Source organism: Martes martes (genome assembly GCF_963455335.1).
Source record: "Martes martes genome assembly, chromosome: 4".
Lineage (NCBI taxonomy): Eukaryota > Metazoa > Chordata > Mammalia > Carnivora > Mustelidae > Martes > Martes martes.
In genome coordinates, this window is record NC_137891.1 from 154,795,958 (window position 1) to 154,940,136 (window position 144,179).

Genomic DNA, 144,179 nt, shown 5'->3' on the forward strand with positions numbered 1-144,179 from the left:
CTCTAAAGCTTGGGACTTTGACCTGGGAGGTGTGTTTTCCTCCTGTTGGTCACCTGATGTCCTTCCTGCTCATCCCCCTCCCCCACTACCCCAAAACCCGGCAGGCCAGGCTGGGCCCCTGGAGTCCTTGTCCTTCTCCGTATTCTTTAGGGAAGGGGGGATGCTTGGGTGAGGGAGCAAGGACCAGATACCCTGGGACTGATGGGAGAGGCTGGGCTACTTCTGGGGGGGCAATCCTTGAGGAGGGGTCACAGCGCTGACAAGCACACCCCCCGGCTCTTACTGGATCTCTCCTTCCTGGGTTTCTGGGACATCTCACTCTTCTGAGGTTTCTTCCTCCTGCTCTAACCTGCTCCTCTTCCTTTTTAAAGACCCTTATCATTGGAGTTGTGTCCTGCTCCCTCACTGCTCTCTTTTCTCCTGCTCTCCTCTTGCTACCACACACCACACCCATACCACACAAACACCACACACACATGTACACACACCGTGGACACCATACACCACACACCACACATAGACACACACCATACACACATACCACACATACACACCATGTACACATTACACTGCACATACACATACACCACACATGCACACACACACACACACATACACACTCACATATATACACACATCGCACACACCACACAATATATCCGACAGCACACACACAGACACCGAACCACACACACACACACACACACACACACACACACACACCCCGCCCTGGGGAGACCATACATTCCTGTGCCTCAGTTACCCACGCTGTGCCATCCATGTCTCCCAGATCTAGCTCTTTACTCCAGACCCCAGATCCTGCTGCCTTCCTCCTATTTCCTTCTGGAGGGTCCACAGGCACCACGAGCATCATACTCCTGAGCCTGAAGCTCACCATTCCCCCACCGCTTCTGAAACTTGCTCTGGTTCCTTCAGAAGTTCTGGGCATCACCCTTGGCAACTCCCTGTCTGACCAGCCACTCCCTGCTGGTCACTGCGTCCAGAAGCCGCGTCCTGTCCTCTCCATCCCCTGACCAGGGCTCAGATGCACAGCCGCGGCCCTGTGCTGCTGCAGCGCTGGGTGTGGGGCTGCTGTATGGCCCCCGCAACCCCCCAGTAGTCCCCTTTCTCCAGCCCTTGCCCTCCCCACTCATTCCCCACCCTGGGACCAGAAGTGTTTTCTCAAATGCAGATCTGCCCACCTGACTGCCCCGCTTTAGGCTCTCCAAGAAGGCGTCCTGCTGTTTAGTAAGTTCAACCCCATTCCTTGCATTCCAATAGGTGATTCCCTGGCTGTTCATTAACATGAATGGTGCCTATGCTCGCCAAACTTTGTGCCAGAAGGTTCTGAGGACACCCAGCTGGGGGTTATAGAGGGAGAACAGGACATACGTATATGTGTCATTCAAGTCCAAGCCAAGTTCCCCTAGATCACCCAAGGCACCCCGTCTTCAGATGATAGTGGGTGCTCTGCCCTTGAAAGTGCGAACTGTCCTCGAACCTGCGTACATAAGGAGCAGGGGTGAGGCATGACATCCGATGGCTGCCACTGGCAGAGCCATCCTGCAATGGAAAGGGTGGCCCACAGGGTTTTGTGAACAGCAGTTCGGTGGCTTCCGTGCAGGAAGGCTGTGGAGGGACTTCCAGCCCTGACTTCTGGGGACCCTCCATTTCTGAGACTTTGCCTCAGGATGCCGGGTCCTTCTTTCCCGGTGTCTGTGGAGTCAGCCTCTCAGCCTCTTTGGCTTTCTGGGGAGGGGTGAGGCAGGGAGACCCAGCGTGACCCTCAGGCCCAGGCCTCAACAGGTCCTTGGGTCATTCTTAGTGCCTGAGCTGGAGGGCCAGGTGGATCCATGCGATCCCGGTGTTTGAGGGCCCAGGGGTTCAGGGCCCCACGTTGGACCCTTCCATGCGGGGATGTCTTTCCTTCGCCTCCACAGCAGGGCTGTGCTCACCCCCTTGTCTCCCTGTGATGTTGGAGGTAGATCGGGAGGTGTGTATAATGGTCTCTGACCGAGCCTTGACCTTGTCCCAGGGAGCTTCCACCCACCTTCCAGAAGCCACATCTGGGGCTGAGAGGACAGCTGAACAGGACCAGGGCAGCTGGGCGGGTAGGGAAGGCTGGGGACAGGGGCCCTCTGGCACGATCCCTACGGGACAGGGTAGATTATAGAGCTATGAGGCTAGGCCAGGGATGGAAGGACAGAAACCCCAAGGTCTGGCCTGGCTAAGGAGGGACAGGTGAGCCGAAGAACAGGAAATGGGCTGGGCTGTGGCGGGGAAGGTCAGTTTTGACCTTTCCCTAGCCTCTAGGGTTTTCCCCAAGCTATTGCTTCTCGCCAGACAGCAGATTTCTTAATCCCACTGTCAGCCTTCCAAGGCACCCTGCCCACAGGAACCATAATGTGTCACTCCTCTCCTCAAAGCCCAGGCCCCCTGCCAGGAAAGGGGAACTGACAAAAAACTGGGGAGGCCTAGGGCTTGGAGGTGAGATACCAACTCCCCTCACTGTCTCCCAGGTCCTCAGACCTGCTTTCTTATTCAACCTTTGAAAGATGGCCTCGAATGCCAGCTCGAGTGGGCAGGGCACCGACCTGGGAGGCCAGGCCTGGAAGCTCATTACCATGGGAGGGAGGGCAGTTTCTCTCCACCTCCCTTCCTTCCTCCCTCGCCTTTTTCCTTACTAGCTCCTCTCCTCCAGGGCCAGAGCCAGCCGTTCCCAGGCAGACGCTGACAGGCCTCACAGCTGCTCCAGAAGCCCAGGAACCAGCAGCCCGAGAGAAGGCCCAGAAGCTTCCTGCAGCCATGTCAGTACTCATCCTGCTCCTCGCTGTCCTGTTCACGGCAGTGCCGCCAGCCAGCTGTCAGCAAGGTAGCCCAGGACTGGTGGCTATGGCAAGGGGGGCTGGGCTGGGTGCTGCTAACCCAGGGGTGGATGGGGTGCTTGTCTGGCTTCCCTCACCACTCTGGAAACTTACAACTGGGAAGGGGAAGCAGGAACTCGGCTTGCTGGAGGAACCTCCAAAGGCAGAGACCCCTGAGCAAGGCTTCTGTCTGGGACTTGTTTTCCATGAGTGAGGAATGTGGGCAGCAGGGGAAATGTGTGGGCTTGGACTGGAGCCCTAGAGGAGTTGACACCCAAGCTCTAGGAGCAGGAATTGCCTGAGAGATGGTGGGATCCCAAGGACGGGGGATCAGGGAGTGGGCCCGAGGGGCCCCTCATATGGCAGGCTTGTCCCAGGGGAGGGAGCATGCTGTCAAGGCCGGACCCATGTCTCTGGCTGCAGTCCTCATTGTTTCAACTTCCTAGGCTAGGGTAGGGTAGGGGAGAGTGCCCCAGGGTGGCCCCCTCCAGAAATCTGAGCTCTGCCTCTGTCTTGCTGTGTGGCTGGGAGAAAAATCACTGCCCCTTTGTGAGACTCAGTTTTCTCCTCCATAAAATGAGGACAATAGAGCCACCCTGCCTACCCAGGTGAGGGTGTGGGAAGCCTGCACAGCACGGAGGCACCACACCCCGAGATCTGCTGTCCGCCCTGAGCTGCAGGGCCCTGTCTGCCTCCCAAGTCTGGGGGCTCTGCAGGTGGGATTTGGGTGCAGAGGGGACGGGCAAAGATGCTCCCTGAGTAGCTTCGCAGGGACCTTGAGCTGACATGCAGGTCCACTTCCCCTCTGCCTCCCAGTCTCGGAAGCCCTCTTGGAAACTGAAGATCAGAGGGGTTGAGTGACTTGTGTGGATCACACAGCAGAGTGAGAAGAGATGTAGCCCAGTGCACGAGCCCTGGCTCCGGGGGCCCCACACAGACCATGTTCGGTTCCTGGACCCTGACAAAATCCAAAGGCAGGGAAACAGGGGCGGTGAAACAAAAAAGGGTTTATTTCAGTGAGGTCAACCCCGGGAAGACAGCGGACTAGCATCTCCAGGACTGTCTGCAAAGTGCCGAAAATACTTCCAGGTTTCTCTAAGAAAACTGTGGGGCAGAAGTAGGTGGGTCCATGCAGATGGGCAGGGAAGGACAAGTCTGTCTTTGTCTTGGGGGTCTTGCTGGCTCGGGGCCATCCTTACTGCTTGAAGGCAGAGTTCGGATTCCCAGAACTGTCCTCGGGGTCTTTGCCTGAGGGAAGAGATAAGCCAGAAAGAACTTCTTCAATGGGAAAGTTTGAGATCACCCTGGAGGGACTTGCAGTCTTTCAGGGACAGGGCTCAGGTCACCTCTCTCCTGCTGCAGGCTCTGCCCCTTGTGCTCTCTGCTCACTTCAGAGCCACGTGGATGGAGGAGCAGGATCCGGGGGTTCCCTGGGTGTCTGGAGGGAGTTGGCTGCAGGGTCTGGAGGAGGCAGGGAGGAGCCTCCCAGGGCTGGAGCCCTAACTCCCCATCCTTGAGTAACCAAGGACAGACAGACGGAGGAAACAATGGGTCTGATCCATTGTTTCTTGGGGAAACAGTGAGTTCAAAGTACTTTGTTTCGGCAAGTCTGTAACCACGCTGATCCGGCCCCAGGCCCCTCCCCTCTTCCCTGTACCTGGCAGGCTCAGAGAGATCTCAGAGAAGGGGTGGGGCCTTCACAGCAGCAGGAGAGCTTTGGGGTAGACTGAAGGAAGGACTTTGAGTGAGAGTGAGGCAGAGGTTTCCGATGGTTCCGAGATTTCCGATGCCCAGCCCAGGCCCCTCTAAATACAGGGTGGCACCAGGTCCGCATGTGTCTTGGCCTGGACCGAAGACCTCTGGGAGCCTCCTGTTGGCCTCTGTCTCCTCCTGACACCCACCTGCTCCCGCGTTTCTGTTCTCTGCGGGGTTAAGCGCTCACAGGCTCACAGAGCACAGTGATGCCTGGGGGAGGGGAGAGCCCTTTGGGGCTGCCAGTGGCTGAGGGCAGAGATTTTGGGAAACCTTGAGGGTTGAAGGTGGTGTCAAAGGTCAAGAAGGAAAGAAGGTGATGAATGGGGGGGGGGGGTCTCAGCCTGGTCTCTGGCCTAGTCCTGTAGGCATCCAGCCAGAGGAGATAAAAGGGGATCAGGTTTTGAGGCTGTTTTCCTGGCCCCTCGACCTGGAGGAGAACCTGTCCTTCCGTCTTGCTTTTCTAAAGGTGTTCAGTCCCACCCCTCTCTCTGGGTGCCCCTAGCTAAGCTGCCGTGCTTGTTCTCCACTCCTGCGCCCTAACCAGTGCCAGAGAAATCTCATTACAGAACAGGATCTTCCAGATGCCAGCCCAGTCCTATCAGCTCTGGCCGCGCCAGTCTTCTGGAAGTTAGGGAGAAGGGGAGAGATACACGGCTGGCAGGGCCCGGGCCAGTTGTCCAGAGGGCTGCCCTTTGGTCCCTGGGGTCCCGACACTCCCTAGGGGGCCCTGCATGGGACCCACGTGGAGGGGTGGGTGGGGGCTTAGGGCTGTCTCTCCTAGGCATCTCATTCCTTTTTTGAATTCCTGTCTTCCCACTGTCATCCCTTTCTGAGCTCAGTGGGGGATCAGGTGGGTCCTCCTGACCACCCCGGCTGCCCCAGAATGTCTCGTCTGGTCCTGGCCACTGGCAAGCCGATGGCCTCTGACACAGGCTCTAGCCTTTGGGGCATGAGGTCCTTCCCTCCCCTGTTTTGTACTTGGAGCCCCTAGCCTGCTGCAGCAACGCATGCCCCTCTTTCCAGGCCTGGGGAGCCTGCAGCCCTGGATGCAGGGCCTAATCGCCGTGGCTGTGTTCCTGGTGCTGGTCGCAATTGCCTTTGCTGTCAACCACTTCTGGTGTCAGGAAGAGCCGTGAGTACCGCCCCTGGGGGCCCCGGGGGCCCCGGTGTCTGGGCTGGTGCAGGCAGGGCGGGCCCCGGGGCCGTGCCACTGCTCTAGTCCTGCTGAGAAGGGCCTTGGAAGCCCAGCGGCCAGTCTGTCACTGTGTGGAAATGACACTGAGGCCAAAGGTGTCTGGGACCAGGACTGAGGCTCAGTGACTGCCAGACTGGGCTCTGTCGGCCCCCACGGCTCGGTGCTCATTCATGGTGAGCTTCCCCCAGATCTCAATGTCTCTCTCTGTAGAGTCAGAACACTGGCCCCACTTGTGATGGGGGGGTATGAAAACCTCTGGGAAGGAAGGTTCCATCATTCTTCAGGGTCAGGTGCTGTGCCACATGCTGGAGTCCAGGGGGTCAGCAGGACAGACACCGCGGTGCCCCCAGGCTCCCAGACCAGAAGGCAAGAAGCAGTCACCGTGCGGGGCTGGGCTGAAATGCAGCCCACTCTGTGCTCCCCCAACCCAGCCTGCCCCTGCCACTGTCTCTCATGAGGGGGGCCCTGTGTCCTGGGAGCCAGCTGAGGCCCCACGTGGCCCTGTGAGGAACCATGAGCCGTCATGGGTGGAGAGAGGCATAGGGAGGACCAGAGAGAGGCCGGCGAGGTAGGCAGGACCTGGGTCTAGCAGCAACCGATGCCCCGAACTTTGGGCTTTTTCCTTCGTGCAAGAAGAATCCAGTGAAAGCTTGCATGCTGGTCTTGAGATGAGGAGTGGCCTGAGCAGAACCACGCTGGCGGCCCTGGGTGCATGCGAGGGGAAGGGGCAGGCGAGAAGGGCAATGGCCTCCCCCCAACAAGCTTGAGGTTGGGAGAGAGTATGGCCTCTGGAGGCAGCAGAGGGCATAGAGAGGGGACCTATCTGAGAGCTGTCCAGGGGGCCAGTCCCCAGGACTTGCTGGAGGGGGACCTCTGCCCGCAGGAGGAAGGAAGGACAGGGATGGGTCCAGGCTTCTGGTGGTACCACTCACAGAGACACGGAGCCCCTGAGGCAGATCTGGAAGCAGCTGCGGAGTTAGCTTGGGACATACTGAGTCTGAGGTGCCCGTGTGGTGACCCAGGAAGGGCAAAAGCAGTGGTCAGAGTGCCGAGCTTTTGGTCAGAAAGAAGCCTCATTTTTTCGCCTGAGCTAAGCTCTGCCTTGAGTGGAGGTGGACTGCGTCCACACCCGGTGCAGGGAGAGCCACGTGGACGGTGGGGGGGCAGACACCAAAGCCTGTTGGGTCTTGAGCTGAAGCCAGAAGGAGAATCACAGAGGGAGGCTGAGTGGTGGTGGGGGAGAGGGCTTGGATAATTCTTCTGCAAATCTCAGCCTGGGACCTGAGGCCCCCACCTTAGCAGCAAGAGTGTGCAGGCCCGTGGAGCAGGGCCAGAATCAGACCACTGACAGGCGCCTGACTGGAGAGAGGGGCTTCTGCCAGGGCCCAGCCGCTGCCCTTGGACTTGTGAGAAACAGTGCCTAGAAGAGCGCCTGCTTGGACAGGGGGAAGGAGGGAGAACAAAGAGGGTAGGGACCCAGGGGGCCCTACTGAAGAGCCTCATCCACAGGGAGCCCGTGAACACGGTCATGACCGTTGGAAACAAGGCAGATGGAATCCTGGTAGGAACAGACGGAAGGTACTCCTCGATGGCGGCCAGCTTCAGGTGAGGGCCTGGTACGGGGCTGACCGACCACCCTGTGCTCCAGAAGGACCAGGTGCTTCTGAGAAGTGGGGTGGGAGGGGGAGGAGGACTCATGTGGGGAAGGGCTCTGTGAAGGGAGGAGGGAGGGGTGCAGTGGGGGCTTTGTGAGGATGCAGGGCTCCTGGGGGACCACCGGCTGAGCTGGGGAGAAGGCCCAGTAAGAGGATGGGATTGGCAGGGGAAGGGGCTCAGCCAGGGGCCTGGGACTCATACGGAGGGGTGGAGGGGTGCAGTGGGGCAGAGGGACTCCAGGAGGGAAGGGGACTCTGAAGGGATGAGTTGGGGAGGCAGCTCTGTGGGGAGATGGGTTCCGTGAGGGGGTTGTTCAGTGGGGGTCCAGTGGGGGAGGGGCTTAGCCTAGGAGAGAGATGGGGGCCCAGGGAGGGGTGCCGAGAGGCCTCTCGTCATGGGTGCACCTGGGACCAGATGTGAGCAGGGGAACTCCCTTCTGGCACTCAAGGACCTCTATTCGGGAAGATACTGCCGTCACAGGCGCAGGATAGAGCACGGAGTGGGTGATGACCCCTGTCATCCTCTTTCAGCTCGAGTGAGCATGAGAATGCCTATGAGAATGTCCCCGAGGAGGAGGAGGGCAAGGTCCAGAGCACCCCCATGTGACCGCCGCTTGCCTGTGGCCCCCAGCCCTGACCCCAGGTGCCTGTGATGGATGCCCAGCTCACCACCCAAGCCAATCCTTCCCTACAGGAAGGGGCCGACTCTCCAGCTCCACACTGCCCACCTTCCCTCGAACTGTCACCAGCCGAAGTCAGAACTGTGTCCGGGTTGGGACTCAGCAGTGGCCCTAGGGGTTCCTGCCAGGTCTCCCACCCAATTTAATTCAGAAGACCCTTCTGAAGAGGACAGTCAGCTCATCACCTCCAACCTCGCCTCCCATCCTCTCCCTCTGGAAATGGCTCTCATTCTGTGAAATAAAGATGTTTTGTATTTCCAAGCCTGATGTTCCCAGGGTTCAGAAACAGCCCCTCAGGCTTATAGCCGGGCCCAGTCTTGCTTTCTGAGTCATGATAGTCACCTTCCCAAGCCACCCTCCTGGTGGCTTTGGAGGATTACCCAGGAAACCCTCTCTGGGAGCCCCCTTGGGGTAGGGAGCTCACCCACTCCAGCCCTTGTTCCAGGCAGAGACCCTCCTGCCAGTGCCCCTCCCTGACTACCCCTCATAGCTGTGATTCTGGGCCCTTCTTTGTTCAATACCGATACCCGTCCCTATCCTCTGTGCCGCCTGGCTTTGTAGGTGGCTCACTTGTCCCTCATCCAGACAGCTCTAGCTGTACTTGGCCTGTACTGGGAGCGTAAGAGTTTCCCAGACAGAGCTTGGGCTAGGACGCAGGAGCCCAGCTTTGAGTCCCTGTCCCCTGCAGCCTTACTAGGTAACTTTGGGAGTCACAGCCCTCTCTGAGCTCAGCTTCCCCTCTGGGGGTGGGGGGCGGGGGGGGTTGGTCAGTGTCATCACAAAACCGGAGTAGAATCATTCTCAGCAGTGCCCCTGACTCCCTGTCCTGAGGGGTGGGTGGAGTCAGGGAACTGGGTCCCAGGGGGAATGAAGCAGGAGGGAGGGGGTGGGAGGAGGCCGCCCAGTCACCGGGCTGGCTGACCCTGGAGGCCCTTTGTCCCTGTGACTGTCATTCTTCTGGGAACAGACAAAATATGGGGTGACACCCTGAGACAGACCTAGCCAGGAGCAATCCCAGATCCAGATGAGTGTGGCTAGAGGGTAGAAGGCAGTCCACCTTGTCCTAAAGATCTCCCTCTGCTGGCTGTCCCAACCAGTCATGGCCCCCTCACTTCCCCACTGTAACCTTTGCCCTGCTGTTCGGGGGTTTCTGCCAAATGCTCCAGGGAAGACCCATCTAAGATCTGATTTATCCTTTCTTACCACTGAGGTCTAATTTGTAGCCTGTGGCAGAGGGAAGAGCCCTGTGCAGAGTGAAGGCAGGGTCTTTGCCCCAAGCCTTCCCTTGCCTACTGTGTGACTCAGGACAAGTTGCTTCCCCTCTCTGAGCCTCAGCTCAGTGAATTGTGGCCGTGCTCTTGTGGGCAGATGCCTTCTCACTCACTGCTGCCAGTTCCAACTCTGCATATTCCTTTTTCTTGGCTCTGCTAAGGTTCCTCTTCCTCTAGGAAGTCCTCCTTGACTAGACCAGAGAGCAGAGCCAGGAGGCCAGCCTGCACAGCCTCTAACTTACTGGAGGAGGGACAGAGGTTACTAGAGGGCCTCTGCTAAGGCACAAACACTCTCTTCCTTTCTAGCCTCCTTGTCTGAACCTTTTCACTGCTTGGATTGATTCTCCTTGCACAAATCTCCATTCCCTCCCTCCCACTGCTGCCCTGAGTTGTCCCTGAGGGCCTGGCGTGGGTTCATGTCTGGACCAACACACCCTCCCATGTAGAAGGCAGAGCCACCATCCCTTGGCCTCCTTGCAGCAAGTGAAGCCTGGCCTCTCTCACCTGTGAGGCTGCCTAACAAGGGCCGGTGGCAGTCGCTGTCCTGCCTGGTTCCTGGGGCAGGCCACCTTCTTCCTTGCCTCTGCCTCCCTGGGAGCCGCCTTAGCCCCCTCTCTAAGGTGGAGGAGGCAGGGTGGTGGGAACTCGGGGATCCTTGCAGGTGCTGGGCTGGTATTGACCTTCCCCCCACCCCATGTTCCTGCCCTGGCAGGGGGCAGGGGGCATGGACCTGCCGGCCCCAGAGCCCCCAGCCCTTATCGCCTGTTCCCACCTGCCAGTCTGGCCAGAGGGAGGGAGGGAAAAGAGGCTGGGCCCGGGCCAGGGCGGTGCTTAATGACCCTCCGGGGCCTAATCTCAGGCTGGCAGCCGCCGAGTGGCTCAGGCTCGCTCCTGGAGGAGGCTGATAACACACCAGCTGGGCCCCCCACCATCTATCGGGGCTGCACAGCCAGTCCCAAGGGGGCGGCGATCAGGGGGCCTGGGGAACGGAGCCTCTGAGCTGGGGCGGGGAGGGAGTTGAGCCCCTCCCCTGCCAGCCCTGGGGGAGGGGATTCTCATCTCCTTGAGTGACAGGAGGAGGGACCGCGCCGTTGGAGCGGTGGGCTGGCCTGAAAGAAGCCCCCGACATGGTCGGTGGGTGGGCCTTCACGACTTCCTGCTCCCTCGCCGCCCTTTTCTCCCACTCGTCCCGGTCTCCTCCTTTGCTCTCCCATCCTTTATGGATCTCTGCCTCCCTGAGTGCACCTCTTGGCCTGTTTTTATCTCCGTCTTCTAGTCTCCTCCTCCTCTTTCCTCCACCCCGAGCTAGTACTCACCACCTCCTCTTTCCCCTTGTTTCCTTTCTCTGTATCCGATGGGTTCCCCTGCGCGCCCCACCTGCCCAAGTGGCACCGTGCTGGTCCCTTGGCCCGGGACGTCCCTCGGCCTCCCTCACTGGCGTCTCACTTCTTCGGGTGGCATCATCTCCCGCTGATCCCTTCAGCCGTTCTCCGGCCGGAATGCTCAGGCCGCCCAGACCCTGGCTGAAGGGCCGGGAGATTCTCTTACTGTTGGGGAGAGTCTTGCTTTTCCTAGAACAGGGCTCGCACCTTTTTCCTTCTCTACCTAAAACTTGTGAATTTCACAGGGTTACCTATAGATTACATCCAGACTCAGGCACGAAAGGCTCCGACGGGCAACTGCTGAATTGGAGATAGATTTCGCGGTGGCTTACTTCAGCTAGACTCCAAGAGGAACTAACAATCTGGAGTTGGTTTCAAAAACAGGGCCGTGTCTCTTTTGCTCAGCTTCTTTATTCTCTGTCATTTGGTCTTCTATGTCACTAATTCTTTCTTCTGCCTCATTTATCCTAGCAGTGAGAGCTTCCATTTTTGATTGCACCTCATAAATAGCTTTTTTGATTTCAGCTTGGTTAGATTTTAGTTCTTTTATTTCTCCAGAAAGGGCTTTTATCTCTCCGGAGAGGGTTTCTCTAATATCTTCTATGCCTTTTTCGAGCCCGGCTAGAACCTTCAGAATTGTCATTCTGAACTCTAGATCTGTCATGTTACCAATGTCCGTATTGATTAGGTCTCCAGCCTTCGGTACGGCCTCTTGTTCTTTTTTTTGAGGTGAGTTTTTCTGCCTTGTCATTTTGTCCAGATAAGATTTGCTTTCTCCTGCTGTGGAATTCTGCTGTTCTTGGTGAGTGAAGTTGGTCTTGGATGGGTTTCTTGTTGATCTTCTGGGGGAGGGGCCTGTTGTAGTGATTCTCAAGTGTCTTTGCTGCAGGTGGAATTGCTGAAAATAGAGCTACCCTATGACCCAGCAATTGCACTACTGGGTATATATCCTAAAGATACAAACGTGGTGCTCCGAAGGGGCATGTACACCCGAATGTTTATAGTAGCAATGTCCACAATAGCCAAACTGTGGAAAGAGCCTAGATGTCCAGCAACAGATGAATGGATAAAGAAGATGTAGTATATATACACAATGGAATACTATGCAGCCATCAAAAGACATGAAATCTTGCCATTTGCGACGACGTGGATGAAACTAGAGGGTATCATGCTTAGCGAAATAAGTCAATCGGAGAAAGACAACTATCATATGATCTCTTTGATATGAGGAAGTGGAGATGCAATGCGGGGGGTTGGGGGGAGGTAGGAAAAGAAAAAATGAAAAGATGGGATTGGGAGGGAGACAAACCATAAAAGATTCAATCTCAAAAAACAGACTGAGGGTTGCTGGGGGAAGGGGGGACGGGAGAGGGTGGTGGGGAAATGGACATTGGGGAGGGTATGTGCTATGATGAGTGCTGTGAAATGTGTAAACCTGGCGATTCACAGACCTGTACCCCTGGGGATAAAAATACATTATATGTTTATTAAAATAAAATAAAAATATATTAAAAAAAAAGAAAAAAAACAGGGCCGTGGAATTCTATCTCGAGTGTCACCTGTTATAGGACAGAGTGTCAGGTGGTTGGAATATTTTTCAAGATGATTTCCCTTAGGCTCAGAGTAACCTGAGCAGAAAGACCGCTTCAAGGAGCCATCAGATCAAGACTACTGCTCTGCAGAGGTGGTATCCCCCCAGCTTAGGGTACAAGTGGAGGCAGGAATGCAGAGTGGCACTCCAGTGGTGATCCCAGTCACACGCCCTCTGCCTTGTCCCCTTGGACCAAGTTCACCTGCGAGTCAGATAGTTGGAGCTGTCAGAACTTGCTCTGGGACCAGGATGGGAAATATCTGCCTATTCTTCAGGTCTGGCCTGGGGCCTGGATACCCCCAGCTTGGCTCTCCTCCCCCATTTCCAGTCCCCATAAGTGCACGCATTGGCCAAGATCATGAACTTGAGAATCCTGCAGATTCTGGCTCATATTCCAGCTCTGTGCCTCACCGTGTGGACCGCCTAGCCTATCAGTTGTGCCACTGGCTTGCCAGTAGGATTGATTCTGCTGGGTTTTCCCTGAAAGGCTGCTGGGAGGAAATGGAGATCATGTATGCCCTTATTGCCTCTGCCACTGCCGGGCCTTCCTCTGGGCTATTCCAGCCATCTCTGTACACACCACCCTGTGGTCTGTTTGCTTGCCAGGTCTGGGAGCTCCCGGAGGGCAGGAATGGGGTCACTTCCCTCTGCATCACCAGCACCCAGGACAGGGCTGGTCTCAGGGGAAGGGAAGTTACAGGTGTGGTGAGGAAACCCAAAGGAAGGAAGAAGTTAAACCCAGTTGTTTGTCCAGGTGTGTGCCTGTCCATACCCTTAGCACACACAGGTGCAGAAAAACACATGGGCACATGAAACACGCAAGTACTCGTTCTTTCCTGCTCTCTGAAGGTGATGGGGTCAGTGATGAGCCCCTTGAACATCCATGCTGCCCCGCCCGCCGTCCCCCCTCCCTCCCTCCGCCCCCCCCCCACCGCGCGTGCGCGCTCGCTGGCACCTTCTCTGTCTGCCTATGGCCTTGGCTGCCATCTGGTGGCTCCATGCTCAAGAGGAAGAGCAGATCAGCAGAGCGCTTTTGAACTTGAGCTTCAGGCTGCGCCCTTCCCCCTTAAGTGGTGTACCAGAGGCTTTCCCACGGCATGGCTCCAGAACCCTACCCACGCCCCCCCCACCGCCGCTGTTCCCCAGTTGTGCCAGCACCTTGCTCATCTTTCCCAGGAGACCCCCTGGAAAAGCAAAATAGAAAGAGCTTGATATGAGAGAGAGGGGAGGAAAGAGAAACAGAAGTCAAGGACGAGTTCTGGTATTGTTCTGAGCAAGTTGGAAGGTGGTGGAGCCTGGGATATTGAGCTGGGCTGTGCAGGCCACATCTCCACTAACCAGGCCTTGCAAGCTAGTTTGGGCCTGTGTCTGCGTGAAGGGCAGGGGAGCCTTTTTCCAATCTCACCAAGGCCCCATACAGCCTAGTGAGTGGCACTGAGAATGACAGGTTTGAGGGGACAAGCAGCAGTGTGTGTGTGGGGGTGGCGAGGACACATTTATGGGCATGTGGAATTGAGGAGACCCTGGGCATGTGCAGGGATAGGCTGGAGGGCAAAGTGAGTGCACGGTTGGGTTAGTAGTTGTACCAGAGTTGGACACCCACTGGGAGGTTAAGAGCCAGGGTCAGGCAGCCTGCATACAGCAGTGCTCAGACACGTTGTATCAAGTGACCTTGGATAAGTGAACTCAACTCATCAGGCTACAGTTCGTTCTCCTGTAAACTGGGCCAGTAAATGGTATCTGTCTGGTAAGGGATGGTGTCAAGATGAAAAGAAACAATGCACAGAAACATGTTGAACATTGCCTAGCACACAGTTCATGCACAATGAATGTTAGCTGCTGTTTTTTTATTTCTACTAGTATTCCAGGATGGGCTGAATTGTGTGCAAGACCACGGTGTGCCAGAGCTAGCAAAACCCGTAGAATCATTTAGGCCAGGTTACTAGTGCTGTACTATGGAATCTGAAGCCTGAGGTCATGTACCAAGTTGGGGTGAGAGGCCGCTAGAGGCTCTGCTTGGCTGGTGAGGACAGAACATGCTGGACACAGCTGCTCTTCTGGACCTCTGGAGGCCCCAGCATAAAGGAGCTGGCTACATGGGTTCGTTCTGCATCACTGAGGCTGGTACAGTTCTGCATGCGGACTTTGCAAATGAATAACCAGGCTCTTGACCAGTTCTAGCTGTGAGCCCACGTGTGGGACGGAGGTGGTGAGGACAGGTGCTGTTAAGGTGGGGAAAGGGTCGGGGAGGAGAGGGAGCTCCAGCAAGCAGAAGGAAGAGGGACAGAGAGGGAGGGGGAGAAACTGATGGAAGCATCTTCCAGGCCCCAAGACCTAACAAGCTGGAACAAGAGACTGGGAAGGGCCTTCCCTCAAGCCCATATGCAGCGTTAGTGCGGGCGGTGGTGCTGGTGTTTACACAGAAGCTGAGGTTTCTATGTGGCGGGGAGAATGCTTGGTGACTCAAGCCCCATTCTGACCCTACCAGGTGGACATAACCAGACTCATTTTCCTGGGGAGGAAATGCAGACTCAGAAAAGGAGGAGACTAGGCACAGGCCTAGTTAGGGGCATTGGGCTAGCTAAAGGCATTGGGCTCTAGGCTTTTGACTTTAAATCCATTGCTAATTCTACCCCAGCATACACCCTCTGCGTGTGTGAGTGTGTGTGTGTGTGTGTGTGTGTGTGTGTGTGTGAAATGGGGAGCTGAAGAAAATAGGGTGTTTGCCATTACAAAGCTTACAGCACATTTGGAAAGATGCATCTGGGAAAGGGGAGAGGGATTGCTTTGAGTATCTAAAAGGACTAGTCCGTATTTGCCGTTTCTGCCTCTATCCTTCGCACTTGCTCCTCAGCCTCCCAGCCTCGATTCCACCCCTAACACTGCCGAGACGGCTCTCGCCAAGGGTGCTAGAGTCCCATCTTCTTGTCGCAAGTTGTGTTGGTTTGTCTGACGCTTCCACTCTCAACTCAATAGGATCATGGCCATTTTCTCTGGGGCACTGCTCCTGACCCTTTGCCCTCACCTTGCTGGGTTCCCACAGGATGGTGGGCTCACTTTGGTCATGGGATTGTGCTCTGGACAAGACAGTGAACTTGGCATTCCATGAGGCAGAGATGCATCTGTCTTGTGTATTGTAGTGTTTGGGTGCCCAGCACAGGCTCAGAATACTGGGGGTCCCCAGGACATCTTTGTTGAAGGAACATGTTTGTTACTGCCACGAAGTACCAACTTCCAAATCAGTCCCAGTCCAGTTGCCTCCTGCACCACTCCTCGGGCACCTTAGGTCCAAATGGAATCCCAATATTTTGCCAACCTGGGTCCCCTGTCCTTGTTGGCGGTACCACCACTCCTCTGGCCAGAACAGAGACCCATCCCTTCAAGTTAAATTCCCCTCTCTCAGTCCCACTCCTGCTCCCCTGCTTCTGGCCTCCAGCTCGCCTGGATGTTTGCAGCCAGTTTTCCTGTCTCCTGTTTTCACTCACACTGCATGCTCTCACCAGCCTCCACGCTGCCACAAGAGAGACTTTTCCCAAACACAGCCAGGTGGGACCCAGTCCTTTACACCTGCAAGGCAATCCCCACTGCTCTGGTCAGGTGCAGCTTCGTGTCTGTGGGCATGGGCTTGAAGCCACACTTCCTTGGGCAAATCCCTCCCTGCCAACTTTATATTGGTGTGATGGTGGGGAAATTCGTAACAAAGGTACCTCAGTGCCTGGATCTGAAAATCAGGGGTAGAATGATGCCCATCTTATTGGGTTGCGGTGAAGAGTAAATGAGCTCATGCATGCACAGAAAGCACATAGTAAATAGTGGGTGAGTGTCCGCAACAGCCAGCATAATTTTCCTTTTCTTTGCCTGCAGCATCCTGAGCAGCCAGTAGATGGCCACACTGAGGCCCCTCTGTGACTTGCCATCCTACTTCTCCAGCTTCTGTGCTCTTGCTCTTGAGGGCACACTTTACACTGCATGAGGTTCTCCAGCCTCCCGTTCCCTTTCCTCCCACACGGCTTCACATCTTCGTGCCTGTTGTTCATGTTGATGGCTCGTGTTCCTTCTGCCAGCCTCACGTCCTTCAGGTTGGCTCTCTGACACTGCCTTCCCTTTTCATGGTCCATGTCTGTGAGTTCCTGGAGAGCAGGACATCCCCAGGACATCTGGCATAATCCCTGCATAGAGCAAGGGCTTGTTGTTTGTTGTGTGACTGAATATGTCAATGAGTCCCAGCTCTGCCAATTAAATCCGTTGCATGACCTTAAGCAAATCACTTCACGCCACTAGGACTTAGTTTTCCTTTCCTTAAATGGACATTAAAAAGAGGATCTGCTTCATATTTGTAGTGAGAGTCCAGCATAAGGCCCTAGCCAAAGATCTGGCATGCGGTAGCCCCACACTTGCCATGCCCAGCACCTGCCAGTCACTTTGCGTGTAGTCCCATTGCCCACCAGCTAGTGCCCACCTGTGCTCACTCTTTCCACCTGGCCCAGTTGAAGTTATTAAAAATAGTTTTACTTTGGGGTGCCTGGGTGGCTCAGTCAGTTAGTGTCTGCTTTTGGCTCAGGTCGTGATCCCAGGGTCCAGGGATCAAGTCCTGCGTCGGGCTCCTTGCTCAGTGGAGAACCTACTTCTCCCTCTTTCTCTGCAGCTCCCCCAGCTTGTGCTCTCTTGCTTTCTCTCTCTCTCTGTCAAATAAATAAATGAAAATCTTTAAAAAAATGGTTTTACCTCTTTGTGAAGGTCCTTCTTTAACAAGTAGGGTCTAGGATTAGTCTGCAAGCCAGCTGGGTTGGGTGGACCTAGGTTTGTTTGACAGATAGCAGAGTCCAGTGAGCTCTCATTTGCCTGGAAAGAACAACCTAGTCTCTCCATCCCTGAAGCCCCATTGTGCCTCCCAGATGACTGGATTCCCAGGTCTCTTTTTCTCCATCTATCCTTTGCTGATGTCCCAGCTCAGTCTGGGGTGGGGCTGGAGGTTTGGTTCCTGACCACTCCCCGTGGATCTCTGCAGTCTGACAGTGCCTCTGTCTGGATGACCTTCATCCTTGCACCTCTTCCTTCAAAGCCCTGAAGCAATAAACCCTTCCTCAGGAGAAACATCCAGGAGTTAAAAACACCCAGGAGTGGGATGACTCCATCAAAGAATATGAGATTTTTTTTCAAGATTTTTTTAAAGTAATCTCTACACCCAACATGGGGCTGGAACTCACAACCCCAAGATCAAGAGTTGCCCATTCCACTGACAGAACCAGGCAGGTGCTCCAAGAATATGAGCATTTCTAAGGCTCTTGTAAGTTACGTGCTCTCTATTGGTTTCTGTGAGGATTGAGTCCATTTATACTTAATTAGTTCTACCACAGTATAAACAGTAAGGGGAAGGAGAAGATTCCAGTTTGCTTTGAGCCTGAACACTTTCTAAAAGCTCATTCACAAAACACAGTGCTTTCTTTTTGCAAATTTCTGTTCTTGTTATCCTTTCTCCCCATTGCTTGTAACATCTTGATTAGCCACCAGATGGCAGAGCTTACACAGTGCCTGGGAAGATGGATGCTGTACCAGCAACCCGCCTTTTCCAGAGCAGAGGGAGGAATCTACCCAGGCTGGGCGTCTGGGTGGAGTGACCATTGATGGGATCCCTGGCGAGTTTTTGGGGGTGGGCCTAATAGATAGAACCCTGTCTGGAGTACAGGACTTTGGGATTCTAGAACTGGCCCTGTCCTGCCTCAACTTTAGCTGCCATTTCTTTCTTGAGAACTACCCATACGCTCCATGTTGTCCAAGCGCCACAGCAGAAGCATCCATCATTGGCATTTGTGTCTCAGGCAACTGGTTGTTTTATGTAGGTCTCAGGCAATGCAAAGCCCAACACGAAACTGCATGCTCATTGGCCACTTGACAATATGTATTAAAGTGGAGGTTTTGAGGCTGAATTTGTAAACCAGGTATGGTGAGGCAGAAAAGCATGCTGGCCAAGGTGATGAGTTTACTTTTGTTAAGCTTCCAGGCAGAATTTGGAGATACTGGAAGAGAGGAGGTGGGGCAGCATGCTAATGGATAGAATAGCTGGTGGTGAATGAGTTTACTTCCTGTCCTTTAGTCACTGACCTGTTCACCGAGGCACTGCCCTGGTGCCTGAAAGCACACTTCATAATGGTGTTCAGGGTCATTAGGAAATGTGTTCAAAGAAGTTCAGGTAATGGGCCTGTCTCACATGTTCTGGAAAGAGAGATGAAGATCACGTCACACAAAAAGCCCATCAGTGTCTACTGGCCCCTTTTTCTACATCTCCCTGATGCTCAAATTTTATGGTGCCTTTTAGAGCTTCTTTGGGCTCTGAAGTAGAGATATATGGTACAAAATAAATGTACAGTATAATTATAAGTACTACAAAGTGAAGCCACCTGAAAGCACCGAAAGGAAATGGTGTGTCCAAATTGCCCACTTCCCATCAGTTGTATCATGAGACTCTACCAAAATGCTATTTGGCTTCCAGAAGATAATTCTCTCTTCAGTGAACTGACCAGAGCTCCTACAATTCTTTACACACAATGTTCAGCATTTAATAAAAACTCAGCTGAAATGCCAAGAAATAGTCCAAATGATCAAAAGAGCAAAAGAAAAAACCTCAGACAATAGAAATAGTCCCCTGGGCGACTCAGATATTGAGTAGCCAGAGACATTGAAATGACTATGACTGATGTATTCAGAATATAGAGGGAAAAATGAAGAATTTCATCAAATAATTTAATCTATAGAAAGAGTGAAATGGAAAGAAAAGAGTGAAATGGGAATTCTAGAATTATTTAGCAAAGTTTTGTAGTTTGCATCTATAGGCTTGAACATATTTTTGTAAAATTCATTCCTACATGTTTTATACTTGGGGCTGCTACTGTAAATGGACTTGTGTTTCTAGTTTCATTTTACAGCTGTTCATTGCTAGTATCTACAAATACAACTGATCTTTGTATGCTGACCTATTGACCTTTGTGTTGGGGGTTCCCAAAACCACTATCAGATTTGATGATTCACTGGAAGAACTCAGAGAATTCAGAAACACAGTTCTACTCACAATTATAGTTTATTACAGTGAAAGGATATACATTAAAATCAGCAATGGAAACAGACTCATAGAGACCAGAAGTGAGATTCATGCTCTCTTCTACCAGTGGAGTCAATGAACAGCACTTGATTCTCCCAGCAATGACGTATGACAACACATACAAAGAATGGCAGACCAGGGGAGTCCTCCTTAGTCTTGGTGTCCAGGATTTATTTTTATTGGGACTCAGGAATTTAAGAATGGAGAATGTGACTGACCTTAGTTACTCAATCTCTCTAGCCTCTTAGGAGGTGGAAATGATACAACATGACCCAAGGTCTCCACCATAAATCACATTGTTAGCATAAACTCCCTGGTGAGGTCCAAGGCTCCAGGTGTACCAGGACACTCATCAGGCAAGATATTTGAAGAGCTTAGAGCTTATCTCCCCAGACTCAGTCAAAAGCCAGTCTATTTTCCGGCTTGTGTAGGGTTTGAACATCTCAAGTCTGATGAAATAATTCTTTGGTGCACAACCTTCCATCTTGTAACCTTCCCAACTTAGTTACTAGTTTTGGTAGTTTTTATCTTTCTAAGATTGTATTTGTTTATTTATTTGAAAGATAGAACATGAGTGGGGTGGGGATGGACAGAGGCAGAGGAAAAAGCATATTCCCTGCTAATTAGGGAGACTAATGTGGGGCTTGATACCAGGACTCTGGGATCATGGCCTGAGCCAAAGGCAGACGTTTAATCAGGTGAGCCATCCAGGTGCCTCTTGGTAGCTTTTTTGTAGATTACCTAGGATTATTTTAATTAACTTTATTTTTAGGATGATTTTATATTTATAGAGAAATTGACAAGATAATATAGAGCTCCCATACCCTGCACCTAGTTTCTCCTATTATTGACATTTTACAAAAATGTGATACATTTTTTACAATTAATGAATTAATTATTAAATAGTGTCAATAGTTTTATTCAGATTTCCTTAGGTTTTCCCTAATGTCCCTTTTCTGTTCCAAGATTCCCTCTAAGGATACCACATTGTATTTAGTTGTCAAGTCTCCTCTGGCTCCTCTTGGCTGCACTACAGGAGTTTCACAGACTCTACTTGTTTTTGATGACCTTGATAGTTTGAGGAGTTCTGGTCAGGTATTTTTTAAGATGTCCCATTAATGGAATTTGATATTTTTCTCATGATAAGTCTGGATTATGAGTTACTTGGAAGAAGGTTACAGACATTTTCACCACATTAGAGGGGCTATTCAGCGACTCCAACTTACAAAGTACTATTCTAGAATGAATTTCAAAATACTCACAAGGTAAGATGATGATCAAGGATGTCCTAAGAGCACCTCTTAGCTTAGCCAGAACATAGGGGATCCAGGAAGTTCTGGCCATGGTGTCATGCCCAGCAAACCACCTGGCCCAAAGGTGGACAAGTTTTTCCTCTGTAGATTGGAACAATAGCACCACTTAAAAAGTGAAACATGGGGAGCCTGGGTGGCTCAGTTGTTAAGCATCCACCTTTGGCTCAGGTCATGATCCCAGGGTCTTGGGATTGAGGCCCACATTGGGCTCCCTGCTTGGAGGGAAGCCTGCTTCTCCCTCTCCCACTCTCCCCACCTGTGTTTCCCCCTCTCTGTGTCTATCTCTGTCAAATAAATAAATGAAATATTTTAAAAAAGTGAAACATGATACTTTGAGTCAAAAAGATTCAAGACCAATAATAAATCCCTATAAATTCAAATAATATTGTTCAACTGTGAACACAATTTTGAAGCCCAAGTCAAAATACTTAAAGGAAATGAAGTGCTTTGAGCCAGTTTATGTCATAGAGAAAAAATTGCAATACCCTGATTCAGGAGATGGAAAGCTTCTGAACAGCACAAGTGTGTGGTCTCACTCAGTAAATTCATTAGCTTCAGAACCAAGGAAGGTTTTGGCTCTGTCACTAGCTCTTGTTGAAATAGTTAAGAACAGGCAAGATGAGACAAGAAGAAAGCATTTTATTGTTTCAAAGGAAGCTTACTCAGCATGTACCTGAGGAAGTTACCCAAGACTGGGAAAGCACACCTCAGTGTCTTAGCAGGAGCAAAGTCAAAGGCTCACGGTCTGGGAATATTTATGTTCCCCCCAGTGAGAGCAAAAAACCTCAGAATTCATAAGCCATCAGGTAAAGTACTCAGAGGGAGTTTGTCATAGTAGTGGGACAGAATGGGACCTAGATTTAATGCTGCGCTGGTCCCACAAAGCATGGAAGCAAGACTTGAAAGGATCACACTGTCTCAGAGTCACTTAACTGCCCTCTTAGAATAAAGCCCCCAAATACTTATAGCTATTCACCTAGTGGCCAACAGTGGAATGAGATTATGGACCTAGAAATAGATCAAATTAGGCATAAACCAACATTTACAGAAGATAGGCAGAGTCATGCTATGAATTCCAAAAGGTACCTCCTCAAAACCAATCAGGTCAACAGACAATCTTTATCACTGCTTGTGTCAGGACTTCATGACCACGAAGAAGAAATGGTCTTCCTCATGCTGAAAAAGCCCTACTTAAATGTTAAGAAACCATTCTTCCTACAAAGCACTGACAGGAAACTGGGCTGTGGGAGAAAAGGTGTGTGTAGGAATGGAAAAGGCCAGCACCAGTAGGTGACAGTATGACCCTGGGATGGGGAGACCTGAGGGGCTTTTGGCTTCAGAGGCATTTCCAGAGGAAGATGTTAGGGCGAGCAAGGGAGATGGTGGCCAGCTATCCCTGATTTGGAATCTTTTGTTTGACTGTTTATTGAGACTTCTCTTGAAAGGTAGGAAGAGTTATGTAAGTATGCTCAGAATTTCCTGATTATTATTGCAGAGGTGAAGTAGGAGTCATAGCAGAGAGACTTCCTGTTAACAGGAAGGTTAACTTTGGCTTTCCAAGAACTCCAGACCCTAGCTACAGCTTTAGTCTGACCCCGTAGGGTCTTGGTGACCTTAGCTGTTAAAACTGAGTGAAAATGGTAGACAATCTGGTCAGCCTGTGGTTGAACTGAGCAATTATAAAACCAATGAAAACCCAGATTTGAGGGTTTAATCCAGGGTTTATTTTAGTTTCCCCAGAGAAACAGAATATATATATATATATATATTTATTTATTTATTTATTTATTTATATAAAATATACTATATATCATAGTATATATTATGTATCACTATATATTATATATAATATATAGTTATATATGAAATATATATGTATATATATTTATTTTCATATGTTTATACATATATAAAATACATATAAAATAAGGAATTAGCTCATGCAGTTATGGAGGCTGAGATGTCTCAAGATACACAGTCAGCACTTTGGAGACCCAGGAAAGCCAATGTGCAGTATTTCATCTTGAATCTGAAGACCTGAGAACCATATGAATTGATGGTGTAGCTCCAGTCTGAAAGCCAGCAGGCTTAGGACCCAAGAAGAGCCAATGTTTCAGTCCAAGTGCTAAGGCTGGAAAGATAGTCCAACCCAGCAGTCAGGCAGGAAGTGCTCATTCTTACTGAGCTTCTTTGTTCTATTTAGGCCTCCAGTTGATTGGATGATGCACCCCCACATTGGGGAGGGCAGTCTGTTCTCCTTAGTCTGCCCATTCAAGGGGTAAGCTCATTTGGAAATGCCCTTAGACACACCCAGTGTCTGACACACCCAGACACACCCAGATTAATGCCTGGCCTAGTGTCTGGCACCTGGGGCCTAGTATCAAACTGACACATCAGATTAACTGTCACATTCAGCAACTGATATGCAGTAAACGGTGGGGGGCGGTGGTGTGGGGAAGGGTTGGCAAAGAACATGTGACTAGAGTTGAAAGTCTGTTGTAGGAAATTATGTTCCCAGCAGTGTGACTTAGTAGAAAATAAACTTAATTCCTTCAGTCTTCGAACAGATAAAACCAACTCTTGGAGGAAAAGCAATTGAAGAGAGAGGGCACAGGTAGAAGAAGGAAAGGAGAAGGAAGCCAGAAGCCGGGAAGAAGATGGTAGGAAATAGAGAAAAGAAAGTAAAAGTTGTAGAACAATAGAAAGACCAAAGGACTGAAAGCTACAGGTTTCTTTGAAATGAGCACTTTGGGGGATCAAGTCATAAAATATTAATTGTAAGTGTTGGGTCTTCCAAAGTTGTTGTTGCCCCCATGGCACATTTCTAGTCATTTGTGGTGTCCCTCTGTACTCTCCAGTATATTAGAAGGGAAAATAATTCTAAGGGTTTTTGATGATCTCTGGTTGATATTTTGTGAGCTCCCTGAGGTCTGTACCAGCACTGGAAATGTCTTCTGAGAAATGGGATGGCATAATCAAAACTCAATGTATAGTAAGCAGCAGTGGCCAGCTCCCAGGAGAGCTTAATGGACAGCACTCAAACTCCAAGTCTCCACATTAGAGTTTTAGAGGTGGTTTTCCATTCTATCCCATGAAGCCTGTGGATGAAAAAATGTTCTTGGTCTCTTCCCAGATCATCCTCTTGGTAATTCTGTTTCTGCCCATATTGTGTTCATTATGCAACAGCTGTCTTTATTACCATCTCATTATTAGCTCTGAGGGTAGTCATTTCCATGGTGATACTAAAACTTACACCTTTAGAGATGTTACGAACACTCACTGGTTTAGAGGGCCCCTTAAGGGCAATTGAGTTCTCTGGCCAGCTCAGAGTCCATATCATGGCAATTCTCCCTCCTACATCCTTTATGTAGGAGTTTTATTAGTAATGTTGGACTAGTTGAGATGAGCACTTAGCAACATGAAGTCTCACAGAAAATTATTTCCTTAATTCTAAGTAATATTGCTGCTTGTCATATTCATGAAGGAGCCCAACCAGATAGTAAGGGTTTACAAAAAGAGGAATCACCTCCTTTGGGAAGCATGTCCTACCTGACTTACCATCCCCATCCACACATGGCTGCTTAGCAATCACTTCTTTGGGCTCCCACTGCACCCTGGGCAAAGCTGAGGAACAATGCTCTTCGCAATGTATTATAAACATTGTTTTACTTACCTTCTTCCTCACTGTACTGAAAACTCCTCTCAGTCAAATACCATGCCGAATTATCTTTGATGTCTTCAACTTCTAACAGGATTCCTAGCCCACAGTAGAGTCAATAAATGAATCAGTGAGTGAATGTGTTGATAATAAAAATGGGGAAAAGGGGTTGAATTCAAGAGAAAATTAGAAAGTACACCTTGTGACTGAGTCTGATGAGTGAGGATGGGAGGGAAGTAGATGGTTCTCTAGCTTTAGTAAGGGTGGTTGTTAGAATCATTAATAAAGTTAATGCAAGTTTGTTTTGTTTTGGTGGGAGAACATAGTAGTTTTGGTGGGGCTTTTTTTTTTTTAGTATTGATTTTAACTTTTCTTTTCTTTTTAAGTAAGCTCTACATCCAGTGTGGGGCTTGAACTCACAATCCCGAGATCAAGAGTTATGTGTTCTACTGATTGAGTCAGTTAGGTGCCCCGGAATTATGGTAGTGTTTTTGCACTGGTCTCAGCCTATCAATAACTGATGTGGCTGGAAGAGCCCTTGTGGTTCTTATGAATGAAATACCCTTTTCAGCAACAGCCATTGGGAAATCGTGAAAAAATAAAGGTTTATAGCTTTCAAGACGTGTAAATTACATAGCACAGTGAGGGCCACGCAGCAAAGTTGTGGGTAAAGAGATCATGCAGGGGCCTGGTATTTTCCTTTTATTGGGGTTGAGGGTTTCTCAGGCTCATCCTTTTTTGGTGAATTTAAAATGTAAAAGTTGAATTTAAAGTACAGGAGGAGAAAAAACACTTGGCCCAAATCGTCAGTTATCAAAATCAACCAAAATCCTTCCAACTCTTGAGAAGGGGAGAGGAGATCTAGAGCAAGCAACTTGCTTGCTTATGGCAATGATCCAATCATTGCCATGATCCAGATATGGCATGATCCAATCATCACATCGCTTTTGGTTGGCTCATATCCCATTGGCCTAAACTAAGTCACACCATCATACTTAATAGCAAGAATATCTGAGAAATAGTCTTTTGGGATAAGGTCGAGAGTTTTCTGTTTTTTGTTTTTTTTTTTTAAGATTATTTATTTATTTATTTGACAGACAGAGATCACAAGCAGGCAGAGAGGCAGGCAGAGAGAGAGATGGGGGAAGCAGGCTCCCTGCTGAGCAGAGAGCCTGATGCAGGGCTGGATCCCAGGACCCTGAGATCATGACCTGAGCCGAAGGCAGAGGCTTTAACCCACTGAACCACCCAGGTGCCCCAGGTCGAGAGTTTTTATTTCAGTTTTCCTGTCTCTGCTCCATCATTAAGTGAAGAGAACTTGTCTTTTACTTCATAGAACCTTAGAACGCAAGAAGTCCTATCCAGGCCTGATGAAGAGAAATGAGATCACTCGGAGATTTTAGATATCCAGGGAGACAGGACTTTTGTTGTCATCCTCAAGGAGGGAATAAATGCAGTCTCTCTTTGGGGGGTAAATAAACAAAAGGGATAGACTGGCACAGAGAGGGGCAGTATTTGTTTTTTGGGGGGCGGGAGTTGCTGATTTTTACAGCTAACCTAAACTTAAGTAATGTATTCATTTTTTTTAAAGGTTTATTTATTTGACAGAGATCACAAGCAGGCAGAGAGGCAGGCAGAGAGAGAGGAGGAAGCAGGCTCCCTGCTGAGCAGAGAGCCCGATGCGGGGCTCGATCCCAGGACCCTGGGATCATGACCTTTAACCCACTGAGCCACCCAGGCGCCCCAGTAATGTATTCATTTATTCATTTACTTTTTCACTGTTTGGGTCCCCTCTTGAATATAAGCTTCAAGAGTCTTGGTCTGTTTATTCCTTACAACATCCCCAGTGGCTAGAACACTGCCTGGTGTACAGGTGTTCTACAAATATCTATGAGGGAAGGAGAAGTGCAGAGCAAATAATGTCCCCTGCAGTAGGCAAGACTATGAGAAGCCACACAATGTCTCACCGAACTGTGGCTAAGATTGACATCATAACTGACTCAGAGCTGCAACATTTATTTTCTCTGAAAATATATAGCTGTTTGTTGGCTAGACAGTCAGTAGGACAGCTGGAGCTAGAGGCCAGCTCATGATCATAGTTCATTTGTTCACTCTCCATCCTTGAATTCATTCATTCATTAAACAAATATGTCTTGAGTGCCTACCGTGCGGTAGCATATACAGAGTGAAAATGTCAACCTGTGGTTAGAGGTGGGGCTAATCTATAGTTAGATGTCTTCAGGCAGGTATAGCTCCGTATTCCACAAACAAATATGACTAGTCTCGGGTGAGAAAAAGAAAGTGTGGGTTGTTCAGCACAGCCCGTTGCTAGCCAGCAGGTGCACCTCAGAACATTCGTTTGGGGTGGCGGCCTTTAATGGTGGCTGGCACAGTAATTCATATAACAGTGGGTCATTGTGGGAGAGAAGAAGGAAAAGGTCAGTGTCCTTATTAGATATTTTAAAGATTTGTCAGGGAAGCTGTGCTGCTCCATTCAGGGGAGATACTCACATTCTATTCTACATGAATTTGCAGGGGCTCTGGGTGGCTTAGTCGGTTAAGCTGCTGCCTTCAGCTCAGGTCATGATCCCAGGGTCCTGGGAGTCCTGCATCAGGCTCCTTGCTCGGCAGGGAGCCTGCTTCTCTCTCAGCCTCTGCCTGCCCCTCTGCCTGCTTGTGCGCACTCGCTCTCTCTCTCTGACAAATAAATAAATAAACTCTTAAAAAAAGAAGAATATGCAGTGCTGGGGCCACCATTTTTGCATGCCCTCCAGAGATTGGAGAAAGAGCTGTGGACACTTTTCTTCAGGTCTTACAGGTGTTCTCAAAGAGCTTCTTTTTTCTGGAGTGTTGACTAAAAATGACTAAACAAGTAGGGACACCAAATACCACTGGTGTCCCTACTTGAAGCAGTCTCGGATGCTAGAATAAGTAGGCTTATAATATTTTGGATCTTTTTTTTTTTTTTCATTTCCAGGCATCATGCTTTAAGACAGATGTTGTCAAAAGTGGTTTGAGTTAAGAAGAGACAAACCAGGAAAGTATTGGCTATGAGGATGATGATGTGTGAGAAAAACTAGACAGAGCTGGGGGTTTGGATCAGGATCCCCATTCAAGGGGGATAAGACGGGCCTGCTTGAAGCATTAGCCAGCAACTAGACCACTGAATTAGTGAATGAGACCTGAAGGAGAGTGTAGTTCAGGCCTCTTCTTTGAGGAGAAAAGGACAGTCAGGAGTTGGAGAGAGAATCCAAAATGCAAATGTCAAATCTAAATGCCAGAAGCGGAATTGTAAATGAGAGATAGAACAGAGATGCCAGAGCTTAAATGGGTCCCAGACGAGAGTAGGTACAGAAGAGAGTTAGTTCCAGGATGATGGCCCTGAACACAATCAGTTCTCAGCATCTTGACTCCATGGTGGTGGATGTTAGTGCAAGCCCACGTTAGATTTGCTGAAACTATAGTGCTGGAACACTGAGTACTTGGGAAGTCATGAGAACTATCTCTTAACTACTTAAAGAATTACCAAAGCTCCAGAGTTCTAGGTCTGCTACTCATTGACTGAGAGACCTTGAATATGCCACCTGATCTCGCTGAACCTCCTTTTCCTCACTGGGAAAGTGAATATGGTAATTTTCCATGCATACATCACAAAGGGGGTGGTATAGATCTAATTATGTAATGGTGGTAAAAGGACTCTGAAAACTATAAATTGATGAAGAAATTTTGAGCTGTATCTATGGGTGAACGTTAGAAGAAGGAAGGTTTTGTTTCAGTATTCTGAAACACTATTATCAGTGACAGCTGCCTGGGGATCCAATAACTTGCCTTCTGAACTAATGGGAACCTCCATTACTAGACACAGCCATCTGCTAAGGTTCTCAGGTTATGAAGGCAGAGGAAGGGCTATCATTTGGGTCCAGACATGGGCTCGTGGAATCCACCAACATCATGAAATCACCAACAAATTCTGTTGGTGCTTGGGGGTACATACACATTTCTGGAGAAGATCCACAGTTTTCTTTAGATTAGTAAAAAAGGCCAATGATTTACAAAAGGTAAAGAATAAAAACATGACACTTGATATTACTTACAACTCCATTGAGTGCATTATCCTTTCTAGACTTGTAGTAACTGGGCACATTATTTTTTCCTTAGGCGCATAAGCAAAAAACATCTTCCAGTTGAGGGGACAAGAAGAGTCAGAGTATTTCATCCAGGACGATGTAGCTCCTTCAAGATGCTTGACAACCCCATCCATTTCTGGCTCAGGACTGAATATTTATAATTTTACCTGTATGGCCTGTTGAAACTGCCTCTTGATTACTATACTTTGAATGCTATGACACCTTCATGGTTAGCACTATCCCTGATACTATTTCCATTTTAAAGGATCTGTTCCAGCCCATGATTAAATGATAGGCTGTTGGTGGCAGAGGTGACTCAGTGTCCCTTCAACATCTTTTCTCCACTCCCACAGAAATAGAAGATTAAGCTGAGACAAGGTTGCCAGCTAAAGACCACATTTCCCAGTTTCCCTTTCAACTATAGGAGACTGGGTTGTCCACAGAGCTGTGAGCAGAGTGATGAGTACAATTTCCAGCCAGTATCCTAAAAAGGAAGGGCCCCTGCCTTCCCATTCCTTTTCTTCTCCTCCCACTTGCTTGAAGGTAGATGTGGTGGCAGGAGCTAGCAGCTTAGTTTAGATCATTTATTGAATCATTCAGTGACAGCTGTGCATTGAAGATGGAGAACGCATATACACAGCCTAGATGACCTCTGATGACCTTGTAGAGCAAACTACCCTACTAGTTCTGGACCACCTACTTCCTTACGACTTTCATATGAGAGAAAAAGACATTTTTATCTTGTTTAAGCTCCTCTATTTGGGGATATTTTGTTATAGTAAGCTGTTACAGATGTGACCAGGACTTTATTTTCATTTCTTATCCATCCAGATGGGCAAGATCAGTTTGCTTTTACTTGGCAAAGGAAATATACTTCTACTGTTTGTTTCAGGGCTATCAAAAAAATATGTTTTTGAGTATCGCAGACACACAAGCTTACATTAGTTTCAGGTGTACAACATAGTGATTTGACTTCACTCTAGGTTATGATGTGCTTACCACAAGTGTAACTACCACCTGTCACTAGACAACGCTATTACAGTATCATGGACTATATTTGCCACGCTGTGCCTTTTATTCCCATGATTTATTCATTCTATAACCCAAAGTGTTTCAGGGCTATTTGAATTGTCCAGCGAATTGCCATAATTTTGCCACTAGGGGGCGTCTAAGAGGTGTAGCTTCTGATCTCAACTTACATATCCCTTTCTTAAGATTTTCTAGACAACCCAATCTAAAGTAAGCTCCCCTTCATTACTGTCTAGCTCAGCCAATTCACTTCCTTCAAGGCACTTAGTGAAATTTGTAATTATTTGTCTGCTTAGGATACAAGCTCCATGAGGGCAGGGGTCCTGTCTGTTCATTCACTGAATGCTTATCACAATATCTGACATGTAGTGGACATGTAAACATCAAGTAAGTAATGAATCTGGAAATAATACTAATAATAATTATTATTAATATTTGGAAATTATTAAAAAATTGCTGCTCAGGCTTCACAAGAGTTGTTAGCACCAGGAAACTATGTAGAATACCTAGATAATATTCAAAATGGAGGTTTTCTTATTCAAGATTGAAACCCAGAAACCATAAAAAAAAAAGTTTATTTACCTTATTTCACGAAAATTTAGAAGTTCTGTATGCTAACAGACACCATACAGTTTTATAAAAGTAGAATAATGGGGAAAGTTATAAAGAAAAGTTACAATCAAGGACTATCATCCACAATATTAGAGAACTCATATAGAACTCCATAGAAAAAGAAGCATAAATAATGTATGAGTCACAGACAACAAAATAAATACAAGTGGCCAATAGGCATGTTTTTAAACCATAAATAATTTAAATATCCAATAATTAGAAAATAGTTCAATGAATTATAGTATTCATATTATAGAATATCATGAATCCATGATTAAGAATAAGATGTATTTTTTATTAAGTGAAAAAAGCAAGAATGCTATGGATATGATCCCATCTGTAAGAATACATATATACATGTGTATATATGAAATGTATATGAAAAGTTCTGAAAAAATTAACACAAAACTATTCTGTTTTTAGGAAAATGAGTAGGATTGGTCAGGGCAGAGAGGTATAGGGTATGTGATGTGGGATTTTTACTTTTTCCTCTGCATGCTTTTCGAATGTTGGATATCTTTTACTGTGAGCATACATGCATGTATTACTTGTATAATTCCAAAAACTATTTTAAAAAGCAACAGAAAATATATGGAAGTCACCTAGGAAAATTCTTGGTATGTAGCATTAACAACAGCGAGAATCAAAAAGAAATGATTGGAAAATCTCCCCAAATCATACAGAAACAGATCTGGGTGAGACAGGATATCACCTAGAAGTGGTTTTGGATAATGTGCAGTTACACAAAGACCCCCATCCCACCTACCCCTAACCCTCCCACCATATTTTGATTCTCTTCATTTTCTCGGCCCAATAGCTGTAATTTAACTTTAAAACTCTCTCTCTCTCTCTATGTGTGTGTGTGTGTGTGTGTGTGTGTATGTGCATATATATATGTGTGTGTATATATATATATGTGTATATATGCACATATATATACATATACACACACACACATATATATATTGGATGAATGGATATATATATCCTATATAGAGAGGATATGTTGGATATATATATAATCATTGTACCCTGGGCTGTAACATTAGGGGAGTTTCTTCAGGTGTAAGTGGACCCCGTTCTTGGCTTTGAGGACAACCTGGTGCAAGAAGACAAGAGGTCTGGTGGGGTCTGGAGCCACCTTGAAGTGGAGTAGAATCAAGGCAATGGCCACCTTTAGCTCGATCATGGCAAAATGCTGCCCAATACAATTCCTGCAGACACCAAGGGAAAGAAAGAGAGACCTTGAGGAAATGGTAGTTGTTTCTGACTCTTCTGTTAAGATGCTAGAATAATGAATCTACTGTTCACAGTAAAGCAGCATTTTCACACTCAACGTCAAGGAAAGTTTTGAACTTCTCTTATCTCCTGCAAGAACATGAACCGAGAGACTGTAATGTGATGCCCTCCCTAAAGAAGGTGACACTTGGAGATGCTTATAGAATTGTTTCTCCCGTGAGGATATAGTGTAAAACGTGGTGACTATAGTTGGTAACACTGCAATGTGTGATTGAAATTTGCTAATAAAGTAGAACTTAAATATCCTCACACACACACAAAGAGAGAAATTGGTGAAGGGGAAGAACCCTTTCACAATGTATGCAGATAGTGAATCACCATGTTGTACATTTTAAATATCTTACAATTGCGTATGTCAACTATACCTCAATAAATTTGAACTTAAGGGGGAAAACAATTGTTTCTCCTGCATTGGGGGTGGCCTGCATGGCTTATGAGCAAGTCTGCATTGTAGGGTAACTTTCTGAGGCGTGGCTGTATAGGATGTGACAGAGAAGGGCCTTGTCCTTTGTGAAACTAACTGGTCTTTTCAGGAGCTCAGATAAGTACCATGATCTACCTCATAATTTGGTGAGAAGATGGGACTCCATGGGAGAACATATGGAGTTGAGTTACCGAAGGAAGAGTGCTGTTTCCAAGGAAACATTTCTGTGCATTTTTAACAACTTTAAATTGTCCTTACCTTGGTCCAGCTGAGAATGGTAAGAAGGAGTGGGGGTGTCTCTGATCAGAATTCTCCTGGGAGAACCTCAAGGGGTCAAAGACCTAAAATGACAGCACAATCCCACCACCATCCCCAAAACACCATTAGTGCATTTCTTAAGCTACTACTTAGCACGAATCAACAGAAATATATGATGAGCCACATATGTACCAGAACACATATGTGTTCTGGTAGCCACATTTTTATTATTTTATTTCATTTATTTGTCAGAGAGAAAGAGCGAGAGGGAGAGAGCACAAGAGAGAAGGAGGCAGAGGGAGAAGCAGACTGCTCACTGAGCAAGGAGTCTGAGGCGGGACTGGACCCCAGCACCCTGGGATCATGACTTGACTCAAAAGCAGACGCTTAACTGACTGAGCCACCTAGGTTTCCCAGGTAGTCACATTTTTTAAAATGTGAAAATAATTTGAATAATAGAATTTATTTTGAAAAAAATTATCATTCCAACATGTGCTCAATATAATAATTATTAAGGCAATATTTCACATTTTTGTACTATGTCCTCAAATTCCAGTGTGTATTTTACATTCCCAGAATGTCTCATTTCTGATTAGCCACAATTTAAGTGCTTAATAACCACATGTGGTGAATAGCTACCACATTGGACAGGGCACTTCTAGACCTGCAGCCCTTGTCTGGTCTCCCAGTAGACTAATATGTTACCCAGACCAAGTATGGGGAAAGCAGAAATGTTAGGGTCGGTGATGTTATTTTTACTTTGGTGGTAAGAATGCACCTACTTAATTTATCCAAAGAAAATGAAAACACTAATTTGAGAAGATATATACATCCCTAATTTATTGCAGCATTCACTTATAATAGCTAAGATAGGGAAGCAACCTAAGTGTCATCAATTAAAGAATGGATAAGGAAAATGTGGTGGATAGAACGGAATATTACACAGCCACAAAAAGCTTGAGATCATGCCATTTGAAACAACGTGGATGGACCTAGAAGGTATTATGGTAAGTGAAATAAGTTAGACTGAAAAAGACAAATACTGTATGATTCCACTCATAAGATGAATCTAAAAAAAAAAAAAGGGAAAAAACCAAGTGCATAAACAAACACAAAGTAGAATTAGATCTATAAATACAGAGAACAAACTGATGGTTGTAGGGGGTTGGACAAAGTCAGTGAAGGGGAGAGGGAGATACAGGCTTCCAGTTACGGAATGAATAAGTCACAGGAGTAAAAGGCACAGCGTAAGGAATATCATCAATTACATTGTTATAGCGATGGAATGGAACAGATGGTGGCCACGCTTGGGGTGAGCATAGCATCAGGTATCAGCTTTTCAAATCACGAAGTTGTGCCCCCAAAACTAATGGAACATTGCATGTCAACTATACTCAAAATTAATTTTAGCATTAAAAAAAGAATGCACCCACTTAGAAGTCTAGCCAAAGGGATTACGTGATCAACTGTAACTGAGACATGCAGTCCACTTCATGTTGCGCATAAGATATCTTAAACCCTAGCCACTTATGTGAAAGGATATATCTGTGGGTGTTGTGAGTGTTTAGAGTTTAAGAACATTGAATCAGGCACTATGGTTAGCTACGTGTCTGCTTTTTAACTCTCTAGATCCTCTCTTCTCTCTTTCCTGCTCTGCTCTAGGCTCCAAGAAGCGGAGCCATATAGTTTTCTCTTGGGTTTGGCTGATAAAAGACATTGGTGCTCTGGAAGGTGGGTGGAGAGAGCTTTTGGGTTATTTATTCCCTGGACCTCACCCTACCAAGCTTCCTGAACCTGGCTGCTCTACTGAAGGCCTAACTCCTGCCCAGGATCTTTTCCAGCACAGCAATATCTCTCCTGTCATTGTAACCCTCACCAGGCCCAGAGGTGGGAAGCCCTTCAACAGTTGTACGCGCCATGTTGCTTTGACAAACTGTACCAAACCTTTGTAAATAGTTCCTTTATAAAACTCTCCTCAAAGTGCCCAACTTGAGGGTGTCATCAGTCTTCTGCCAGAATTCCCACGGTTCCATCCAGCAGAAGAGAGTTTGAGTTGCCTGCCTGGCTACATGGATAGTCTACACTCTTGCAGATGTCTAGGTGACTGCTTGGCGGAGCTCGCTAAGGAAACGACTGCGGTACAGATTGCAGTTTGGAAACAGACTGTGTGGCATTATGTCCATCTGTTCATTCAAAGCGAACATAAAGTAGGACTAGGGGGAGGGGACAGTTTTTCTTTAGGAGGAAAGTTGAACATTTTTGGTCTTTATGTTTATTTTATTTGCTTTGTGCTGTTTGCCACATCCCCATTGTGCTAACAAAAAGCTACTTGCACAGCATTTGTTTTTTGAAGTATTTACATGTAAGACAGTCATACCTTTGGATTTTCCCAGATGGCAGGGTTATGGTGAAGGCCCCAAATATTGAGAACCACAGTTATTCCTGTGAAAAGAAAGAAACAAAAAATATTATAGGAGGTAGAACAAGTTGAGGTAGAGCTACTGTTACACCACTCTTCAATAAGAATTTTCTTCTTGAAGGGAAAGAGCTAGCTCCTGGCAGAGTTTTGTGTGCCATAGCTGATGTCAGCAGTCAAGGACCCATGGGAAGATGAGGCTTGAATGACACCTTAGTTTTCGAAGCAATGACTTATTTAATACCTGACTCTATCTTGAGGAGCTGTTGGTATCATGTTGGAATGATATCTGTTAATGGACAATATAGCACCCACCAGAGATAGTTTGAGTCCAGAAGAACCGAACCACAATTCCATCATGTAGGTCCAATGACAAGTTTCTTTTGGTTCTGTTCATAAGTGGAAGGGAGGAAATTTTGGCAAGTATCCACATGGTTTGGGGATCAAAAAAGGAGAGGGTAGGGAGAGGGAAGTGGGGTTATGGACATTGGGGAAGGTGTGTGCTCTGGTGAGTGCTGTAAAATGTGTAAGCCTGATGATTCACAGACCTGTACCCCTGGGGCTAATAATACATTATATGTTAATAAAAAATAAAAAGTTAAAAAAAAAGAAGAGGGGAGAGATTTTGAAAATTATTCGATTACCATAAAAAATTCTGGTAAGTTAATTCTGGATCTGTCAACAAAGTCACAGTGACAGGCTGTTGGTATTTGCTACAAGCAATCCTGTCAGCTTGTTTCCAATGGCAAGAGCTAACAGAACACTGAAGCAGACATGTGAAGGCTAATTCATGTGACACCCTTCTGCCTTCCACTCGCGCTGCTCAGAGACCTGTGCTATGAAGAGCACTGGGTGAGGTGTGGGGCCTCTATGCAAGTTTTAGTTCTGCTCATCTGCACATTGGGGTCTCCAGTGAGTTTTTGGCTATACCATGTGTGTAGTGTGCTTTGAAAGTGCTTTGTAAACTGAGAAGCACCATATAAATGTCTGTTAAGGTCATGTTCCAAGGGCAGGAAAATGAGATAATGTGTTTGAAGGCTCCATGTTAACTATTAAGTGCTGCACACTTATAAGAGTAATATTTTGATGATAATGAAGCCAAAGACCCCACCTTGGGTCTTCTCGATAAATATAATGATGCTCATCTCCCATGAAGTCTCACCTGGGTCTCAAACTAAGATTATTTTAGAAACAATGTCCTGTGAATGAAGAAACCCTGAGTTGGGATTCTAGCCACCCAGGTTCTGGGCAGAGCTTCTCTGCAAATGGCTATGTGCTTTTGGGAAAGTCTGGAAACCACATCTGATCAAAGAATTACCCACTGAGTTCTTGATAGGCACCCACCCTAAGCCAGACTTCCTTAGGTTTTTCTTTTGACTCCTCTAAGAGTTGAGGACTGTTGAGGACAGTCTTTGTTGCTGTGGTTGCTAGGATCCCCTGGTCTCTAGGAACTGCTTAAGAAAAGAATGCAAAGACCTGCAGGCAGGGAGCGTCCATCTGGAAAGGTAATAGGCTTGCTGAGCTCTCTGGAAATGGATGGGACTGGAGGCGCCAGTCGGAGTGACTCCTTGATGCACATTGTGGTGTATGACATTTCACCCAGCTGGTCCCTGTGAGGACAAGGGAAGGAAGGGAGGGAACTCAGTCTCCATATCTAGTTTGTAAATAATGATGTTTTTTCCCTCTTTGGTGTTTAGTCCTGGTAAATATCATCTCTAGGTTAAAATTATTTTGCAATTGGCTTATGTAATAGAATGTGAGACTCTGCCTCAGGATCAGCTGAGGTTCCAGAGGAAGAGGGACCAAACAAGTGTCCATTATAAAGTGAGATGCTAATCTACCGGTAAGGGATTTGGTAGGGAGATTTCTGAAACCTGTTTTGCAACTCTTAGCTCACCATATAAGTCAAGAATGTAGAAAGAATGACTAAGGACTGAAGAGAGAGGGCTTAAGAGTTTTGAGAATTAAAAAAAATATATATCCTTTAAAGAGCATTGTTGGAATGCCAGAATGCTGTGGAGAATGGAGGAGAGTCCCCCAACCATGTTAGGCAAAGAGGGACTTCTTGGGTCACTTCGATGATCTGACATGTACCCCCTGGAGTGTGGGAAACAGAGGACTGATAGATCACAGAGGTCTGTGATTCAGAACAGACAGGGAGTTGGGGGAGAGCAACAGCGACAAACAAGTCAGGAGTACTCCAGTGTGCTCTATGGGCCAATGAACTAGCAAGAGGCAGAGCTTCAGAACCAACTTGAAAGGAATTCTGAGGATAAGAATTCCCTCGTTGCCCCGTGAATCACCATGGCAAAGCTCCAGTGAGGGAATCTCCAAGAAACTCACAGATGTACCCATTGTGAGTGAAAGGAAGCATTCACTAGCCACCCAGCTCAGAGGGCAAATCACCATAGTACCAACCCCTCTCTCCTCCTGGCTCCCTCCTGGGACCACTTTTGGAAAGGTCAGAAACAGAAGCTACTGGGTTGGGGAGGAACTGGTCAGTAAAAAGAAGCCAACCACAACCCCCTCACCCATCACTGGCTTCCAGACCCAAAGAAATGCTGATCTGGGATGGAGGGAGAGGATACAAGTGGATATGAATTTGTACTTTTCATTATTTCACTGGACCAGACAGCTTCATTACTGAAATAAGACTGCTATTTGACTTAAATGGATGGGAACTCTATGAGATTCACTCAAGATTTCACCCCAGAGATGAAAACTTGGGGTGAGATGAAAACTTGTCTCACACAAGTCTGAAATATCAGAGGGAGAAGAATAAAGTTTTTTTTTCATCCTAGCCAATCAGCTAGTCGTAAAATGACTGCATATGTTCAGTATATTTGCTTTATTGTATTTCTGTTTGCTTTTCTGATTACTTATTTTGAATGCAGGCTCTGACCATTCAGTAGAGTGAAATTTTAATTTTGAGCTCTTTCCTCCTCAAGCTCAGAATAAAAAAGGTAATTCTGCTTATCCTGGCACTTTGCATATTTTAGAAACACAATGTTGTCCATCTTAGCCCTGGTGCAAGAAGAAGAGAGGAATTTTAACCCAGTGCCGAAACGGCTGATAAGCCAAATGGAGACGTTGAACAACTTGCCAGTTTTTTCAGAAATTGCTCCTTGCAATGTGGTTTTATTGTCTGTCTTAAAGAATTACAGATTTTCAGCATACTACGTACAAATTTCATTAAATGTGAGTATAGGGCCCTGTTATGGAATAAAAATGTATTTTATTTCATATAAAATTATTTTCCCTTCTCTCATTAAAATAAGTCACACTTAATAGATACTTTGGACTTTGTTTTCTCACCTGGCAAAGATTTCTTTATTGTTTTTACATTTCACATACGCCAGACAAGAATGGGAAAGGCCAATATTGGGGTTGTATACATATACACCCTAAACAGGTTAAATATCCAATTAATGTTTATCAATGAATAAAAAATGACTAATCAACACTATATTTTGTGCTATACAGATTAAACCTTTAATTTATGGTAGGAAATAACTATTAACTTCCTTATAAAAAGTAGGAGCTCTACCATACCTATATAAATCCAAATTTTCCCCTACAAATATTCTAACTGAGCTGACCTTAGCATTTGAAATATGGTGTTTTCTCCCTACTCCTGGGGCTGGATAGTCCATTTCTATCTTTCTGTCCCTTTGGCCAGCAAAGCAATGGTAAGTGAAATATCTAGCTAGGGTGAAGAATGTGTTTTGAATCAGAGATGTGTTTGTTTTTCTGTCAGGCAGTGTGTCTCAGGGGCAAATCCATAATCTGGGCACTGTTTGAACAGCCAGATAATTTCAAAGTCTTTCAAAAATGGTGCTGACATTTTCTACCTGGCTAATTCATCCTATAAGAGGCAGCTTGGGCTTCAGATCTCCCAAGAAGTCCCCTTGGGTCCCCAATACCAGGTCAGGTGCCTGTCTTCTGATTTTCTGTAGTATCCAGCACATCTCTCTCTCTCTCTACCCTTACCAGGTTATATGGCAATTATTCATACAGAGGGCTGTCTCCTGTCCCAGGGTGTAAGCTCATTGAGAGCAGGATCTACACCAAATCTGGCACATTTCTGAAGTGCCTCAGTACTTAGAATGTTCTCAGTCCATAATCGCTGGACTTAACTACAGTGTGTATCATTTAGTACTATGTTCAAAGCCTGAGCCAGTCCTGAGGAGTAAACAAGGAGATGGGGGAGGGAATGACTACGATGGGGGCTTAAATGATACGGGTGCTTGCTGGGGTCTCAGAGAGGAGACGCACCTGTCTTACCATTCAAACTCTGAGTGCAAGTCTAGGGATCAAGTCCCCATTTCCAGCGTACCCAGCCAGGTGAAAGCAATGGGACGTTACACACCACTGATTAGAAAAACAATGAAGCAGTTAACTTACGGATGAATGAACTTCTTTGGCAAAGATATAGGGATAATTTTGGTCTCTCTAGAAAATAGGCAGAATAGCAGCCTGCCTGTTCTGTTTCTACAGGCACATATCTTGAAGCACAATGGTCACCAAGGTACCAGAGGAGAGAATAAAGCAAAACGCATGGAGAGGAAGCAAGATGAAATGTTTAAGAATGCAGATCTTACCAGGTGATAGAAGACCCGTCCCCCAGGATGCCCCTGATCTCCTCTCGGCATCTCTCTTGATGCTCAGGGTTCAGAGCCAGGTAGTAGAGGAGCCAGGAAATGCTCCCTGCTGTGGTGTCATGCCCTGCCAACATCAGTGTGTTCACCTCAGACCTTAGGTCAGTATCTGAGAAGCTGCTGCCATTTTCAGCCTGAAAGGTATAGTAGATGTTTCTGCAATGTCAGTTTATAGATATCTGCAGCCCCAACCAAGATAATGGCTTTAGGGGGAAAAAATACCACTAGAGTTTCAATTTTAATTCAGTTCAACAAATACATAGTAGGAATCACACTTTGACCAGAGCACAAAGGAGAACCAACATTAGATAGGGAAAGCAGGCCTTGCAAAGAGCTCCTTGATTCATCCTGCCAGATTCATGCAGATTTCCCAGCACCTCCTCCTCATCATTTTACCAACTTACACTATGACCCATTTTCCTGTACTTCCCTACACTGCCATGTATCTTTGCAGTAATCAACAAGTCCTGTCCAATTAGTAAAAAATTTAGTCTTGTCCGACTCCCTCTAGTGACAGAATTACAGACTTCTATCTTCACCTCAAACTGCATGGATCCAACCCATCAATTTGAAAGTATTGTTAAATTTAGCTGATCAATTTTCCTCTTGTCTCCCCTCCACCTCACTCATCCATTCACCTGCACAATTAACTACATATATGAGCAGCCTCAGACATTTGAAAATTTTACCTGGACAGAAAGTATAACATCCAGAAAATCCTGGTACTTCCGCTTCTGAGTGCTACCATGCTTCTTTTCATCTTTCAGGAATTTCTTTCTATCCTGGATTAGGTTTTCTGGGACAGAATAATAGTTCCGCATTAGCAAAGTGACAGCAAAATTAAAGTAAAATTATTACAGAGCACGCCATGGCCTACAAATAGCTTCAAATCATACCTAATTCCCTGATCTCAGAATGGGTACATTGTATTTCAATAGATTTAATTTTTGCAGATGTTTGTTCTCCCATCAAATGACAAACTTTGAACAAAGAAACACAATACACTTGAAATAGACTTTATATAACTAGGCAGGTGATGTAATAAAGATGGTTTAAATGCAGGTGCAAGTGGTCAAACATTCATTTCTTTCTCAGTCTAGTATCTCATTTTCATGGAAAAGTTATCAAATGAAATGGAAGACAGGCAAAGAAAAACTAGTTATACCTTCTGTATAACTGAAGGGGCTTAAAAGAGAACCCCACAGAAATATGAAACAGAATACTAAAACTATAATTCAAGAAAACTTTCTGGAAGTGAAACAAAATTTAAATGTACACATTAAGAGGCCCACCCTATCCTTGGAAAAGTTAGAATAGTTAGAAAAGTTAGAACAGTTAGAAAAGTTAGAATAATCAATACCAATATATACCCTAGTAAAACTATTCAATATTGAAGACAGAGAAAAGAAAATCCTCAGAGACTCCAAACAAAAAGATCAAATGACTTTTAAGGGTAAGAAAATTAAGGCAGCATCATACTTCTCAAGAACAATAAAGAAATCAAAGCAAGATTAGAGCATTTTCAGGATGCCTGGGTGGCTCAGTCAGTTAAGTGTCTGACTCCTGATTTTTTTTTTTTTTTTAAAGATTTTATTTATTTATTTGACAGACAGAGATCACAAGTAGACAGAGAGGCAGGCGGAGAGAGAGGGAAGCAGGCTCCCTGCCGAGCAGAGAGCCCGATGCGGGACTCGATCCCAGGACCCTGAGATCATGACCTGAGCCGAAGGCAGCGGCTTAACCCACTGAGCCACCCAGGCGCCCTCCTGATTTTTTTTTTTTAAGATTTTTATTTATTTATTTGACAGACAGAGATCACAAGTAGGCAGAGAGGCAGACAGAGAGAGAGGGAGGGGGAAGCAGGCTCCCTGCTGAGCAGAGAGCCCGATGAGGGGCTCAATCCCAGGACCCTGGGATCATGACCTGAGCCAAAGGCAGAGGCTTTAACCCACTGAGCCACCCAGGTGTCCCATGACTCTTGATTTTGGCTCAGGTCTTGATCTCAGGGTTGTGAGTTCAAGCCCTGCATTGGGAAAAGATTAGAGCATTTTCAAGAAACTCAAGGAAACAAAGTAGCAGTAAATATTTTATATCCAGGAAAATTGTCATTCAAGCAAGTACGAAGTCTACCAAAAAACAGGTATAAACTTGCACAAACTCAGACAATACTATGCTCATGAGCCCATCCTGAGGTATCTAGTGATTGAGTTTCAACCAACCAAGAGATGACTAGGAAAACTTCATTAAAGAACTGAGGTGTGCAATTCATAGATGGAATTCTAAATCTCAGACTAAAATAAGTATTGGCACATGGACAGAAGAATATCACATAAACACTGAAAGTGAAAATAATTCAACTAAAAATAGGAGAAGGGAGGGAGAAAGGGGACAGTAGAATAACCACTAATTGTTGGGGGCCTTGCACATTTGATCTTTTTTCCCTCTGGACCTGAGGCCTCTGCTGCAACCATGTTACTCCAGATCCTCAGTCAGACCAAGAAGCATCTGAGCTTGATTCTCTTCCTTATATTTATCGGAGTGGGAGGCACTGGAGCTTTCACTTGGCATTGCTCAATCCAGATGTCAGTGGGGATAAGAATATTCCAGATCCTGAAAAAACTGGGCCCCCATGATTAATACATGTTTGGCTCAGTGAATGTAGATCACAGCAAACTGAAGAAAGAAGATGCAGACTTCTAAATGAAGTGTTTCAATATAAAGCTGTTCAGAATGAAGGCCTTCCAGAAGCTATTCTCACAATTTTCCACTTATCCAAGAAGTATTTCTCCTCTAAACGCATGAAATCATGTTGGTGTATTGTGCTGGGGTTTACACTGATTAATAAATATCTGAAGTTTGAAAAAAAAGACCACTAATAATTGTATAGGTAATAAATGAAAATAAAAGGGAATTATTAAAAGCTGACAAACCATCAACTAACCCATCATAAATGACAAATACTATATGATAGAATACTTAGTCAAATCTGTAGATAAAGAAAGTGGAATGGTGGTTTCCAGGGGCTGAGAAAAGAGTGTAAAGAGGGATTGTCATTTACTATGTATGGAGTTTCAATTTTGCAAGGTGAAATGAGTTCTGGAGATGGATGGTGGTGGTGATGGCACAATAAAGTGAATATAATTATTAGCACTAATCTGTACACTTTAAAAAGATTAAGATGGTAAATGTTATCTGTATTTACCATAGTAAAAATGACAAGCCAGATGTCAAAAGTGTAAATAAGGGAAAGGGGAAGGATTTATGGAAGGATTAAACACTATGGTAGCCAGAGAAAAAATATACTTTCTTAAATATCAAAAGATATATTTTAAAAGAGCAAAGAAGACATACCACATAGAGAAAGGAACACAGTGTACTGAGTTGAATAATGTCCCCACAAAATTCATGTTCACCCAGAACCAGTGAACGGTTATTTGTTAAGGAAGCCTTTGGGAAACTAATACATACAGTAACTATAATATAATACACATAGTAAATCATAAAAATATGACAGTGTTGAGTCCAAACATATCAGTCATTTCAGCAAATAAGAATGGGAATGACTTGTTTACTACAGTAAACATATTTTCAAATCGACTCATAAAGCAAAACAGAACTATGTGCTACATGTAAGAAAAACACATAAAACAAAGCAATTGAAAATATCTACAGATAAAGGGATGGACAAGGATATACCAGACAAATGAAAGTAGTAAGAAAATTAGGGTTGCAATCCTGATATCAAAAAAAGTAGAATTTGAACAAAAACTCACTAAAAAGGAGGCCAGTTTTTATTATTTATTATTTTATTTTATTTTATTTAAGATTTTATTTATTTATTTATTTGTCAGAGAGAGAGAGAGAGAGAGAGAGAGCACAAGCAGGCAGAGCAGCAGGCAGAGGGAGAAGTAGGCTCCCCGCTGAGCAAGGAGCCTGATGTGGAACTGGATCCTAGGACCCTGGGATCATGACCTCAGCCGAAGGCAGATACTTGACTGACTGAGCCACCCAGGCATTCCATGAAGGTCAGTTTTTAATGTTAAAAGTCAGGATATCACAGGGCACCTGACTGGGTTGGTTGGTAGAGCATGTGACTTTTGATTTCAGGGTTATTAGTTTGAGCCCCACATTGGGTGTAGAGATTACTTAAAAATCCAATCTTAAAAAAAGTCATGATATCACAATAATACTTATGAACATATAAACACACCAAATAACACAGAAGTACCTATTTAAAGCAGAAACTATAGGAAATGCAAGGAAAAGTAGGTAGAATCACACTAATAATAGAAGTCTTCAACATACCACTCCCAGTACAGGATAGGCCAAGTGGACAAAAATAAGATATAGAGGATCTAAACAAAATAATAAGGCAGAACATATGGGGGAAAATATCAGACGTATACCCAATAATAGAGAATTTATCTTCTTCATAAAAGTGCATGGAACGTTTATGGAACTTGATCATATTAGACCAAAGAAAACATTAGTAAGTTCTATAAAAGGGAAATACTACAAACAATGCTTTCTAATTGTAATACAATAAACTTAGAAATTTTTAAAAAATAAAAAAATAAGAAAGCTTTTCACCTAGAAATTTATAAACCATCTATTAAACACTTATTGAGTGAAAGGGATATATAAATTGAAATTAAAGAATTTCTGAAAAAAATTGATAAAAAACATTACTTATCAAAATACATGACATATAATAATGAACAAAAGAAAATTCATAGCCTTAAACACACACAGCAATCAGAAATATAAAAATCCATTCTAAAACTCTTATGGAATCTCAAGGGACTGCAAAGAGTCAAAACCATCCCAAAAAAGAACAAAACTGAAGGACTCACACTTCTTCCTAACTTCAAAACTTACTACAAAGCTATGGTAATCAAAAGAGTGTGGTATCAACATAAAGATAGACATATACTATACAAGAATGGAATGCAGAGCTCAGAAATAAAGCCTCACATATATGGTCAAATAATTTTCGACAAGGATACTAAAACCATTCAATAGGGTAAAGGACAATCTTTTCAACAAATGTTGCTGGGAAAACTGGACATCTACATACAAAAGAATGAAGTTAGACCTTAGCTAATACCATATTTGAAAATTAACTCAAAATAGGTCAAGGACCTAATTATGAGACCTCAAACAATAAAATTCTTTTTTAAAAATTTTTTTTGACAGACAGAGATCACAAGGAGGTGGAGAGGCAGGCAGAGAGAGGGAGAGGAGGAAGCAGGCTCCCCACTGAGCAGAGAGCCCAATGTGGGGCTTGATCCCAGGACCCCGGGATCATGACCTGAGCCGAAAGCAGAGGCTTAACCCACTGAGCCACCCAGGTGCCCCTCAAACAATAACATTCTTAAAAGAAAAATGTTCATCACCACTAGCTATCAGGGAGATTCAAATTAAAACCACATTGAGATACCACCTTACACCAGTTAGAATGGCCAAAATTAGCAAGACAGGAAACAACGTGTGTTGGAGAGGATGTGGAGAAAGGGGAACCCTCTTACACTGTTGGTGGGAATGCAAGTTGGTGCAGCCACTTTGGAGAACAGTGTGGAGATTCCTCAAGAAATTAAAAATAGAGCTTCCCTATGACCCTGCCATTGCACTACTGGGTATTTACCCCAAAGATACAGATGTAGTGAAAAGAAGGGCCATCTGTACCCCAATGTTTATAGCAGCAATGGCCACGGTCGCCAAACTGTGGAAAGAACCAAGATGCCCTTCAACGGATGAATGGATAAGGAAGATGTGGTCCATATACACTATGGAGTATTATGCCTCCATCAGAAAGGATGAATACCCAACTTTTGTATCAATATGGACGGGACTGGAAGAGATTATGCTGAGTGAAATAAGTCAAGCAGAGAGAGTCAATTATCATATGGTTTCACTTATTTGTGGAGCATAACAAATCCCCGTGGAGGACATGGGGAGATGGAGAGGAGAAGGGAGTTGAGGGAAATTGGAAGGGGAGGTGAACCATGAGAGACTATGGACTCTGAAAAACAACCTGAGGGTTTTGAAGGGGCGGGGGGTGGGAGGTCGGAGGAATCAGGTGGCGGGTATTAGGGAGGGCACGGATTGCATGGAGCACTGGGTGTGGTGCAAAAACAATGAATACTGTTATGCTGAAAATTAAAAAAAAGAAAACAAATTAAAAAACAACAACAACACAGGATTAAAAGCCACAGGATTTAGGGCACCTGAGTGGCTCAGTTGTTAAATGTCTGCCTTCGGCTCGGGTCATGGTCCCAGGGTCCTGGGATCGAGTCATCTGGCTCCCTGCTTGGCAGGAAGCCTGTTTCTCCTGCTCCCACTCCCCCTGCTTGTGTTCCCTCTCTTGCGGTGTTTCTCTCTGTCAAGCAAATAAATAAAATCTTTAAAAGCCACTGAATTTAGTAAGGATTTCTTGCACTGCCACCCAAGACACAGGTAACACAAGAAAAGGCAGACAAATTATGACTTCATGAAATTTAAAAACAGTATTCATAGAGTAAAAGGGCAAACCACAGAATGGGAGAAAATATTTGCAAATTATCTATCTGATAAGGGATTCAGATCCAGAATATATGAAGAACTCCTAAAATACAACACCAAAACAACCTGATTCCAAAATGGGTAAAGGACTTAAGTGGACATTTCTCCAAAGGAGATCTATGAATGGCCAATTAGCACATGAAAAGAAAAGATGTTCAACATCGCTGATTATTAGGGAAATGCAAATCAAAACTACAATAAGATACCACCTCGGACTTATTAGGATTGCTACTATCAAAAAACCCAGAAAACAAGTGTTGGCAAGAATTTGGAGAAAACAGAACCTCTTGCGTGCTATTGGTGTGAATGCAAAATGTTACAGTTGCTGTGGAAAACAATACGGCAGCTCCCCAAACAATAAAAAAATAGAATTATCATATGATCCAGCAATTCCATTTCTGAATATACCCTCAAAAGAATTGAAAGTAGAGTCTTGAAGAGTTATTTGTACATGCATGTTTCTAATAGCATTATTCAGAAAAGCTAAAATCTGGAAGCAACCCAAGCGCTCATTGATGGATGAATGCATAAACAAACTGTGATGGAATATGCATAGAATGGAATATTTTCAGTCTTAAAAAAGTAGGAAATTCTGACATATGCTACAGCATGGATAAACCTTGAGGACATGCTAAGCAAAATAAGCCAGTCGCAAAAAGATGAATACCTGTAGATTCCACTTATAGGGTACTTAGAATAGCCCAAATCATAAAGACAATGGTGTTTGCGAGGGACTGAGGGGAGGGGAGAATAGAGAGTTACTGTTTAATTGGTATAGAATTATAGTTTTATAAGACGAATAGGTTTATGGGGATGGATGGCGATGGCTGCACAACAATGTAAGTGTATTTAATACCACTGAACTGTACATCTAAAATATGGTTGGGGCACCTGGTTAAGCATCTGCCTTTGACTCAAGTCATGATCCCAGGGTCCTGGGATTGAGCCCATACTGGGCTCTCTGCTAAGTGAGGAGCCTGCTTCTCCCTCTGCCTCTCCCTGCCACTCTACCTGCCTGTGCTCTCCCTCTGTCAAAAATAAACAAAATCTTTTAAAAAATAAAAAATGATTAAAAAATAAAATATGGTTAAGATGGTAAAGTTTACCTTTTGTGTATTTTATCACAATAGAAAAGAAAAAAAACATACAAATACACACACAAATAGATTAACAAAGCAAATAAAAAATAGGAAAAGAATGAAGGAATAAAATACAGTAGTCCTGTCTTACCTGCAGGGATATATACCAAGACCACCAATGGATACCTGAAGACACAGATAATACCAAGCCCTATATGCTTTTTTCTTATACATACATACATATGATAAAGTTTAACTTATAAATTAGGCACAGTAAGAGATTAGCAATGGCAACAAAAAATAAAACAATTATAAAAATATGCCATAATAAAATTTATGTGAATGTGGTCTCTTGCTCTTTTTCAAAATTACTCATTGTACTATACTCTCACCCTGCTTCTTGTGATGATGTGAGATGATAAACTAGCTATGTGATGAGACGAAGTAAGGGGAAGGATACAAAGGCTGTGACATAGCGTTAGGTTACTACTGACTTTCTGATGATACATCAGAAGGATCATCTGCTTCTGGACCACAATTGCCCGTGGGTAACTGAAATCATGGAAAGCAAAACCATGGATGAGGGAGAACTACTGAAAATATATCAAATCCTAATTTAAAACTAGAAAAAGAATAACTAAATAAACCAACAGAGAGTACAAAAAATAAAGAAAATAACAAAGTTAGTATGGTAGAGAACAGAAAAACAGTAGATCAAAATTTTGGCTCTTCCAAAAAAATCCATAACAGGCACACACTAGCTAATTTAATCAGGAAAAGAGGGAGAATGCACAAATATATGAAGTAAGAAATGACAAAGGGAAAATAACTATTAATACAGAGAGATTTTTAAAAATTTAAATTATTTTTTTTAAGATTTTATTTTTAAGTGGTCTCTACACCAGATGGGGCTTGAAATTCCAATCCTAAGATCAAGAGTTGCGTGCCAGCCAGGAGCTCCCAGAGAAATTATTTTTTAAAGATCAGAGAAATTTTTTTTTAGCATCATGAGATTAGTATTTCTCTCCAAATAAATTTTAAAACCTAGTTGAAACAGAAAATTTAGTGTACCTGAGTTGACCCCAGTAGAGAGAGAAAACTTAGACTAATTTCCATAGAAGAAATAGAGAAGATCATCAAGGAATGATCCCCACCAGAAAAATGAAAAATAAAGGACCAAAGAGAAGAAAAAGAGAAAGGAATGGAAGTAGTATATGAAACAACAAACAACTGAGAACTTTCCAAAATTAACGATAGACACCAAATCACAGGTATGAGAGATGCAGAGAATACCAAGCAGAAAAACATCAAAAAATCTACACCAAAAAGTCAATATGCACATTTTATTCAAACTACGGAAGATCAAAGACAAAAAGAAAATCTTAAAAGAAATCACGGGGTAAAAACACTTTACCTATAGAACAGCAGTGATAAAAATTACACTGGACTTCTCTTCAGAAACCAGGCAAAGAAGAGAGTAGAATAAAATATTTAAAGTGTTAAAAGGAAAAACCCATCAGCCTTGAATTCTTCCAAATTACCCTTAAAAATGAAAGAGAAATAAAGACTTTCTCAGACAAAAATTGAGGAAATTTGTCACCATTAAACCTGCTTTGCAAGATAGGTCAGAAGCTCTGATCTACATAGAGAAAGAAAAACATTAAGGAAGGAACAAATGAAGATAAAATAAAACCTTTTGTTTACCTACTTTTAATTGACCTAACAGATAACAATCTGTTTAAAATAATAATAATAACAATGTATTCAGTTTTATAGCTTTTGGAGAAGTAAAATAAATTACAGCAATGTTATAAGGGATAGGAGAAAAATTGGGAGTTGGGAATATCGTGTTATAAGGTACTTGCAAGTATTATTTGAAATTGGATTAGTTCTAAATACATATTACAAACTCAAGGACAACCACTAAACAAGGTCAAAAAAAAAAGTAAAATGTATCTGCTAAGAGAGGAGAAAAACGTAATCAGTATAAAATACACAATTAAAACCAGACAAGGTTGGGGCATCTGCGTGGCTCAGTTGACTAAGCGACTGCCTGGTATTGAGCCCCTCATTGGGCTCCCTGCTCCTCAGGGAGCCTGTTTCTCCCTCTTCCTTTGCCTGCTACTCCCCCTGCTTGTGGTCTCTTTCTCTCTCTGTCAAATAAATAAATAAAATCTTTAAAAAAAAAAAAAAGATAAGGCAGAAAAAGAGTGGAAGACCAAAAAGGAAAAGAAAAAAAAAAAAGAATTATAAGAAGTAACAAACATGGTAGCTATTAACCCAAATATATCAAGTGGTGTTTAAATACACCAATTAAAAGATGGACTGTCAGACGGATTAAAAAAAAAACAATTATATGTTGCCTACAAGAATCCACATTAAAATACAAAGATACATATAGATTAAAAGAAAAGGAATAGAGTAAGATATGCCATGCTGGAGTAGCTATATTAACTTCAGATAGAACAGATTTCAAAGCAAGGAAAAATATTAGGGAAAAAATTATTAGGGATAAAAAAGGCATCACATAATTAAAAAGTGGTCAATTCTCCAAGAAAACAACAATCTTTAATGTGAAAGCACCTGGGTGCCTGGGTGGCTCAGTCGGTTAAGCATCTGCCTTTGGCTCAGGTCAGGATCCTGGGGTCCTGGTATTGAGCTCCACATCAGTCCCGCATCAGGCTCTCTGCTCTGAGGGGAGCCTGCTTCTCCTTCTGCCTCTCTCTGTATGTCTCTAATGAATAAATAAATAAGATCTTTAAAAAAAAAAAGTGAATGCACTGAGCAACAGAGTGTCAAAACATGTAAGGCAAAAAATAATAGGACTCCAAGATAGATGAATCTACTCTTATAGTTGGAGACTTCAACACTCCCCTGTCAGTAATGGACAGATCCAACAGTCAGAAAATCAGCAAGGACATAGTTGAATTGAACAATATCTTCAGTCAACTGAATCTATTTCACATCCATAGAACACATCATTCAACAACAGCAGAATACACTTCCTTTACAAGCTAACAGAGAACATTCTCCAAGATAGACCACATTTGGTCCATAAAACACACCCTAAATTTTAAAAGAACATAAATCATATGAAGTATGTTCTCAGACCACAATGGAATAGAAATCAATAACAGAATGGTAGTTGGGAAACTCCAAAATAGTTATTGAGTAAACCACAGATTTCTAAATAACACATGGGCCAAAGAAATCTCAAGGGAAAAATTTAAAATATTTTGAACTAAATGAAAATTAAAATACAACTAATCAAAATTGTGGAACACAGTGAAGGCAGTACTTAGAGGGAACTTTTTTAAAAAATTTTTTAAATTAACATAAAATGTATTATTTGTTTCAGGGGTACGGGTCTGTGATTCATCTTAGAGGGAACTTTATAACATTGAATTAATATATTAGAAAAGAAGAAAGATAAAAAATCAGCAATCTAATCTTCTCCCTTAGGAAACTAAAGAGAACACATTAAATCGAAAGTAAATAAAAGAAAGGAAATAATAAAAATTAGAACAGAAATCAGTGAAACTGTAAATAGGAAATCAAGGGATAAAATCAATGAACCAAAAGTTGGTTCTTTGAAAAGATGGATAAAATTGATAAATTTCTAGCCAGGTTAACCAAGAAAAAAAGAGAGAGGACACAAATTACTAATATCAGAAATAAAAAGGGGACATCAGTACTGATTCTATGGGCATTAAAAAAGATAATAAAGGAATATTATGAACAAGTGTATGCCCATAAATTTGATAACCAACATGAAATGGACTAAATTCTTGAAAGACATAATCTACCAAAACTCAACAAGAGAAATAGATAATCTAAATAGGCCTATATCTATTAAAGAAATTAAATCAATAATTAATAGCCTTCCCAAAACAGGAAGGACCAGGTCTAAATGACTTCACTGGCTTATTCTATCAAATATTTAAGAAAGAAATCATACCAATTCTTTACAATCTCTTCCAGAAAATAGCAGAGGGAATACTCTCTAATTCATTTTATGAGGCCAGCCATTATCCTAATATCAAAACCAGACATATGATCTCTTTGATATGAGGAAGTGGAGATGCAAGGCGGGGGGGGGGGTGTTGGGGGGAGGTAGGAAAAGAAAAAATGAAAAGATGGGATTGGGAGGGAGACAAACCATAAAAGACTCAATCTCAAGAAACAGACTGAGGGTTGCGGCGGGGAGGGGGGACGGGAGAGGGTGGTGGGGAAATGGACATTGGGGAAGGTATGGGCTATGATGAGTGCTGTGAAATGTGTAAACCTGACGATTCACAGACCTGTACCCCTGGGGATAAAAATACATTATATGTTTATTAAAATAAAAAAAATTTTTAAAAAAGCGGGAAAAAAAACAGACAAAGACATTACAAGAAAGGAAAACTACAAACCAGTATCTCTCATGAAATAGATGCTAAAATCCTCAACGAAGTATTAGCCAATTGAATCCAACAATGCATAGAAGGAATTATACACCATGACCAAGTGGGATTTATTCCAGATATGCAAATCTGGTTCCACATTCAAAAATCAATTAATGTTATCTATCACATCAATAAGTTAAAGAAGAAAAATCATAGGACCATCACAAAAGATGCAGAAAAAAAGATCTAACACAATCTAACATCCATCCATGATTAAAAAAAAAAAACAAACACCTCTCAGAAAACTAGGAATAGAGGGGTATACATATCCTAATGTATTTGTCAAAACCCATAGAGTGTGCAAATATAAATAGTGAACACTAACGTAAACTACGGACTTTACCAGGAAGTGAGAAAGCATATGAGAACTCTCTGTACTTTCTGCTTGATTTTCCTGTAAACCTAAACTCTCTGAAGAATAGCTTGTTAATTTTTAAATTTATTTTAGGAGGGAGAGAGTGTGAGCATGGGGTAGAGGAGCAGAGAGAGAGGGAAAGAGAATCTCAGGCAGACTCCATCCTGAGTGGGAAGCCCTAAGCAGGGCTCGATCTCATGACCCTGAGATCATGACCTGAGCCAAAACCAATAGTTGGACATTTAACTGACTGTGTCACCCAGGCATCCCTAGTTTGTTTAAAAAAAAAAAAAAAAAAAGAAACAACACCACAAAAAACAACATACTTCAAAGTCTTTTTAAGTAAATCAGTGTGATTCCAGTGCATAAACAAATAGACCAATGGAATAGAAAAGAAAGTCCAGAAATAAGCTCAAGAACATATCTCAATTTAGTATCTGATAAAGGTAGTTATCTCAAATCGTTGGAAAAGATGGAGCTTTCAAATTAAATAAATTTTTAATTGAAGTATAATTAACATACAGCATTATATTAGTTTCAGGTGTACAATATAATGATTCAACAATCCTATATATTGCTCAGTGTTTATCATGATGAGTAAGTATACTCTTAATCCCTTTTATCTACTTCATCCATCCCTCTATCCACCTGTCCTCTGGCAAAAACCAGTTTGTTCTCCATATTTAGGAGCCCGATTTTTTGTTTCTTTTTTCTTTGTTTGTTCATTTGTTTTGTTTCTTAAATCAAAACATCTGAGTGAGGTCATACGGGTATTTGTCTTCATCTGACTTCACTTCCATAATGCCCTCTAGGTATGGATGCATGTTGTTGCAAAGGGCAAGATCTCAATATTTTTATGGCTGGTTGATATTCCATGGGAGATATATATAGATATGGATATACATATCACAGAAAAGATGGAACTTTTTAATATATGGTGATAGGACAACTGGATAACTATTTGGAAAAGTTAATTCAGCACTTCAAACCATACATAAGAATAAACTGTAAATGGATCAGAGATCTAAATGCAAAAAGAACAAAATCACACAAGCACTGGAGGAAAAGCATGCATGAACATCTCTACAGTTTGGGTATAAGGCATTGGTTCTCAGCTGCAGATTATTTTTTAAAAGGTTTTATTATAGTTTTTTACTTTTTGAGAGAGACAGAGAGAGTGAGAGCGATCACAAGTGGGGGTGGGGGAAGTGGAGGGGTAGAGGAAGAGAATCTTAAGCAGGTTCCACACCCAGCGCAGAGCCCAACGTAGGGCTCAATTTCACGACCCTGAGATCATGACCTGAGCCAAAATCAAGAGTTGGGTGTTTAACCAACTCAGTCACTCTGGCAGCCCAACTGCAGATAATTTTGACCCCAGGGGACATTGAGCAATGTCTGGAGACATTTTCAGTTGCCACAACTATCAAAGTCCTACTGGCACTGAGAGGGTAGATATCAGGGATGCGGCTAGAAGTCCTACACCGCACAGAACAGCTCCCCACATAATAAAGACATACCTAGCCCAAACTGTCATTAGAGCAAGGGCTGAGATAACCTAGAACAAGGGAAGGCTAGTGACTACTACTTAAAATCCAGATGCAATAAAAAAAATAAATTTAACAACAAAAAAATAAAAATTTTGAAAAGGTTTTATTTTGAACAAATTTAACATTTTCCCCTAGTACTCTGCATTTTGTTTTTTCATCATAATTATGTAACATAAAGAAATAGTAAAGAATTTTTTCACCAAGCCCTTCATAGGTGTTCCCAGATCCACTCTAATGAGCCATACAAATTTAGAATATTCTGTGTGGGCCACAATGTGGACAAGTTTGGAACTACTGCTATATATAATGCTCATCTGTGTCTTAAATTGTTAACCTAACCTGCTTCCCTGAGTGTCCTCCTCATAATATCTACATTCCTGTGTATCTACGTTTGTGTGACTGTGCATGTGTTGGTGTGTCTCGCAAATTTCTTTGAGGCATGTATATTTGCTAAAGTAACTACATTTTATGTTTAACATTTATTCAGTGTGAGGCACTGTCCTAAGTGCTTTATGTATGTTAACATATTTAATCATCACCACAAACCTAGGAGATAGGTTGCCTTTTATCCTCATTTTACAGATGACACTGGGACAAAGCAGTAAGCAAACTTGCCCAAAGTCACACTGCCACTAAGTGGTGGAGCCAAGGAAGGATTCATTAACTTCTTGATAAATATTTTCTATTATGGTGTTGATGAAAAATAATGTTGAATTGCTTAAAAAGCTGAATCTTTTGGGGTGCCTGGATGGCCCAGATGGTTGAGTGTCTGCCTTTGGCTCAAGTCATGATCTCCAGGGTCCTGGGATCGAGCCCTACATTGGGCTCCTGGTTCAGTGGGAGGCCTGCTTCTCCCTCTCTCTCTCTGCCTCTCCCCTTGCTTGTGCTCCTTCTGTCTCTCTCTCTCTCTCTAATGAATAAATCTTGAAAAAAAAAAAAGGCTTAATCTATTTCAACTTTTATGTATAGATTTTGCCAAAACCATTTTTGAATGGAGCTTTTTTTTTTTTTTAAAGATTTTATTTTAAGTAATCTCTATGCCCAACATGGGGCTTGAACTTACAACCCAGAGATCGAGAGTCACATGTTCTACTGACAGAGCCAGCCAGGCACCCCAAATGGAGCTTCTTTTATTTTATTTTTTTATTATAGTAAGAACACTTAACATGAGATCTGCCCACTTAGCAAACTTCTACATGCCCAATACAGTACTGTTAACTTACAGGCAGATCTCTAGAAATTATTCATCTTGTGTAATTGAAACTCTATACCCACCAAACCCAATCTCCCCCTTCTTTTGAATGCATGTCCATGCTCACTCTGCTCCCGTATTCATTCCTATGTTGCTTGAGTGTTTTCGGTTTGTTGTTATTCCTTCGTTACTACTGCAAACATTGCACAAAAAGCCATATGCCCTGTATGCTTTGGGATATTAAATGTCCCCTTGTTATATTTGTAATAATAACAATTGTACATAATGCACATGGTATAGAAAACTTCTAACAGAACCACCTCTATGGATCTAGCAAGATCTTCTAAAGCAGCACTGTCCCTATAAAAGCTCCATTAAGAACAAGAATGTTTTCTTTTTTCACACTGAGACCTCTTCCTCTAGACAGATACAAAGCAATTATGACAGTGTATGGACTTGGGCCACCCAAATGCAAGAAATACCTGTGTATTGATGTAGAATTTTGGCCATCTCTTGTAAGCGGTGGCCCTGAGGGCTGAACTTGAAAATGATGTCGTGGTGATGTAAGAAACTGTATAAGTGGTAAAAGGTGATTTTGTTGGCTTCAAACATTGTTTTAACATAAAGGTCATGGATGCTAGAAGAGAAAGCAGGGACAATATGTCAATGAGTGACTTAGATGATGGCGGACAAGTGTCTTTTTTGCTTTGCTGTCACTGACCTGCTTGTTTGGCAGTTGGTCTCCTGGCTGAAAGCACATTTCATAAGTATGTCCAGGGTCATCAAGCTGATATGCTCATAGACCTCCACAACTGTGTCCTGAGAGCTGCAAATCTTCTCCCACTTACCCTGGCACGGGAAGTCAAGATCAACGACATCATCATCGTCATCAAACTGCCTTTATCCGAAGGCCCCTCCCTGACCCTGCCCTTAGGATGTAAGGTAGACAATGCTGACCTAGGAGGAGCCAGAGGTCAAATAGGTAAATTAAGCAAGTGCTTACTTGGCATGAGGAAAGGAAAACTGCACCCAGCTGGGTGAGAAGGAGCATGGAGCAAACCAGGTCTGGTAAATGACTGAGTTAAGTATCTTTGGCCTTTCAGTTATTTCCATAACTGCATTAAAGAAGATCAGAGTCCTAGGAAAACAGACCTATAATTACAAAGGATTTTCCCAGGGCCTCCTCTGTCTTCAGTCCCCAAATTGCTAGACACCCCACCCCACCATCACTACTGCTAACCGCCATAGCCACACTTAAACTTGGAACACTGTAAAAAACATTTTCAATTCAAGGGCACCTGGGTGGCTGAATTGGTTAAGTGTGTGACATGATTTCGGCTCAGGTCATGATCTCAGGTTTATGAGATCAAGCCCCACTTAAGATTCTCTCTCTCCCTCTGATTCTCCCACCCTCTTTCTAAAATAAAACAAAACAAAACCCAAAACTGAAAAACCAAACACATTTCTTTCTTTCTTTCTTTCTTTTTTTTTTTTTTTTGCCCCTTGACACAGGTTGGTTTTAGTTTTAAATTTTTCATTATGTTCAGTTAGTCAACATAGTTTTTGGTGTAGTGTTCAACAATTCATTACTTGTGTATAACACACAGTGCTCATCACCACATGTGCCCTTCTTCATACCTAATACCCAGCCACCCCACCCCCTGGTTCTGTAACCCTCAATTTGTTTCCTGGAGTCCAGAGTCTCTCATGGTTTGTCTCCATCTCTGATTTCTTCCAATTCAGTTTTCCCTCCCTATGGTCCTCTACACTATTCCTTATGTTCCACATATGAGTGAAACCATATGATATTTGTTTTTCTCTGTTTGGCTTATTTCACTTAGCATAATCCCCTCTAGTTCCATCCATGTCGATGCAAATGGTAGGTATTCATCCTTTCTGATGGCTGAGTAATTTTCTGTCGTGTATATAAACTATATGAATGGATCTTCTTTATCCATTTTCAATTCAGAAGTGGGGGACAGAGAGAAGCCATGAAAGGAGCAGCTTTGGGGAGTGACTTCCAGTCCAGTGCTGCCTCTGTCCACTTCTTCCCCCAAATGACCTACTCACATGACATGAGATGTTTTGTGGCTGAAACTGCCATAAGTTTCCCTGTTGAAAATGTATTTGTCATAATAAGCATTCTTTGTGTAAAACACAAATAAATCTGAATGGTTAAAGTGAGATCAACCTACTTTGTTGAGCACCTATGCCATTGCTCGGGACTGTTATGCATTTTGAAGTCTAAAAAAAAAGGCAGAGATTTTTTTTAAAAGCTTTTACCCAAATGTCAATTATTTATTCAATTGCTTTCCTCTTGAGTTTTTACTCAAGTTTTTACTCAGTTTTTACTGAGTAAATAAAGTAAATTTAGAAGAAATGGGAGCAAAGTGGGGGGCTCAAGGCTGGAGGCACTTGAGCACAGTTCAGCAGAGGACAGAAGCTATGAGTGGGGTCTCAGGCACAGGTGGGACAGAGAAACGAGGAAGACAGAAGTGGTTTTATTGAAACAGAGATAAACCTAGTACCGCCACTGGCTAATTTGCAATTGTGCACAAAGCTGCACAGCACCGGAATGGAAGGAGCATGGCCCCCGCCCTATGCCCCCTCGCCTGCACCTCTGGTTCTCTGCCAAGAGCTGAGACATGGGTTTTTTTTTTTTTACTCCAACCAGGGCGACTTAGGTTAAATCTGTTTCTGTGAGAACCCAGCCAATTGGGTACTGGGTAACAGTGGTTCTCTCTTGGGAAAAGGGATGGGTTTACAAATAAAGATGGAGGGAAACTCTGGCTTTGTTTGTGGGGTTTGAAGTGTTTCTAATAAAACTTGCATTAATGGATTACTTGTCTGATTTTTTAAAAAGTACAAATTTAAAAATCTAAAATATACCATGTAAAGTGGAGTTTTGGAATGAGCTCATTTATCAATCAGAGACCACCCACAGGAATATTCCCCTGCCAACATTCTCCTGCTGCTTTGAAAAGGCTCAAGGCAGCTCCTAATGATCCACCACTATTCACAAGAAGAAACTCACAACTGCAACTTTCATGTAGACACTTATCCTTTGCTAGGGTCTTTGTGTCCATCAGGCAAGTTCATTCTAACTTCCATGCTTTGTTCATGCTAACTCACTCTGCCCAGAATTCCCTTACCCATATTATCTACATAATCAAGTCCAGCTCATATTTCCTGGCAAGTCTGAGTCTCCTCTGAATCTGAAGTCACTATAGCTGGCCCTGGTTCCCTTGCCTGTCATTTATAGCACTTACCATCTGAATCTCACTACTTGGTACTTGGTTTACTGCCACAGGGTCTCAAAATACATCTAAGTCAGATGGCCGGATCTTTATCATATTTAATCACTCAAAGAACCAAAGCAAAAGTTTACATAGACACCTCTTGCTCAGCTGGTAATTGAACATTGGGTAATTTCTAGGAACCAGCCTCAACTTTCACTTTCACTACCCAGTACACATGTTAAACCCATTCCTTTTTGGAAGCATTCTGCACCACACCAGATCACTTTTGGTCCCTTCACTTACCAGCATTGTTTTCACAGAATGGGCCATTTCCTCAACATACGATTTCAAGATATTAACACTGAACCCAGGAGTTAGTAGTCGACGGTGCTGGAACCACTTGGGTCCATCTAGACTCGGCAGTCCTTTTCCTTGAGAAATAAAAGGAACAAAACCTCATGCCATTTTAGTAGATGAAATAGGAAGGAGAGGTGAGGAACACAACATCATGGGGTGACTGTGGCACACAGGTAGTCATAACAGAGTGGAAATCAGAGCAGTGCTCATATACTAAGTTGGAAGTGAGTTTTGATACTTACATCTGGGATGGATGTATTTAACATTGTGAGGAAGACCCCAAGTTTTGCAGCCTGATGAGTGTGCCAATCCTGAAATCACTAGCTACTACCTGTGTAGTAACTGAGTAAGTCACTTAATCTTCCTGAGCCTTTGTTTTCTCAATGATAAAGTGTGATAACAAGCATCTACTTCACTGTGTTGCTGTGCAGATTAAATGAAGGTGTATACATGAGGCACCTAAACCATCCTCTAGCTTGTGGTAGAAACACAACAATATTCATCTCCTCTTGACTCCAAATCAATCCATAAACTACGGTGTAAACACAAAATTTGCAAGGAACTAGACCTGAATATCCACTCTATCCCAGGATGTCTCCTTCTGAGTCCTAGCCTGTGCTTTACACCTATCAATGATATGAAATGGAAACACTCATGAAGACCAATGTTTTACAACCTTCTGTTGCAAGAAAGATCATTAACGATTTGGCTTTGAAATGACCTTGAAGTTTGTTGATATGTAATTTCCATCATTCATTGAGAGCTTACAACATGTCAGGCTTACGGTGCATGGTCCAGTGCTGGTCCAATGCCAGCCATTACACTAAGTGTAGAAAATATGTGCTTCACTTAATCTTCACAATGGCCCAGAGATGTAACACTCATTAGATGTTTCCCCCAAAATCACATTCAACCTACAGTTTTTTTCATTTATTTCCTTCTTTGTCTAACATAAATACTAATTACATGACTAAAAGTCTTAATTTATCTGCTCATTAAATACTGTCAAACTATACTTCAGAGCAAAACTGCACTGGGGAAGTTTTGATTCTTTTGGAAGAACCAAGAAAACAAGAGAGAAGAAAGGATAAAATAAAGGATTAAGACATGAGGCTGCAGTTTTAAAGACAGGGATGGGACCAATTCACACACATGTGCCTTGAGATGAGACTTTGGAGAGAAAAATGGACAAAGAGAGTTCCTAGGAAGTTGTGTTGTGTTGGCTGAGCACTCCCTCTTGATCTTCCCCTTAGAAAACTTGCAGTATAGAACTACCATCCTCTTAATGCTTTTGAGCATTCTGATTTGTTTCTTTGGAATGCTCTACAATAGTAAGGGGACCTCAGATGAGAGAGTGAGTCACTCTACTTTCTTGCACATACTTACCAAGATATGGAATCAAGAACTTGTGTGGGTACTTGGATTTGGGATCTGCAAAGTCAAGTAGAGGAAACAAATGACAGCATTAGAGGGAAATTACCAAAGTTGGTGAAGGTTCTCTTCATTTGCCTGCACTAAGTGTAATTAGCACAAAGGAGCCCAGGGCTCACCCCTTATAGCCCTGGCAGGCTTAGGAAAACCACAAGTCTTGGTTGAGGAACCAGAGAACAGCAAACCCCAGGAGCCAGACAGGAACACAAACCCAGATTCTTCCTTTACTTAGACTTTCTCCAACAGAAACAGAGATTGCCTTGAGGGTTACCAAGTTTCCAGAACAGGATTTGGGACAATATATGATATTCTTCTTGGAAAACAGATTAGGGATTAGAGCAGGGGCTGGCAGACCACAGAGAAAGGGGGACAAATGTCTCTTGGGGTTCACATGAATTCTAACATGGAGGTGTTTTACAGCTCTTGTCCTTTAAGAGGTGGGCAAGAAACAAATCAGGGCTGAGGGCACGGGACACATTGCCTTTCAGGGAAAGGCTGTTTTCCTTTATTAGGTTTTACTAAAAGTAATGGAAACAGTGGACAGGGAAGAAAGATTAGAATATAAGCTCTTAGTTAAAACTAAGTTAGTTAAAGATGATGGAGCAAACACCAAATATTTTAATTTTGTGCTATGAGATGATCCACCACAGATGCTTTGAAAAAGGCTTGGATGAGGACGTTAGATGACTTGTGCCCCAAAAGGAAATAAACATATGCAAACAAAAAACCAAAATTGGAACCACCACCAAGAGGTTATACTGGTAAATTAATGACCTAGCATTCAGGTTAACGTACTGAAACACTAGAGGCTGAGCTACTTCTGAATTCCCCTGAAAACTTACGCTCAAGCAGGGGTTGGGGGTGGGGATTATTGCTGATACTGAAGTCACAAAACCAAGAGGCAAAGGAAGCCCTTGGTGATCTGGTGGTGCCAGCCCGGCTTTAAAATACATCCTCAAGGGCCCATGGGAGTCTGAGGTGGACAAGGGACTAGGTGGGATGTTATAGTCCCTTTCAGGATTGGTCAGAAACCTCTCCCCACTTTATCCAGGTCTCTCTTTCTTTTTTTAATTCCAGGATGGTGAACACAGTGAAACTAATTTATATTAGTTTCAGATGTAGAACGTAGTGATTCAACAATTCCATATGTCATCCAATGCTCATCACAACTAGTGCACTCCTTAATCCCCATCACCTATTTCACCCATCCCCTGCTCTGGTAACCATCATTGTGTTCCTAGGCCCCTTAAAGGCTGAGTTCTAATCTTTGCTTCAGGAATTCGTTAGAATCCTGCCTGTGAGTTTTGCATATCACTCCTAGGTGGATTAGGTTCCTGAGATTCATCCCTTTTCTTACCTGTTCTGCCCAAAAATATCCTTGCGTAGTCTGGGTCATAGATATAGAAAAATGCTTGAAAAGGCCCAACCCAGCAAGGAAAGGCACAAGGGTATTTTTCAACAAGCTCCTCAAATTTCTCCATTTTACCATCTTGAAGTAACTGTAGTGAGAAAAAGAGTGAAGGAAGTTAGAGGAACCAAACAGTCTGGATTCATCTCCTCTTACAGAGGCAAGCTGAAGGTAGGGCCTCAGTAAGTTCACACAAACATGCTTTCCTTGGCATGTCCAAGCTTGGAGTATAATTTTTAAAAAGGTTTATTTATTTATGGGGTGCCTGGGTGGCTCAGTGCGTTAAAGCCTCTGCCTTCGGCTCGGGTCATGATCCTAGTGTCCTGGGATGGAGCCCCACATCGGGCTCTCTGCTCAGCAGGGAGCCTGCTTCCCTTCCTCTCTCTCTGCCTGCCTCTCTGCCTACTTGGGATCTCTGTCTGTCAAATAAATAAATTAAATCTTTAAAAAAGAGATTTAATTAATTTATTTGAGAGAAAGAGAGAGAATTGAGGGGAGGCAGAGGGAGAGGGAGAAGGAGAGAATCTCAAGCAGACTCCCTGCTCAGCGTGGGGTCATTCTCACAAACTTGAGATCGTGATCTGAGCTGAAACCAAGAGTCAGACGCTTAACTGAGTATGCCACCCAAGCACCTAATGAAGTTCTGTGTATTTATCTTCTCAATGTAAGTGTATGTTGCATCCCCAGAATAAGTCCCTGTCAAATGACATCTATGGTAAGCTGTTTTCCCGAATGAGAAGGTGAAGAGACCTGAATCTGCCTCACCTGCCAAGGTCACGCCTTTTGATTAGGAGTAGAGTCTGGAAGCTGAGATATTTTTCCTATGTAGGAAGCTAGTTGATAGTTGACTGAATATAACCCATGATCCAGCTCACTATTTCCTCTCCCTTTTCCTTTTTCTAATTATTGAGGAGTGATTCTTGTGACTTCATAGTAAAAGCTTCTCCCTAAAAACCTGCCCACTCCATCTCCAAAGAAAATCCCATTCTTTTCCCTCACAACAGTAAATGGCTCATTTATACAGGTGTGTGAAGCTTGAAGCAAGTTTAAATAAAATTCTCAGCTTCCAACACTTATAAACCAGAGTACAAATACCACCATCAAAGATGAACTTTTTGCCTTAGTGAGCAAGTTACTAATGATTCATTTAAAGAGTTCCTCTAAATCACTGACAAGAAGATAAATTTATATCTACTTCTTATATAACATGAGAGTGTGGGGGGCACCTGTATGTGTGTGTCTGGGTGTACCCAGTGACGCCTGATTGTGGGGGTCTTGACTTGCAAAGAAACCCTAAGGCTGGCAAGTTCTTCCTTGTGTGACCAACCATACAGAGTTTGCCATGTGATTTGTCTTACCCTCAGAAAAGGTGGAAAACTTTGGCTCCCAATTTCCTCTGTTACCAGCTAGCACCTTTATCCCATGAAGTATTCCCTGGAAAGTTTAGGGCCCCTAGGAGATTGAGATTCTTGAAACCTAGCTCCTGAAATGGTACAGACTCATTTTTGCTAACTACAGTCAAGCCAGTGACAAGCACCCACTGACAATGCAAATGATGTCTCCCAACAAAACAAATGTTTCTTCATTAATTCATTTGTAAACCATAGACAAGTAAGTATTTATTAAGGGCCTACTATATATGCCAGGCAATAGAGATGCAGGGAAATATAAGACAGGCAAGGTCTTTGCCCTCATGGAAATTACAGTTTAATATGAGGATTATTTCTTTAGGTTAGAAATTGTTATGGACACCCTCAGCCACAAGCATTTGTTTATACTTTTATTAACCTCTGTCTGGGCAAAAAGGAGAGAAAGCCATTGTGACTCCTATAATATATGAATTTATATTTCTTCATCCAAAATATTATCTTAATACATTTGAAAATATGTCTTACACATATTTAGGAAACACTGCTTAGAAATATTCAGAAAATGCTTAGTCCCCAGATAAATAGTAATAGCTAACACTTACAAAGCACTACTATGAGCTAGGTACTGCCATGATCATGTTTTCCATGATTTATATTATTTAATCTTTATACCAGGAACCCTATGAAGCAGATATGATTAGAACCTACATTTTACAGGGGCACCTGGGTGGCTCAGTGGGTTAAAGCCTCTGCCTTCGGCTCGGGTCGTGGTCCCAGGGTCCTGGGATCGAGCCCCGCATCAGGCTCTCTGCTCAGCAGGGAGCCTGCTTCCTTCTCTTTCTGCCTGCCTCTCTGCCTACTTGTGATCTCTGTCTGCCAAATAAATAAATAAAATATTAAAAAAAAAAAAGAACCTACATTTTACAGCTGAGGAAACTGGACCTTAGGGAGGTTAAGGAAAACAGTTCCAGCTGTTCCTTGTGACTATCTAAGTGGTGAATTGTCAAAAGAAACATAATTGGTAAAAAAATAAAATAAAATAAAAAATGTAAACAGGTAGAGTTGGTATTATTAGTCAGCTTGATGTATTAGCCATCTCTCATCTGTAAAACTCTGGTAGAGGCCCTTCTAAAACACACACAAAAAATTTACTGACAGTCAATAGGTTATGGACTTTAAAACATTATGAATGCAATAAATAATCTGAATAAAAATAAAACCATTCTGTCTATAACAGTATCAGAAAGGACAAAACATTCAGAAATAAATTTAAACAGATAAATGTAAAATTTATACCCTGAAAACTATAAAACATTGTTGAAAGAAATTTGAAAATACTCAAGTAAATGTAAAGATGTCCCATGTTCACAGATCAGAAGACTTAATATTGTTAACATGACAATATTTCCCAGATTGATCTATAGATTCAATGTAATCCCTGTCAGAATCACACCTGGCTTTTTTGTAGACATTGATAAGCTGATTCTAAAACTTACATGGAAACCAGAGGTATCCAGAATAACCTAAATAATCTTGAAAAAGAACAAAATATGGGCACCTGGGTGGCTCAGTTGGTTAAGGGTTAAGCGTTTGCCTTCAGCTCAGGTCATGATCCCAGGGTCCTGGGATAGAGTCCCGCCTCAGACTCCCTGCTCAGAGAAGAGTCTGCTTCTTTCTCTCCTTTTACCCCTTCCCCCTGTCCATGCTCTCTCTCTCTTACACACAGAAATAAATAAAATCTTTAAAAGAAAGAACAAAATAAGAAGACTCATGATTCCCAATTTCAAAATTTACTACAAAGCAAAAATAATTAAGACAGTGTGGTATTGGCATAAGGACAGACATATAAATCAATAGAATAGAATTAAGAATATAGAAACAAACTTCATGTTTATAGTCAACTGATAGCAATGTCTTTTGTTCCAATGAGCTGGCTCTTGGTGAGCCTTTGGATGGAGGCGCCTCACTAGAAAGACCAAGCAATAATTAGAAACTTGGAATCTTCAGTCCCAGTTCCCATTCTACAGAGAGGGAGAGGGACCAGAAATGGAATTAATGTTCAATCATGCCTACATGATGAAGCCTCTGTAAGAATTCCAAAAGTATAGGGTTTGGAGACCTCCTAGTTTGGTGAACATGTGGAGGTACTGGTAGAGTGATGCATCTGGAGAGGGCATGGAAGCTCTGTGCCCCTTCTCATGTACCTTACCCAATACATCACTTCGAACTGCATGTTCATCTGTATCTTTTATCATACCCACTTATAATAAACTGGTAAACAGTAAATTAATTGTTTCCTGAGTTCTGTGAGCTGTTCCAGCATATTAACCAGATTCGAAGAAGAGGTCACAGGAATCTCCAACTTACAGGTGATTGGTCAGAAGCACGGTAACCATCTGGACTTGCCATTGGCATCTGAAATGGGGGGGGGTAGTCTTGTGGGGCTGAGTTCTTAATCTGTGAGATCTGATGCTTTCTCTGGGTAGACAGTGTCAGAACTGCATTGTATCACAGGATTGCTTGATTGCAGCCTGGAGGTGGGGGCGCTCACCCAACACCTGGTGTCAGAAGTGTTGTGAATATGGTCATAGTGTGAGAGTAAAGGGGAAACACAGGAAGAGAACTGGGTTTTTCCAACTCAGGTTCCAAACAATTCAATGAGGAGAAAAATAGTCTTTTCAACAAATGGTGCTGGGATAACTGAATAGCCACAAAAAATAGTAACGTTAGACCCTTACCTTACACAATATGCAAAAATTAATTTAATGGATCAAAGATCTAAATGAAGGAGCTAGAACTATAAAACTCTAAGAAGAAAACATAAAGAATTAACCTTAGATTTGGCAGTCAGCAGCATTTCTACACTAAAATGTAGAAAACCTGCATTTTCTACACAAAAACCAGTTGATGTTCTAACAAACAATCTGAAAAGAAAATAATGAAAACAAGTCCATCTGCAATAGCATCAAAAAGAATAAACTATTTAGGAGGTGAAACCAAGTACTGGAAAACCAAATATTCCCAATCAACAAGGTGAAAGACTTGTATAGTGAGAATAAATATTTCTGAAGAAATTTAAAAAGACATAAACAAGTGGAAATACATTCCATGTTCATGGATTGGAAGATTTATTGTTAAGATGTCAATACTACCCAAAGTGATCTAAAATTCAATATAATCCCTACAAAAATTCTAATCTAATGATGTTTTCATTGGGAAATAGAAAAATCCATCCCAAAATTGATATGGAACATCAAGGGACCTTGAAAAGCCAAAATGTCTTTAATAAGAAGAACAAAACTGAAGGACTCATGTTTCCTGATTTCAAAACTTACTACAGAGCTATAGTAATCAAAACAGTATGGTTCTGGCACAGAGAGACATACAGGCTAATGGAATAAAATAGAAAGTCTAGAAATAAACCCCCAAATAATGGTCAAATGATGTTTGACAAAGGTGGCAGGACAGGGAAAGGGACAGTCTTTTCAACAAATGTTGCTGGGAAAACTAGATATCCACGTGGCAAGGAATAAAGTTGGGCCCTTCCTTACTTAACGCCATATACAAAAATAAATGGAAAATGGTTCAAAGACCTAAATGTAAGACCTTAAACTGTAAAATTCTTAGAAGAAAACACAGAGCAAATTCTTCAAAACTTTGGATCTGGCAGTGATTTCTGGAATATGACACCAAATGCACAGGAAAAAAGGAAAAAATATACAAATTGGACTTTATGAAAATTTAAAAATTTTGTGCATGAAAAGACAGTATAATCGAGTAAAAAGTAAAAAACACGGAATGGGAGAAATATTTGCAAATAACTGATAAGTGGTTAATATCCAAAATACATAGAGATCTCCTAAAACTCAACAACAGAAAACAACCTGATCCAAATATGGGTAAGGGACTTAACTAGACATTTCTCCAAAGAAGACATACAAATGGCACTGAGCACATGAAAAGATGCTTAACATCACTAATCATTAGGAAAATGCAAATCAAAAGTATAAGATACTACCTCTGATTCATTGGGATGACTGTCAGAAAAAAACAAAACAAAAACAAACAAACAAACAAAAAACCCCAGAAAACAGCATGTGTTGGTAAGAATGTGGAGAAATTGGAACCCCTGTGCACTTCTGGTGGAAGTGTAAAATGGTACTTCCACTGTGGAAAACAGTGTGGTGGTTCCTCAGAAAATTAAAAATAGAATTACCATATGATCCAGCAATTCCATTTCTGGGTACATATCCAAAAGAATTGTAAGTAGGGTGTCAAAGAGATTTTTGTACACCCTTCTTCGCAACACCTAAAATGTAGAAACAACCAATGTATCCCCTGATGGATGAATAGATAAACAAAATGAGGTATATAGGCACAGTGAAATATTATTCAGTTAAAAAAAAAGACAATTCTGACATATGCTACAATATGGATGAATCCTGAGGACATTATGTTAAGTGAAATAAGCTAGTTACAAAAAGATAAATACTACACGATTCCACTTATACGAAATAGTAGTAGTCAAAATTGTAGAGACAGAAAATAGAATGGTGCTATTTTTCCCCAGGGGCTGGGGAAAGACAGAAATGGGGAACTATTGTTTAATGGGCACAGAATTTCAGTTTTACAATATGAAAAGAGTTATGGAGTTGGATGGTGTTAATGACTGCACAACATTATGAATGTATTTAATATCACTGAACTGTACCCTTTTAGAAATGGTTAAGATGGTAAATTTTTTAAAAAAGATTTTATTTATTTATTTGACAGACAGAGATCACAAGTAGGCAGAGAGAGAGAGATGAGGAAGCAGGCTCCCTGCCGAGCAGAGAGTCCAATGAGGGGCTCGATCCCAGGACCCTGAGACTATGACCTGAGCCGAAGGCAGAGGCTTAACACACTGAGCCACCCAGGTGCTCCAAGATGGTAAATTTTATGTTACGGGCATTTTACTACAGTAAACATGTTCGGAAAAAAATTGGAAAGGTATCAGAATTTTCAACATCATCCTGAAAGGTAGAAGACAATGGAATGATGTCTTCAAAATTCTGAGAGAAAATTATATCCAAAGTATAATCTATACCCAGCCAAACTATCAATCAAGTTATTAATTTTAACAGACATTTTCAGCCATTCGAGACCTCAAAAAATTCACCTGATATTCCTTCACTCAATCTCAAGAAGCTATCCATAAAAATGATGAAATAAATCAGGAAAAAGAAAAGACATGGTATCCAGGAAACAGAATATAGGACACAGGGTAGCACATTATCTGTGTACCGGGCCTAGAGAACATCCTAGAAAAACAATGCAGTCCAGATTCGATCGGGAGGTGAGGTCGTTGGGAGAAATGCCTCCAGAAAAGCACACAGGCTGACAGACTTTTTAATATGTTTCAATATTTGGAAATATTGTTGAGATGTTTGACAGATCTATTAAAAACATTTGGGAAAAAATAGTGATAGATTTTGAAAAACAGCATATGAGAAAAGGAGGAAGGTAATAACACCATGGAAGAAATAAAGTTCTATGAGAAAAGAAACAAAATCAACCATTAGATCAGTGGTAAGTAAACATTCACATAATCAAAATAATATAAATATTAATTATTCTATTTAACAAAAAATACAATGTAACTATATTGGGACAGTAAAAGATGAGGTATAAGTGATTACTTATCATGAGATAGTTAAAGAAAGGATATCTAAAATTATTAAATTAAGAAACCCAACATAGTAATATTATTTTGCCAGTAAGGATTGACATAAACAGGTAGAGCAGTTGAGAGTGGTTGCTTTTGGGCAGAAGGACTGGAAGTGGGGGAGCCAAAGGATCATGCACTAGCTCTGCTGGGGACCCCCCTCCCCACCCCAGCCATCCTTTAAAATTCTGCCCAGACTTCCATAGACTTTCCTTCCTTCCCTAGGTAGAGATGCCTATTTCCTTCCAAGATCCCCTGTCCCTAGGCCTCTATCAAGCACTCATTACCCTGTATTTGCATTTTCTCTTTGTGGTCTAAGTATGCATCTGACTTGGGCTTCGTCGTCGTCTTCTTTTTTTTTTTTTTTTAATTTAAACTTTATTTCATTTTTTCAGTGTTCCAAGATTCATTGTTTATGCATCACAGCCAGTGCTCCATGCAATACCTGCCCTCCTTAATACCCACCACCAGGCTCACCCAAACCCCCAGCCCCCCTCCCCTCCAAACCCCTCAGTTTGTTTCTCAGAGCCCACAGTCTCTCATGGTTCTTCTCCCCCTCCAATTTTCCCCAGGCTGACTTGGCCTTCTGAGGGCTGGTACTCTGCTTGTAATCCCAGCACCCATCACACAATTCTACTCAAACCTGGCTGAATGAATAAAACAAGGAATCTGGGGTGAGAGTGGATTTGGACAACAGAGCACCACAAATTAAAGGTCTCCCTCTTACACATTTCAATTTGCCATCACTTTCTGAGTGATTGGTGAGGGCTGCTCTTTACTTCCCAAAATCTTGGGAAAAGTTCATTTTCTCTGGTTGTAATGCACTAAGGGTGGCAACTAATTGTGTTCTATTTTGCCTATTTTCTGCAGTTAATAAGCATTATTTAGAGTAACATAACTATATTTTAGCGATTCATGTGGAAGTCTTTAAAAATTTTTTTTTATTTTTTTTATAAACATATAATGTATTATTAGCCCCAGGGATACATGTCTGTGAATCGCCAGGTTTACACACTTCACAGCACTCACCATATCACCTACCCTCCCCAATGTGTGGAAGGCTTTTTAAGATGCAGTGCATAAATGCAAGAGATAGGTGAAGCAACCAGAGACTGCCCTGAATTACAGGACGATCTTCTTCTGTACGCAGTCTCTACATACGTCCTCCCAGCAACCCCACCCCCCCACCCCGCCCCCGCAAGCTTCCACTCCAGGGGCTCCAGGCTTGTTTCTCTTTCCCTGCAACCCTGTGAGGGAGCAAGCCCAGAGTAATGGAAAGATGCCGAGAGCCACAGGCTAAGCCAGAGAGGGCAGGATGCAGCGATGAAAGGAAAGGGTGGAAGCAGCCCATCTCTCCGCCCGCCTTGCATCCTCGGAAGCATCCTTCTCCGTCCCTCCCTTCCATTACCTTCTGGTGCCCGTAGAACCAGTGGATGGGAGGGGCGGGGAAGCGGCACAGGTCTCGCAGCAGCCGCAGCCTCCGCAAGTAGAGCTTGATGGCCTGCAGCAGGCCCAGCGCCAGGCAGAACACGAAGGCCAGGTATAAGGGCCGTGCCCAGCGCGTCTCGAGCCAGGAGGACTCCATCGCTGTGCGCTGCGCTGTCGCAGGCGGTCTCCGGGGCTCGGGAGGGGATGGGCTTTCCCCGCCCCGCGCCTGAAGAGGATTGCCCAGCCCACCGCGACTCTGTACCCTCGAGGAAGTTCCGTTCTTCCCCCGGGAGGAGGAAGACCTCTGGGAGGGACCGCTCCAGCTTGGCCAGAGGAGGCAGTCTCGAGTTCTCCGATTTCTAACCCTTTATCAATTGAGGCGAATCTTCATTCAGGGGAACTTTTTTGTTTTGTTTTTAATTTTATTTTTTCAGTGTTCCAAGATTCATTGTTTATGCACCACACAGGGCAACTTCTTAATGCCCTTCTGGAGTGTCACACTTCAGCTGTGACAGTTTTCAATTATAGGAGGTCAGAATTTAGGTTTCAAAATAATACCAAGGCTGAGGCCATTGTTTTTCTTCTTTGCCACAATAAATGGTAAACTGCTATGTTAATAAAAACAAAACAAAAACCCAAACACAAAAGCCTTTCCCTCTCTGAAATTCTGTCAGAACCCACAGGGATCTGGGAGTTGGGAATGGACGTATATAATCATTACACTTACATAGTGTGGCTTGTCCAGTGGTGTGTTGGTAAATGTTTCACAGTTGATCTTCACTTGGATTTCTAGCATTTGCCAGTGTCCACCATGTGTTATTTCAAGCTACAGAAGACACTACAGACACAGTCAGGGCCCACGATATAATTTGTGGATCCCAGGGCAAAATGAAAATGTGGGGCCCCTTGCTAAAGAGTTATTAACAATTTCAAGATGATGACAGCAGAGCATTAAGCCATGTATGTGAGTATGCTTCTGAGTATGGGGCCTTGTTTCATGCCTATGAAGCCAGATCTATCCAAGAGACATACATAACTTTGAGAGCGTAGAAAATAGGAAAATGTAGCAAAGTAACTAGAAAGTAATGCAGTTTTGGTACTTATTACTTATTAGGTGGTGAACTAGCATCCAGCAGACCTGACTTCCCAAGCTGCTGTCCCCCTTGCCCAAAATTCAATTATTCATTCATTTATTTATGCTAAGAAAGGCACATGTTAGGTGTTGGATTTACAGTTTTTTTTAAAATTTTTTATTTCTTTTCAGCGTAACAGTATTCATTGTTTTTTCACCACACCCAGTGCTCCATGCAATCCGTGCCCTCCCTAATACCCACCACCTGGTTCCCCCAACCTCCCACCCCCCGCCCCTTCAAAACCCTCAGGTTTTTTTTCAGAGTCCATAGTCTCTCATGGTTCACCTCCCCTTCCAATTTCCCTTAACTCCCTTCTCTTCTCCATCTACCCTTGTCCTCCGTATTATTTATTATGCTCCACAAATAAGTGAATCCATATGATACTTGACTCTCTCTGTTTGACTTAATTCACTCAGCATAATCTCAAGACAGTGACCTAATGGGTCCAATATGATCCTGATTTCCTCCTCCATTCATTTGTCAAGCAGTAAGAATTTGTTGGGCATCATCAATAGACACAGCCCTCTCCCAGACTTTAGAAACTAAGGACTCAGGTTGCTTTTTTGCAACCGTCAAAGACTCCTTGGTTGGGGTGTCTGGATACCAGATGAATGAGAAAGATAATTGACTGGGTAAGAAACGCTGACCATGCCCGCACAACTGACTAAGACTTGAGCTCATATTCGACAGACAGTTCTGCATTCTGCTTTCCTCACTTTCCTCTAAGCTCTACTCACATCCTAAATAATTCTCCATGAGCATCTTTCTCAATGACTGCTACATCTAGTCACGTGGTGTGCTCTTATACCTGCTCACAGAAACTGTTCTGCATAGGGAGGCTTGCATTTGTGCCAATATGGGGGGTTGATGCCTGAAATACAGTCCTGCTCCCAGGAAATACTGGATCAAATAGAAGAAACATGAAATGTCCCCTGCAAAGTTTGGCAGCTACCACGTGTGGGCTGGAAGGTGGTTTTCAGCAAATGGTTCACAGCAAGGTCTCTGGGGCCACACTGCCTGGGGTGAATGCTGGCTCCACCTCTTACCAGGAGTGTGACCCTGGCCAGGGTAGCTAAGCTCTTTGTGCCTTACTTGTGTCACGAGGACTATGGGATTATTTTATGTACACACACACACACACACACACACACACACACACACAGACGTATGTATTTAGTTAGTTTAAGTTCAAGTTAGTTAACACATAGAGTATATCGTTTTCAGGAGTAGAATTTAGTGCTTTATCGCTTACATAGAACACTCAGTCCTCATCACAACAGGTACCCTCCTTAATGCCCATCACCCTTTTATCCCTTCCCCCCACTCACCTCCCCTCCAACAACCCTCAGTTTCCTGTAGTTTAGAGTTTCTTATGGTTTGCCTCCCTCTCTGTTTTTATTTCATTTTATTCTTCCTTCCCATCCCCTATATTCATCTGTATTGTTTCTTGAATTCCATCTACAAGTGAAATCATATGGTATTTATCTTTTATCTGACTTATTTGCCTAACATAATACCCTCCAGTTCCTTCCATCCACATCCTTGCAAATGGCAAGACTTCATTCTTTTGGATGGCTGAGTAAAATATATATCTATATATATATATATACACACACACATACACACACACACACACACACACACACACCACTTCTTCTTTATCCATTCATCTGTTGATGGATGGACATTTGGTATCTTTCCACATTTTGGCTATTTTGTACATTGCTTATATAAACTTTGAGGTACATGTGCTCCTTGCCAACACTATTTTTGTTTCCTTGGGTAAATGCCGGATAGTGCAATTGCTGGGTTGTAGAGTGGCTATATTTTTACCTTTCTGAGGAACCTCCACACTGTTTTCCACAGTGGTTGCACCAGCTTGTATTCCCACCAACAGTGCAAGAGGGTTCCCCTCTTTCCACAGTCTCACCAACATCTGTTGTTCCCTGAGTTGTTTTTTTAGCCATCCTTTTTTTCTTTTAAAACTTTATTTGTTCAGTGTTCCAAGATTCATTGTTTATGCATCACACCCGTGCTCCATGCAATATGTTCCCTCCTTTTAGCCATTCTGACTGGTGTGAGGTGGTATCTCATTGTGGTTTTGATTTGTGTTTCCCTGATGATGAGTGATGTTGAGCACCTTTTCATGTGTCTGTTGGCCATTTGTGTGTCTTCTTTGGAGAAATATCTGCTCATGTCCTCTGTCCATTTCTTGACTGGATTTTTTGCTTTTTGGGTGTGGAGTTTGATAAGTTGTTTATAGATTTTGGATAGTAGCCCTTTATCTGATAAGACAGTGGCAAATATCTTCTCTCATTCCATCGATGGCCTTTTAGTTTTGTTTATTGTGTTCTTTGTGCAGAGGATGTATCTTGATGAGGTCCAATAGGTAGATTTTTTGCTTTTGTTTCCCTTGCATCTGGAGATGTGTCTAGAAGAAGTTGCTGTGGCTGAGGTCAAAAAGGTTGCTGCCTGTCTTCTCTTCTAGGAAAGTGATGGTTTCTTGTCTTACTTTAAATGTTTCATCCATTTTGAGTTTCCTTTTGCGTATGGTGTAGGAAATTGGTCTGGTTTCATTCTGCATGTCACTGTCCAGTTTTCCCAACATCATTTGTTGGAGACTGTCTTTTTCCCATGGACAGTCTTTCCTACTTTGTTGATTAGTTGGCCACATTCTTGTGGGTCCATTTCTGGGTTCTCTATTCTGTTCCATTGATCTCTGTGTCTACTTTTGTGCCAGTACCATAGTGTCTTGATGATGACAGCTTTGTAATACAGCTTGAAGTCTGGAATTGTGATGTCTCCCTCTGCTTTATTTTTTCAACTTTAATTTGGCTATTGGGAATCTTTTCTGGTTCCATACGAATGTTAGGATTGTTTGTTCTAGCTCTGGAGAAAAGTCTGGTGGTATTTTGATAGAGATTGCTTTCCATTTCTTTGTGTCTTCTTCAATTTCTTCTCATAAGTGTTCTATAGTATTCAGCTTCAGATCTTTTACCCCCCCCCCCTTTTTAATGTTTATTCCTAGGTATCTTATGGTTTTCAATGCAATTGCGTATGAGATCAATTCCTTGATTTCTCCTTCTGCTGCTTCGTTATTGGTGTATAGAAATGCAACAGATTTCTGTACATTGATTTTATATGCCGAGACTTTACTGAATTCATGTACCAGTTCTCGCAATTTTTTGGTGGACTCTTTTCAGTTTTCTACATAAAGTATAATGTCATCTGCAAAGAGTCAAGGTTTGATTTCTTCTTTGCCCATTTGGATGTCTTTTATTTCTTTCTGTTGTCTGATTGCCAAGGCTTGGACTTCCAATACTATGTTGACCAACAGTGGTGAGAGTAGACATCCCTGTCATGTTTTGTCCTTAGAGGAAAAGCTGTTTCCCCATTGAGGATGATATTAGTTGTGTGTCTTTCACATATGGTCTTTATGATGCCGAGGTATGTTCCTTCTATCCCTACTTTCTTGAGGGTTTGTATCATGAAATGATGCTGTATTTTGTCAAATGTTTTTCTGCATCTGTTGAGAGGGTCATGTGTTTCTTATCCTTTCTTTTATTAATGTGGTGTAACACGTCAACTGATTTGCAGATTCTGAACCACCCTTATAGTCCAGGAATAAATCCCAGTTGATCATGTGAATAGTTTTTTTTTAAATTTTTTAGTTTCTTTTCAGTGTACTAGAATTCATTGTTTATGAACCACACACAGTGCTCCATGCAATACATGCCCTCTGTAATACCCACCACCAGGCTCACCCAACCTCCCACCCCCGCCCCTCCAAAACCCTCAGGTTGTTTTTCAGAGTCCGTGGTCTCTCATGGTTCATCTCCCCCTCCAATTTCCCTCAACTCCCTTCTCCTCTCCATCTCCCCATTTCCTCCGTGTTATTTCTTATGCTCCACAAATAAGCAAAGCCATATGATAATTGACTCTCTCTGCTTGACTTATTTCACTCAGCATAATCTCTTCCAGTCCCGTCCATGTTGATACAAAAGTTGGGTATTCATCCTTTCTGATGGAGGCATAATACTCCATAGTGTGTATGGACCACCTCTTCCTTATCCATTCGTCTGTTGATAGGCATCTTGGTTCTTTCCACAGTTTGACGACTGTGGCCATTGCTGCTATTAATACTGGGGTACAGATGACCCTTCTTTTCACTACATCTGTATCTTTGGGGTAAATACCCAGTAGTGCAATTGCAGGGTCATAGGGAAGCTCTATTTTTAGTTTCTTAAGAACTCTCCACACTGTTCTCCAAAGTGGATGCCCCAACTTGCATTCCCACCAACAGTGTAAGAGGGTTCCCCTTTCTCCACATTCTCTCCAACACATGTTGTTTCCAGTCTTGTTAATTTTGGCCATTCTAACTGGCATAAGGTGGTATCTCAATGTGGTTTTGATTTGAACCGCCCTGATGGCTAGTGATGATGAACATTTTTTCATGTGTCTGTTAGCCATTTGTATGTCATTGGAGAAGTGTCTGTTCATGACTTCTGCCCATTTTTTGACGTGATTATCTGTTTTGTGTGTTGAGTTTGAGGAGTTCTTTATAGATCTTGGATATCAGCCCTTTGTCTGTACTGTCATTTGTGAATATCTTCTCCCATTCCGTGGGTTGCCTCTTTGTTTTGTTGACTGTTTCTTTTGCTGTGAAGAAGATTTTGATCTTGATGAAGTCCCAAAAGTTCATTTTTGCTTTTGTTTCCTTTGCCTTTGAAGACATATTTTGAAAGAAGTTGCTGTGGACAGTGTCGAAGAGGTTACTGCCTATGTTTTCCTCTAGGATTTTGATGGAGTCCTGCCTCATGTTAAGGTCTTTTATCCATGCTGAGTTGATCTTTGTGTATGGTGTAAAAGAATGGTCGAGTTTCATTATTCTACACATAGCTGTCCAATTTCCCCAACACCATCTATTGAAGAGACTGTCTTCTTTACACTGTATATATTTTCCTGCTTTGTTGAAGATTATTTGACCATAAAGTTGAGCGTCTATATCTGAGCTCTCTACTCTCTACTCTGTTCCACTGGTCTATGTGTCTGTTTTTGTGCCAGTACCATGCTGTCTTGGTGATCACAGCTTTGTAGTAAAGCTTGAAATCAGACAACGTGATGCCGCCAGTTTTGTTTGTCTTTTTCAACATTTCCTTAGCAATTCGGGGTCTCTCCTGGTTCTATACAAATTTTAGGATTATTTGCTCCAGCTCTTTGAAGAATACCGGTGGAATTTTGATCAGAATGGCATTAAAAGTATAGATTGCTCTAGGCAGTATAGACATTTTAACAATGTTTGTTCTTCTGATCCATGAACATGGAATGGTCTTCCATCTTTTTGTGTCTTCTTCAATTTCTTTCATGAGTGTCCTGTAGTTCCTCGAGTACAGATCCTTTACCTCTTTGGTTAGGTTTATTCCCAGGTATCTTATGGTTCTTGGTGCTATAGTAAATGGAATCAATTCTCTAAATTCCCTTTCTGTGTTTTCATTGTTAGTGTATAAGAAAGCAACTGATTTCTGTACATTGATTTTGTATTCTGCCACATTATTGAATTGTTGTATGAGTTCTAGTAGTTTGGGGGTGGAGTCTTTTGGGTTTTCCATATAAAATATCACGTCATATGCGAAGAAAGAGAGTTTGACTTCTTCTTTGCCAATTTGAATACCTTTTATTTCTATTTGTTGTCTGATTGCTGTTGCTAGGACTTCTCATACTATGTTGAACAAGAGTGGTGAGAGTGGCATCCTTGTCACATTCCTGATCTCAAAGGGAAGACGGTCAGCTTTTCCCCATTGAGGATGATATTCGCTGTGGGTTTTTCATAGATTTTATGAAATTGAAGAATGTTCCCTTTCTCCCTATACTTTGAATCGTTTTAATCAGGAACAGATGCTGTATCTTGTCAAATGTTTTTTCTGCATCAATTGAGAGGAACATGTGGCTTTTTCTCTCTTCTCTTATTGATTTGTTCTATCACACTGATTGATTCGCGAATGTTGAGCCACCCCTGCATTCCCTGGATAAATCCCACCTGGCCATGGTGGATAATCTTTTTAATGTACTGCTGGATTCTTTTAGCTAGGATCTTGTTGAGCATCTTAGCGTAAAGAGCTTCCAAGCCCAGCAAGGTTTAAAAGAGTATGTGACCACCAAGCTGTCACTACAAGAAATACTAAAGGGGGGGGGGTTCTATAAAAGAAAAAAGAACCCAAGATTGCCATAGAACAGAAATTTATGGAAACAATCTATAGAAACAAGGACTTCACAGGCAACATGATGTCAATAAAAACGTATCTCTCAATAATCGCTCTCAATGTGAATGGCCGAAATGCTCCCATAAAATGCTACAGGGTTGCAGATTGGATAAAATGACAGGACCCATCCATATGTTGTTGACAAGAGACCCATTTTGAACCTAAGGATGCATCCAGACTGAAAGTGACTGGATGGAGAAGCATCTTTCATGCCAATGGTCCTCAAAAGGCTGGAGTAGTGATTCTCGTATCAGGTAAATTAGATTTTAAACTGAAGACTGTAGTCAGAAATAAAGAAGAACGCTACATCATTCTTAAAGGGTCTATCCACCATGAAGATCTAATAATTGTAAATATTTATGCTCTCAATACGGGAGCAGCCAACTACATAAGACAACTGTTAATCAAGATAGTCATATTGATATGAATACATTAATAGTAAGGGATCTTAACGTGCCACTCTCAGTAATAAACAGATCATCCAGGCAGAAAATCAACAAAGAAACAAGAGCATTGAATGACACATTGGACCAGATGGACCTCATAGGTATATACAGAACATCCCTCTCTAAAACAACAAAATACTCATTCTTCTTGAGTGCACATAGAACCTTCTCCAGAATAGACCACATACTGGGTCACAAATCAGGACTCAACCTGCATATTCTCAGACCACAATGCTTTCAAACTGGAACTCAACCACAAGAAACAGTTTGGAAGGAATTCAAACACCTGGAAGCTAAAGAACACCTTGGTTAAGAATGTTTGCATCAACCAGGAAATCAAAGAAGAACTTAAGCAATTCATGGAAACCAATGAGAATGAAGACATTTCAGTAAAAAACCTAGGGGATATTGCAAAGGTGGTCGCAAGGGTGAAATACATAGCCATCCAAGCCTTCCTGAAAGAAATTGAAAAATCCAGAATACACCAGCTCTCTTTACACCTTAAAGAACTGGAAAATCAAGAACAAATTAAGCCAACCTCACACACAAGAAGAGAAATAATCAAGATTGGAGCAGAGATCAATGAGATAGAAACTAGAGATACAGTAGAATGCATCAATGAAACTAGAAGCTTTTTTCTTTTTTTGAAAGAACCAATAAGATCGATAAACCATTGGTCAAACTAAACCAAAATTAAAGACAGAGGACCCAAATTTATAAAAATATGAATGAAAAGGGAGAGATCACGACTAACTGATTCAATTTCTTTACTGGTTATGGGTCTGTTCAAATTTTCTGTTTCTTCCTGTTTCAGTTTTGTTGTTTATATGTTTCTAGGAATTTATCCATTTCTTCCAGATTGCCCAATATGTTGGCTTGTGGTTGCTCATAATCTTCTCTTATAATTGTTTGTATTTCTGTGGTGTTGGTTGTGATCACTCCTCTTTCATTTGTGCTTTTATTTATTTCAGTCCTTTCTCTTCTTTTTCATATGTCTGGGTTGGGGATTATCAATTTTGTTAATTTTTTCAAAGAACCAGCTCCTAGGGACTCCTGGCTGTCTCAGATGGTTAAGCATCTGCCTTCGGCTCAGGTCATGATCCCAGGGTGCTCTGATCCAGCCCCATGTTGGGATCCCTGGTGGGGATCCTCCTTCTCCCTCTCCCTCTACTGCTCCTCCTGCTTGTGGTCTCTCACTCTCTCTGTCAAATAAATAAAATCTTTTAAAAAGGAACAAAGGCTATATAGCCTTTTTTATATATATAACGAATGCCATATCTATCTATCTATCTATCTATCTTCAAACAAACCAAAGAACCAGCTCCTAGTTTCCTTGATCTGTTCTATGTTGGTGTTTTAAAATTTCCATATCATTTATTTCTGTTCTAAACTTTATTATTTTCCTTCTTCTACTCATTTATGCTTCATTTGCTGCCCCCCCCAACTCCATTAGATGTAAAGTTAGGTTGTGTATTTGAACTTTGCTTCTTGAGGAAGGCCTAGATTGCTACCTACTTCCCTCTTGCTGCATCCCAAAGTTTTGGACTGTAGTGTTTTCATTTTCATTTGCTTCCACGTATATATATATTTTTAAGATTTTCTTAATTTATTTGACTGAGAGAGACACAGTGAGAGAAGGAACACAAGCAGGGGAAGGGGGCGAGATAGAAGCAGGCTTCCCACTAAGGACGAAGCCCCCTGTGGGGCTCAATGATCCTGGGATCATGACCTGAGCCAAAGACAAACTCTTAACTGACTAAGCCACCCAGGCACCCTTGCTTCCATGTATATTTTTTATTTCTACATGTTCATATTAAATACATTTTCCTAACCTCCATGTATTCATGGTCCTTCCAAGGTTTTTCTTGTGGTTGACTTTAAGTTTCATAGTGTTGTGGTCTGAAAATATGCATGATATGATCTCACTCTTTCTGTACTGGTGGAGGCCTGATTTGTGACCCAGTATGTCATCTATTATGGAGAATGTCTCATGTGCACTTGAAAAGAATGTATATTCCACTGCTTTAGGATAAAGAGCCCTGAGTATAACTGTTAAGTCCATCCAGCCCAGTGTGCATTCAAAGCCCTTGTTTCCTTGTTGATTTTCTGCTTAGATGATCTGTCCATCTGTGAGTGGGGTGTTAAAGTCCCCTACTCTTATTGCTCTATTACCAATGAGTTTCTTTAAGCTCATTATTAATCAATTTGTATATTTGGCTGCTCCCAAATTGGGGGCATAAATATTTACAATCACTAGATCTTCTTGTTGGGTAGACCCATTGTTATGATATAGTGCCCTTGTTCACCTCTTATAATCCTCTTTGATTTGAAATCTAGTTTGTCTGGGGGAGGGGCAGGATGGCAGGAGAGTAGGGGACCTTGATTCATCTGGCACCTCAAATTTTGCTGGCTATCTATCAAACCATTCCAAGCACACACAAATTCAAGCTAAGATGCAAGAGGATTCATCTGTATTTCCACAAGCAGAAAAACAACTACTTTTTGCAAAGTAGAAGGTGTGGAAACTTGAATCTTCAGGGAAAATATCCAAAGATAAACGGAGGCGAGAGGGAGCCCTCATTAAGTTGGCTGTTGGAAACTGATATAACACTGGACCCTTGAAAGTCTGCTCTAGTGAGGGCCACCCCCTTCTGAAAAGGGCACAAGGAACAAATAGGGCAGAATTCTAGGTGGATCATTTTGGTCTCAGGATTTCTGGAGACTCAGAAGGAGTGGGGGAGCCTGATCTGATAGAGTGCCCAACCTATCAGTGGAGCAGGGAGACTGGTTACAGTCAGCCGGCCCAGAAGAGACTCTCAACTCTGGTCACTATAAACCATGAGCCAAGCCAGTAGAGAGACCACTCTCTGCCTGACCACCCTGAAAAGAGCTAGAAGGTGCAGGCTGTTTAACATACTAGGGGAGATATAAAACAGCTTGTGCCCATGTGAAGGACAGCTCTCAGGGTGGTGTTGCCTGGGAAAAGACACTGGGACAGCAACCAGCATGGGGAAGAGGGTGCTTGAGTGAACCCACAGCTGCTAGCAGTTGCAGAGTCTCAAAGCACAGAGATGGTCTCGGGTCCCCATGACTCCCCGACCAGGGGTGCAGCAATCAGGAATTGCATGAGTCTGTGGAGTTGAGTACTGCAGAAGTGGAGACATTTTGACCTGGAGGATTTGTTGAGGCAGCAGGGTGGGGGAGGAATATAGGGACACGACATTGTAGCTCTGTGCCAGAGATTCCCCCAAGGCCATATTTGCTCTGACCCTCTAAAGAGAAGTGGAAAGACACCAGGGAACACAAGCCAAACAGCCAAGCAGCTTACATTAAGCCCATCCCTCAGACAAGGGGTGGGGCAACTTCACCCAGGCAAAGACCCCTGAGAAGCTGAGCAGCAGGTCCCTTCCCCGGAAGACAGACTGGAAGAACAGGTGCATGATAAGCTTATTTCCCACAGGACTGTAAAACTCCAGCACCAGGGGAAAATAATATAGGGAGCTCCAGGTGCTCCCTCATGACTCGTATATACTTCAGGCTAAAATTTTGAATTTTAAATTTACATTTCTATTTTCGTTTCTTTTCTTATTCTTTCGTTTTTCTTTTCCTTTTTTTTTCACCCTGTTACCTTTTCAAATAGATTCTTATTTCCCAGCCTGTGTTTTTAAGTTGCTTCTTAACTTTTATTTTTTTTTACATGTTTTATAGATTTATGCCCCACACTAGTCTGTTTTTCACTCTATTCAATTTTATCACAACATATGTAAAAGTTCTGATTTCTTTGCAATTTGGAGATATAATGTCTACTAACACAAAGACCAAAATATATCAGGAAAAGGCAAATCACCCTAATTTTTCCACCCTGAGAGATCATAAACTCTCTCCCTGCCCCTCCTCTTTCTTTTTTTTTTTTTTCATTCTTTTTTTATTGTTTTGGATAATCTTGGCTTTGGTGGCATATCTGTGGTAGCTTTTGACCCTGTCAGATTTTGTCCAAGTTGATTTTGCTTGGGTCTTTGCTGATATTTTGGACTCTGTCCATTTGCTCAACCACCCCTCAACAGAATGACTAGGAGGAGGAACTCCCAAAGAAGAAAAGAACCAGAGAAAATGTTCTCTGCCACAGAACTAATGGATATGGATATAAGCAAGATGTTAGAGATAGACTTCAGGATAGCAACCATGGACTGGAAATGATAGGCTTGAAAAAAGCATTAGTGACAATATAGAACCTCTAAGGGAAGAAATGAGATCTAATCAGGCTGAACTTAAAAATACTATCCATGAGATGCAGCCTAATCTGGATATTCTAACAGCCAGGGCAAATGAGGCAGAAGAATGAATCAGTGATCCATAAGATAAGCTGATAAAAAGGAAGGAAGCTGAGGAAGGTAGGGATAGGCAGCTAATAACCCATGAAAATAGAGAAATCAATGATGTCATGAAATGTTCCAATGTTGGAATTATTGGGATCCCCCAAGGAGTAGAGGGAGAAAGAGAACTAGAAGGTATATTTGAGTAAATCATACCTGAGAACTTCCCTAATCTGGGGAAGGAAACAAGCATTCATGTTCAAGAGGCAGAGAGGACCCCTCCCAAAATCAATAAAAATAGATCAACACCCTGAAGGAACCATGAATCTTAGTGCAACAAGTGCAAATCTTACAGCCAAGGAAACTATCCTGAGAGCAGCTAGGGGGAAGAGATTTCTTACATATGAAGGGAGGAACATCAGAATAACACCATACCTATCCACAGAGACCTGGCAAGCTGGAAAGGGCTGGCAAGGCATATTCAGGGTACTAAATGAGAGGAATATGCAGCCAAAAAAATATTTTATCCAGCAAGGCTGTCATTCAGAATGGATGGGGAGATAAAGAGGTTTCAGGACTGGCAGAAACTGAAAGAATATGTGACCCCGAAGACAGCTCTGCTAGAAATATTAAGGGGGATTCTATAAAAGAAGAAAGACCCCCAAGGGTAACATGGACCAGGAAGTAACAGAGACAATATATAGAAACAGGGACTTTACAGGCCATACAATGACACTAATCATATCTTTCAATAGTTAATCTCAACGTGAATGAACTGAATGTTCCCATCAAAAGACACAGACATATGCTGAGTGAAATAAGTCAAGCAGAGAGAGTCAATTATCATATAGTTTTGCTTATTTATGAAGCAAAAGACAGAGGGTTTCAGATAGGATTAAAAAGAAGGAAACATCCATAAGCTGTCTACAAGAGACTTATTTTGAACCTAAAGTCACCTCCAGATTGAAATTGAGGCAACGGAGAACCATTTACCATGCCATTGGACCCCAAAAGAAAGTTGTGGTAGCAATTCTCATATCAAACAAATTAGATTTTAAACCAAAGACCATAGTAAGAGTTGTAGATGGACACTATATCATACTTAAAGGGTCGATCCAACAAGAAAATCTAACAGTTGTAAATATCTATGCCCCCAGCATGGGAGCAGCCAACTGCATAAACCAACTAATAATCAAAATAAAGAACAATATTTCTAATACTACATTAATAGTAGGAGGCTTCAAAACTTCACACACAGCAATAGACAGATCATCTAAACAGGAGATCAACAAAAACAAGAACTTTGAAGGACACATTGGACGAGATGGACCTTGTAGATATATACAGAACTTCCCATCCTCTAACAACAGAATACTCATTCTTGTCAAGAGCACAGAACTGTCTCCAGAGCAGATCACATACTGGGTCACAAATCAGGTCTCAACCAATACCAAAAGACTGAGATTGTTCTCTACATATTTTCATACCACAATGCTTTGAAACTGGAACTTAACACCAAGGAAAATTTGCAAGGAATGCACACACTTGGAGGTTAAAAAAAAAAAAAAAAAGAATCCTGTTAAAGAGTGAATGGGTCAACCAGGAAATGAAAGAGGAACTTAAACAATTCATGCAAACCAATGAAAATAAAAACACATTGGTTCAATGCCTATGGGATACTGCAAAGCTGGTGCTTAGAGGGAAGTACATAGCCGTGCAAGCCTCTCTCAAAAATTAGAAAAATCCCAAATGCACAAGCTGACCTTTATACTTAAAGGATCGGGAGAAAGAACAGCCAATAAAGCCTAAACCAAGCAGGGGAAGAGAAATAATGAAGATTAGAGCAGAAATCAATGAAATAGAAACTAGAAGAACAGTAGAACAGATTGATGAAACTGGAAGCAGTTTCTCTGAAAGGATTAAGAAGATCGATAAACCTCTGGCCAGACTTATCCAAAAGAAAAGAGAAAGGACCCAAACCAATCAAATCATGAAGGAAAGGGGAGAAATCACAACTAATACCAAGGAAATAGAGACAATTATTAGAACTTATTACCAGTAGCTATATCCCAACAAACTAGGCAATCCAGAAGAAATGGATGCATTCCTGGATACTTATAAACTACCAAGACTGAAACAGAAAGAAATAGACAATCTGAACAGACCAATAACCAGCAAGGAAATCGAAACAGTAATCAAAAATCACCCCATCTCTCTCTGCCTGCCTCTCTGCCTTCTTGTAATCTCTGTCTGTCAAATAAATAAATAAAATCTTTTAAAAAAAAAAGTCACCCCCCAAAACAAGAGTCCAGGGCCAGGGGAATTGTACCAAACATTTAAAGAAGAAATCATACCTATTCTACTAAAGCTGTTCCAAAAAATCCAAAGAATAGAAATGAATGGAAAACTTCCAAACTCATTCTATGACACCAGCATTACCCTGATCTCAAAACCAGACAAAGACCCCATCAATACAGGCCAATATCCCTGATAAACAAGGGTGCCAAAATATTCAACAAGATCCTAGTCAATAGGATCCAACAATACATTAAAAGCGTTATTCACCAAGAACAGGTGGGATTTATTCCTGGGATGCAGGGTGGTTCAAGATTTGCAAGTCAATCAACGTGATAGATCACATTAGCAAAAGAGGAGAGCAGACCCTCATGATCCTCTTAACTGATGCAGAAAAATCATTTGGCAAAATACGACATCCTTTCCTGATTAAAACTCTTCAAACTATAGGGATAGAGGGAACATACCTGAATATCAGAAAAACCATCTATGAAAAGTCCACAGTGAATAACATTCTCAACGGGGAAAAACTGAGAGCTTTTCCCTTAAGGTCACAAGGCAACAGGGATTCCCACTCTCACCACGTTTGTTCAACATAATATTAGAAGTCCTAGCCTCAGCAATCAGACAAGAAAAGAAATAAAATGCATTCACATTGGCAAAGAGGAAATCAAACTCTCTCTCTTTGCAGATGGCATGGTACTTTATGTGGAAAACCCAAAAGACTCTGAAAGTTCCCCCAATAATGGGTCCGTGATTAAAAGAGCGAGACTGATACAAAGCAAAGGTCAAGCAAAGCTTTATTTCACACCAAGCATCGAGAATCAAACCGACCATTCAGTGCCGCCTCTTACAAAGAGGCGACCTCTCTCTGCCTTACAGACTAGCTCTTAAGGGCAAAGGCCATGTGGTTGGGCCTGGCCATGCACAGGTGGCCAATGAGATTTTAACACACAGAGAAAGCTGCACAATCATGCTAGGTCACACATAAGTGACCAATTGAATTACAATTTACCCTATAGTAGACAGTTGAACTAGCCTATCACCTTGGTCAGAATTGGCACCCAAAAGGCACCCAAAGGGTGGGGCCCATACTCCTAGGTAGCTAGGGAGACAGTATGCTCCCCCCACTGATTGGATGTCTCCACCTGGCCCGACCCACCCTTGTATTTGGGCTTTGTTACCTGGGACTGGTTTCTGGGACTTGTTTTTAAGTAAGTCCCCTGGGGGGAAGGGGGGCAGGGACAGTTTAAGTTTTATTGTATAAACAACAAAGTCATTGTTTAACCGGATGGAATTGCTCTGGCTAAATAGGTCCTTCCATTCCCCCCTTTTCTTTGGAGATTAGTCAAATCCTTGACTTTTCAGTCAGTTCTATGTCCCCCTTTTAACGGCTGCCAGACTGTTTTAATGACTCTAGTGTGATTTACCCAGAAACAGCATTTCTCTCCTAGGACTACGCAGAGCCCCCCTTTTCTAGAAATAGTGTGTCAAGATTTCCTCTATTTTCCAATTGTCTATATCTTCCACCTATACCTTAACAATAGGAGGAACAATAAACTTAATGAACTCGTTGTTTTTTGAGTCTTAGCTTTAGTCCATGATTGGCGGGGTCCATAGGCGGCAGCATCCATCTCTGGGGGGTGTCCTCATCCTCGGCTCATTTGACATGACCCACGTGAATCCCAGGCCCTGATGCCTTCTACTTTTATTGCCGTGGGGGTGGTCAGGATGACAGTAAATGGTCCCTTCCAGCAAGGCTCCAAGTTTCCCACTTGGTGGCGGCGTATCCAAACCAAGTCCCTGGCCGGTAAGGATGCGACTCCACCTCTGTCTCCATCCCAGTGTGGGCAGTCCAGATCCCTGCGTGGGCTCTTTTTAAGACAGACTATAATGCCTGCAGTGACTGGAGTACAGACTGATCAGTCATTTCTGCTATAGCAACCTCTTGTAGCCGAAGGCAGAGCCGGGGGCAGGGGGGCAGATCTCCCAAACATTATTTCAAATGGGGTCACCTGGCTTAAGTAGGATGTACATCGCGCCCTGAGGAGGGTGAAGGGAAGGAGATCCACCCATCCACCGCCAGTCCCCAGAATTAACTTTGAAAAGGTCTCTTTAAGAGAAGAGAAGGGAGTTGAGGGAAACTGGAAGGGGAGGTGAACCATGAGAGACTGTGGACACTGAAAATCAACCTGAGGGTTGGGGGGTGGGAGGTTGGGGAAACCAGGTGGTGGGTATTGGGGAGGGCACGTATTGCATGGAGCACTGGGTGTGGTGCAAAAACAATGAATACTGTTACGCTGAAAAGAAAAAAAAAAAAAGTCCGGTTCATTCTTTCTACTTGCCCGGGCCTCCTGGGCTGGTAGGCATGATGTAGTTTCCAATTAGTGCCCATGGCTTTAGCCAATACCTGTGAGACTGAACTCACAAATGCAGGGCTATTGTCTGACCCAATCACAAGAGGCAGCCCAAACCTAGGAAGTATTTCTTCTAGTAGCTTTTTAGCTATCACTCCTGCCGTCTCATGTGTGGCAGAAAAAGCCTCTACCCAGCCTGAAAATGTATCTCCAAAAACTAACATATACTTGTGCCCATATTTTCCCAGTTTCATCTCTATAAAATCTATTCCCCAATAAATTCCTGGTTCCTTACCTCTTTCTCTTTTCCCTCTTCCCATTCTAGTTCCTCCCGCATTGACTGCCTGGCATTGAGCACATCTATCAACCACATCCTGAGTCATATGCCCTAATTTAGAAACCTGGAACTGCTTGCCCATAAGCTCCTTAAGCTTACATGTCCCCTAATGAGTGCCCTGATGTATTTGGCTTACTAATTTTTTTCCTAGTCTTCGAGGAAGAATTAACTTTCCTGTTCTAGTCTTAGCCCAGTCCCCTTCATAGTCTAATTTAGTCCATCTCTGTAAATACTTTAAATCTTCCTCTGAATAATCTGTTTTTTTCTGGTAGGGCTGGAGCTGGATGTGTGACCAGCTCTTGCACTGTTTATTGGGCTGCTTGCTTCAAGGCCCGATCTGCTAATTGGTTTCCTTTTGAAATCAGATCAGTCCCCTTTTGGTGTCCCGGGCAATGCATAACGGCCACCTCTTTTGGGTCCCAAATAGCCTGGAGGAGAGCCAATATCTCTCCTCTGTTTTTAACTCCTTTTCCTTCTGCTGTTAATAGTCTCCTTTCTTTATAAATAGCCCCACGTATACGGAGAGTAGCAAAGGCGTACCTGCTGTCCGTATAGATGTTGGCAGTTTTACCCTTGGCCATCTGCAGTGCCTTGGTGAGTGCAATCAGCTCCGATTTTTGCGCCGAGGTTCCGTGTGGCAGGGCTGCTGTCCAGAGTTCCTGCTCAGGAGAAACCACCACAGACCTCGCATGCCTCTTTCCATTGACCATGTAACTACTCCCGTCCGTGAACAGAGTCATCTCTGCATCTCGGAGGGGAGTGTCTCTGAGGTCTGGCCTTATTCTTGTGACTTGGGTTAGGACCTCCCCACAGTGGTGTGGGTGGTCAGCCAGCTCCTCTGGCAGCAGCGTGGCTGGATTTAGCACCGCCGGGGGCCGGAAGGTCACTTTTGGGTCATTGAGGAGGAGGGCCTGATACCCCGTCACTCGGGCGTTTGTCATCCATTGGTCCAGTGGAGTCCAGAGAAGGCCCTCAATAGCACGGGTGGTGGTCAAGGTGAGATTTTGATCCAAAGTCAATTTACTTGCATCCTTGACCAGGAGGGCCGTGGCAGCAATTATGCAGAGGCAAGGGGGGAACCTGGCCGCTACTGGATCTAGTTTCTTGCTAAGATAGACTACTGGCCTTTTCCAGGGCCCTAGAGTCTGAGTCAAAACTCTTTGGCCACCCCTGCCTTTTCATCCACATACAAGTGGAAGGGCTTGGTAACATCTGGGATGGCCAGTGCTGGGGCACTCAGTAAGGCTGTTTGTAATTCCCAAAATGCTCCTTCTGTCTCAGTTGTCCACTCTACCATAGTGAGCCCCCCTTTGCCAGTTCGTAGAGAGGCCGGGCAATCTCCGCAAACCGCGGTATCCACAGCCTACAGTAGCCCACTGTCTCAAGAAACTCCCTCACTTGTTGAGGCGTGGTGGGGCGGGGGTATCGGGTGATCACCTGTTTCCTAGACTCAGATAGTGAATGCACTCCCTCGTGAAGATCAAAGCCTAAATAAATGGTGTGGCTCTGACAGAACTGTGCTTTCTTTGCTGACACCCAATACCCTTTTTCCTGCAGAGTCTGTAAGAGAGCTCTTGTCCTCCGCAAGCATGACTCATAGTTCTCAGCGGCTATCAGCAAGTCATCAACATACTGTAACAGAGTGACTCCCAGGTTGGAGGTTCTGTACTCAATCAAATCCTCACATAGGGCCTCATTGAAGATGATGGGTGAATTCTTGAATCCTTGGGGAAGTCTTATCCGGGTGAGCTGGCCTTGGAATCCCTCCTGTGGGTCGGACCACTCAAAAGCAAAAAGGGGCTGAGACTCCCTCGCTAAAGGTATGCAGGAAAATGCATCCTTGAGATCTAAGACAGTATAGACAGTTCTTCTGGGGCCCAGGAGGGAGAGTAGGGTATAGGGTTTAGGCCCCGTTGGGAGGATATCTTCAACCCATTTATTAACTTCCTGCAAGTCCTGAGCGGGCCGGTAATCCCCAGTCTCGGCCTTTTTGACGGATAGCAAAGGGGTGTTCCGTGGAGACTTGCAAGGAACTAGGATCCCGTCTCCTCGCAGGTGGTTAATGTGCTTTCTGATCCCTTCCTTTGTTTCCCAGCAGAGGGAATACTGCCTGACGTGAACAGCCGTGGCCATTGCTTTTAATTGTACCACCACTGGAGGCCGTCCCTTGGCCAAGCCAGGGGTCTTCCCTTCTGCCCAGACATTGGGAAACTCGACCTGTAGGTCTGGAGAAGGTTCCCCTCCCTTGTCTCCTCTGGTTTCGAGACTGGCTCTTAAAGGAGGTATTCATCTACTGCTGCCATGAGCATCTGTACAGTGGATTGTCTCAAGGTTACAGTCATATCTCCTTCCGAGAACTGAATGCCAGCTTGTAATTTGTGGAGGAGATCTCTTCCCATCAAGTTATACAGGGCATTAGGGAGGACCAAGAATAGAGGTTTGACTACTCCCGAGGCCAAATTTAAAGTCCTTTCTGTTGTCCATTTATGGCTTTCAATGCCATATACCCCTTGTACCCAGACTTCCTCTCCAGATAGTTTTCCCATAGGTTTAAGTAATGATGAAAATTGGGTCCCCGTGTCCACCAAAAAATCGATTGATTTCCCCTCCACCTCAATTTTTACCCGAGGTTTGGGGAGGGACTCTGAACCACGGCCCCTTCAGTCTCTGGTGGCCAGCATTGCCGTCTTCCTTTTGGGGCACTCCCTAGCCCAATGTCCTCTTTCCTTACAGTAAGCGCACATCCTCCACATCCGACGGAGGTAGGACGGTCTTCTTCCCTGGTTCCCCCTCATCTTTCTGTTATGGTTTTGGTGATCTGACCTGCCTTAGAGGGAGAGAGATGGTTTCGTTAGTAGGGAGAAGGTGAGACTTGAGCCACAATGGTGGCTCTTCAACCAGATATCGCCAGGCCACAATGTATGGTATTTGGTCTCGATGGAGATCGAAGACCTTACTCTGGGTAGAGTAGATTTGAGCCAAGGCAAACATTCCTTCTCGCGGCCACCCTGTGGAGAAAGTGGGCCACTCTAATTGGCAGAGTGTTTTTAGTTTTCCCGGGTTGTCACCCGGGAAAACCTTGTCACCCGACTGGGTGGCTTTACCTTGAAAATCCTTGAAATGCTGGAGAACAAGACTTAAGGGTGTCACAGGTCCCTTAGTCCCTGCTTGTTTCATTTCTCCAAACACAATAACACAATAAACAACACAGCAGACAACAAAAAGACAAGACAAAGACAACCGCAGGCCCAGCAGTCCTCACCCAAATCTTGCTGCTGGGGGGGATTTTCTCGGTCCCCTGCAAACACAATGAACAACTCAACAGATAACAAAAAGACAAAACAAAGGCAACCACAGGCCCAGCAGTCCAGAACCTGCCGCTGGTGGTGACTTTTTTGGCTCCCTGACTCGAACCCTCTGACTGCCTAAGGGTACTCGAACCCCCTGACCGCCTAGGGGATTCAAACCCCCCAGTGGAAGGATGAGGCATCCCTGCATCCTCTCCAGCCCTGGGGAGCATGGCTGCCTCCACCTTCTCCCCCAGTGGGCTATACCCTGGAGCTCCGCAACCAGACAGACAGACCGGATCTCAGAGAATAAAATCTGGAGATCTTACCTCTGGAGGCTTTGCCCAGAAATTCTGATGCTGGCTCAGTTCTCATTGTTTAATCCTGGGGAGCCGCCAAATGAAAGGTCCCCCAATAATGGGTCCGTGATTAAAGGAGTGAGACTGATACAAAGCAAAGGTCAAGCAAAGCTTTATTTCACACCAAGCATCGAGAATCAATCCGACCATTTGGGGCCTCCCCCTGCAAAAAGGCACCCTCTTTCTGCCTTACAGACTAGCCTTTAAGGGCAAAGGCCATGTGGTTGGGCCTGGCCATGCACAGGTGGCCAATGAGATTGTAACACACAGAGAAAGCTGCACAGTCATGCTAGGTCACACACGAGTGACCAATTGAATTACAATTTACCCTATAGTAGATATTTGAACTAGCATATCACCTTGGTCAGAATTGGCACCCAAAAGGCACCCAAAGGGTGGGGCCCATACTCCTAGGTAGCTAAGGAGACAGTATGCTCCCCCCACTGATTGAATGTCTCCACCTGGCCTGATCCACCCTTGTGTTTGGGTGTTTTTGTTACCTGGAACTGGTTTCTGGGACTTGTTTTTAAGTAAGTCCCCTGGGGGAAGGGGGCAGGGACAGCTTAAGTTTTACTGTATAAACAACAAAGTCATTGTTTAACTGGATGGAATCGTTCTGGCTAAATAGGTCCTTACAACCCCAAATTACTAAAACTCATACAACAATTCAGGAACGTGGTAAGATATAAAATCAACGCACAGAAATCAGTTGCATTTCTATATGCTAACAATGTGACCATAGAAAGAGAAATTAAGGAATCAATTCCATCTATAATAGCATCAAAAATCATAAGATACCTAGAAATAAACCTAACCAAAAAGGTAAAGGATCTATACTCTAGAAACTATAGGACACTTATGAAGGAGATTGAGGAAGACACAAAGAGATGGAAGAACATTCCATACTCATGGACTGGAAGAATAAACATGGTTAGAATGTCTACGTTGCCCTGAGCAATCTACACTTTCAAGGAAATCCCTGTCAAAATACCATCAACATTTCTCACCGAGCTGCAACAAGCAACCCCAAAATTTGTATGGGACAAGAACAGACCGTGAATCACCAGGAGATTGTTGAAAAAGAAAACCAAAGCTGGGTGCATCACAATGCCTGACTTCAAGCTACATTACAAAGCTGTGATCATCAAGACAGCATGGTATTGGCACCAAAACAGACACATAGATCAATGGAACAAAATAGAGACCCCAGAAACAGACCCTCAACTCTATGGTCAAGTAATCTTTGACAAATCAGGAAAGAATATCTAATGGAAAAAAGATAGTCAGTTCAATACATGGTGATGGGAAAATGAGACAACCACATGCAGAAGAATGAAACTGGACCATTCTCTTACACCATACACATCTAAATGGATGAAAGACCTAAAGGTGAGACAGGAATCCATCAAAATCTGGAGGAGACCATAGGTGGCAACCTTTTTGGCATTGGCCACAGCGACTTCATTCAAGACAAGTCTGTAAAGGCAAGGGAAACAAAAGCAAAAATGACCTTTTGGGACTTCATCAAGATAAAAAGCTTTTGCGCAGCAAAGGAAACAGTCAACAAAACTAAGAGGCAACCCACGGAATGGGAAAAGATATTTGCAAATGGCATAAGAGACAAAGGGCTGATATCCAAGATCTATAAAGAACTCATCAAACTCAACACCCCCCAAAAACAAGAAATCCAGTCAAGAAATGGGCAGAAGACATGAGCGGACTCTTCTCCAAAGAAGACATACAAAAGGCTAACAGACACATGAGAAAATGTTCCACATCAGAGCCATCAGGGAATTACAAATTGAAACCACAATAAGATACAACTTTACACCAGTTAGAATGGCAAAGAATGAATAAGACAGGAAACAACAAATGTTGGAGAAATGTTGGCGAAAGGGGAACCCTCTTACCCTGTTGGTGGGAATGCAAACTGATACAGGCACTCTGGAAAACAGCATGGGGATTCCTTAAGACATTAAAAATAGATCTACCTACCCTATGACCCAGTAATTGCAGTACTAGGTATTTACCCCAAAGATACAGATGTAGTGAAAAGAAGAGACACATGCACCCCAATGTTCATAGCAGCAATGTCCACAATAGCCAAACTGTGGAAGGAGTTGAGATGTCCTTCAGCAGTTGGATGGGTAAAGAAGATGTGGTCCGTGTATACAATGGAATATTATACAGCCACCAGAAAGGATGAATACCCATCATTTGCATCAGCATGGATGGATCTGGAGGGGATCATGTTAAGTGAAATAAGTCAAGCAGAGAAAGACAGTTATCATATAGTTTGATTTGTATGTGGAAGTTGAGGAATAGCTTGGAGGACCCAGAGGAGAAGGGAGGGAAAACTGAATGGAAAGAAATCAGAGAAGGAAATAAACCATGAGAAACTCTGGACTCTGGGAAACAAACAGAGGGTTACAGAAGGGAGGGCGGTGGGGGGATGTGGTAACTGGGTGACGGATATTAAGGAGGGTGTGTGTGTCATGATGAGCACTGGGGGTTACATGCAACTAATGACTCATTGAACACTGCGTCAAAAACTAATGTGGAGGGTGCCTGGGTGGCTCAGTGGGTTAAAGCCTCTGCCTTCGGCTCAGGTCATGATCCCAGGGTCCTGGGATCGAGCCCCGCATCGGGCTCTCTGCTCCGCAGGGAGCCTGCTTCCTCCTCTCTCTGCCTGCCTCTCTGCCTGCTTGTGATCTTTGTCTGTCAAACAAATAAATAAAATCTTAAAAAAAAAAAAAACTAATGTGGAGAGGAGAAGGGAGTTGAGGGAAATTGGAAGGGGAGGTGAACCATGAGAGACTATGGACTCTGAAAAACAATCTGAGGGTTTTGAAGGGGCGGGGGGTGGGAGGTTGGGGGAACCAGGTGGTGGGTATTAGGGAGGGCACGGATTGCATGGAGCACTGGGTGTGGTGAAAAAACAATGAATATTGTTCTGCTGAAAAAAAAACAAAAAACAAAAAAAAAACTAATGTGGAAAGAACCAAGATGCCCTTCAACGGACGAATGGATAAGGAAGATGTGGTCCATATACACTATGGAGTATTATGCCTCCATCAGAAAGGATGAATACCCAACTTTTGTATCGATATGGACGGGACTGGAAGAGATTATGCTGAGTGAAATAAGTCAAGCAGAGAGAGTCAAGTATCATATGGTTTCACTTATTTGTGGAGCATAACAAATCCCCGTGGAGGACATGGGGAGATGGAGAGGAGAAGGGAGTTGAGGGAAATTGGAAGGGGAGGTGAACCATGAGAGACTATGGACTCTGAAAAACAACCTGTGGGTTTTGAAGAGGTGGGGGTGGGAGGTTGGGGGAGCAGGGGGTGGGTGTTAAGGAGGGCACATATTGCATGGAGCACTGGGTGTGGTGCAAAAACAATGAATACTGTTATGCTGAAAAGAAATCTAAGAAAAACCAGGAAATTAATAATGTACTGTATGTTGGCTAAGTGAACATAATAAAAAATAAAATAAAATCTAGTTTGTCTGATATAAGTATGGCGATTCCAGCTTTCTTTTGATGTCCATCCACATGATAAATGGTTCCCCATTCCCCTCACTTTCAATTTGGAGGTGTCTTTGTGTCTAAAATGAGTCTCCTGTAATCAGCATATTAATGGGGCTTTTTCAAAAAAAAATCCAACCTGATACACTATGTCTTTTGATTGGAGCGTTTAGTCCATTTACATTCAGAGCAATTATTGATGAGTATGAATTTAGCACCATTGCATTACCTGTAAAGTCACTGTTCCTGTAGATTGCCTCTGTTCCTTTCGAGGTGGTGGTGGTGGTTGTTGTTGTTTTGATTGTGGCCTCTCCTTCCTACTCGAAGGGTCCTCCTTTGTAAGTCTTGCAGGCCTGGGTTTGTATTTACAACTTCTCTTGTCTTTACTTGTCTTGGAAACTCTATCTCTCCTCCATTCTGAATGACAGCCTTGCTGGATAAGATATTCTTGGCTGCATCTTTTTCCCCTTTGGCACATTCACTATATGATGCCAGTCTTTTCCCGCTTGCCAGATTTCTGTGGACAACTCTGCTGCTAACCTTACGTGTCTACCCTTGTAGGGACATTTTGTCCCCAGCTGCTTTCAGAATTCTCTTTATCTTGCATTTTGCAAGTTTCGTAGTGATATATCTTGGTGTTGACCTGTTTTTGTTTATTCTGAAGGTAGTTCTCTATGCTCCTTGGACTTGAACGCCTATTTCCTTCCCCAGATTAGGAAGTTCGTAGCTGTACATTGCTGAAATTAGCCTTCCGACCGTTTTTCCTGCTCTTTTCTTCTGTGACTCCTATGATGTGGCTATTATTGTGCTTGACGGAATTGCGGATTTCAATGTCTACTTTCATGATCTAATAGTTTTCTTTCTCTCTTCTTTCCAGCTTCATTATTTTCCATAATTTTATCTTCTCTCTCATCTATTCATTCCTCTACTTCTTCTTTGTTGTGATTACATACAGTGGGTTTTGCATCTCATTTATAGCATATTATAATTTCAGCCTAACTAGGTTTTAGATCTTCTGCCTCTCCAGCAAGGGTTCCTCTGGTGTCTTCTACTTCTTCTTCTTTTTTTTTTAAGATTTTATTTATTTATTTATTTGTCAGAAAGAGAGAGTGAGCACAAGCAGGGGGAGTGGCAGGCAAAGGGAGAAGCAGGCTCCCCACTGACCAAGGAGCCCAATATGAGACTCCATCCCAGAACCCTGGGATCATGACATGAGCTGATGGCAGATGCTTAACCGACTGAGTCATCCAGGTGTTCCTCTCTGGTGTCCTCTATGCTTCTTCCAGCTTGAAAGAAGCTGGTATTCTAATGATTATTGCTCTACATTCTTATTCAGGTGCATTGCTTATATCTGTTTTGAGAAAATCCCTAGATGTGATTTCCTCTAGACCTTTCTTTTGGGGAGACTTCCTCTGCCTTCTCATTTTGTATGTTTCCTGTTCCTCAGATTAATGCTACATTAAGAAGCGTCATACACTGTTGAGGAAGTGGTGCTTCAGGAAGTGCTCCTGGCGTAAGCTCTGCTCACTATGCTGTTGTAGTTTGGCTGCTCTTTCCCACAGGTCCGTCCTCTGCAGAGCTGCACCTTCCTTGTGGTGGGGAGTGTTTGGACCTTTAACTAGGTGTGCTTTGATTTGTTTGTTAAAATAAGTCTGGAGAAAAAGAAAGGACAAAGAAAGAGAAAGAAAAGGAAAAGAAATGAAAGTGAACAAACAAAAAAACTATAAGGCTGTTCTGAAAGAAAATGAAAGGAAAAAGAAAAAGAATAAAAGAAACCTGATCCAAAAAAGAGGAAAGGAAATGAAAAAACAAATAAAAGTCCAATTTGAAAGGTTGGGAAAACAGACAAAAAGAGAAAATGATATAAAAATGGAAAGAAAGAAAGCCTGGTACTATTTCCACCAGAACTGTACTGATGCTTTGGAGCACTCTATGGACTTGCCACATGCAGGGGACCTTTGTTGATTATCTGAGGGAGAGACCCACTGTGCTGGCTCACAGTCAGACTTGCCCTAGTAAAGATGCCCGAGCCAGGCATAGGATGGCAGGGTTTAGTGCAAGCAGCTCCTGCCTCCATGGGGAGCATTGAGTTTTTCTCTGATATCTGACCACCTCGGTTAGCTAGGGGTGGGGTGATATTGATGCCACCCCACTCTTGTCTGTGGAAGGGGATCTCAAACCTGTTGCTATTCAGGAAACCCTCACAGAAAAGTGAATAATCTCCTATCCTGTGTCCCAAGCTCCCATCAGATCCCTGCCCTCACCCCGTCTCTGTCCAAGTGGTCGACACACCCACTGCCACACTTCTGCGTTTTATCTCTGGTACCTGGCTGGGATTCAAACCTCCAAATGCCAAAGGATCTGGTGCAGTCCCGACACACTCCCTTCCCACTGAGAGCCTCACCAAGCTCTCAGTGAGAATTTTTTAACATCTTTTTTTTTTTAAGGATTGTGTGGGGAGAACACATAAAGTTCCTTATTCAATGTTTAGAATATAGTAAGTGCTTACTAAATGCTACCTATTACAAATCATTATACACCCAATTCTGTAGAGGAAACTGAGGACTCGGGGAGGCAAACATGGAGTTGCACCCAGAATTGCAACCCAGGCTGTCCCACTTCCAATCTCTCTCCATAACCGCCCATAGTGTGCTAGATGCAAAGCTGGTACTGATCCAAGCAAGGGAAGGAGTCAGGCTCCAGAGTCCCTGGGCCTGGGCCAGCAAGGGGTGGAAAATTGGAGGAAAGTTGAGAGGCATGGGTAATGTGGTTAAACACTCCTGGGTTTGGACAGTGGCCCAGGCCTTCGGGGAAATAGAGAGACCTGTGGCTCCATGGGTTGTGTAATGAATCTCCTGTCACAAGGTCAGTCACAGGAGGAGGGTGTAGGAATAACAAGGGAGATGGAGAGGAAGATGGCAGGAGGAAAAGCTGCCTTCCAAAGAACTCCTGACAAAAACATCTTGTTTTCCTTTCAGAATTATGGGCTTGGAATCAATTTGGAGGAAGAGAATAAGGAAGAGAATCAGGAAGAGAATCCCAGCATATAGCAGGTGCCTGGCACAGAGTACATGCCCCTGAAATAGTTGTTGAATAACAGGGAGAGGAGCAAGCGGGAACATACCCAGCCATTATTGCTGTCTGCTGACAAAGCTTTCCTCCCAGTTTCCCATTAACATCCTCACAGTTAATGAACTCTAGAAGTCCAGCCTAAGCTCTGCCCTGCCCTGAGAGACTTGTCTTTCATATGCTCTCCATGAGTCTTCAGTGCCCATCCTCCTCCCTAGCACTCATCACTTGGTGAATTCCTATTCACCCTTCAGGGTCCCATTCTTGTTTTTAGTTGTCTCCTTCCTGGGTCCCCCCCCCACCCCATTCATTCCTTCAGTACAGGCCTTATCATGTTTTCCTGTACTATGTTAGTTTTCTTTCTTTATCTCCCAGACTGTGAGCTGAGGAAACATTTCCTGAGTGCATGTGTGACTGAATGAGCATTCCTTGGGAAAGGGATGATATCCCCCCTTACAGAAGGAGAACCTGAGGCACAGAGAGTATGACTGGCCGGCTTCATATGTCATGAGCGAGCCCTGGATTGGGCCTCCTGAGTGTGAGGCCAGGGCTCTGCCTGCTGGCACAGTCATCCCAGAACATCACTGAATGATGGGCTGGGACAAGCATAGGGAACAACGCAGAGGCAGCTGAGGCAGACAGTTTGCAGACCCCTGATTCTAATCACAGCTGACACTCTCAGTGGTGGTTTTCCTCTGGTCACACCACTTTAGCTCTCTGTAACTGTTTTCCTCTCACAAATGGGATAATAATCAAACCAAACCCCCTTCCTGAACATTTGGTAAACTAGACTGTGAAGTTTTTGCAGTCAGGATTCATGTCTGCTGTCAGGATTCATGTTTGCTGGCAGCTGTGTCCCAGCATATAGCAACTCCTTGGCACAGAGTAGGTGCTCCTGAAATATTTGTTGAATAACAGGGAGAGGAGCAAGTGCAAGCATGCCCAGCCATTTTCGCTGTCTGCTGACAAAGCTTTCCTCCCACAGTTTCCCATTAACATCCTCACAGTTAATGAACTCTAGAAGTCCCGTCTAAGCCCTGCCCTCACCCTTCACCCTCCCTCCAGGTGGGCAGGGCAATCCTCTCCTGACTCTCTGGGCTGGGATGATCAGGAGAGGTCAGCAACAGTCAGGGACAGTCAGGGAGAGTCAGCGATCCACCTGCACCATGAGTGTCTCTGTGCTGAGTGTCACCAGAACCCTGGGCAGTGTCTCTGGGCTCCTGCAAGTGGCCTCCGTGCTAGCGCTGGTTCTGCTGCTGCTCAAGGCAGCACAGCTGTACCTGCACAGGCGGTGGCTGCTCAGAGCAGTCCAGGAGTTCCCGTCCCCTCCTTCCCACTGGCTCTTCGGGCATAGGCATGAGGTAGGAAGGGACTGGACTGGGGATGGAAGGGTAGGCAGCCACTACCCACCGAACACTAGCTGTGTGCCAGCACTGGCTTGGTGTGAGGGCTGCCCGTGGCAAAGGGAAAGCCCACATGTGGAGGGGCTCTCCAAGGGTTTATGGTTTCAACAAATGGTCAAAGTCCATTGAGTAGTTGTAGTCAACAGACCCAAGTAACCCAATAGCATTTTGGTAAATGATGATTTGATGAATGAACAAATTCATGAGGAAGGGATTCTAATGGCCAATTCAGAGTGTCCAAATCTTCCCCAGAAACTTGGGCTTCCCTCCATCATAACATTAATTATCCTCTAGTGTCATGGTCTCTTAATCTGTTGTCATCAAAGTAGTACTAATACACAAATTTAAATTTTGAAATACAATCTACTTTATGCTCCAGATAAAATTGTATGGCAAAATTGCTTACCATGTTATAAAAGTTGTAGTTTATCATGCAACTGTTGGCTTCCAGTAGTTTTGTGCACTATGGAGTTAATCCCTGACAAGTTTCTGTAGGCTGTTGATTGTGAAGGCCACTAACTCCACTCGACAATGGGACATAACCTGGCTTAGGATAAACCTTGGACAGCCAGGAAAGTCTGGATCAGAGCCAAGGTCATAAGAAACAGTTCTGAACACTTAGTTTGCTGATGGATCCAGAACTCTCTTCCTATGCCCATCCTGCCCTTACCCCTGGATCTAGCCACGGAACCAGAAGAAAGGTTTTACGATTTCTCTTTCTTTTTTTATTTTTAAAGATTTTATTTATTTATTTGACAGACAGAGATCACAAGTAGGCAGAGAGGCAGGCAGAGAGAGAGGAGGAAGCAGGCTCCCCGCTGAGCAGAGAGCCCGATGTGAGGGTTGATCCCAAGACCTTGAGATCATGATCTGAGCTGAAGGCGGAGGCTTTAACCCACTGAGCCACCCAGGTGCCCCTACTGATTTCTCTTTCTTTTGGTGACAGTTGCAAAAAGAAGAGGAGCTACAACTCCTACTGAAATGGGTAGAGAAATTTCCACGTGCCTGTCCTCGCTGGCTATGGGGCACAGAAATGGAGGTCGTGATATACGACCCTGACTACATGAAGCTGATCCTGGCACGATCTGGTGAGAGGACACCCGCATACCTGTTGAAGCAGCTCTTCCCTCTAGGATACATGCCCACGGGTCTGTGAACTTGCACAAGACGCTGGAGGCTCAGCTATCAATACATGAGCCTCTACCTATGACCCTCCCAGCACACAAGCCAGCAGAAGGCCAGATATTACTTAAACTGAATGTGGAAACAGCTGCGTTGGGCTGCTTTTTTCCTTTTCTATTCCTTTCTCTTATCCTTTCTGTTGTGCACTGTTCATTCTGTTCTTTTCCCCTTCTTTCCTTCCATTTCTTCCTCTCCTCCTTCCTTCCTCCCTTCCTCCTGTCTGCCTGGCTGGTGCCGTCTTTCCTTCCTTTCTTAACCAAACTGAGACAATTCCAGATTCTGAAAGACAATTTCTTATACAAGATAACTTCAGTTTGGTACTTCTAAGTGTTCTCTATGATGAGTAATGGTATGGCTGAGTCACCATGATTTCTAAAAATACCTGAGATTCTGTCTTTTCACTGGCTCTAAAACAGAGCCCTTCTTTCTGTGGAGTATACCTACCTGATCCAGTGGGGCTCTGCAGGGGGACTTTGAGTCTGCCTTCCCGAGCCTTCAGTGACTATCAGGAAAGAAAGAGAGTTCGCGTTGGAAGCAAGTAGGAGGTGGCTTGACACTAGATGCCAGCTAACAATCATCAGAAAGGGATGGGGGACAATGGTCTGAAACACAGCTACCTCCTGGGGACATCATGCCTACGTTGGTCACCTCCAGTTTCCTGTAATGCCCTTCTTACTTTCAGATCCAAAGTCTGATGGTTCCTACAGATTCCTAGCTCCCTGGATAGGTAAGTACATTTAGTTAAGACTGTGGTTTACCTTCTGCTTAGGTTTACCAACACCTATCCATTTGACCCAGATTAAATAAGAAGTGACCAGCACCACAGTCACTTCACTTAACTCTGAGTTGAGTCTCCATTCTCTTCTTCTAATAAAAACCTCACCCCTTCCTGATGGTGGGGGAGACCTCCTGCTTCTTAGTTTATCCCACATCACTTCTGAGTCCCCACCAATGATCTCAGCCCAACTTTTCACTTAAGTCCTTCTATAACCCAGCCCCAGCTCTGTTTCAGGTTTGATTTTTGCAGCTGTCATAACCACTTCCTGTGCACCAGGCTTTGGAAAGTCCCCTTCCTGACATGCACTGTCTTTTCCTGCCTTGCCCGGGATGCCCTTCTTCTGACACCCTGGGTTCCTCCCCAGTTGTCCCCAGACAACTTTTGGGAGGTTCCTTCCCCCACAACACACACCCATTGTGGTCCAGGGTATGGTTTGCTCCTGTTGAATGGGCAGACGTGGTTCCAGCACCGGAGAATGCTGACCCCGGCCTTCCACTATGAAATCCTGAAGCCCTATGTGGGGCTCATGGCTGACTCTGTCCAAGTGATGCTGGTAAGTTCAACCCTGCTCACCTGCACACTCACACCCACAGCACAGTTCACAAAGTCCACTCTCAGACAGCTGTGTCCTTCAGACATCCATTAGACATGGCTCCCGGATTCAACCCACTTATACCATATTATTAGACAGGGCCACTGAGGATAGATGGAACAGAAAAGCACCCAGGCACCCGTTTTCTTCCACTCTTTGCTCATTGCCCATAGAGAGTTAGTCGTGGTGGATAAAGCGTCCCTTCTCCTCCCGCTTCCATGTGTTTGATTTGGGCAGGAAGAGTAGTCAATGCTCCTAGACAACAGGACAAGCTTTGCCTGGCTGGTCTGGGCAGTAGGAGCTTCAAGGCATGGTGGACATCCCAGGAGGTCACTCAGGTGGGCTCTGGGCTGGGGCTGAAGGCTTCTGATGGGTTTTAGGTGCTCCATGGAGGGAAATGGAGACCAGGTCTCTATCTCCAAAGCTGGGTCCTGCCATAACATCAACTCTGAGCATGACTCTATTTCTCACTCACTGTGCTCAATGGACATTTGTTGCAAAAGCGGAACTGCAGTCCTGATATCCCTTGTTCAGAAACCCCAGTCGTAGCCCTTTGACCTTTCCTTTGCCTTGACTATTGCTCCCTAAATTGGGACTTCACTTGTTTTTCATGTGTAGATCAACCCCAAGACACAAATGTTTCCCCTGAGTCCCCTGAAAAAACAATGTTTTCTGATCTGCTAAAAGCTGGTTATCACCAAACATCTTCCTAAGTCAGATGGTAAGAGATCATGATTAATTAAATGAAAATTAACTAACAACTTTCTCAGAGTGTATTCTGAGAAAATACTCACCAAATTACAAACAAATGGCTATATGGTCCTAAACTGATGAAACACAACTGCTTTAGAAAGTGAGGGCATCTTTCAGAATATTTGGAGAGGCAGAGAGAGAGTCTAGCCTTGTCAGCATGGGTCTTCTAAAGGAGTAGAGAAAGATATCTGTGTCCCTCTACCACAGGGCAAATGGGAGGAGCTCCTCAGCCAGAACTCATCTCTGGAGATCTTTGGACACATCTCCTTGATGACATTGGACACCATTTTGAAGTGTGCCTTCGGTGACCAGGCCAACCACCAGACAGAAAGGTTAGTGAAATCCTTATTAGGTGCAGGGTCCTATTTCTTACCAACTTGGGTGAACATATCTGAGAGGCAGTTCGGACAGCTCAAATGTTAACCAGCCCAAAGAGTCACATTCTGCAGAGAACCCCTGGCCCCAGTTAAATTCAGCCCGCAACAAACCTTCATTAGGCACAGACCCTGCTCTCTGCCCCAGGAAGAAACCTGGATTCCCATGTCCCTCATAAAGGGCTGAGAGTCTCGAGGGTATAAGAACAACATGACAAATGCCTAGAGTTGCCTGTCCCATTGATTGAGGAATGCTCCATACACAGGCCCACCACACTCCAGGTCAGATGCCTCCTTCCATCCAGCCCATTCTGCATCCTCCCCTTTCAGGAACTCCCAGTCCTACCTTCAGGCCATTCGGGACCTGAACAACCTGGTGTTTTCTCGGATGAGGAATGTTTTCTACTGGAAAGACATCATCTACAGGCTGACCCCTGAAGGCCGCTGGAACCACCGGGCCTGCCAGCTTGCCCATCAACACACAGGTTGTATCTCCCCTCTGGGAAGCTCCGCTCCTTCATCAGGCACATCCCAAAGGGTCTGGCCCTGACCCTCAGGCTGAGTCCTGCCCCGGGCTGCCCTTCCAGGACCTGGGAAACACCCACCCGGGTATTCCTCTGGTGCAGGTGTTAGGGTGCCAGGTGCTATGCAAGCAGCTACACGTGTCACCGCATGGGTGAAGGTTGAGTGAGAGCCCCTGCCAGCAGCATTCAAGCAGAGCCTCCTTGGGCTGTTCTGTTGAGGGGAGTGATGACCTGCAAGCACCTGGTGCTAGAGCTCTCACCCCAACAAACACACCCACTCCCACACTCTGCCTGACCCACCTGGCACCCTGACTGGGGCACAGGGAGCAGGTGGGCTACTTTTAGTGTCTGTGTCTGGGCACCCAGAGCGTTCAGCTCTGCCTGGGAACCCTGTTCTGGACAGACCGAGTAATCAAGCTGAGGAAGGCTCAGCTGCAGGAGGAAGGAGAGCTGGAGAAGGTCAGGAGCAAGAGGCACTTGGACTTCCTAGACATCCTCCTCTTTGCCCAAGTGAGTGTGGCAGGGAAGGCCTGAGATTTGGCCCACGAGTGTGGAGGAGGGCTAAAACTCAAACCCTGCCCTCTCTCTGTGTCTTCCCAGATGGAGAACGGGAGCAACTTTTCTGACAAGGACCTCCGTGCGGAAGTGGACACCTTCATGTTTGGGGGCCATGACACCACAGCCAGCGGCATCTCCTGGATCCTCTATGCTTTGGCCACACACCCAGAGCATCAGCAGAAATGCCGGGAGGAGATCCAGAACCTCCTGGGGGGTGGTGTCTCCATTCCCTGGTGAGTGCTCATGAGATGGGAGGCCCTGCCCTCTCAAGTAGAGAATTCCCTGGCTGCCAGGGCCTTCCCCGCCCTTCAGGATAGCTTTGTTTTAGCGGCCACCTGGACCGGATGCCCTACACCACCATGTGCATCAAGGAGGCACTGCGACTCTACCCACCAGTTCCAGGTGTTGGCAGAGAGCTCAGCAAGCCCATCACCTTCCCTGACGGACGCTCCTTACCCAAAGGTGTGAACTTCCCCATTCTCACTCATAACCTCTCGGCAGGAATGCATGGAGACCAGAAATACACACGCACAAACCAGTTTGTGCATGTCTTTGAGACACCTTTCCCCCTCAGGAAAACCAGTACTTCATTTGTTGTTCAAATGAGGTATATGGTGTTCTTTGCACAGAGCTTAAATCCAAGAAATAAAAACCTGATAGTCTCTGAATGTGGTTTTGGGTTTTGCCCTAATGTTCTCATTCCTTGAGATCTGAGTGCTTGAGAGAAAATCAGACGGGACCGGGGGAGATGTAGTCTTTCCTTCTAGGGTCTCAGCTAATCAGAGAGATCAGAGAATTCACCATCATGGCTCAGATGGTCCAGTCTCCAGGGAGTCCTCATGATAATGGCAGAGAGTAGCTGATGACCAGATCTGAGATCCCTGCCATGGCTGGAGGCCACTGTTCTTCTCCTCTCTGCTCTGAATCCCAGCCCTGCCTCATCCGAGCTGGGCGGTCAGAGGCAAGTTGCTTGGTCTCTCTGAGAATCAGGTGCCTCATGGGAATGATGGAGATGTGAGCCTTCATTGGAGGGTTATTGTGAGGAAGTAGGTGCTCCTGGATATTTCCAAGAGGTCAGGGATAGTAGTTGATAAATGTGAGTTGTCCCTTGAGTTGCTCTAAAAAGTAAGCCTCCAGTTCCTTCCTGCTTCTCAGCCTGGTCATGGTTAATCTAATCTGTGCACACATGCACACCTGTTGTACCATGTCTGCCCCATCTCTCCTGCACTCTCCTGCAACACTATCATTCCATTCACAGTGATGAGGAGTGGCTCTCAAGGTGGCTGCCAAGCTGTGTGGGGGTGCAGCTGGGCCCCACAGGCATGTATGTCTAGCCTTCTCTCTTCTGGTCCACAGGATTCATAGTGACGCTCTCCTTTTATGCCCTTCACCACAACCCAAAGGTGTGGCCAAACCCAGAGGTATGATGACCTTGGGAGGAGGAGGTGGGATGACCTCTCCAGATCAAACCCTTTTCCTAGCCCACCTCTGGGTGTGCTGTCCCTTGGATGATTGGAAGGAAGGGCTTCACCACACGTGCCCTGGTCCTGGTGCTCCCTCTGCAGGTGTTTGACCCTTCCCGGTTTGCACCGGGTTCCTCTCGACACAGCCATGCTTTCCTGCCCTTCTCAGGAGGATCAAGGTGAGGTACTTGTACCAGAATGGGAGGAGGCAGGGGCTATTTTGGGGGTACATACTTGATGTTTGTGACTTGCTACATTTATGTGGGTTTCTGTAGATATGCCCTGGCATGTCGGAGTGCTGGGAAAGAGGTATGTGTCTCTACGCAAAGAAAGTTGGTAATCACTGAGTGCCATGGAGACTTTGACCCATTGCTCTTACACAATCTCCAGCCACAATTCAGTATCTGTGGGTGTTCCACAGCTCAGGGTACTCTTGTCAGTTCTTCATTTTGTGAGTATGACTTTATAGAATTAGATTTTCTCACATTTAATTTTCAAGTGTTGTCAAAGTCAAAGACGGATCGACTCAAATGTTGTTGTTGCACACACTCAACCAGGCTTTTTTTTTTTAAAGATTTTATTTATTTATTTGACAAACAGAGATCACAAGTAGGCAGAGAGGCAGGCAGAGAGAGCAAGGGTAGCAGGCTCCCTGCAGAGCAGAGAGCCCGATGAGGTATCCGATCCCAGGACCCCGAGATCATGACCTGAGCCGAAGGCAGAGGCTTTAATCCACTGAGCCACCCAGGCGCCCTCAAACCAGCCTTTTCTACTCAGCTCCCCATTCTGCCTCCACATTGCACCATTGACTGCATCGCATGTGTTTCCATACTCAGCTTCCTACATGCCTCACATACTTCAGCCATACACAGGAAAGGTTCCTGTGTCTCTTAAGTGCTTCATAAAGTACTCAACTAATAGGTGTTGTTGCTATATTTTCACCAACCAAATGAATTATTGACTCTATGGTAATGGTCATGTACACTTGACCGTTTTCCCAGTTGTTCAATCAGTACATATGATCTGGGCTCTACATACCTTAATATTACACTTGGAGTCATCATCCAGATGGGCATATATATAAAAATGAGGACATTTAATTGCTTTTGGAAGAAAATACAATCTGTTGTATATATATGACACATGGCATTTGAACGTTACCTAGTGTGTAAAATGTAAAGCACACGTGAAGTAGCTGTTCAGTGGGATGACTATTATCCATCGTGGCTGCTGTGAAATCCTCCAGTGCTGCTGAGAGTGTCCTATAAATAGTAACTGCAGGAAAGGTTGTAAGCAGTTACTAGAAAAATGTTTTTTCCAAATTCAGAAATCTGGCAATCCTTCACATACTGAGTGAACCCAATTTCACACAACATCTTTAAGCAAATTGTGCTTCCAGATACTGACTCCAGGATCTGTTTCTCCTTGGGATTGAGTCCTTCTTCCTAGACATTGGTGCAAGTCATGTGGCTGCCAGTAGAGACAGGAGAGGGGGTAGACAGCTCAGTTCCTAGCTTAGAACTAATGGTTACTCATTTTATTCCAGTCGGGGTGGTTTTTTTTTGTTTTTTTTTTTTCAGTTCAAGAGACATCATTCAGTTTTAAGACTGCCTATTAAACCTGTCTCTGTGTGCCAAGTCCTCTGCTATGATATGGCATAGTGCCCTTGCCTCCAGGAGTTCACAGTTAAGAAATAAATGCCTCCACTCAAAAGAGACTTCTTTCTTGCTATGTTCCTGGCAGTGTCCAGCTCGGGAAAGTGATGTGTCCTTCAGTAAACTATTAGGGTGATGTCAGGGTCCAGGAATGAAGAGGCACAGTGGGCAGAGGTGGGGGTGAGGGCAGGCTGGTATTGCCCTTAGCCTTGAGCATGTGGCAGGCAGAGATGGAGGGAGGGCATTCTCTGGGATCTCCTCAGCAGGAGCTGAGCTGGGAAGAGGAAGTGTTGAGCAGGTGACAAGTGAGTGAGCCAACAACCCAGAGAGGACTTTGACGTCAGCTGAGGCATGTGGACATGTTGTACCTGTGATGGAGGGCATGGGAGACTCTGAGCTGGGGCTTCAGGAGAGGGAATGGAGGCAGGAGACAGAAAAGTCTGGGTGAGGAGGTAGAGGGATGGCAAGCAGAGACATTTCTGCAGTAGAATTGGAAGACTACAGCAGCTGGTTGACTGAGGGACCGAGGGGGAAGCGGGAGTCTGGACCCAACCTGGCAGGCAGATGGTGCAGCAGGTTGAGCGTCACTAAGGCTCTGTCCCTGCAGAAGCTTCTCTGTGCCATACTGAGTTCATTACCCAACTCTGCCTTGTCCTTTCTCTGAAGATCTGGACCCCTGTGTGCCCCAGATGGTTAGGGCCTGAAGGATGGCCCAGCCCACCCACTATGGTGCTCTGTCCTGCTCTCCCCATTGTGAAACCAGAAATGGCTTTGCAGAGAGCGAACAATGTAATAATTAACTGTTTTAGTGATCATTTGACTTGGTCCTGAGGCTCAAGGTGCTGACCTTCTTGTAACAGAATTTCAGGCCTACTAAGAGCACAGATAGGAGTAGGAGCTAATCCTGGAAGACTGTAGGCTTTGTCAAAGTCAGGGGGAGAGTGTGAAACAAGCAAGGTGGGGTAGGCGTAGAGATGTGTGTGTGTCCTGATGGAAGGGAACTGGGCTGGGTCCACGCAGGAGGGCCCTGTATGTGCTATTCCTGGCAGGGGAGGAGGGCACTTTTCATTTCCTTTTCTCTCCCTGACCCAGGAACTGCATCGGGAAGCAGTTTGCCATGAACGAGATGAAGGTGGCGGTGGCCCTGACCCTGCTCCGCTTTGAGCTGGCACCAGATCCTTTCAGGGTCCCTGTTCCCACTCCAAGTATTGTGATGATGTCCAAGAATGGGATCCACCTGCATCTCAGGAAGCTCCTCTAACTCTTTGGGGACAAGGATGAGCCCCGACGGCTTCCTGCCTGCCATCGTGTCTTGCTGTCAGTCTTTCCTGTCTGATGTCTTCTGCCTACTTCCTGCTTTCACTCTGCCCACTGCCAGCCTCCTGCTCTCCTCCCCTTGTGCATCAGACTGTCTGCCCTCCTCCATCTCACCCTTTCCCAAGATTCCTACCTGTTTGCCTGTTACCTTTCTCCAACCCAGCTGTACCTCTGACTATCCATGTAAGTCACGATCCGCTGCCTGTCCCCCAGGCTGTCTGCCCTCTCCCCGTTGCTGTTCCTTTCTGCCTGCTTTGTGTTCCTTGCTGCTTAACTGCATTACACAGACTTGGTTCCTTAAAAGAGCACAAGTTGATGATCCTGTAGCTTAGCCGATCAGAAATAGGGAATGGGTCTCCCTGGCACAACAAAGGTGTTACGGAACCTCTAAGGAAGAGTCTCTTCTCTTGCATTTTCTATCTTCTAAACATCTGCTCTTAAGGCTATTCAATGAGGGGATTAGGCCTCCCTGTTTATCAAGGAAATATCCTGTTCTTAAATGCAATTGATTACAGATGCTAACAGTACCCGTGAAATTTTTAGTGCAACATCAGGACTTTTGTTTAATTGAATAACGGGGACTCCGCCAATCCCAGTTGACACATAAAGCTAGTCATCACAGTCTACCATTTGTCCTCTTACCATTCACACATTCCATTCAACCATACTTCATCTGCAATTTAAGTATAATAAAGTCACACTTCCACCAACTAATCTTCATATGATTGAATGTGTGTTGATCCTTTTCCCCAACCACGAAGCAAAGTCATTGGAGGGTATTCTCTTCTCCATGAAATCCTGTGACCTACATGCTATGATACAAAGTTGACTATTAGTATCACATGTCTGGTTTCTGTGCAGGACATAAGACACGAAGAAAAAATCTGACACCCATGTGCACACATGCATAATCATATTCATAACAAAGCAGGAAAACGCTAGAAATAACTACCCTCTTTATTTCTATAACCTATGACATGTCCATCCTTTTTTTAAAATATTTTATTTATTTGACAGAGAGAGATCACAAGTAAGCAGAGAGAGAGAGAGAGAGAGAGAGAGACAGGCTCCCTGCTGAGCAGAGAGCCTGATGCGGGACTCGATCCCAGGACCCTGAGATCATGACCTGAGCCAAAAGCAGCGGCTTAACCCACTGAGCCACCCAGGTGCCCTGACATGGCCATCCTTAATATCCATTCGGTTATTTTCGGTTATTATCGGCCCCTCAGCCGATGTGTTTTTTGCCTGGTCCCATGACCCAGACCCTCACTCTGAAAGGGTCTGGGCCACTACTGTCTTGCCTGAACTGGACTGCAGCATTTTCTCATTTGCTCTCATGACAGGGCAAGGTAGTTCTATGAGATGCCCATGTATTTCCTCCATTCCAAGCATATTTTTTCTTACCTTCATGGTAAGGAAACTGCCAATTTCCCCCTTGGTAATCAAGATAGATCCAGTACAGTCACTGCTTCTGAGTTAGACCCATGAGGAGCCTAAAGTGTCCAGGAGTTATCTTCATGCAGTCATTCTTGTGTCTCCTGGTGGAAGCACTCTTACTTTTGGATGTAAGAACACAAGGACAACACAGCACACGGTTACAGGGATAAGTACTCCCTAGTTTGCTAATCAGATCACTAGGGGTAAAAATGAGTGGTTCTGCTCCTATTTTCATCCCTTGAGTACTGGATGGGTGAGTCCTATTTATGGGAGAAACAGCCCCATATAGTGGCCATTGATTTAAAGCAAATACAGCCCCCTGGAGAGCCTTCCTTCCACCCTGCAAGTTATTGCCATTAGCTGGTGCTGTATACCCAAACCTATCCTGAGGCTATTTCTCTTGTTCTGGAATGCCTAGCTGGAATGGATATCCTCCCCAACTGGCAAAGAAGACTCAGTAGAATATGGGGGTTTGATGGTTCCAGCTCATGAGGCTCTTCCCATATGTCCTCATTCCAGTTGTCAGAGTCCCATTTGTCAGCGTCCTCACTGTAACAGTTGAGGTGCTGCAAGATATGGAATTCAGTTTGCTGACAATTCAGGCATGGGCAGGATGACACTTGCGTTTAGTTTCATCAGAATCTGGGCCCTGGCTAAAGCTTGTTGCTACAGGTCAGAGTGATCTTCAGTGCAGACACAGAAGCTTTCAGATTATTTATTTATTTAGGTCTGAGAATTTGGATCCTCCACATTGTTCTTTCCTTTTCCCACATCTTCAGTACAACATGGACATCTAGTCAATCTTCTTATGCTCCTTAGTTTGACTAACATGTTTTAAGGCATCCAATACTTGATCACCAGAACCTTGCCTTTTCCAAGACTTTGATTAGCAGCATCCAATGGTGAAGTCTTGTGTATTGCAACATCAGGCCCTGGGCTACTGGTGTGCTCTTTACCATTGGTATTAGAGTCATCAGTCCCTTTCCAAATAATCCTAGTAGAGAACCAATTCATGAAACCCAGAACCTAGTGAGAAAACTTGTTAAGATTCTGTTTCTCTAGAGTCATTCTTGGTACCAAAATTTGTCTTAGTCAGAGTCTTACCAGAAAAACGAAGCCAGTAGAATAGATAGATGCCTGTCCGGAAAGAAAACGACAAACCCAGAAGGATAATGTATCTGAGCCTCACTTGCTGTCCAGCCAGTAGCTTTCTTGTGTTCTCCCTGTCTTAACACTGAGCAGCTTAACTAAGAAAGGGGACTAGAAGGCTAGGTTGTCCAGTTGATGGGATGCCTGACTGAGCGAGGACACAGCAGGGAAGGGAAGGGCATGGAAGGGTCATGGTCAGCCAGCACCAAAAGACAGGGATAGGAAGGGCAGGGAAGGTAGGTGCCAACTCACCAATCCACTGGCAGAAGAAACACATTTGGGATCATGGGACCTATAAGAGAAAGATGATCAGGTCATGCACAGACTGAGAAATTCCCAGAAGAGGCTTCTGGATAAACAGGACATGCATGGACCTTAACTCCCCAAAATTTTGCTGCAGGCTCCAGGATTCCTCCCCACATGGTGCCTGAGCCCTTGACTTGCAGGAAGCCCCACCCTCTCCCACCAATGCTGATCCTGTCAGTTGTAAAAAAAAAAAAAAAAAAAAAAAAAAAACAATCCTTAGGGAAGTCAGGCTCATAGATGTTCAGGAATCCAAGGGACTGTCCAAACCGAAGTGCATGGGCATAGGAGAATGGGTGGGCCCAGGATACAATTTTGTCCAGGCTCTCTGTCCACTGTATCAGAAATATGACAGAACGGAAGGCCCCTCAAGAGACCACTGTCACCAGCCAGGCCCTACGTCCCTGGACAAAGAAGGCAGGGGGCTGCCCAGACAGACCCTGGGAGCAAACTTCCCTCGTCCTGCATCCCTCTCCCAACCAGTCACAGTCCTATACATCTTTGGGGGCAGTCCCCTCTCTAGCCCCAGAGAGATCACTCTAAGTTCAAGCCACACAACTGCTGTACCTGAGTGAGCTCAACAACCCCAAGCTGGCCAACTTGCTTCCGTCTGGTTCCTGTCATTGCCTTCTATCTATGCTGCTCCAAGAAAGAGATTTCTCATTAAAGCTGTTTTCATGAGAGTGATAACATCATCATGCTATGCAATGCAGAAATCTGCTGAATTCTGCCCCTGTTATGTCATTTGACACACTTTCCTGAGCCCCTACTATGTGCAGGGAACTATCTTAAGGTCTCAGGGTATGAGATGTACTGCGTCTTACGCTTTCATTCCATGGGCAGACCGATTAGACTCAACTAAACAATTAAGGAGTGTGAATACACCCGGTAGTAAGTGCCAAGAAGGAAGAAGACATGCTGCTATGAGAGAGACTAGCAAGGAGTATCTACTTAGAGAGGGAGATTGGAGATGGCCCCTGGTTAGAGAAGACATTCATGGGGGAAACCTGGAGGATGACAAGCAGCTGACAGTGCAAAGAGCAAGGGACAACATTCCCAGTAGAGCAAACAGCAAGCACCAAAGCTCTGGGCAGGAAAAAGTAATGGCGTCTTCCAGGAGCCGCCACCTGGTGGGATCGTGGCCTGAGATGAGACTGGAGATCATCCAGAGGCTGGTGTGTGCTCTAAGATAGGGTATATTAAAAATTTAGGTAGAAATATATGAAAGCATCAGCATCATGCCAACGCAGAGTAATCATTATGCATAATAAAAGGCAGTCCAGCACTAGCAAAACTGGAGGACGAATTTGAGGTCATGGTCCTATCTGCGACATTTACTTTCTTTGTGACCTTGACAAAGTCAACTAAGTCCCTGGGTCTTAGTTTTCTTGTCTGTAAATTAAGGTTAATAAAATGTACAGTGGTTATGTCTGTGCTTTGGAAATCCTATGCAAATATTGAGAAAATATTTTGAAAGCTTTACTGCATGCCAACACCAAGCAGAGTACTGGGTCAGGAACCCTCACTTCCTCAGAATAACTTACAGATCATTCCAGGTAGAAAGTCCTGCTACACAATGTCCCCAGCCAAGAATAAATATGAGAGTTCTGCGTCTCCACTTGGATGGGGAAAGAACGCAAATATTCAGGATTGAAATCATTTTGGCTGGGACATGCAATCTTTATAGGGGAGTACAAGTCAACAAGGTATGATATATTGCATCAGCATCCAACCCAATGTTATCAGTCCCAGAAACAGGAATACCTGGTGTTCTCTACCCACTGGAGTGATCCCTTCAAGCTGCCGCCTTGGGGACCGACTGCACCCACTCGTCTGCCTTCCTGTGGCCTGTTAACAGAACCAGGAAGCCTCTAGGAATAAAAATGCTCATTTCCCTTTAAAATGTGGCAACCCAAAGTGAACCTAGTCTTTTTTTTTTTAAGATTTTATTTATTTATTTGAGAGAGAATGAATGAGAGAGAGCATGAGATAGGAGAAGGTCAGAGGGAGAAGCAGACTCCCCAAGGAGCTGGGAGCCCAATGCGGGACTCAGTCCGGGAAGTCCGGGATCATGACCTGAGCCGAAGGCAGTTGCTCAACCAACTGAGTCACCCAGGCGCCCTGTACCTAGTCTTTTTAAGACAGTGACCTAATGGGTCCAATATGATCCTGATTTCCTCCTCCATTCATTTGTCAAGCAGTAAGAATTTGTTGGGCATCATCAATAGACACAGCCCTCTCCCAGACTTTAGAAAACTAAGGACTCAGGTTGCTTTTTTGCAACCGTCAAAGACTCCTTGGTTGGGGTGTCTGATACCAGATGAATGAGAAAGATAATTGACTGGGTAAGAAACGCTGACCATGCCCGCACAACTGACTAAGACTTGAGCTCATTCTCGACAGACAGTTCTGCATTCTGCTTTCCTCACTTTCCTCAGCTCTACTCACATCCTAAATAATTCTCCATGAGCATCTTTCTCAATGACTGCTACATCTAGTCACGTGGTGTGCTCTTATACCTGCTCACAGAAACTGCTCTGCATAGGGAGGCTTGCATTTGTGCCAATATGGGGGGTTGATGCCTGAAATACAGTCCTGCTCCCAGGAAATACTGGATCAAATAGAAGAAACATGAAATGTCCCCTGCAAAGTTTGGCAGCTACCACGTGTGGGCTGGAAGGTGGTTTTCAGCAAATGGTTCACAGCAAGGTCTCTGGGGCCACACTGCCTGGGGTGAATGCTGGCTCCACCTCTTACCAGGAGTGTGACCCTGGCCAGGGTAGCTAAGCTCTTTGTGCCTTACTTGTGTCACGAGGACTATGGGATTATTTTATGTATACACACACACACACACACACACGCAGACGTATGTATTTAGTTAGTTTAAGTTCAAGTTAGTTAACACATAGAGTATATCGTTTTCAGGAGTAGAATTTAGTGCTTTATCGCTTACATAGAACACTCAGTCCTCATCACAACAGGTACCCTCCTTAAGGCCCATCACCCATTTATCCCTTCCCCCCCCTCATCTCCCCTCCAACAACCCTCAGTTTCCTGTAGTTTAGAGTTTCTTATGGTTTGCCTCCCTCTCTGTTTTTATTTCATGTTATTCTTCCTTCCCATCCCCTATATTCATCTGTATTGTTTCTTGAATTCCGTCTACAAGTGAAATCATATGGTATTTATCTTTTATTTGACTTATTTGCCTAACATAATACCCTCCAGTTCCTTCCATCCACATCCTTGCAAATGGCAAGACTTCATTCTTTTGGATGGCTGAGATAGATAGATATAGATATAGATATAGATATAGATATAGATATATAGATATAGATATAGATAGATATAGATATAGATAGATAAAGATATAGATATATACCACTTCTTTATCCATTCATCTGCTGATGGATATCTAGGATCTTTCCACATTTTGACTTTTGTACATTGCTGCTATAGACAGCAGGTTTGTATTTGGAGTACATGAGCTATAAACATTGGGGTACAGATGGCCCTTCTTTTCACTACATCTGTATCTTTGGGGTAAATACCCAGCAGTGCAATTGCAGGGTCATAGGGAAGATCTATTTTTAATTTCCTGAGGAATCTCCACACTGTTCTCCAAAGTGGCTGTACCAGTTTGCATTCCCACCAACAGTGTAAGAGGGTTCCCCTTTCTCCACATCCTCTCCAACACACGTTGTTTCCTGTCTTGCTAATTTTGGCCATTCTAACTGGTGTAAGGTGGTATCTCAATGTGGTTTTGATTTGAATCTCCCTGATGGCTAGTGATGATGAACATTACATGAGCTCCTCCACATCACTATTTTTGTTTCCTTGGATAAATATCTAATAGTGCAAATGCTGGGTTGTAGGGTGACTGTATTTTTAACTATTTGAGGAACCTCCATATTGTTTTCCACAGTGCTGCACCAGTTTGTATTCCCACCAAGAGTACAAGAGGGTTCCCCTCTCTCAGCAGCCTCAGCAAAACCTGTTGTTTCCTGAGTTGTTTTTTTAGCCGCTCTGACTGGTGTGAGATAGTAACTCATTGTGGTTTTGAAATATTTGTGTTTCCCTGAGGATGAGTGGTGTTGAGCATCTTTTCACGTGTCTGTTGTCCATTTGTACATCCTCTTTGGAGTAATATCTGCTCATGTCTTCTGTCCATCTCTTGACTGGATTTTTTTGCTTTATGGATGTAGACTTTGGGAAGTTCTTTATAGACTTTGGATAGTAGCCCTTTATCTGATAAGACAGTGGCAAATATCTTCTCTCATTCCATCGATGGCCTTTTAGTTTTGTTTACTGTGTTCTTCTCTGTGCGGGGATTTATCTTGGTGAGGTCCAATAGGTAGAATTTTGGTTTTTCTTCCTGTTGCATCTGGAGATGTGTCTAGAAGAAGTTGCTGTGGCTGAGGTCAAAAAGGTTGCTGCCTGTTTTCTCTTCTAGGAAAGTGATGGGTTTCTTGTCTTACCTTAAGTGCTTCATCCATTTTGAGTTTTCCTTTTGTGTACGGTGTAAGAAAGTGGTGCAGTTTCACTCTTCTGCATGTCACTGTCCAGTTTTCCCAACACCATTTGTTGAAGAGACTGTCTTATTCCCACGGATAGTTTTTCCTGCTTTGTCAACCAGTTGGCCACATAGTTATGGGTCTATTTCTGGATTCTCTATTCTATTCCATTGATCTCTGTGTTTATTTTTGTGCCAGTACCATACTCTCTTGATGATGACAGCTGGAAGTCTGGGATTGTGATGTCTCCTTCTGCTTTTCTTTTTCAACATTCCGTGGACTATTAAGGGTCTTTTCTGGTTTCATACAAATTTTGGGATTGTTTCTTCTAGCTCTGGGGAAAAGGGTGGTGGTATTTTGATAGAGATTGCTTTCCATTTCTTTGTGTCTTCTTTAATTTTCTCATAAGTGTTTTATCGTTTTCAGATCTTTTACCCCTTTGTTTAGGTTTATTCCTAGATATCTTATGGTATTCGATCCAATTGCAAATGGGATTGATTCCTTGATTTCTCTTTCTGCTGATTCATTATTGGTGTATAGAAATGCAGCAGACTTCTGTACATTGATTTTATATGCTGGGACTTTGCCGAATTCATGTACCAGTTCTCACAATTTTTTGGTGGACTCTTTTTGGGTTTTGACATAGACTATAATGTCACCTGCAAAGACTCAAAGTTTGACTTCTTCCTTGCCCATTTGGATGCCTTTTATTTCTTTCTGTTGTCTGATTACCAAGGCTCAGACTTCCCGTACTATGTTGAACAACAGTGGTGAGAGTAGACCTTAGACCTGTCATGTTTCGACCTTAGAGGAAAAGCTATTTCCCCATTGTGGATGGTATTACTTGTGTGTCTTTCCCTTATGGTCTTTATGATGCTGACGTATGTTCCTTCTATCCCTACTTTCTTGAGGGTTTTATCATGAAAGGATGCCATCAAATGCTTTTTCTGCACCTGTTGAGAGGATCATATGTTTCTTATCCTTTCTTTTATAAATGGGGTGTAGCACATCGATTGATTTGCAGATTCTGAACCACCCCTACGGTCCAGGAATAAATCCCAGTTGATTGTGTGAATAATTCTTTAATGGACCATTGAATTCAATTTCCTAGTTACTTGTTGAGAAATTTTGTACCTGTGTGTGTCAAGGATATTGGTCTGTAATCCTCGTTTTTAGTGGAGTCTTTGTCTGGCTTTGGAATCAAGGTAATTGTTGCCTCACAGAATGAGTTTGGATGTTTTCCTTCCGTATCTAATTTTTGGAACAGTTCCAAAAGGATAGCTATTAACTCTTCTATAATGTTGGTAGAATTCGGGAACCTGGGTGGCTCAGTGGGTTAAAGCCTCTGCTTTCGGCTCGGGTCATGATCCCAGGGTCCTGGGATCAAGTCCCGCATCGGGCTCTCTGCTCGGCAGGGAGCCTGCTTCCTCCTCTCTCTCTCGGCCTGCCTGTCTGCCTACTTGTGATCTCTGTCTGTCAAATAAATAAATAAAATCTTTAAAAAAATAATAAATGTTGGTTGAATTCCCTTGGGAAGTTATCCGGCTCTGGGCTCTTGTTCGTTAGATGATTTTTGATTACTGATTCAATTCTTCACTAGCTATGAGTCCGTTCAAATCTTCTATTTCTTTCTGTTTCAGTTTTGGTAGATTATATGTTGCTAGGAATTTGTCCATTTTTTCCAGATTGCCCAATTTGTTGGCTCACAATCTTCTCTTATAATTGTTTGTATTTCTGTGGTATTGGTTGTGATAACTCCTTTTTCATTTGTCCTTTTATGTTTTTGGGTCCTTTCTCTTTTCTTCTTGATACCTCTGGGTGAGGGATTACCAATTTTGTTAATTCTTTCAGAGAACCAGCTCCTAGTTTCATTGATGTGTTCTACAGTGGTTTTTTTTTTTAATTCTATATCATTTGTTTCTGCTCTAATCTTTATTATTTCCCTTGTTCTGCTGGTTTTAGGCTTTATTTGCTGTGCCCCACCACCACGAACTCCATTAGGTTAAGGTTAAGTTGTGTATTTGAGACTCTTCTCGCTTCTTGAGGAAGGCCTGGATTGCTATATTCTTCCCTCTTTTGACCACCTTTGCTGCATCCCAAAGTTTTGGACTGTCATGTTTTCATGTTCATTTGCTTCCATGTGTATATTTTATTTCTTCTTTAATTTCCTGGTGAACCCATTCATTCTTAAGTAGGCTGTTCTTAACCTCTGTGTATTTGTGGTCCTTCCCAAGTTTTTTTCTTGTGGTCGACTTCAAATTTCCTCATGTTGTGGTCTGAAAATATGCATGGTATGATCTCGCTCTTTTTCTACTGGTTGAGGCCTGATTTGTGACTCAGTATGCCATCTGTTCTGGAGAATGTCCCATATGCACTTGAAAAGAATGTGTATTCTGCAGCTTCAGGATGAAAATCTCTGAATAGAACTGTTATGTCCATCTGGCCCAGTGTGTCAATCAAAGCCCTTGTTTCCGTGTTGATTTTCTGCTTAGATGATCTGTCCGTTGCTGTGAGTGGGGTGTTGAAGTCCCCTACTCTTATTGCACTATTATCAATGAGTTTCTTTAAGCTTGTTATTAATTGATTGATATATTTGGCTGCTCCCAAGATGGGGGTATAAATATTTATAATGGTTAGATCTTCTTGTTGGATAGACCCATTTATTATGATATAGTGCCCCTGTTCATCTCTTATAAACCTCTTCTCTTTAAAACCTAGTTTGTCTGTTGTAGGTATGGCTACCCTGTCTCTCTCTTTTTTTTTTTTTAATGTCCATTAGTATGATAAATGGTTCTCCATTGCTTTCAATCTCAGGGTATCTTTGGGTCTGAAGTGAGTCTCTTGCAAGCAGCATATCAATGGGTCTTTTTAAAAAAATTTTATTGACATATAATATAGTTTTTGCTTCAGGGGTACAAGTCTGTGAATCATCAGTCTTACACAATTCACAGCACTCACCATAGAACATATCCTCCCCAATGTCCATAACCCAGCCACTTTATCCCTCCTCCCACCTCTCAGCAACCCTCAGTTTGTTTCCTGAGATTAGGAGTCTCTCATGGTTTGTCTCCCTCCCCAGGCCCATCGTGTTTCTTTTTGTCCCTCCCTTCCCTCCAAGACCCCCCGCCCTTCCTCTCAAATTTCTCATATCAGAGAGATGATATGATAATTTTCTTTCTTTGATTGACATATTTCACTTAGCATAATACCCTCTGGTTCCATCCACATCATGAATGGCAAGATTTTAAATGCCATATTTGATGCCTGCTATATATATATATATATATATATATATATATATATATATGTGGTATATGTACATATATATATAATATATATGTATATATACCACTCTTCTTTATCCATTCATCTTTTGATGGACATCTAGATTCATTCCATCATTTGGCTGTTGTGGACATTGCTGCTATAACTGCTGCTATAACTGCTATAACCATTTGGGTGCATGTGCCCCTTCGTATCACTACATTTGTATCCTTAGAGTAAATACCCAGTAATGCAATTGCTGGGTCATAGGGTAGCTCTATTTTCAACTTTCTGAGGAACTTCCACACTGTTTTTTCAGAATGGTTGTACCAGCTGGCATTCCCACCAACAGTGTAAGAGGGTTCCTGATCTCCACAATCTTCCCAGCATCTATTTTTTCCTGGGTTGTTAATTTTATCCATTATAACTGGTGTGAGGTGATATCTCACTGTGGTTTTGGTTTTGGTTTATATTTTTCTGACTGAAAGTGAATTTGAGCACTTTTCATGTGTCTGTTGGTCATTTGGATGCCTTCTTTGCAGAAATGTCTGTCCATGTCTTCTGTCCATTTCTTGATTGCATTCTTTTTTCTTTGGGAGTAGAGTCTGTAAGTTCTTTACAGATTTTGGATACTAGTCCTTTATCTAGTCCTACAGATTTTGGATACTAGTCCTTTATCTGATATGTCACTTGCAAATATCTGCTCTCATTCTGTCAGTTGTCTTTTGGTTTAGTTGACTGTTCCCTTTGCTGTGCAAAAGCTTTTGATCTTGATGAAATCCCCATAGTTCATTTTTGCACTTGCTTCCCTTGCTTTGGCGCTGTTTCTAGGAAGAAGTTGCTGCAGCTGAGGTCGAAGAGGTTTCTGCCTGTGTTCTCCTCATGGATTTTGATGGATTCTTGTCTCATATTGAGGACTCATCCATTTTGAGTCTATTTTTGTGTGTGGTGTAAGGAAATGGTCTGGTTCCATTCTTCTGCGTGTGGCTGCCCAATTTTCCCAACACCATTTGTTGAAGAGACTGTCTTTTTTCCATTGAACATTGTTTCCTGCTTTGTCAAAGATTAGTTGACCATAGAGTTGGGGGTCCATTTCTGGGCTCCCTATTCTGCTCCATTGATCTATGTATCCGTTTTTGTGCCAGTACCATACTGTCTTGATGATTACAACTCTGTAATAGAGCTTGAAGTCTGGAATTGTGATGCCATGAACTTTGGCTTTGTTTCTCAACATTCCTCTGGCTATTGAGGGTCTTTTATGGTTCCATATAAATGTTAGGATTATTTTTTCCGTTTCTTTGAAAAAAAATTGATGATATTTTGATAGGGTTTGAGTTAAATGTGTAGATTGCTTTAGGTAGCATAGACATTTTCACAATATTTGTTCTTCCAATCCACGAGCACAGAAAGTTTTTCCATTTCTTTGTGTGTTCCTCAATTTCTTTCATGAGTACTTTATCAGTTTCTGAATATAGATTCTTTGTCTCTTTGGTTAGATTTGTTCCTAAGTACCTTATGGTTTTGGGTGCAATTGTAAATGGGATCAATTCCTTAATTTCTCTTTATTCTGTCTTGCTGTTGGTGTATAGATATGCAACTGATTTCTGTGCATTGATTTTGACACTGACACTGTATTGAATTCCTGTATACGTTCTAGCAGTTTTAGAGTGGAGTCTGTTGGGTTTTCCACATAAAATATCAGATCAAAAAATATATATATATCATATCATCTGTAAAGAGCAAGAGTTTGGCTTTTTTTTTTTTTTTGCCTATTCAGATGTCTTTTATTTCTTTTTGTTGCCTTATTGGTGAGGCTAGGACTTCTAGTACTATGTTGAATAGCAGTGGTGATAATGGGCATCCCTGCCATGTTCCTGACCTTAGCGGAAAAGCTTTCAGTTTTTCCCCATTGAGAATGATATTCACTGTGGGTTTTTCATAGATGGCTTTGATGATATTGAGGTATGTACCCTCTGTCCCTACACTTTGAAGAGTTTTGATCAAGAATGGATGCTGTAAAAAAAAAAAGAAAAAGAAAAAGAAAAAAAAAGAATGGATGCTGTACTTTGTCTAATGCTTTTTCAGCATCTATTGAGAATATCATACAGTTCTCATTCTTTCTTTTATTAATGCATTGTATCACATTGAGTGATTTGCAGATGTTGAACCAACCTTGCAGCCCAGGAATAACTCCCACTTGGTCATGGTGAATAATCCTTTTAATGTACTGTTGGATGCTATTGGCTAGTATTTTGGTGAGAATTTTCTCATCTGTGTTCATCAAGGATATTGGTGTGTAATTCTCCTTTTTGAAGGGGTCTTTGTCTGGTTTGGGGATCAAGGGAATGCTGGCCTCATAAAAGGAGTTTGGAAGTTTTCCTTCCATTTCTATTTTTTTGGAACAGCGTCAGGAGACTAGGTATTAATTCTTCTTTAAATGTTTGGTAGAATTCCCCTGGGAAGCCCTCTGGCCCTGGGCTCTTGTTTGTTTGGGAGATTTTTGATGACTGCTTCAATCTCCTTGCTGGTTATGGGTCTGTTCAGGTTTTCAATTTCTTCCTGGTTCAGTTTTGGTAGTTTATACATCTCTAGGAATGCATCCATTTCTTCCGGATTGTCAGATGTGCTGGTGTATTGTCGCTCATAATATGTTCTTATAATTGTTTGTATTTCCTTGGTGTTAGTTGTGCTCTCTCCTCTTTCATTCATGATTTTATTAATTCGGGTCCTTTCTCTTTTCTTTGTGATAAGTCTGGCCAGGGGTTTATTAATCTTATTAATTCTTTCAAAGAACAAGCTCCTAGTTTTGCTGATTTGTTCTACTATTCTTTTGGTTCCTATTTCATTGATTTTTTTTGCTCTGATCTTTACTATTTCTCTTCTCCAGCTGGGTTTAGGATTCCTTTGTTGTTCTTTCTCCGGCTACTTTAGGTGTAGGGTTAGGTTGTGTACTTGAGATTTTTCTTGCTTCTTGAGAAAGGCCTGTATTGCTATATACTTTCTTCTCAGGAGCACCTTTGCTGTGTCCCAACGATTTTGAACAATTGTGTTTCCTTTTCTTTTTTTTTCTTTTTATTTCCATTCACTCTTTAGTAGGATGTTCTTTAGCCTCCATGTATTTGGGTTCCTTCCAACGCTCCTCTTGTGGTTGAGTTCTAGTTTCAAAACATTGTGGTCTGAAAATATTCAGGGAATGATTCCAATCTTTTGGCTGCTGGTTGAGACCTGATTTGTGACCTATAGATAGATGTGATCTATTCTGGAGAATGTTCCATGGGTGTTAGAGAAGAATGTGTATTCTGTTGCTTTGGGATGGAATGTTCTGAATATATCTGGGATGTCCATCTGGTCCAGTGTGTCGTTTAAAACCCTTATTTCAGGGAAATTGGAAGGGGAGGTGAACCATGAGAGACTATGGACTCTGAAAAACAACCTGAGGGTTTTGAAGGGGCGGGGTGGGAGGGTGGGGAACCAGGTGGTGGGTATTAGGGAGGGCACAGATTGCATGGAACACTGGGTGTGGTGAAAAAACAATGAATACTGTTACGCTGAAAATAAATAAAAAATTAAAAAAAAAACAACCCTTATTTCCTTGTTGATCTTTTGCTTAGATGATCTGAACTTTTTAGTGAGGGGGGTGTTAAAGTCCCCTACTCTTACTGTATTATTGCCGATGTGTTTCTTTGATATTGTTATTCATTGGTTTATATAATTGGCTGCTCCCATGTTAGGGGCATAGATATCTAAAATTGTTAGATCTCCTTGTTGGATAGAGCATGATGTAGTCTCCTTCCTCATCTATTATTTTAGTCTTTGGCTTAAAATCTAATTTATCTGACATAAGAATTGCCACCCCTTGGGGCACCTGGGTGGCTCAGTGGGTTAAAGCCTCTGCCTTTGGCTCAGGTCGTGATCCCAGGGTCCTGGGATCGAGCCCCACGTCGGGCTCTCTGCTCTGCAGGGAGCCTACTTCCCCCCTCTCTCTGCCTTCCTCTCTGCCTACTTGTGATCTCTCTGTCAAAATAAAAATAAATTAAAAAAAAAAAAGAATTGCCACCCCAGCTTTCTTTTGATGTTCATTAGCGTGGTAAATTGTTTTCCACCCCCTCACTTTAAATCTGGAGGTGTCTTTGGTTCTAAAATGAGTTTCTCGCAGAGAGCATATCGATGGGTCTTGTTTTTTTATCCATTCTGATACTCTGTGTCTTTTGACTGGGACATTCACAGCCCTGTACCCCTGAAGCAAATAATCCATTGTATGTTAACTTAAAAATAAAATAAAAGAAATAAATATTTACATTCAGAGTAGCTATTGAAAGATATGAATCTAGTGCCATTGTACTTCCTGTAAGGTGACTGTTACTGTAAATTGTCTCTGTTCCTTTCTGGTCTGTTACTTCTAGGCTCTCTCTCTGTTTAGAGGTCCCCTTTTAAAATTTCCTGTAGATCTCTTTTGGCGTTTGCAAATTCTTTTAGTTTTTGTTTGTCCTGGATGCTTTTTATGTCTCCTGTTTGCAGTGACAGCCTAGCTGCATATACTATTCTTGGCAGCATATTTTTCTTGTTTAGTGCTCTGAATATATCATGCCAGTCCTTTCCGGCCTGCCAGGTCTCTGTGGATAGGCTTGCTGCCAATTTAATATTTCTACTGTTGTATGTTACAGACTGCTTGTCCTGAGCTCTGTCACTGAGACTTGTAAGCTTTACTATTAGATGAGAGGGTATGGACCTATTTTTCTTGATTTTGAGGAGGCATCTCTGTGCTTCCTGGATTTTGATGCTTGTTCCCTTCGCCAAATTGGGGAAATTCTTTGCTATAATTTGGTCCAATATACCTTCTGCCCCTCTCTCGCTTTCTTTTTCTCCTGGGATCCAAATTATTCTGATATTGTTTCATCTCATGGTGTCACTTCTCTCTCGAAGTCTCCCCTCATGGTCCAGTAGTTGTTTATCTCTCCTTTTCTCAGCTTCTTTTTTCTCCATCATTTGTTCTTCTGTATCACTAATTCTCTCTTCTGCCTCATTAATCCTAGCAGTAAGAGCCTCCATTTTTTATTGCACCTCATTAATAACTTTTTTTTTATTTCAACTTGGTTAGATTTTAGTTCTTTTATTTCTCCAGAAAGGGATTTTATATCTTCAGAAAGGGATTCTGTAGTATCATTCATGGTTTTTTCAAGCCCAACTAGCTCCTTGATAATCATCATTCTGTACTCTTTGAAAACAAATAACCAAACAAACAAAACCTATAAGCCTGTGTCCAAAGAAACAGAAAAAGAAAGAAGCCTTATCAAAAAAAAAAAAAAAAGATTAAAGGAAACAAAAACAACAACAACAAAACAAACACCATAAGCCTGATTCCAAAGGGGAAAAAAAAAGAAAAATTAAAAATAATAGAAAGAAAGAAAGCCTGGTCCTATTTCCACCAGAACTGTACTGATTCTTTGGAGCACTCTATGGTCAGCAGACTTGGTACATGCAGGGGGACTGCGTTCATCTTCTGAGGGAGAGACCCACTGTGTTGGCTCACAGTCAGACCTGCCCTAGTAAAGATGCCCCTACCAGGAGCAGGGTAACAAGGTTTGGTGTAAGCATCTCCCGCCAACACTATGGGTGCTCTGTTACTCACTGAAGTCTAACCATGTGGGTGACAAGGGGGAAAGTGGTGCCACCCCACGTTCTAATCTGGGGGAGGGTATCCCTTGCCTACCACTGTTCAGGAAGCCCTCATAGAAAAGCGAATAATCTCCATTTTGTGTCCCAGACCTCCATCAGATCCCTGCCCTCGCCCCTTCTATGTGCGGGGCTCTTGGCACACTGGGCTCCACTGTTCTGCATTCAATCTTTGGCATGTGGCTGGGATTCAAAACTCCATTTTTTTCCCTTCCCCATGTGATTTTTTTCTTTATTTACTTACTTTATTTACTTACTTCTTTTTTCTTTTTGCAGGGGGGTTGTTTTGGTTTCTTTTTAATTTTTTTAATTCAATTTAGTTAACATATATGTATTATGAATTTCAAGGGTAAAATTAGTAAATCATTCTTGTATATGACATCCAGGGCTCATTACATCAAGGTCCCTCCTTGATGCCCATCACCTAATTACCCCAACTTCCCACCCAACTCCCCTCAAGCAACCCTTAGTTTGTGCTCTATACTTAAGAGTCTCCTATGGTTTGTCTCCCTCTCTGTTTTTATCTTATTTTTCCTTACCTTCACCACATATGAGAGAAATCATACAGTACTTGTCTTTCTCTAACTGACTTATTTTGCTTAGTATAATAGTTCCATCCCTGTCATTGTAAATGGCACAATTTCATTTCTTTTTGATGGATGAGAAATATTCCATTATATATATATATATATATATATATATATATATATACACACACACACACACACACACACACACACATACATATATATATGCATATATATATGTATGTGTATATATATATGCCTTTTCTTTATCCATTCATCTGCTGATCGGGGCTCTTTCCATATTTGCACTATTGTGGACATGTTGCTATAAACATTTGGGTACATGTGCCCTTAAAATCACCATGCATGTATCCTTTGACTAAATATCTAGTAAAGGGTGGCTCTATTTTTAACTTCTTGAGGAACCTCCGACTTTTTTCCAGAGGGGCTGTACTGCATTCCCACCAACAGTGTGAGAGGGATTCCCTTTCTCTGCATCCTTGCCTACATCTTTTGTTTCCTGAGTTGTTAATTATAGCCATTCTGACTGGTGTGAGGTGGTCTCATTGTGGGTTTGATTTGTGTATCCCTAACGAAGAGTGATGTTGAGCATCTTTTCATGAGTCTCTTAGTCATTTTTATTTCTTTCTTGGAGAAATGTCTCCACATGTCTTCTGCTCATTTCTTGACTGGATTTCTTGTTTTTTGGGATGTTGAGTTTAGTAAGTTCTTTATAGATTTTGGATAGTATTCCTTTCTCTGATATGTCCTTTATGAATAGTTTCTCCCATTCCATCTGTTGCATTTTACTTTTGTAGTTTCCTTTGCTGTGCAAAAACTTTTTATCCCAATGAAGTCCCAAGAATTCATTTTTCCATTTGCTTCCTTTGCCTTTAAAGACGTGTCTAGGAAGAAATTGTTGTGGCTGAGGTCAAAAAGGTTGCTCCCTTTGTTCTCCTCTACAGTTTTGATAAATTCCTAGCTCACATTTAGGTCTTTCGTCCATTAAGTTTATTATGGTATTATGGTATGAGGAAGTGGCCCAGTTTCATTCTTCTGCATGTGGCTGTCCAATGTACCTTTGTTGAAACTATTTGTGGAAGAGACTGTCTTTCTTCCACTGGATATTTTTTCTTGCTTTGTCAAAGATGGGTTGGCCATAGAGTTGAGGGTCAAAACTCCAAATCCTGGGGTGCCTGGGTACGTCAGTAGATTAAGGGACTGCCTTTGGCTCAGGTCATGATCCAAGGATTCTGGGATCAAGCCCTGTATCAGTATCCCTACTCAGCAGGGTGTCTGCTTTACCCTCTGCCTCTGCTTCTCCCCTACCCCAGCACACCTCTGCTCATGCATTCTCTCTCTCTCTCTCTCTCTCTCTCAAATAAATAAATAAAATCTTTTAAAACAAAACAAAAAAACTCAAATCTTAAAGGACCCATCTCAGTGTGGACTTGTTTTCCTCCCCCTGAGGAGGGTCTTCCCATGTTGACACTTCAGGGTTTTTTAAAAATCTGTTTTGTAGGACTGTTGTAGGGAAAACACATAAAGTTCCTTGCTCAGTGTCTAGAATGTATTTAGTAAATGCTCACTAAATGCTACCTATTACCAAGCATTATGCACCCAGAACTGTAGAGGAAACCGAGGACTCAGGGAGGCAAACCCGGAGTTACATCCAGGATTGGGACCCAGGCTGTCCCACTTCCAAGCTCTCTCCACAACTGCCCCTCATGTGCTAAGTGCAAAGCTGGTACTGATCCAAGCAAGGGAAGGAGTCAGGCTGCAGAGTCCCTGGGCCTGGGCCAGCAAGGGGTGGAAAGTAAGCATAGAAATGGAGGAAAGTTGAGAGGCATGGGTAATGAGGTTACACACACACGGGTTTGGACAGGAGCCCAGGACTTAGGGGGAAATAGAGAGACCTGTGGCCCCATGGGTTGTGTAATGAATCTCCTGTCACAAGGTCGGCCACAGGAAGGGGGTGTAGGAATAACAAGGTAGATGGTAAGGACCATGGCAGGAGGAAAAGCTGCCTTCCAAAGAACTCCTGACAAAAACTTGTTTTCCTTTCAGAGTTATGGGCTTGGAGTCAATTTGGGGGAAGACAATCAGGAATAAAGTGAAGCTGAGATACCTACTTGTCCTCCTCAGATGTGCTTTCATATGCTCTCCATGAGTGGTCAGTGCCCATCCTTCTCCCTAGCACTCTTCACCTGGTGAATTCTTATTCACGCTTCAGGGTCCCATTCTTGTTTTTCGTTGTCTCCTTTCCAGGTGGGCCCACCCCCATTCTTTCAGTAGAGGCCTTATCACGTTTTCCTGTACTATGTTAGTTCTCTGCCTTTACCTCCCAGACTGTGAGCTCAGGAAACATTTGCTGAGTGCATGAGTGAGTAAATGCGTGACTGAATGAGCATTCCTGGGAGTACCTTGGGAAAGGGATGATTACCCCCTTACAGAAGGAGAACCTGAGGCACAAAGAGTATGACTGGCCGGCTTCATATGTCATGAGCGAGCCCTGGACTGGGCCTCCTGAGTGTGAGGCCAGGGCTCTGCCTGCAGGCATAGTCAGCCCACATCACTGAATCGTGGAGTACGACAAGTGTGGGGAACAATGCAGAGCAGCTGAGACAGACAGTTTGGAAACCCTGACTCTAATCACAGCTGATACTCTCAATGGTGGTTTTCCTCTGGTCATGTCACCTTAGCTCTCTGTAAGTGTTTTCCTCTCACAAATGGGATAATAATCAAACCAAACCCCCTTCCTGAGTATTTGGTAAGCTAGACTGAAGTTTTTGCAGTCAGGATTCATGTCTGCTGTCAGGTTTCATGTTTGCTGGCAGCTGTGTCCCAGCATATAGCACCTGCCTGGCACAGAGTAGGTGCCCCTGAAATATTTGTTGAATAACAGGGAGAGGAGCAAGTGGGAACATACCCAGCCATTATCGCTGTCTGCTGACAAAGCTTTCCTCCTAGTTTCCCATTAACATCCTCACAGTTAATGAACTCTAGAAGTCCAGTCTAAGCTCTGCCCTCACCCTTCACCCTCCCTCCAGGTGGGCAGGGCAATCCTCCCCTGATTGTCCGGGCTGGAATGCTCAGGGGAGGTCAGCAACAGGGACAGTCAGGGAGAATCAGCGATCCAGCAGCACCTGCACTATGAGTGTCTCTGTGCTGAGTGTCATCAGACCCCTGGGCGGTGTCTCTGGGCTCCTGCAAGTGGCCTCCGTGCTAGCGCTGGTTCTGCTGCTGCTCAAGGCAGCACAGCTGTACCTGCACAGGCGGTGGCTGCTCAGAGCAGTCCAGGAGTTCCCGTCCCCTCCTTCCCACTGGCTCTTCGGACACATGGATGAGGTAAGAAGGGCTGGAGGGGAGTGGGAATGCTGGGAATCCAGGGCTTTGGAGCATCATCCCAGTCAGCAGATGCATCCCACATAGGTTTCTTGTGTGACTAGCACATGTGCTTTGGGGGAACACCCAGCTTCCTGCTCAGATCTTGGCTGCTCATTCCACTCCTAGGAGCTCTCTGCTGGAAGGAAGACTTTGCTGGTGCCCTCAGCTGGTCTCACCCTCTTTCCTTAAGTAGATCTGCAGGCTGTAATGCAGTCCTGCCCTGCTGCTTCCTGAGGGCCCATGGGAGAATGAGGCACAAATATGTCAGCTGCAAGAGAAAGGGAGCAGGGGTTGACAGTAGAGAAGACTGTCGCCATGAACAACTCCTCAATCCCGTATTTATTAGAAACAAGATAACAACTAACAAAGGAGCAGAAGAGGGTTATACATTAACCATAGGCTTTGTAGATAAATAAGAAAGAATATGAGTTATAAATTTTTACAAATCCTATAGATATGCAAGGAGAGTAGGATATATATGGTTAAGCAGTATAGAATTTATAATTGAACAAGCACATTTAAGGGGATTATCTTGATAACTGATTAACGGTAGGCTGTTTCTGAGGCAGGGGAGTAACATCAGAAAATGAAGCAGGTGGCGTTCCACCCTGAGCGGGGCCAGGCATTCCCGGCTGCTGGGCTTCCAAGACGTAAATCATCCTCTCCCCTAGAGACCTGTTGCTAATGCATGTTCTTCTTAAGGTAACATTTAAGCATGCTTGCCAGGCTAGTTCAATTTCTCATGGGTTATATTTTAAGCACTACCTTGTTTTGAGAGACAGTTACACTGCGCCTTAAGGATGATGGCTGTTCCTTCCTGAGTCTTCCCCCTCCTAGATGAGGAGCCCCAGCTCCTCTCTCAGAACACCCTTCCTGATCCTTCCCTGCCCTGGCCACTCAATCCCATCCTCAAAGCCTAGCCCTGAGCTGCTTGGGAACACAGACAGCAGAGGGGTTCACAGCTTATGGAGACCATAGACAGGAATCAGGCGTCAGGTCCTGGGAAAATAAGCTCACCTGCCAGATTGGGGTGTCATGGCCGGTGCAAGGAACCAACCAGCTTGGTTTGCCTGAGACTATGAGATGTTCCAGACTGGTGATTTCAGTGTTAAAACCCTGACAAGTTACTGGCACTCATGAGAGAGAAGCTTTCCAGGATGGGGCACATAAAGAGTATTGACATTGAGTTGCACCACTAAAAGAATCTGTTTACCTCCCAGTTCTCCTTCCCCAACCACAGTACTGTGGGTTCCTTGGGCTGAGGATGTCACCCCCTTCCAGGACCCAGTTACCAGCACAGAGCTGACCCCAAGAGATGCCTGAGCAGGTTGTGGAATGACAGAGGAAGGAGCAGCTTGCAGCTAGTTTGGAGATGGTACTTAGTCTCCAGCTCTGTCAGTACTGGTCCTTCAGCAGGGGAATCAGCAAGGTGGGGGCATGTGAGGAGGGGCTGTCTTGTGGTGTGTGGATTGAACAAGCCTGGCCCAGGATGTTGCTGAGGAGGCCAAGCAATTTCAGCTGAATGGAGCCAAAGACAGAAACTTCACATCAGCCACAGGGAGACAGTCATAGGCCAGTTTCTTCATGCAACTTGTTGCACTAATGACTTCCAGATTGTCCATTTGGAGAATTTGAGACCTTTTGTTAGATGCAGTTGTCACCTTTCTGAGCTAGGATTTGACCTAAGCAACCACTAAAATTTCCTCCACTGACTCCCATTACACGGATGGTATGGAGACTCTGTAAGCACATGAGTTCTACTTCCATAACTCCTATTACCCCCAGTGCCCAATCAGCCCTCAGCTTCTGCTGGCCTAATATATTGCAGCCAGATTTTTTTTTCCTCCTACAAATCTGAGACTTCATTTATTCAGTACCTCTGTTATTGGCTAAATCAGGAATTAGATTGCCATGTGCAGTAGGTTAAAGCTAATCTTTCAGGCCAGGTGACAACTGACAAGTGAGACAGGGAAGCATATGGACTCTGAGCCAAGCTACCTGGATTCTACCCTAGCTCTGCCACATACTTCAAATATTTGCTCTATCCCTCTGTTTCCTCATCTGTAAACTGGGGATGATGATGATGATGATGATGAGTATAGTCCTGTGTGTGAGTTGTACTAATCTCTGAATGTCACCTGGCACCAACCAAAAGTCACAGTTACACTCTAATTATAAAAATTAAAGATAATGGTAATGCCTATAAAGGGCAGCATGTTTGTAGGTTGCCAAACCTGCTGCACTAAATGGGGCTGAAATCAGTCGGGAACCATGAAAGGGGAACTCTTGTTTGGAAATCCATGACCGAACAGCGTCATCTTTTCCCAGATCCTCCCCCCTGTCTTGGAGACCACAGGTCAGCACAGCCCACAGCACCTGACAATTGATTGCCTGTGCTGACTCTTTATTTTCTGTCCACTGTCATGGTATCCCACTTTGGAGACATTTTTTATGACCCCAGTTCCCTTGAGGAACCAGGTGAAACAGCTGTCATGGAGCACTTCCTGTGTGAGTGGCCACAGCCTAAAAGTCAGTAGACATGAGTATCAGCCTACGGAGTTACTGCCACTGCCACTATGGGCACCATGTCCTCTATAAGAGTCTCAGCTGGCCCTGGCCACACCTTCTCAGGAAGAGATGGCTGTCCCAAGCGCCTATCTGGAAAGCTGACAGACCAGTGAGACCAGAAGAGCCAGGCAGAACACCATCTAGCTCCTTGGGGTCCCCAAGGGAACTACTGACACAACCCAGGAGCAGGAGTTTCTGGAAGCCAACTGGCTTAGAGAGCAAGCAATCGGAAAGGAGGCAGGCAGCTGTGCTGAAACAGGATTCCCCAGGGGCCCCTGCTGCACAAGTTTGAGGGACCCTGGAGGGTGAGGTAACATAGCTTCATGGTAAGAGGCTCCCACGATGCAGACCCTGCACTGGATCCAAGGAGAAGGGTGGCCACAGCGATAGACATGATCTGAGAGCACAGAAAAGCCTCCTTAAGTCATTGGACAACACTTCTCAGTGTAGGGCCTCTACACTGAGGCTCTCCCACCTCTACTCCCACTAGAACATAAGTTCCATGAATCTGGAATCCCTATCAGAGCCTTGCTCATCAGAAACATTTCCAAACCCCTAATCACTGCTGATATCCAGAACTATCTCCATGTGGCCATCCTACCCTCCACCCCCTCTCCAAGCACTGGACCTAAAGAGGAAGGAAGATTTTATTGATTTGTCTTTCCCTTGGTTACAGCTCCAAAAGGGTCAGGAGCTACAAGAGCTTCAGAAAAGGGCAGAGAAATATCCAAGCGCCAGTCCTCGCTGGCTATGGGGGACCAGGGTTAGCCTCATAGTCTATGACCCAGAGTACATGAAAGTGATCCTGGGGCGATCAGGTGAGTGTAAACCCACTTGTCTGTTGGAGTGGTTCTTCCCACTTGGATACATTCCTGGGGTACTGTGACATTTCAGGGGAGACTGTTGGCTCAGTCATTAAATCTGACCCTCTATCTGCCATTCTTCCAGCCCAAGAGCCAGCAGAAACCTGAATACTGTTACTCAATTTGAAAGTTTAAACACCTGTAAGGAATTACCTCTTATGCTTTCTCCTTCCTTCTTTACTTCCTTCCTTCCTTCCTTCTTTCTTTCCTTTTCTTTCCTTTCTTTTTTCTTTTCTTTTCTTTTCCTTTCTCTTCTTTCTTTCTTTTTCTTTCATTCTTTTTTTAATCTCCTTGCTTCCTTCCCTCCCTCCCTTCTTCCTTCCTTCCTTCCTCCCTTCCCTCTCTTTCCTCCTCTCTTTCTTTCTCTCTCTCTCTCTTTCTTTCATTCTTAATCTCCTTCCTTCCTTCACTCCTTCCCTTCTTCCTTCCTTCCTTCCATCCTTCCTTCCTTCCCTCTCTCCTCCTTCATCCTTCCTGCTTTCATTCTCTCCTTTCCACTGTTCATTTTTCCACCTTTGATTCTTTCCTTCTTTCTTTCTAACTTTCTTCACCACAATGGTGTGATCCCAGAACTCAAGACAATTTCTTATTCATGATGGCTTGCATGGAACCCCGATCTGTTGCCTGTACTGCCACGTGGAATGACTGAGCCACCACAAAAAATCAAAAATCAAAAAGAAAAACAAACAACCTGAGGGTTTTGAAGGGGTGGGGGGTGGGAGGTTGGGGGAACCAGGTGGTGGGTATTAGGGAGGACACGGATTGCATAGAGCACTGGGTGTGGTGAAAAAACAATGAATACCGTTACACTGAAAAGAAATAAAGAATTTTTTTTAAAAAAAGAGCAGATGTCACAAAAATGGAAAATAAACAATAAAGAAACTAGCAAAGCTGAAAAAAAAGGAAAAAAAGAAAAACAAAAAAGTAAGAAAACAAACAAACAAACAAAACAAAACAAACAAAAAACTCACTGGACAAGCTACTGTCTTCTCACTAGCACTGAGGACAGAAGCTATATTTCTTACTGATTCAACTTCCTACTCCATAGGGCCCTGTAGTGGGACACTCAGTCTGCTTTCTGGAGCCTATAGTAACTATCAGGAAAGACAGAGAGTCCTAGTTGGAAGACAAGTGGGACGTGGGTTGACACAAACTGCCAGCTGACAATCATCAGGACGGGATGGGGGACAATGGTCTAGACCACAGCTACTTCCTGGGAGCAGCCTGCCTTCGTTGGTCACCTCCAGTTTCCTGTAATGCCCTTCTTACTTTCAGACCCAAAGTCTGATGGTTCCTACAGATTTATGGCTCCCTGGATAGGTAAGTATATTTAACAAGGACTATGGTTCACCTTCTGCTTAGGTTGCCAACAAAAATCCATTTGCCCCGGATAAATAAGAGGTGACCAGCACCACAGTCACTCCACTCAACTCTGACTTGAGCTTCCTTTCTCTTCTTCAGATAAAAACCTCACCCCTTCCTAATGGTAGGGGAGCCCTCCTGCAGCTCAGTTTCTCCCACATCACTTCTCAGTCCTCCGTAATGATCTCAGACTAACTTTTCATTGAAGTTCTCCATTAACCCAGTGCTGCCCTGTTTCAACCTTGATCTCACAGCTGTGCACCAGGCTTTGGGAAGTCCCCTTCCTGACATGCACTGTCCTTTCCTGCCTTGTCCAGGATGCCCTTCTTCTGATACCCTGGGTTCTTCCCCAGTTGTCCCCAGACAACTCTTGGGAGGTTCTTTCCCCCCACACACACCCATTGTGGTCCAGGGTATGGTTTGCTCCTGTTGAATGGGCAGACGTGGTTCCAGCACCGGAGAATGCTGACCCCAGCCTTCCACTATGACATCCTGAAGCCCTATGTGGGGCTCATGGCTGACTCTGTCCAAGTGATGCTGGTAAGTTCAACCCCTGCTCACCTGCACACTCACACACAAAGTCCACTCTCAGACAGCTGTGTCCCTCAGACATCCATTAGACATGATCCCTGGATTCACCCATTTATACCATACTATGAGACAGGGCCCCTGAGGATGGATGGATTAGGGAAGCACCCAGGCACCATTTTCATCCACTCTTTGCTCATGACGCACAGGAGAGATTGTCATGGTGAATAAAGGGTCTCTTTTTGTCCCACTTCCATGTCCTTGACTTGGACAGGAAGAGTAGTCAATGCCCCTAGACAACAGGACAAACTGCCCCCTGGCTAGCCTGGACAGTAGCAGCTTCAGTGGCAAGGTGGACATCCCAAAATGTCACTCAGGTGGGCTCTGGGCTATGACTGAAGGCTTCTGATGGGATTTTAGCCACTCCATGGAGGGAAATGGAGACCAAGTCTCTACCCTCCAGGGCTGGGTCTTGCCATAACATCACCTCTGAGCCTGACCCTATTTATCACTCACTGTGCTCAGCTGACATTTGTTGAATAAGAGGAACTGAATTCCCTGATATCCCTTCTTCAGAAACCCCAGTCTTAATTCCTTGATCTTTCCTTTGCCTTGACCCCGGCTCCCTAAATTGGGACTTCACCTGTTTTTCATGTGAACATCAACCCCAAGACACAAAATGTTGCCCCTTAGTTCCCTGAGAAACAATGTTTTCTGTTCTGATAAAAGGTGGTTACCACCAAACTACTTCCTAAGTGAGATGGTAAGAGATCATGATTAATTAAATAACAATTAACTAACTTTCTCAGACTGCATTCTGAGAAAATGTTCACCATATTACAAACACATGGCAATATGGTCCTAAACTGATGAAACACAACTGCATTAGAAAATGAGGGCATCTTATCAGAATATTTGGAGAGACAGATAGAGCCCCTAGCCTTGTCAGCATGGGCTTTCTGGAGGAGTAGAGAAAGATATATGTGTCCCTCTACCACAGGACAAATGGGAGGACCTCCTCAGCCAGAACTCATCTCTGGAGATCTTTGGACACATCTCCTTGATGACGTTGGACACCCTTATGAAGTGTGCCTTCAGCTACCAGGGCAACCAAGAGACAGACAGGTCAGTGAAATCCTTAATTGCAGGGTCCTATTTCTTACCAACTGGGATGGACTATCTGAAAGACAGTTAGGACAGCATGGATGTTTACCAGCCCAAAGAGTCACATTCTGCAGAGAGCCCCTGGCCACAGTCAGATTCAGCCCATGCCAAGCCTTCATTAGGCACAGACCCTGCTCCGTGCCCCAGGAAGAAACCTGGATGCCCATGACACTCATAAAGGGCTGAGAGTCTCGAGGGTATAAGAACAACAAGACAAATGCCTAGAGTTGCCTGTCCCATTGATTGAGGAATGCTCCATACACAGACCACTACACTCCAGGTCACATGCCTCCCTCCATCCAGTCCATTCTGCATCCTCCCTTTTCAGGTACTCCCAGTCCTACCTTCAAGCCATTCGGGACCTGAACAACCTGGTGCTTTCCCGAATAAGGAATGTTTTCTACCAGAAAGACATCATCTACAGGCTGACCCCTGAAGGCCGCTGGAACCACCGGGCCTGCCAGCTTGCCCATCAACACACAGGTTGTGTCTGCCCTCTGGGAAGCTCCCCTCCTTCATCAGGCACATCCCAAAGGGACTGGCCCCTGACCCTCAGCTGAGTCCTGCCCTGGGCTGCCCTTAGAGAACCTGGGAAACACCCACTCGGGTACTCCTCTGGTGCAGGTGTTAGGGTGCCAGGTGCTATGCAAGCAGCTACATGTGTCACCGCATGGGTGAAGGTTGAATGAGACCCCCTGCCAACAGCATTCAAGCAGAGCCTCCTTGGGCTGTGCTTTTGAGGGGAGTGATGACCTGCAAGCACCTGGTGCTAGAGCTCCCAACTCAACAAACACACCCACTCCCACACTCCTCCTGATCCACCTGGCACCCTTACGGGTACTACTTTGAGTGGTTGTGTCTGGGCACCCAGAGCATTCAGCTCTGCTTGGGAACACTGTTCTGGACAGACCGAGTGATCAAGCTGAGGAAGGCTCAGCTGCAGGAGGAGGGAAACCTGGAGAAGGTCAGGAGCAAGAGGCACTTGGATTTCCTGGATATCCTCCTCTTTGCCCAAGTGAGTGTGGCAGGGGAGGCCCGAGGCGTTGCTCACAAGTGGTGAGGAGGGGGGCAAACTCAAACCCTGCCCTCTCTCCATGTCTTCCCAGATGGAAAACAGGAGCAGCTTTTCTGACAAGGACCTCCGTGCGGAAGTGGACACCTTCATGTTTGAGGGCCATGACACCACAGCCAGCGGCATCTCCTGGATCCTCTATGCTTTGGCCACACACCCAGAGCATCAGCAGAAATGCCGGGAGGAGATCCAGAGCCTCCTGGGGGACAGTGCCTCCATTACCTGGTGAGTGCTCATGAGAAGGGAGGCCCTGCCCTCTCAAGTAGAGAATTCCCTGGTTGCCAGGACCTTGCCCGCCCTTCAGGATAGCTTTGTTTTAGGGACCACCTGGACCGGATGCCCTACACCACCATGTGCATCAAGGAGGCACTGCGACTCTACCCACCAGTTCCAGGTGTTGGCAGAGAGCTCAGCAAGCCCATCACCTTCCCTGACGGACGCTCCTTACCCAAAGGTGTGAACTTCCCCAGTCTCCCTCCATAAACACTCGACAGGAACGTGTGCGAGGTCAGAAATCCACATGTTCTGGGCAGTTGGTGCATGTCTTTCAGAGTCATTTCTCCCTCAAGAAAACCAATATTTCCTTTGTTGGTCAGATGAGGTATATGGTATGGCTCCCACAGAGTTTATTCCAAGAAACAAATACATGACAGCCCCTGAATGTGGCTTTGGGTTTTGCTCTAATATTCTCATTCTTTGAGATATGAGTGCCTGAGAGACCATTAGACAGAGCAGGGGGATAGGCGGTCTTTCCTTATATGGGTCTAGGCTAATGAGAAAGATCAGAGAATTCACCATCATGGCTAAGATGGTCCAGTCTCCAGGGAGCCCTCAGGATGATGGCAGAGAGTAGCTGGTGACCAGATCTGAGATCTCTGCCGTGGCTGGAAGTCACTGTTCAGCTCCCCTCTACTCTGAATCCCAGCCCTGCCACATCCTAGCTGGGTGGTCAGAGACAAGTTGCTCAGCCTCTCTGAGGCTCAGGTCCCTCGTGGAACAATGGAGATGTGAGCCTTCATTGGAGGGTTGTTGTGAGTATGGAGGTGTTCATGGATATTCCCCAAGGGCTCATGGATGGTATTTGATGTGAGTTGTCCCATGAGTTGCTCCAAAAAGTAAGCCTCCAGTTCTTCCCTGCTTTTCAGCCTGGTCATGGTTAATCTACTAACCTGTGCACACGTGCATACCTGTTGTGCTATGTCTGTCCCACCTCTCCTGCAATGCTGTCATTCCATTCACAGTGATGAGAAAGGCTCTCACGATGGCTGCCAAGCTGTGTGTGGAAGCACGTGGGCTCCACAGTCATGTGTGATCAGTCTTCTTTCTTCTGCCCCACAGGATTCTTAGTGACGCTCTCCTTTTATGCCCTTCACCATAACCCAAAGGTGTGGCCAAACCCAGAGGTATGATGACCTTGGGCGGAGGGGGTGGGATGACCTCTCCAGACCAAACCCTCCTCCTGTCCCACCTCTGGGTGTGCTGTCCCTTGGATGATTGGGAGGAAGGGCTTGACCACACGTGTCCTGGCCCTGGTGCTCCCTCTGCAGGTGTTTGACCCTTCCCGGTTTGCACCAGATTCCTCTCGACACAGCCATGCTTTCCTGCCCTTCTCAGGAGGATCAAGGTGAGGCACTTGTACCAGGACAGGAGGAGGGGTGGCTGAGGCTTGTGGCCTGCTATATTTATGTGGGTTTCTGTAGATATGCCCTGTCATGTTGGAGTGCTGGGAGAGAGGTGTGTGTCTCTATGCAAAGAAAGTTGGTAATCAATGAATGCCATGGAGACTTTGACCCATTGCTCTTACCCAATCTCCAGCCACAATTCAGTGTCAGTGGGTGTTCCATAGTTCAGGGTACTCTTGTGAGTTCTTCATTTTATGAGTATGACTCTACAGAATTAGATTTTCTCACATGTAATTTCCGAGTGTTGTCGATATCAAAGTCAGGAGGGAATCCAAAGATTTCTTTTGCACGCATTCTCAAACCAGGCTTTTCTACTCAACTCCCCATTCTGCCTCCACATTGCACCATTGACTACATTGCATGTGTTTCCATACTCAGCTTCCTGCATGTCTCAAATATTTCAGCCATACACAGGAAAGGTTCCTACAGTCTCTTAGGGGCTTCATAAAGTACTCGACTAATCTGTGTTGTCGCTATATTTTCACCAACCAAATGAATTATTGACTCCATGGTAATGGTCATGTACACTTGACAATTTTCCCAGTTGTCCAAACACTACATATGATCTGGGCTCTACGTACCTTAATATTGCATTTAGAGTCCAATCAATCCAATGGGCAATTATTTTAAAAAGGGGACATTAAATTGCTTTTGGGAGAAAATCCAGTTTGTTTTATATATATGACATGTGACATTTGAAGGTTACTTGGTGTGTAAAATGTAAAGCACACGTGAGATGGCTGTTCAGTGGGATGACTACATTCCAACGTGGCTGCTGTGAAATCCTCCAGTGCTGCTGAGAGTGTCCTATAAATAGTAACTGCAGGAAACTTTGTAAGCAGTTCCTAGAAAAATGTTATTTTCCAAATACAGGAATCTGTCAATCCTTCACATACAGAGTGAACCCAATTTCACACAACATCTTTAAGCAAATTATGCTTCCAGATACTGGCTCCGGGATTTGTTTCTCCCTGGGATTGAGTCCTTCCTCCTAGACATTGGTGCAAGTCATGTGGCTGCCAGTAAAGACAGGAGAGGGGTAGACAGCTCAGTTCCTAGCTCAGAACTAATGGTTACTCATATTTTATTCCATTCAAGGATTTCTTTTTCAGTTCAAGAGACATCATTCAGTTTTAAGACTGCCTATTAAGCCTGTCTTTGTGTGCCAAGTCCTCTGCTATGAGACGGCCTACTGCCCTTGCCTCCAGGAGTTCACAGTCAAGAAACAACTGCCTCCATTCAAAAGAGACTTCCTTCCTTCCTTCCTTCCTTCCTTCCTTCCTTCCTTCCTTCCTCCCTTCCTCCCTCCCTCCCCTCCTTCCTTCCTTCCTTCCTTTATTTTTCTCTCTCTTTCCTTTCTCTTTTTTTCTTTCCTTCTGTTAGTCTCCCTTCCTTCCTCCCACCCTCCTTCCCTCCCTCCCTTCTTCCTTCCTTCCTCCCACCTTTCCTCCCTCCCTCCTTTTCTTCCTTTCTTTCTTTACGTGCACTCACTCATTTACCAATTGACCCCACTGCAGGAAACTCTATGTTCCCGGCACTATCCAACTCTGGAAAATGATGTGTCCTTGACTAAAGAATTAGGGTGATGTCACGGTCCAGGAATGAAGAGGCACAGTGGGCAGGGGTGGGGGTGAGGGCAGGCTGGCATTGCCCTTAGCCTTGAACATGTGGCAGGCAGAGGTGGAGGGAGGGCATTCTCTGGGATCTCCTCAGCAGGAGCTGAGCTGGGAAGAGGAGGAGTTGAGCAGGTGAAAAGTGAGTGAGCCAACAACCCAGAGAGGACTTTGACGTCAGCTGAGGCATGTAGACATGTTGTACATGTGATGAAGGGCGAGGAAGGCTCTGAGCTTGGCTGGGGCTTCACGGGAAGGGAGTGAAGGCAGGGGACAGAAAAGTCTGGGTGAGGAGGTAGAGGGATGGCCTCAGAGACATTTCTGCAGTAGAATTGGAAGACTACAGCAGCTGGTTGACTGAGTGGCTGAGGGGGAGGCAGGAGTCTGGACCCAACCTGGCAGGCAGATGGTGCAGCAGGTTGAGCGTCACTAAGGCTCTGCCCCTGCAGAAGCTTCTCTGTGCCATACTGACTTCCTTACCCAACTCTGTCTTGTCCATCCTCTGAGGATCTGGACCCCTGTATGCCCCAGATGGTTAGGGCCTGAAGGATGGCCCAGCCCACCCACTATGGTGCCCTGTCCTGCTCTCCCCATTGTGAAACCAGAAATGGCATGTGCAGAGAGCAAACAAATTAATAATTACTGTTTTAGTGATCCTTCGACTTGGCCCTGAGGCACAAGGTGCTGACCTTCTTGTAATGGTATTTCATACCTACTGAGAGCACAGATAGGAGTAGAAGCTAATCCTGGAAGAGTGTAGGCTTTGTCAAAGGTCAAGGGGAGAGAGTGAAAGAAGCAAGGCTAGGTAGGTGTAGAGATGTGCGTGTGTCTTGAGGAAAAGGGATCCGGGCTGGGCCCATGCAGGAGGGCCCTGAATGTGCTGTTCCTGGCAGGGGGTTTGAGGCCACTTCTCATTTCCTTCTCCCTCCCTGATCCAGGAACTGCATCGGGAAGCAGTTTGCCATGAACGAGATGAAGGTGGCGGTGGCCCTGACCCTGCTCCGCTTTGAGCTGGCACCAGATCCTTTCATGGTCCCTGTTCCCACTCCAAGAATTGTATTGATGTCCAAGAATGGGATCCACCTGCATCTCAGGAAGCTCCTCTAACCTTTGTGGGGACAAGGATGAGCCCCGAAGGCCTCCTGCCTACCACCGTGTCAGTCTCTCCTGTCTGCTGTCCTCTGCCCACTTCCCACTTTTACTCTGCCCACTGCCAGCCTCCTGCTCTCATCCTCTTATGCATCAGACTGTCTGCCCTCCTCCATCTCACCCTTTCCCAAGATTCCTACCTGTTTGCCTGTTACCTTTCTCCTACCCAGCTGTAGCTCTGACTATCCACGTAAGTCATGATCAGCTGCCTGTCCCCCAGGCTGTCTGCCCTCTCCCCGTTGCTGTTCTTTTCTGTCTGCTTTGTGTTCCTTGCTGCTTAACCACATTACACAGACTTGGTTCCTTAAAAGAGCACAAGCTGATGATCCTGTAGCTTAGCCGATCAGAAATAGGGAATGGGTCTCCCTGGCACAACAAAGGTGTTACGGAACCTCTAAGGGAGAGTCTCTTCTCTTGCATTTTCTACCTTCTAAACATCTGCTCTTAAGGCTATTCAATGAGGGGATTAGGCCTCCCCGTTTATCAAGGAAATATCCTGTTCTTAAATGCAATTGATTACAGATGTTAACAGTACCCATGAAATTTTTAGTGCAACATCTAGACTTCTGTTAAATTGAATAACGGGGACTCCAGCCAATCCAAGCTGACACATAAAGCTAGTCATTGCAGTCTACCATTTGTCCTCTTTTCATTCACACATTCCATTAAACCATACTTAATCTGCAAATTAAGTATAATAAAGTCACACTTCCACCAACTAACCATTATATGATTGAATGTGTGTCGATCCTTTTCCCTAACCACAAATCAAAGTCACTGGAGGGTATTCTCTCTTCTCCATGAAATCCTGTGACCTACATGCTATGATACAAACTTGACTATTAGTACCACATATCTGGGTTCTGTGCAGGTTATAGGACAAGAAAGAAAAAAATCTGACACCCATGTGCACACATGCATAATCATATTCATAACAAAGCAGGAAAATGCTAGAAAAAATTACCGTCTTTATTTCTATAACCTATGACATGGCCATCCTTAGCATTTCAACAGCCTTCTTCCACTACCCATTCCATACTTGCTTTACCCTCTGAATGCCCCTCAGTTGGTTGTGGGTTTTTTTTTTTTCTTCCTGATGGCATGACCCAAATCTTCACACTTAAAGGATCTGGGCCATCACTAGTCTTGCCTGAACTGGGCTGTGGCATTTTCCCATTTACTCTCATGACAGGGCAAGGTAGTTCTATGAGATGCCCATGTATTTCCTCCATTCCAAGCATATTTTTTCTTACCGTCATGGTAAGGAAACTGCCAATTTCCCCCTTGGCAATCGGGATCGATCCAGTAGTCACTGCCTCTGAGTTAGACCCATGAGGAGCCTAAAGTGTCCAGGAGTTATCTTCATGTAGTCATTCTTGTGTCTCCTGGTGGAAGCACTCCTACTTTTGGAGGTAAGATCACTAGGACAACAAAACATAGGGTTCTAGTGATAAGTACTCCAAGTTTTGCTGATCAAATCACTGGGGGCAAAAATGAGTGGTGTTTCTCCTATTTACACCCCTTGAGTCCTGGGTGGGAGAGTCCTGGATATGAGAGACACAGCACCATATATTGGACATTGATTTGAAGCAGATGCAACCTCCTGGAGAGCCTTCCTTCAACCCTGCAAGTTATTGCCACCTAGCTGGTGCTGTATACCCAAATCTATCCTGAGGTAATTTCTCTGCTTCTGGAATACCTAGCTGGAATGGATATCCTCCCCAACTGGCAAAGAAGGCTCAGCAGAATTTAGGGGTTTGATGGCTCCAGATTTATGGGGCTCTTCCCGTATGTCCCCATGCCAGTTTCTCAGTGTTCTCATTGTAACAGAAGATACCCTGGAAGATATGGAATTCAGTGTGATGATTATTCAGACACAGGCATGATGATATCTGGGTTTAGTTTCAGAATCTGAGCCCTGGCTAAAGCTTGTTCCTACAGGTCAGAGTGATCTTCAGTGCAGACATAGAAGCTTTCAGGTTATTTATTTATTTATGTCTGAGAGTTTGAATACTCCACATTGTTCTTCCCTTTTTTGCACTTTCTCCAGTAAACATGGACATCCAGTCAATCTTGTTATGTATGCTCCTTAGTTCCACTAACATGTTTTAAGGCATCCAATACTTGGTCACCAGAACCTCACCTTTTGCAAGACTTTGATTAGCAGCATCCAATGGTGAAGTCTTGCGTATTGCAACATCAGGCCCTGGGCTACCCATGTGCTCTTTACCATTGGGAATAGAGTCATCAGTCCCTTTCCAAATAATCCTAGTAGAGAACCAATTCATGAAACCCAGAACTAAGTCAGAAAACTCATGATTCTGTTTCTCTAGAGTCAATCTTGGTACCACAATTTATATTAGTCAGAGTACTACCAGAAAAATGAAACCAGTAGAATAGATTTATGCCTGTCCAGAAGGAAAACGACAGACCCAGAAGGACAATGTATCTGAGCCTCACTTGCTGTCCAGCCAGTAGCTTTCTTGTGTTCTCCGTGTCTTCACACTGACCAGCTTAACTAAGAAAGGGGAATAAAGGGCCAAGTTCTAGTTGATGGGATGCCTGACTGAACGAGGACCCAGCAGGGAAGGGAAGGTCAGGGAAAGATCGTGGTCAGCCAGCACCAGAAGACAGGGATGGGAAGGGCAGGAAAGGTAGGTGCCCACTCACCAATACACTGGTGGAAACCCACTCACAAATACACATTGGGCATCATGGGATCTATAAGGGAAAGATGATCATGTCATGCACAGACTAACAAATTCCCAGAAGAGGCTTCTGGATAAATAGGACATGCATGGACCTTAGCTCCCCAAACTTTTGATGCAGGCCCCAGGACTCCTTTCCAAATGGTGCCTGAGACCTTTACAAGCAGGAAGCCCCACCCTCTCCCACCAATGCTGACACTGTCAGTTGTGGAAAAAAAAAAAACACCTTAGGGAAGTCAGGCTCATAGATGTTCAGGAATCCAAGGGAGTGTCCAAACGCAAGTGGATGGGCATAGGAGAACTGATGGTCCCCGGATACAACTTTGTCCAGGCTCTCTGTCTACTGTATCAGAAACATGAATGGGAGGCCCTTCAGGAGACCACTGTGATCAGCCAGGCCCTATGTCCCTGGGCAAAGGAGACAGAGGACTGCCCAGACAGACCCTGGGAGCAAACTTCCCTCATCCTGCATCCCTCCCCCAGCCAGTCACAGTCCTATATATCTCCGGGGTCAGTCCCCTCTCCAGCCCCAGAGAGAACACTATAAGTTCAAGCCACCCTCTTGCTGTAACTGGGTGAGCTTAACAACCCCAAGCTGGCTAACCTTCTCAATCCGGTTCCTGTCATCAGCCCTCTATCTATGCTACTCCAAGAAAGAGATTTCATTCTCATTAAGGCTGTTTTCATGAGAGTGATAACACCAGCTTGCTGTGCAATGCAGAAATCTGCTCAATTCTGCCCCTGTTATGTCATTTGACACACTTTTCTGAGGCCCTACTATGTGCAGGGCACTGTCTAGATGTCTCAGGGCATGAGATGGACAGGGTCTTACCCTTTCATTCCATGGGCAGACCGATTAGATTCAACTAAACTATTAAGGAGTGTGAATATACCCAGTATTAAGTGCCAAGAAGGAAGCAGACATGCTGCTATTAGAGAGACTAGTAGGGAATATCTACTTAGAGAGGGAGATCGGAGATGGCGCCTGGTTGGAGAGGACATTCGTGGGGAAACCTGGAGGATGATGCAAAGAGCAAGGGACAGCATTCCTGGTAGAGCAAACTGCAAGCACAAAAGCATTTAGTAAAAAGAAGGGCCATATGTACCCTAATGTTCACAGCGGCAATGGCCACAACTGCCATACTGTAGAAAGAGCCAAACTGCCCTTCGATGGACGAATGGATAAAGTAGATATGGTCCATATATACAATGGAATATTATGCCCCCATCAGAAAGGATGAATACCCAAGTTTTTCTTTAAATTTTTTTAATTAACATATCGTGTATGATTAGGGGTACAGGTCTGTCGATCACCAGGTTTACACACTTCACAGCACTCACCATAGCACATACCTCCCCCGATGTCCATAACCCCACCACCCTCTCCCTACGCCCCTCCCCCTGGCAACCCTCAGTTTGTTTTGTGAGATTGAGAGTCTCTTACGGTTTGTCTCCCTCTCCGATCCCATCTTGTTTCATTTATGCTTTCCCTACCCCCCAAACCCTCCACTTTGCATCTCAACGTCCTCATATCAGGGAGATCATATGATTATTGTCTTTCTCTGATTGACTTATTTCGCTAAGCATAATACCCCCTAGTTCCAACCGCGTCATTGCAAATGGCAAGATTTCATTTCTTCTCATGGCTGCATAATATACCATTGTATATATATACCACTCTTCTTTATCCATTCATCTGTTGATGGACATCTAGGTTCTTTCCATAGCTTGGCTATTGTGGACATTGCTGCTATAAACATTCAGGTGCACGTGCCCCTTTGGATCACTACATTTTAAACTTTTTGAGGAACCTCTATTTTAAACTTTTTGAGGAAC

General features: G+C 44.1%; 3 protein-coding genes across 4 annotated transcripts; 2 read left to right on the plus strand and 1 right to left on the minus strand.

Annotated features, from left to right (window-relative positions):
- Window positions 1-1,166: 1,166 nt before the first annotated feature.
- On the plus strand, window positions 1,167-8,408 carry PDZK1IP1 (PDZK1 interacting protein 1). Of its 2 annotated transcripts, none has more exons than XM_080800202.1 (5): window positions 1,167-1,248; window positions 2,702-2,872; window positions 5,643-5,751; window positions 7,324-7,419; window positions 8,001-8,408. In XM_080800202.1, exons 2-5 carry the CDS (start codon window positions 2,806-2,808, stop codon window positions 8,074-8,076), a joined length of 348 nt encoding a protein of 115 aa, XP_080656328.1. In that variant the 5' UTR covers window positions 1,167-1,248; window positions 2,702-2,805; the 3' UTR covers window positions 8,077-8,408. The 2 variants fall into 2 exon arrangements, with proteins under 2 accessions (XP_080656328.1, XP_080656327.1); XM_080800201.1 differs by lacking the exon at window positions 1,167-1,248 and adding an exon at window positions 2,326-2,487.
- A 22,865-nt stretch (window positions 8,409-31,273) lies between these two features.
- On the minus strand, window positions 31,274-69,566 carry CYP4X1 (cytochrome P450 family 4 subfamily X member 1; the record flags this gene model as incomplete). Its single annotated transcript, XM_080802724.1, has 12 exons — window positions 69,380-69,566; window positions 60,847-60,988; window positions 59,445-59,489; window positions 58,005-58,132; window positions 55,184-55,311; window positions 54,945-55,099; window positions 39,973-40,079; window positions 39,227-39,417; window positions 36,102-36,235; window positions 34,587-34,651; window positions 32,210-32,292; window positions 31,274-31,442 (listed from the first exon to the last, which is right to left on the minus strand). The coding sequence occupies exons 1-12, from the start codon at window positions 69,554-69,556 to the stop codon at window positions 31,274-31,276; spliced, it is 1,524 nt and encodes a 507-aa protein (XP_080658850.1). The 5' UTR covers window positions 69,557-69,566.
- Window positions 69,567-97,885: 28,319 nt separating this feature from the next.
- Window positions 97,886-140,353, plus strand: LOC308341707 (uncharacterized protein). The gene is made up of 25 exons (XM_080801706.1): window positions 97,886-98,145; window positions 99,134-99,275; window positions 100,052-100,096; window positions 100,573-100,700; window positions 101,700-101,824; window positions 102,197-102,351; window positions 102,794-102,900; window positions 102,991-103,181; window positions 103,277-103,410; window positions 104,305-104,369; window positions 104,514-104,590; window positions 107,159-107,324; window positions 126,516-126,538; window positions 127,298-127,595; window positions 130,879-131,020; window positions 132,341-132,385; window positions 132,840-132,967; window positions 133,956-134,080; window positions 134,448-134,602; window positions 135,028-135,134; window positions 135,226-135,416; window positions 135,512-135,645; window positions 136,530-136,594; window positions 136,739-136,815; window positions 139,425-140,353. The coding sequence occupies exons 1-25, from the start codon at window positions 97,888-97,890 to the stop codon at window positions 139,591-139,593; spliced, it is 3,252 nt and encodes a 1,083-aa protein (XP_080657832.1). The 5' UTR covers window positions 97,886-97,887; the 3' UTR covers window positions 139,594-140,353.
- Window positions 140,354-144,179: the final 3,826 nt, after the last annotated feature.

Bases quoted from the DNA above. Each gene is read 5' to 3' on its own strand.
- PDZK1IP1 (XM_080800202.1), top strand. From the start codon at position 2,806: ATGTCAGTACTCATCCTGCTCCTCGCTGTCCTGTTCACGGCAGTGCCG. The intron at 5,752-7,323 runs GTGAGTACCGCC...CCTCATCCACAG, and splicing joins TTCTGGTGTCAGGAAGAGCC to GGAGCCCGTGAACACGGTCA. The intron at 7,420-8,000 runs GTGAGGGCCTGG...ATCCTCTTTCAG, and splicing joins TCGATGGCGGCCAGCTTCAG to CTCGAGTGAGCATGAGAATG.
- LOC308341707 (XM_080801706.1), top strand. From the start codon at position 97,888: ATGATCAGGAGAGGTCAGCAACAGTCAGGGACAGTCAGGGAGAGTCAG. The intron at 100,701-101,699 runs GTAAGTTCAACC...CCTCTACCACAG, and splicing joins ACTCTGTCCAAGTGATGCTG to GGCAAATGGGAGGAGCTCCT. The intron at 104,370-104,513 runs GTATGATGACCT...CTCCCTCTGCAG, and splicing joins AGGTGTGGCCAAACCCAGAG to GTGTTTGACCCTTCCCGGTT.